Source organism: Limanda limanda, chromosome 12 (assembly GCF_963576545.1).
Source record: "Limanda limanda chromosome 12, fLimLim1.1, whole genome shotgun sequence".
Taxonomy (NCBI): domain Eukaryota; kingdom Metazoa; phylum Chordata; class Actinopteri; order Pleuronectiformes; family Pleuronectidae; genus Limanda; species Limanda limanda.
In genome coordinates this window covers 25,026,748-25,170,926 of record NC_083647.1, presented here as the reverse complement: position 1 = coordinate 25,170,926, position 144,179 = coordinate 25,026,748, and the positions used below count along the sequence as shown (strand labels likewise).

General features: G+C 44.3%; 3 protein-coding genes across 3 annotated transcripts; all 3 read right to left on the bottom strand.

Annotated features, from left to right (window-relative positions):
• Window positions 1–20,755: 20,755 nt before the first annotated feature.
• Window positions 20,756–22,138, bottom strand: LOC133015263 (nuclear factor 7, ovary-like). The gene has a single exon (XM_061082426.1). It carries the CDS (start codon window positions 22,136–22,138, stop codon window positions 20,756–20,758), a length of 1,383 nt encoding a protein of 460 aa, XP_060938409.1.
• Window positions 22,139–37,820: 15,682 nt separating this feature from the next.
• Window positions 37,821–49,533, bottom strand: LOC133015068 (uncharacterized). Its single transcript, XM_061082201.1, has 3 exons — window positions 48,163–49,533; window positions 42,144–42,941; window positions 37,821–38,405 (listed from the first exon to the last, which is right to left on the bottom strand). The coding sequence occupies exons 1-3, from the start codon at window positions 49,531–49,533 to the stop codon at window positions 37,821–37,823; spliced, it is 2,754 nt and encodes a 917-aa protein (XP_060938184.1).
• Window positions 49,534–76,780: 27,247 nt separating this feature from the next.
• On the bottom strand, window positions 76,781–137,288 carry LOC133015260 (fibroblast growth factor receptor 3-like). The gene is given in 18 exon segments (XM_061082423.1): window positions 76,781–77,088; window positions 78,138–78,243; window positions 78,778–78,915; window positions 81,311–81,381; window positions 81,848–81,970; window positions 82,457–82,647; window positions 82,727–82,837; window positions 83,200–83,321; window positions 83,609–83,755; window positions 86,118–86,298; window positions 88,289–88,418; window positions 88,420–88,434; window positions 94,174–94,364; window positions 94,532–94,655; window positions 104,247–104,416; window positions 111,361–111,426; window positions 114,119–114,382; window positions 137,147–137,288. Coding segments are annotated over 18 exon segments (2,457 nt in total). The 3' UTR covers window positions 76,781–76,923.
• Window positions 137,289–144,179: the final 6,891 nt, after the last annotated feature.

Sequence of the window (144,179 nt, the reverse complement as noted above, 5' to 3'; positions counted from 1 at the left end):
ACATTAATCTAAATGAAAAATGAAAACTTTGATGACAGTAATTTCACGGCCAACTGTAAATCATCGTTAATAAAAAATATTGATCATTGGACCTTGAGGAGCAAAATAAGTGATCAAAATGAAATGAGATGTAAAGTTTAAATTCCAATATAAGTGGGTAATAATAATAATTATGTCACGTTAACGCACACAGCAGCGAACATGTATGCAGCCTCTGCATTAGGAAACTTAGAGTTTGAGGAGGGTTTGCTTTCCTTCCTCTCTCAGGGCCACTCGTCTTTCTCTCCTCCTCATTTAGGCATTTGTTCTCGATCTGTTTACATAAACTGGAGATCACGTCGAAGTGAAGGAGAAACACAACGCACACCGGGCGAGCAAGGTCAGAATCTGAATGCCTGATAAGATTGGACCTGGTGAGTAAACAGAACCAGACAGCAGGCTCCAGAAATTAGAATACAGTCGGGCTCAGAGTGGTGACACGCTTTGTTTCTGATTCCCTCTCAACACTCTGCTCTCAGACATGCTGGTTATTTTTCTTTCCGTTTTGTTTTGCTCACCTATAGTTTATTTAATTCTCTTTATTCTGGCATTTGTTAATAACACCGATAAGACCAGATAGGCCACGTATCCCTGATTATGAACACGACCAATAGAAGAAGAAACAACATCAACGCTGATATTTTACTGGAGCCAGTTACATGCATCACATCAATCAAACTGGCCTTTCACTCAACCAATGAACTTCACAGTAAACACCGTGACGTCACCTGTTGTGAGCTGCCGGTTCGGAGCCTTGAGTTTGGCATCTTGTTCAGCGGTATCAGAAGTTACCTGTGACCTGCAGCCAGTGGACGGTACAAGCTTATTGTTTCAACTCTACAAGATAAATATGAATTACATATTAATGAAAGAGAATAATGAACATTGACTGATTTCTCATGAATGATTGATAAGAGAAAGTTTGTCCGACTTTTACACATTTATATGAAATGTCAACTTCCAGTAAAAGTCACTGCAGATGCTTTAACGCACTTTGGCGTGGAGATCATTTCCTGTCTTCGCCTGCAGCCTCCCCACGAGGCCACTCGAGTTCCTCTTGCTCTTTCCTGCGCTGTGATTTAAAGTCATGATTTCTTCATACACACATGTAGTTTGAGTGAGATAGAACCATGAACACTGAAGTAACAGCATTTCGTGTTTCACGGCGAGTTGATGAACTTTGACGCAACGCCACTGTCACACGGTGTGACGAAAAAACAATCCCTTAATCATTTTTTATTTTTAACTCATCTGAATATAAAGATGAACTGATAAAAGCCCTGGGACAAGTATGTCAAAGTAAAAATGTGGAATATGGTCAAAATGGCCACTAAATCCAAAATGGCGGACTTCCTGTTTGGTCTAACATATCGATCCAAGAGACTTATTTGTTTGTTATGAAAAGACACATGCCATAATCAATTTTTGTACATGTCAACCAATCGTAGTGCCGGGGCTGCCCTTTAGGGGGCGCTAGTTAGTTTTTTTGCCACGCCCATTTCTTTAAACCATATGAATATCTTCAGGGGGGGGATGTTGATACACACATGTAGTTTGAGTGAGATGGAACCATGAACACGGAAGTTACAGCAATTTCGTGTGTCATGGCGAGTTGATGAACTTTGATGCCACGCCATTAGTATGGCGTTTGACGAAAAGTCACAGTAATCTTATATCTTCATTATCAATGTCTTGAGACCCATTTGATACAGTTTGACATGGTTGAGGTCAGTGGATGAGGAGAAATACATCCAAGTGTAAGACATGCAAAAAAACAGACATTTCCTGTTGCCACCAGGGGGCGCTGTGATTTTAAGTCATGATTTCAGTGCAGATGTCATCAGGCCTTGTCATCTTATGTGTCTAGTTTGGACTCGATTGGATCGTGTTTGTCCGAGATACAGAACCTCGTGTTTTGATGGCGTTTAATCAAACTTTGATGCCACGCCACGGTCACACGGTGTGACAAAAAGTTGATTTTTTAAGTCCGTTTTTTTCTCTATCTTGTTGTGATGACACTCATCTGAATTTGAAGTTGATTTGATGAAAACCCTGGGACAAGTACATTAAAGTAAAAATGGCCAAAATGGCCACTAAATCCAAAATGGCGGGCTTCCTGTTGCGTTTTTCATAATGCCCCTTGTGACTTTTTTTCATGATTAGTCACGATACACCTAACCCTTGCCCGATTTTGGTGAAAAACGGTTATGTGGAAACCTAGGGGCTGGGTTCCAGGGGGCGCTGTTGAGCCATTTTGCCACGCCCATTTCAAATTACTCCAGAATACGTAAATTTTCACCACTTACTAATTTACTGCAAAGTTTCATAACTTTTTGAGCACGTTAAAGCCCTCAAAAAGCCCATCCTTTTGTCGGAAAAATAATAATAATCATTACAATTTCAATAGGGTCTCACCAGACACCTTTGATGTCTGTGCTCGGGCCCTAATTAATATTAAATAATAACTGTAGTTTACATTAAAGCTACCACTGGGCACCAGCCTTCAAAGGAAGGAAAAGAGCCAATTTATTGATTAGGTCTCATGAAATTATTAACTAAAAATTTGGAACTTTGATGAATAATTTAATTATTAACTTTAACCAAAATTACCACGTCAGTAGTTAGCAAAGATGAAGGATATGGAGTTCAGAGGTTGGCAAACTTCACACTTATGCAACATTAATGAAGACGGCATTTGTGTTTTAAGAAAAACATTTATTATGAAAATAATACAAACATAAACACTCAAACTAACTAAGTGTACTAACTACACACTCAGAAGAATCAACTTTGTCATGTGTTTGATTAGTAAACTAACTAACTTAAATTAATTCATCGTGTTTATGTTCATTACATGATTCGTTCTTGTTTGATGTTCATGACTTAAAGACATTTCTGATGTATATAATTAATTCATGACCACCTAATGAGAATGAGGTCCTTCAAAACAATGAGTCCGATATGGTTAGATATTGCGCATGCGCTTCGCCGACCCGATACTGAAAACTATCGAACAGGCGGGAGTGGAACATCACCTCGTACACTTTTGTTTTACAGTTTTTCTATTTTACATCGTCACATTAAACTTCAGTAAAGACATTTTTCACAGTCACTGGGCTACCTTGAGGATGATGAATAACAATATGACAGTGTTATATTGATTCTAATGTACTGTGTGTGTACTTGTGTGGTTATACATGTATTTGTATGTTTTTCTACCATCAACCTGCAGATGAAAACTAGCCTGCATCATTAAATCTGACCCATTATATGATGGACTCCACTGCACTTGTTAATTAATGTGCATTTTCCTTATTAAACGCATAAATATGAACATGCAGAAGTTTGTGTGGGTGAAGCTGCTGAAGTGAAGTTAATCAAACCGCTGCAGCGAACAGACACAAAGATGAACATTGTATTTCATCAATTAAAGATAACATAGAAAAAATAAACAGTAATTATACGTTCAAAACACATTGAAGAGACAAAGGTGAGAGTATCAGTAACACACAGCATGGAACATGGTAAAGTCCAATTTTCCATTTTTTAAAATATTATCATCATTGGTGAGGATAATGAAATACCAAGAACCAAATCTTCCATCTCACTGTAGTCATCAATAGTTAATTCATATATAAATTTAAAACTGTTTTTCAAAAGATTACTTACCCCCCTTGTTAACTACAGGTCTTATATGTTTAACATCTAACACTAAATATATAGAAAATAATATCAGTGATACTTGTGATTGTGTTCAATTTATCAAACTATAACACTTGGCCTGTTTGTGGATGAAACATGGAGAACGTAACTATTTCAGCATGTACTTTATAATTTGTTGAATTGTGTGTCGGCCATGACCTTCACTTTAATGACCTCAAGAATGGTGGCTAATGGGTAATGTTAGCTAACAAGGCTAATGCTAATGTAGCTAATGCAAGCGCGGATATGCTAACTAGCAAGCGGATGCTAGTTTGGTCTTTAACCAAACGATGCTAGTCAAGAAACATGACAATGAGGTCAAAGTGTGATTCTGTGTGAAATGTAATCACAGTTAACTGAGACTCCACCACAGAGTCATGATGTCATCACGTTGTTTGACTGAATTTACCCTGAATGTAGATCCAGCTCCAGATCAGAGTTTGTGACAGCAACATTTCTACTGATGTGTGAGTTTTAATAAAGTTTGTTGAATGTGAACAATGATCAGCTGTTATTGATAAATGTGTTTTTATGTTGATCTTCATCAGTTTGCTTGACTTCATGGATCCACACAAAATCTAAATGATAGAAAACATTTTCCATGAAAATAAAAAACAAACCAAAGATAAAGATCAAAAGAATAATGAAATCTTTTTACACACGTCAAAAAGTCGACAGGAGAAATAAAAATGAGTGAGAAATAAAAGGAGAAATAACAAAGATCTAGAATAACGAGTTTAACATTTAAATTCAGCAGATTTCTCTCCAAGAAATGTACATGATGAATAAAATCTTTATCTCTATCTGCTCTGATCCAGCGTCACAGAGACTTTTACAGGTAACAGCTTCAAGTGACCTTCAGTGCAAAAATATGGAAACATCTTCTGAGTGAAAGTGTGTCTGAAGGTGTGAAAGTGTTTGTTAGAATCAGGATCAGAGAACGACAGTTCTCCTTTGTTCCAGTCCAGTTTCACTCTGATCCTCTGGATCTTCTGCACAGAGAGAACTGATGATAATTGTGATGATGGTGACTGTGCTGAGTATTTACCTTCCTGGAACCTTATTCTCCATGATTCAGACGCTTTGTCTTCCTTCCTCTGGATGGGTTCTGCTTTGACACCCACTGTCCAGCGTATACTGTCTCCAACAAGGACGTCCCAGCTGTGAGTCCCTGAGTTAAAACCCTCAGATCCCAGGACAATGGCGAAATAATCAAACCTCTCTGGATTGTCAGGAAGCTTCTGTCTCGCTCCTACTCTCAAACTGGTCAGATCTTCAGACACGACGAGCCATGGATAAGCAGAGTTTGGGTCCAGAACCACAGGACTGTAGGAGACCAGGTCCTTCATCTTGTTCCAGATGTTGAAGCTCAGGTTGCCCAGATGTTTGGCCTGGTCTATCAGAGCTCCTGAGGCCAGCTGTGGATCATCCAGCAGGGGGCGCTGCTGGACCCGTTCCACTGCAGCCTTGTAGTTGAGCAGGAACGAGACGTCTTCAGCTCCCAGCTCGTCCTCTGTGGTTCTGATCGTGTCTGAAAGAGCCGTTATGTCTCTGCTCAGAGCCTCAATCTTCTTCTTCATCATCCGACTCTTCTGCTCCTCTTCCTCCCTCAGTGCAGCCATCCTGGCCTGCTCTTCCTCCTCCAGAAACTGATGAAGCTTTTTAAACTGATCCTTGATCTGCGTCTCTGTGAGTCCGGCCTGGACCTTAATGTGTTCTGCTGTTTGTTCAAACTTTACTTTAACACGTTCAAAACTCTGTAACTTCTTCTTCAAGGGCTGCAGAGTTTCCTGAAGCTGCTTCTTGTGTTGTTGTGCAGCTTCATCGATGGGTCTGAATCTGTGGCCGGTGTGTTTTTCTGAATCTCTGCAGATCACACACACTGGCTCCTGATGGTCCAGACAGAAGAGTCTGAGTTTCTCCGAGTGCAGACTGCAGAGAGCATGTGAAGAGCTCTGATCTCTCTCCAGTAAGAAGGCCTCACACAGGTTCTTCAACACCAGGTTACAACGTGTTGTATGCTTTGAAGATCTACTCTGACAAAGTGGACACAATTTTTCTTCTTTGTCTTTCCACCAGTTCTCCACACAGTCTTTACAGAAGCTGTGGCTACATGACAGAAGAACAGGATCTCTGAAGACATCATGGCAGACGGAACAGCAGAGATCCTCTTCTGATCTGGAAGCCATCGAGTCTCCAGGTGAAGCTGAAAACAGACAGTCAGTCAGTCACAGCTCCATGAACTTCACTGAGGTTCACTTCCTCTCTGAGTCTAGGTGTTTGTTAAACTCACGGTCAGTGTGTGGAGCGTCGGCAGGTTGTAGTTTGACTCTTCTCTCCTGTAGCTGGACTCACTCAGGACGTTTGGTCTGGTTTGGTTTAGTTTGGTTTGGAAGGTGAATGTGATCGTCTGGTTTTCAGCCTGCGTCTCTTCAGGGAGGAACAGATGCTTCCTGGTTTCTCTGGTGTGTCAGGACACGATCGTAAAAAGTAATTCAAGCCTTTGATTTGATAACTGCTCAAAAGTCATTTGGCAGTGTGGTGGAAATCTGGAGATACAAGAGGCTGGAAACAACAAAGTTTTCTAAGTGTATTTAATAAGGGGCTTTCTGCAGAGAGGATCAACACAGAGAGTCACAAAGATCTCAGAGTGAAGATGCAGGACAGTCAAATACTTGATCTTATATAGGAGGAGTAAGGCCATCTCTCTCAGCCAATCCAGACTGGTTCTGTAGGCGGAGGGAGAGAGCTATCTCAACACAGACAACTGATTTACATGTTTTTCCTTTGGAGATAAGCAGACATATATTCAGTTCTTTTGGGGAATAAACAGACACTAAATAAGGGTCAGTTTTCAGGTCATACACAGTTCACACAATTAAAACTGTCCAAGCCATAAAACATTTGGACATGGTCATAAAGTATTTAGAAAGGTTACATAGGTATCTAGACATAGGTCAGGAAACATATAAACAGGTTACTTCTCCACTATAACACAGGTCTCAGCCACATTTAATAATTTTCCCACTACAATTCCCCATTTTTTGTCATTTATGACAACATAAAATAATGCACCACTACAGTAAAACATCAAATACATAAATTCACCAGGATTTCAAAATGCATCATCATCCTCACTGTAGTGCAAAGCAAACTGCCATTGTTGTGGACAGAGTTATGCATCTCAAAAGGGAGTAAGAACTGATAAGAACAGACTAATCAGCCAATATAACATCATCACATTCTTCATCACTATCAAAAGGGCTCTTGGGAGGGAACCAGTTAGTGAGGGGAAACATATCTGGGGCCTCTTTAGCAAGGTCCCCACGGGACAGTTGCATATACGCACCAACATGACCTGTCACCGTATCGCCAACCCACCTATACATGAGGGCCTTCATACATGTAAGGGTGCATGAACAAAAGCATAATATAATGCCAAAAGTAAGTAGTACAGCAATCAACAGTTGAACTAGCATCGCTCCCCAGGGACCCAGTTTGTCAACCAGCCATTTATTGAATGAAAATCCTGCAGAGTCAGAGGGGTTAAAGGCATCTCTAATCTTCTCTAGTGAATGGATTACAGAGGTGAGGTTGTCAGAGTTATCAGGAATCAAGGTTACACTTTTATTCCACCACCACACCTCTAGGATGTGTTAAATTAACACATTATATCATATCATATTATATTATACTGCATTACATTGCATATTGCAATCTGACACTGTTCACTGTTTTGCATTTAGCATACACTTTTTACTTCACTTTTTATATCTTTTATATATTTTTATTCAGAAATGTTTATGTCAAAATAAATGTTACTTTGTATACATATTGGTAAAAAGTGAGTAAATAAGAAGTAAACAGTGAGTAAATAATTACTGGTTTCCTATTTTTTATTGCTCTCCTATGTATGTTGTATTTATTGCGTTTTTATGTTTCTATGTTCATTGTATGCACCAATAACCAGAGCAAATTCCTTGTATGTGTAAACGTACTTGGCAATAAAATTCTTCTGATTCTGATACACAAGCATCTTTAGTAAAATTTTAAGTGGCACAAAGGCCACCTGTTTTTGCAAGAATATAATCAAGTGCCATTTCATGCTTCAAGAGTGTTAGACGATGTGATTTGTCATTTGAAGAAAGATACTTGAAACCCTTAAGTGTTTCGTTTGCAAACATGGATAAAGAATAAGTCATGTTGTCTATGTGGTCAGCTAAAAATGTGACACCATACCATGGTCAAAGGACGAATATTACAGTAATCAATAAAAGAACAGTTCCTCTACTTCCACTCATGCCCATCTGACTGAAGGGATGCCACGGAGGTCGACGTTGCATCGTTCCCCTCTCGGCGGTGTGTTTTTTATGTGTGTATTATGTATTCCCCAAAGCAACTCTTTACCAACAGCTGTGCTGGTCAACGCTGCCCCCTCTTTACTGATCCTATGTTTTAAATATTCAGTGTGGGTGCAGCAGGTGGATGTTCTGGTTCTGGGACTCTCTTGCAGTGACTGGCATGAATCCACGTTGTCCTCTCAGCGACCTTCACAGTTGTGGTGGCAATTTGACTATTTGGGCATTGATTGATGGAAGGAACCACTTTGATGTATAGGAAGATGAGCACATTTTTAGATTTCCTTAGGTATCAGGGTGTTTCTCAAAGTAACTGATGTTATATGACTTCCTCACTAACAGGGTCACCTAACAAAGAGGTCACAGGAAAGGGGATGTGAGGGGGTTGTAAAACATTGATAAGAGATCCTTGAAAACAGATGTTTCACTCAAGGGGCCTGAGACCTTGTTTAGGGCAATTGTCTTTTAACAGGTCCAATGCACGTGTTTGCTGGACGTCCGAACAAAATCTCAAATGGGCTCAATCCATATTTTGGTCTAATTCTCATTCTCATCTGCATGAGAACAAGTGGGAGAGCTTTAGTCCATGACAATCCAGTTTCCTCACAGCATTTAGCCTATTTGTTTTTCAGCGTGCCATTTTCTCTCTCCACCGCTCCAGCACTAGCTGGGTGGTAGGCACAATGTCGTCTCAAATCAATGCCCAAATATTCACTTATTTGTTTTAATGCCCCACTAACAAATGGAGATCCGTAGTCACTGCTGATTTTGCCTGGGATTCCCCATCTAGGAATAATTTCAGTGATCAAAACTTGAGCTACGGCACCTGTGTCTTGTTTAGATGTGGGGAAAACTTCAACCCATTTAGAAAACATGTCCACTATAACCAAACAATATTTTTTACCTGCACTTGGTGTTAGTTCAGAGAAATCCATCTGTAGGTGATCAAATGGTTTGTCAGGTGGAGGATGTGCAGCTTGTGGAGCCTGCATTCCTCTACCAACGTTGTTTGTAGCACAAATCATGCATGTGTGACAACATTTCTGAGAGTAGCTAGAAAACCCCTTTGTGAACCAATGTTGTGAAATAGCAGCCATCATTGATCCTTTTGAAACATAATCTTTCCCATGCGTTAACTTTGCATAATGGGGAAACAGATACTTTGGCAGACAAGGTTTCTCATCAGGGTCCACCCACACCCCATGTGTGTGTGTGCAACCGCTCTTCCTCCAAAGTGCACGCTCATCCGCTGTTGCTCTAATTTGGAGTTCCTGCAGGTCAACTGTGGGGGTGGTGGGGTCGACCTGTAAGAGAATGTGTGAAGCAGATAGGGGCTGACGAGCAACTGCTTTTGCTGCTGCATCCGCCCTGACATTACCTTGTGATACTGGGTCATTATTAAAAGTGTGAGCATCACATTTACATACAGCAACCTGTTTGGGGAGGAGGACAGCATCAAGCATCTTAGACACTAGAGCATGATGTGCAATTGGTTTGCCTGATGATGTAAGGAATTCTCTGTGTTTCCAAATCGTGCCAAAATCATGTACTACACCAAATGCATATCTACTGTCAGTGTAGATATTCACCCTTTTCCCCTTAGCCAATTAGCATGCTTCAATGAGAGCAGTGAGCTCTGCTGCCTGTGCAGACAGAGAAGCAGGGAGAGGTCGTGCAATCAATGTATCATGTGCTGTAACCACAGAGAAACCAACTTGATTCGCTCCTGTGTCTGAATTGCGAGACGCTGATCCATCCACAAACAGTTCAAAGTCTGGATTCTGCAAAGGTGTTTCCTGTAAATCTGGTCTGGGGGAACAAATTTTGGTTATTGTTACTACAGTTATGTTGTTCACCATCTCCTTCTGTTGGAAGAAGAGTAGCTGGATTTAGAACATTACATCTTTTCACAGTGATGTTAGGCATTTCCAGTAGGACAGCATGATAACGAAGCCAGCGTGCAGCAGACAAATGAGATGTCTTTTGCTCCAACAAAATCATAGACACAGCATGTGGGACCAGCAGGGTGAGTGGGGAGTAACCTACTAAATCCCTGGCTGCCATTACAGCCTTATCTGCAGCAGCTACAGCTCTGAGACAAGTAGGCAGGCCTGCAGCAACAGGATCAAGTTTTGCTGAGAAAAATGCCACAGGTCTCTGTTTGCCCCCATGTTCTTGGAGCAGCACTGAAGTCATGTAGCCCCCCTTTTCGTCAACTGCCTGTGTGAAAGGTCGGTCAGGGTTGGGCAGTCCTAAAGTCGGGGTCGTTTGTAAGGTCAGTTTCAAGTCAGTGAAAGCTTTCTCTGCTTCATCAGTCCATGTCACTTTGCTCTATGCTTGTAAGCCTTGCCCGTGTGCGATTGCGCTAAGGGGCGCCTCGAGGACAGCGTAGTTAGGGATGAATGATCTGCAATATGAGCACATTCCTAGGAATGACATCACTTGTTTCTTTGTGACAGGTTTTGGAATATTTTGAATTGCTGTTACTCTCTTAGGGGAGAGGGATTTGCCCTCTGCTGTGATCACATGCCCTAAAAATGAAACTTGTTCTTTCACAAACTGCAGTTTTTTCAGGCTGGCTTTGTGGCCTTCTGCAGCTAAATGTTTTAAGAGAGCCACAGTATCCTTTTCACACTGTTCCTTAGTTGGAGCACAAATCATTAAATAGTCAACGTATTGCAAAAGTGCACTTCCTGGTGTTACTTCTAATGAGCTTAAGCTCTCTGAAAAATGAAAAATGCATTTGCAAGATCAACAACAGAGAACCATTTACTATCTGGCGGAACTTGAGAAAGGATTGTATAAGGATTTGGAACCGACGGAGCGTGCTGTTGAACTGCAACATTGACAGCTTTCAAATCTTGAACAAATCGCCACTCATCAGGTTGTGATTCATCGTGAACCTTCTTGACCGGAAAAATCGGAGTGCGTACTGGTGAATCCTTGCAAGGAACAATTACACCCGCCCTCAATAGAGAGTTGAAAACTGGTGTAATACCATCGATGGCTTCCTGTCTCAGTGGATATTGTGATTGATGTGGTCTGTAGTCTGATTTTGGTTGGATGACTACAGGTTTCATGTTTTGAATTAAACCCACATCATGATTGCCTTGAGCCCAAAGTGTCGTAGGGACATCTTTTAGAGCTGGGTGTGTTTCTGAAATGTTGTTTGTGTCATGTAAATATGCATGTGCATATTGGGTGTCTTTGTGTGTGTCTGGTATCAGTTGAACAGTTCTGAGTGTGTGAACAACAGATGTAAATCGTTTTCTATACACTTTCAAAAATGGATTATACTGAACCTCAGGATCTGATGTCTTTTCCCAGACGTCAGCATTGACACATTTTTTTATCCACGGTCCCAAGTCTTGCCATTCATCATTTTTGTGTTTTGACAGTGAGACATGTGGGTGTGAATCAGGAAGGTCATAAAAAGAAGCAGCCTCAGAACATCTGTGAAGGAACTGAGAGGGTGACTTGTTTTCTGGTTTGCGTAAAATTACAGAAACAGCACATCTATGTTCATTCCAGAACATGCAACCTAGTATCAACGTCTCTTTCACACAACTTTCTCTGAACCATCTTTTCTCAAACCTTAATCTTTCCCTTCATGTATGTGTGCAGTGCAGTGTAAATCTTCTGGATGCATATACGTGGTGTCTGTTCCTAGTGTGGCTAAATGTGCCTTATCCACTAGATCAGTGTTGATTGATGTGACAGCGGATGAACAGAGCTTCCATTCATACGCATATATCAGTGAAGCAGCATTATACTTAATGCATGTGTAAATCTGTGGTGGATCCTGATCAGCTGTTCGGACCACTACGACTCCTAATGGGGTTGAAATGAGAGAAATTCCCATAAACCACATTACATCTCTCCCCATCAAATTAATTGGACAACATGAGGATAGCAAAAATGAACACTTGAATTTTCCTGTGCTGCTATCACTACATATTAAGGGAGTCATGAATTTTTCAACCACGGTGTTTCCTGAAGCACCCACAGATCTAACAAATCGTCCACTCATTTCAGGAGGTGTTTCAAACATATCACTCTTGATGACTGAATGTGTTGCTCCTGAATCTACAAGGAATGTAATCTCTTTCCCTAGCACTGTGAGTGTGTGTGATGGCATATGGGCATAAGCATCTGATTGATACTTAACATATGTTTCTGTCAGTAATTTGTCTTTCTTTTCTAACAAATCAATTACTTCTGTGATTAATGTTTGTGTTGATAGATAGATAGATAGATAGATTACTTTATTCATCCCCGAAGGGAAATTAAGTTGTCATAGCAGCCGGTATATTTGAATACAATAAAATACAATAGAATAGAATAAAATAAAAAATATTGAGGTAGAAAGAATAAAAAAACAGAAGCACAAGATAAAATAAAATAGGTAGATAAGGTGCAGTGGCAAGATGATGGTAATAGTACTGATGATATGATGGCAATGTTGTTGTTAGACAGTATATAAGAATAGTACAGTATATAAAGTATATAATATAACATAATATGTATTTATATATGATAGTAATTATACCAATATAAAAGCAGTATATAGTAATAATGGCAGCAACAGTATATATAGCAATAATAGCGATAGTGATATAATAATAGTAATTATAACATGTATAAATATGTGTATATAGACATATGTATACAAAGTAAATACAGAGAGTATGATATAATATATAATATATAGTAGAGGTATGAATATGAATATAAGTATTTGACTATATAATAGGTAATATAATATACTATGAGTGTAAGAATATGTAGACAGAGAGTGCAAAAGACAATATTATTGTATAAAATGATATATAATATCAATATGAATATAATATCAATATGTGTGGTGCATTTACCCTTCTCATGTGTGATGTGTTCCTCACGGTCTCGTTCTGTGTCCAAAGATGCTGGTTCCGCCCTCTCCTCCATCCCCGCCTCGGTTCAATCAGCCTTGTAAAATTGCTGTTTCCTCGGACATTCTTTTGCCCAATGTCCCTTCTCTCCACAGTGAAAACCAATGTCCAGCTCATAGCTCCGGATACGTTCTCCCCTTCTTCCTTGAAATCCTCCTCTCTTCTGTCCGCGCCCTCGGCCTCTGGAGTACCCGCGAGGTCTATCTCTGAACATGGTCAGTGTGGCGCTATGCAGATCAGTCTCTCTTTTGTCTTTCTTCCTCTTGTCTCCATCTCTGATTAGCTTCTCAGCATGCACTGCATGTGATTCTATCAAGCTGAGTTTTCCAGAGTCCCACTGAATACATGTGCGTTTAAACAGGCTGGCAACATCAAGTCGTAGTACGTTGATGAAACTATTTCTCAGGTGGGCTTCCCATGGTGTTATTTCTGCTGCGTTTACATCAGGAGAGTGTTGTGAGCTTCGGTCAAGCGAGTCAAGTAGTTATGAACTGACTCATCTTCTTCTTGTTTACACGCTGAAATCTTTGTCGTGTCCATTCGCACTGGGAATGCAGCTTCAATGCGTCCACACAGATTATTAATGGCATTCATGTATCCAGCATTTGCGGCATTATTCCAGTCTGGATGTACCATTCTAAGGTCTTCTTGTGGATATCCACCTGCTATTTTCGCCCATCCATTACCCATTTTAGCCATGAGCAATCGTCTCAGTTCAAAGTTTGCAGAATTCTCTGCAGAAGACAAGCAGCTCCTCTGCAAACTTCACTCCCCCTGCATTTGATGGGGAGGGGAGGTGATTCATTGCTGCTTGAATGTCGCTGGTTGTCCACGGCCTGTGCACAAGTATGGCAAGTCCATCTGGTCCTGCCACTTCAACCATCGGGAGGCACAAAACATTGTGGGCCGGATCCAGTCCCGGTCCGTATTGCTTGCCTTGTCTGGTGTGAGGTGGAGAAAGGCTTTGCGGGTCTGGAATATGATATCAGGGCCTTCTGCCTGTAGAATAGCCGCATGTGGTGGGGCTTGGGGTTGGTCTGGTTGTCGTCTTCTTGGCGGGGCAGAGTCGAGGTCGGAAACCTGCATTTTGACACACTGAGACACTTGTGAGGAGTTATCTGTCCCTGCCAGTGTTTGTTTTTTGTCCCTAGGTTGCGCTTCTTCTATCCACATTCCCTATCCCTTCCAATCTGCCTGAAATGTATGTTTTCTTTTCCTGGCTTGATGGATTTTTTCTTTCTCCTCCAGCTTCAGTCTCAGCTGTTTTAGTTGTGTTATACTAAAACTCCCCCCTTCTGGAAACCAACATTCATTCATCCAAACTTTTACCTGGCTTAGTGCTGTGTCACCAGAGTTCCTTCGCATGAAATTCATATTAGGACTACTCAGAGCAGTTCCATTATCCAAATCTTTACATTTTTCTTTACTGTTACTTTTACCCATTTTTGTTTTGTTTTGTTTTTGTTAAGTTTTAGTTTTCTTAAATCTTTAATCAATCTCCAAAACGCTTTTGTAAGGAGCAAATAAGAAACTCAATATATAAATATCCTCTATGGTAAGCTGTTGCGTATGCGCTTCGCCGACCGGATACTGAAAACTATCAAACAGGCGGGAGTGGAACATTTCATGGACGTTAACCGACTGACCAGCACCTGCAGTGGAACTCTCACCTGCTCGTTTGGCATCCTTGATATTAAGGTGAGTAATTCAGATATATGAATTTATTCAGTTAAATAGGGTGAGTAATAAAAAGGAGTGAATCGACATTTGTGAGACACATCTCAGTTAGTGCCTATTGTTTCTCACAGTTAGCGCTAGCTTAACTTTGCTATGGCTAGGTTTTACTTATGTGCGTGTGTTCAACAGAAGTGAGTCCGGGGGATGCCAGGATGTAGTCGCAGTCACGGTAACCGGTTGTGATTAGAGTGGTGAAGTTACTGTAAGTCATGTTCAGTGTCCAGAGAAGCTTTGTTGGAAGTTTATTAAAATTCAAATGTCCATTTTCTTCTTCATGATTCAAGGACCCTGGTGTTTCCTTACCTTGAAAATAGTGAAAATAATAATCATTTATTTTCACTCTCGTTCTATAAATTCACCTCGTACACTTTTATTTGACAGTTTTTTTATTTTACATCGTCACATTTAGCTTCAGTAAAGAAAAGCTCCAGTCACTGGGCTACCTTGAGGATGATGAATAAGAATATGACAGTATTATGGTGATTCTAATGTACTGTGTGTGTATTTATGTATTTGTATGTTTTTCTACCATCCACCTGCAGATGAAAACTAGCCTGCATCATTAAATCTGACCCATTATATGATGGACTCCACTTCACTTGTTAATTAAAGTGCATTTTCCTTTTGAATTCATAAATATGAACATGCAGAAGTTTGTGCGGGTGAAGCTGCTGAAGTGAAGTTAATCAAACCGCTGCAGCGAACAGACACAAAGATGAACATTGTATTTCATCAATTAAAGATAACATAGACAAATTAAACAGTAATTAAGTGTTTAAAACAAATCGTAGAGACAAAGGTGAGAGTATCAGTAACACACAGCATGGAACATGGTTAAGTTCAAATTTCCATTTTGTTTTGTATTATCATCATTGGTGAGGATAAGGAAACTACAAGAATGAAATCTTTTACTCCCCATCTCACTGTAGTCATCAATAGTTAATTCATATATATATAACTGTTTTTCAAAAGATTACCTACCCCCCCTTGTTAACTACAGGTCAGAAATATGTTTAACATCTAACAATAAATATATAGAAAATAATATCAGTGATACTTGTGATTGTGTTTAATTAATCAAATTATAACTCTTGGCCTGTTTGTGGATGAAACATGGAGAACGTCGAGTGCAGACTGCAGAGAGCATGTGAAGAGCTCTGATCTCTCTCCAGTAAGAAGGCCTCACACAGGTTCTTCAACACCAGATTACAAGGTGGTTTATGCTTTGAAGATCTATTCTTACAAAGTGGACACAATTTGTCTTCTTTGTCTTTCCACCAGCTCTTCACACAGCCTTTACAGAAGCTGTGGCTACATGACAGAACAACAGGATCTCTGAAGACATCATGGCAGACGGGACAGCAGAGATCCTCTTCTAATCTGGAAGCCATTGAGTCTCCAGGTGAAGCTGAAAACAGACAGTCAGTCAGTCACAACTCCATGAACTTCACTGAGGTTCACTTCCACTCTGAGTCGAGGTGTTTGTTAAACTCACGGTCAGTGTGGGGAGCGTCGGCAGGTTGTAGTTTGACTCTTCTCTCCTGTAGCTGGACTCACTCAGGACGTTTGGTCTGGTTTGGTTTAGTTTGGTTTGGAAGGTGAATGTGATCGTCTGGTTTTCAGCCTGCGTCTCTTCAGGGAGGAACAGATGCTTCCTGGTTTCCTTGGTCTGTCAGGACACGATTGTAAAACGTAATTCAAGCCTTTGATTTGATAACTGGTCAAAAGTCTTTTGTCAGCAACAAGCTCACACAGACAAGAGACTTGGTTGTAAAATAGCTGCTTGAATATGTTTGTGATCTGCTCTTTGTTCAAAGTTCAGAGTTCGATCTGCTAGAGAGTGAAAGTTAAATACTAAAAGGAAGTGCAGTTTGCTCATTAATTTGTGGTTGAGTGAAGTAAAAAAGTATGACATCAAATGATTGTACATTTTGTTGTGATTATTTTACCTTAAGTGTTACACCATTATATGGAGTGACTTCGGGCATTCACAAAAAATATTTAATATTAAGAAGCATTGGATTATTTACATTATTAACATATCCATACTCCATATTGAATACAAGTATATCACAACTACCCTAATCTGTACTAAAATGGACTTATTTTGAAAGTAAGCATACACACACTGTCTTAGAACAGACTTTGCTAAGAGGGATCAGAAATTCACTGAGCCTAATGTAAGCAGTTATTTACCTCCATCATCTTTCAAAACATTATTTTTCATAATTATGAAGCAAATCCTACCTGGCCCTGAAACCATTCACTGTTAAGCAAAGTTGTAGCATTTAAAAAGCATCTTATTCATGTAGTTTACCTGAGGTTGAAGCGATGATGTCGTGTTTCTCTCAGCAGGGTGTTGGTCCTGTCCTCTCTGCCTCCACCTGACGGAGGTGAAACTGCATCCAAGACAACTGAACTCCCCGGACACATTACATTTCCAAGGGGACCAGTATTCTTCCACATGAGCGAACACTTAGTAGCAAGTGACTTACACGAGCGAATTGTGCAGCCAGACAAAGGGTAGGAAACCTCCTCTGTGTGCACATTTTTCTTTGGCTATTAAGTTTGTACACTTTTAAAATATTTGACATAAAATTTGTAGTTTGACAGAAAGTTAAGGCAAATAACAGGAGGTCAGTGGTAGTTGTGTTTACTGAGGTCTTTAAAAGTTGTGAAATGAGGAAAGACATCAAACAGAAAAATGACGAAGGTGAGGGTGCTCAGCAGAGAAACAACAGCAGCAGAGCTCCCTACTGACACATAGCAGTACTGCTCCGGTCTCATCTGGATTTTAAAAAGTGTTTAAAGCTGAGTGTGCTCAATATGAAGTCCGGAAACTGTTCAAACTATTATTAATAATAAAGAAAACATCTAACAAGTACCTCAAAGTAAAAATTTGGATTATGGCCAAAAGGGCCACCAAATGCAAAATAGCAGGATTCCTGTTGCGTTTTTCAAAGTGCACCTTCAGACTTTTAGTTTTTCTGGTCATAATACAATTCTGTATCGATTTTTTGAATTTGAGCATGCTAAAGCCCTCAAAAAGCCAACTCATTTGTCTCCTACTTTTCGGTGCTTGGGCCCTAATTAATATCAAATAATAACTTTAGTTAACATTAAAGCTACCTCGGCCCACCAGCCTTCAAAGGAAGGAAAAGAGCCAATTTATTGATTAAATGTCATGAAATTATTAACTAAAAATTTGGAACTTTGATGAATAATTAAATGATTAACTTTAACCAAAATAATCAAGTCAGTAGTTAGCAAAGATGAAGGATATGGAGTTCAGAGGTTGGCAAACTTCACACTTATGCAACATTAATGAAGACAACATTTGTGCTTAAGAAAAACATTTATTATGAAAATAATAAAAATATAATCACACAAACTAACTAAGTGAACTTACTATATACATATGAATGTGAGTATACGTGTGTGTGTGTGTGCGTGTGTGTGTGTGTGAGTGAGTGACAAAGTGTGGTTTCAAAATGGCAGCTGGCCACTATGAAGACAAAAGACCCCCTGGAGTGTTGGGATCATGGGGCTGAGATCACATGTGTGTGTTTGTGGAGAGGAGTGTGTGAGGTGTTGGTGCCGGCTCAGAGGAAGTAGTTAGTTGCATGTAAAGAAAGATTCTGATTTGTTAGGATTTCAAATTTTTAACTATAGTCTGTGCTGACAGAATCATTTCAAATTATATTTGTACTCTTAACAATAAAGATATGAGTAGTTTTAGCTAGATATTATGCTTTGTACAAATGATTTAATAATAACATTTTCCTTCCTAGGGTTTAATCTACAAATTAAGAATGAATGTTTCACTATAGTTCTCATTTCTATTAAAGCGTAACTCCCTCAGATTCATTAAACTCACATAGAATTCTAGCATCTGTCTGATAAGTTCTGGAGGTCGAATAGAGTGACTTTGTTGACTTAATTTTGGGACATTGTTTGGGTTAAGTTGTTCCTAATGTTTACACAGTCAGGACATGTTTTGATGAAGCAGAAACACAATAATATTTTCTCCAATCACAAAACCATGGCACTCACTCTTTGCAATAAAGGCAGGAGGGGAGGTAGGAGCAGTTTGAGTCAGGTATAAGACCTTATACAAATCATGAATAATAAACCTTTCTCTTATCATATTTAATATTTGGATTTAGCTAGAAATGGGAGTGCGTCAAATTGTTGGCCAGTCTCACAGCTGTCTTGATAAGAGAGTCTAGAGAGAGTTTGTTATGGTTAATTTGGTGTGGTCGAGATGGCTGGAGCATGACATTTTTTCTACTCAAGGCTAGGTTATGAGCCAACATCAGACTGGCTGGATAGAGTTGTCTAGCAACCGGCAGAGTAGCATAGGAGCATGACGGACAGCTGCTTCTATGTTACTTCCTGGATTCGGTGACAAGAGGCGTGGGACTGCAGCTGGACCAATAAGGGAGATCCAAAGTGATTTGCGGTGGCACCCCTCCAATATTTTATAACCAATCACATCAAATCTACTGTTATAATTATATCAAACCCCTCCTGTTCGGGGCCATTGTTAACTTCCTACTGCTAACCTAATTAGCATAGGCTGTGATAATTGTCCATAGCTATGAATAACTCTTCATTGTATCTTTAAATAAAACACTTGATTGAACCAAAACCTTGGATCGGCTTCGCTCATATTTAAGGATAAACAAACACGCCTGACAGATTCTACGAAGAGCATCACAGAAATAACATTAGCTTTCAAATAACCAATTACCAAATATCACAACACAAATCGAATTTATAAAACATCACATGTCCACAATTCAACAGTCCTTGTGCATAATTAGCCCAGTTATGTTACCAGGTCATGAAAAGGGGGAAAGGTCCTTTTTGAGGTGCTGTTTAAAGTCCAGTGAACTGGTCTTGCTGGTTGTGGCTCCTGTTGTTGTGCATCTGCTGGTCAGACTTTGTGTCGTGGCCAGTTGCTTGTGCTGCAGTTCTTAGGCAGGCTCTTGTGTCGCTGCCTTCTGGAAGGTTTCAGCAGTCTGCTTCAGGCGGGCCTGCTTGGAGGTCCAAAGAGCTGCAGCAGGGAGAGGAACCTCCTCCTCCTGCAGAGGTCAGTAGAAAAGAGGAGGAACTGGGCTTTTATTGTCCTGGTGACCACATGGGTCGGGGGGCACACAGTGACCACTAGGGGTTGAAAGCTGTGTCCAGGGGCAGGTTCACACCGAGGTGAGAAGTGGAAGCAACCTGGGACACTGAGTTCTGGAAGCTCATCTTTGTCTCCAGAACAAAGAAGACATGTGGTCTCAGGCTTTGTCTTCACATGTCGGCCCAACTATTGTACACAACTATTAACTCCCAACATTTAAATAAGTAATAACTCATGAATAAAAGTTTATATATATATCTCAATCTAAAAACTTGAAACTATCTGAGTGTTAAATCCAGATAATGTTATATTTACATTTCAACTTAAAATAGGTCAGAACTCTGTTTCTGTTTCATAGTTTTTATTATTTTGATCACGATATTAAAACCACATCACTAGGCTGCTGTTGAATAAACACTTTTATAGACAGAATAATTTGGCTTCATCACATCAAACAGACAAATGTTCATATTTGTTGGATTATTTCATATATGAACAGACTTTATGTGATTGAACATGAATCATGTCACATGTGTGAGTTTAAATAAAGGTTGTTGAATGTGAACAATGATCAGCTGTTATTGATAAATGTGTTTTTATGTGGATCTTCATCAGTTTGCTCGACTTCATGGACCCACACAAAATCTAAATGATGGAAAACATTTTCCATGAAAATAAAAAACAAAACAAAGATAAAGATCAGAAAATAATCAAATCTTTTTACACAGGTGGAAATTGACATGAAAATGAGTGAGAAGTAAAAGGAGAAATGACAAAGATCTAGAATAACGAGTTTAACATTTAAATTCAGCAGATTTCTCTTGAAGAAATAAACAAGATGAATAAAATCTTTATCTCTAACGGCTCTGATCCAACGTCACAGACACATTCACAGGTAACAGCTTCAAGGGATCTCTAATGCCAAAGAATGGAAACATCTTCTGAGTGAAAGTGTGCGTGAAGGTGTGAATGTGTTTGTTAGTATCAGGATGAGAGAACAACAGTTCTCCTCTGTTCCAGTCCAGTTTCACTCTGATCCTCTGGATCTTCTGCACAGAGAGAACTGATGATGATGATGGTGACACTGCTGAGTATTTACCTTCATAGAACCCTATTCTCCATGTTCCAGACAGTTTGTTTCCCTTCCTCTGTTCAGACTCTGCTGACACACCCAGCGTCCAGTGTGTACTGTCTCCAACCAGGACGACCCAGCTGTGAGTCCCTGAGTTGAAACCCTCAGATCCCAGGACTGAGACCTGTTTATCAAACCTCTCTGGATTGTCAGGAAGCTTCTGTCTCTCTCCTCGTTTCAAACTGGTCAGATCTTCAGACAGGACGAGTGCTGGATGAGCAGAGTTTGGGTCCAGAACCACAGGATTGTAGGAGACCATGTCCTTCATGTTATTCCAGATGTTGAAGCTCAGCTTGCCCTGATGTTTGACCTTGTCTATCAGAGCTCCTGAAGCCAGCTGTGGATCATCCAGCAGGGGGCGCTGCTGGACTCGTTCCACTGCAGCCTTGTAGTTGAGCAGGAACGAGACGTCTACAGCTCTCAGCTCGTCCTCTGTGGTTCTGATTGTGTCTGAAAGAGCCGTTATGTCTCTGCTCAGAGACTCAATCTTCTCCTTCATCATCTGACTCTTCTGCTCCTCTTCCTCCCTCAGTGCAGCCATCCTGGCCTCCTCCTCCTCCTCCAGAAACCGACGAAGCTTTTTAAACTGCTCCTTGATCTGCGTCTCTGTGAGTCCGGCCTGGACCTTAATGTGTTCTGCTGTTTGTTCAAACTCTACTTTAATACGTTCAAAACTCTGTAACTTCTTCTTCAAGGGCTCCAGAGTTTCCTGAAGCTGCTTCTTGTGTTGTTGTGCAGCTTCATCGATGGGTCTGAATCTGTGGTCGGTGTGTTTTTCTGAATCTCTGCAGATGACACACACTGGCTGCTGATGGTCCAGACAGAAGAGTCTGAGTTTCTTTGAGTGCAGACTGCAGAGAGCATGTGAAGAGCTCTGATCTCTCTCCTGTAAGAAGGTCTCACACAGGTTCTTTAACACCAGGTTACAAGGTGGTTTACGCATTGAAGATCTTCTCTTACAAAGTGGACACAATTTTTCTTCTTTGTCTTTCCACCAGCTCATCACACAGTCTTTACAGAAGCTGTGGCTACATGACAGAACAACAGGATCTCTGAAGACATCATGGCAGACGGCACAGCAGAGATCTTCTTCTGATCTGGAAGCCATTGAGTCTCCAGGTGAAGCTGAAAACAGAAAGTCAGTCAGTCACAGCTCCATGAACTTCACTGAGGTTTACTTCCTCTCTGAGTCCAGGTGTTTCTTAAACTCACCGTCAGTGTGTGGAGCGTCGGCAGGTTGTAGTTTGACTCTTCTCTCCTGTAGCTGGACTCACTCAGGACGGTTGTTCTGGTTTGGTTTAGTTTGGTTTGGAAGGTGAATGTGATCGTCTGGTTTTCAGCCTGCGTCTCTTCAGGGGGGAACAGATGCTTCCTGGTTTCTCAGGTGTGTCAGGACACGTTTGTAAAAAGTAATTCAAGCCTTTGATTTGATAACTGGTCAAAAGTCATTTGGCAGCAACAAGCTCACACCGACAAGAGACTTGGTTGTAAAATAGATGCTTGAATATGTTTTTGATCTGCTCAGTGTTCAAAGTTCAGAGGGCGTTCTGCTACAGTAAAGATAAGTTATGGTAAAATATTAACTTTGTCAAGAAGAGGTGTGTGTTAGATCCTATAGACAAAAGTCCGGAAGTGCAGGGGTGGGGAGAGAGAGTGTGTGACGTAACTGCAGAGCTGAAGTCGAATTAAAGAGACAGAAGCAAAATGCAAACAAATGGAAACAATGTCAGAAAATGAAAAGATGGATTTATAAATTCAAATCAGCTCAAGTTTTCTCATTAATTTGTGTGTGAGTGAAGTAAAAAGTATGACATCATCAAATGATGTACATAAGTGTGACACCATTATATGGTGTGACTTTGGGCATTAAAGGGACTCTTACCTTTGTTGCATTTGAGAATTACAGCATTCAAATCATCCCGCCTTCCTCCAATGCCCCACCCCCTCGTTCCCATCCGCGGTGTTTTTTTGAAGAAACTTTATTTACAAGCAGACTTACAATCTACTGCCTCCGCGCACGCACGTGAGTTTTTGTTTACCAAAGCAATGGATTCGGTAAGTTATATACATTTACATTCACATGCCTTGACGCGGGCCCGAATGCGCCACAAGAAGCATACGGAAAACCTGCATGTCCATGCAGCAAACAGACAGGTCTGTCGGCCAATAAGGTCCTTCGGTCCGAAGAATTTTATTGGTTGAAGTTTTCACTTAATATTATGAGAGTGAAATAATTGTTTGTTTTTACTCCTGATGGGTCTGTCTTGCATTTTAGAGTGTCATTACCTTATTAATACCAATTTAACCTTATCCAAAAAAAGTGTAAAAATGCAACAAAGGTAAGAGTCCCTTTAAATAAATGTGGCTATCAGAAACATATTTAATATTAATTTTTAATAATAACATTAGATTACATTAAAGCTACCTCGGGCCACCAGCCTTCAAAGGAAGGAAAAGAGAATATTTAGGGCCCGTGCACCTCCGGTGGGAGGCCCTATTGAAATTGTAAGGATTATTCTGAGCCTAGTGAATGGGCTTTTTGAGGGCTTTCCCATGTTCAAAAATGTTTTAAACTTTGCAGTAAGTTAGAAATGTGTGAAAATGTATGTATTCTGGAGTATTTGGAAATAGGCGTGGCAAAATAGCTCAACAGCGCCACCTACAGATAAGCCCCTCATTTAGAATTCACCGATCCTCACGAAAAAAAAGACGCTTGCGTATCATGACCAGACGCACAAAAAAGTCTATTAGTGCATTATGAAAAACGCAACAGGAAGCCCGCCAATTATGGATTTAGTGGCCATTTTGGCCGTATTCCATATTTTTACTTTGATGTACTTGTCATAGAGCTTTCATCGGATCAACTTAAAATATAGACGAGTGTGATCACAACAAGATGGAGTACTAAAGTTTTCAAAAGATCAACTTTTCGTCAGAGCTTGAGACCGTGGCCTGGCGTCAAAGTTTGATTAAACGCCATCAAAACACGAGCATCTGTATCTCTATCTGTCAATCTATCTGCAGCAGGAAATGTCTTATTTTTGGTACGTCTTACACTTGGAAGTATTCCTCCTCATCCACTTTGAGAAACCATGTGAAACTATGTCAAATGGGTCTCAAGACATTGATAATGAAGATATAAGATTACTGTGACTTTTCGTCAAACACCATATTAATGGCGTGGCATCAAAGTTTATCAACACGCCATGACACACGATATCGCTGTAACTTCCATGTCCATGGGTCCATCTCCCTCAATTTACATGTGTGTATCAACAGCCCCCCTTGTAGACTGTCAGATGTTTTTTAGGAATGGGCGTGGCAAAATAACTGACTAGCGCCCCCTAAAGGGTAGCCCCGGCACTACGATTGGCCTACATCTACAAAAATCTATAGGGGGGTACGTCTTGTCATGACAAAGAAATAAGTCTCTTGGATAGATATGCTAGAGTAAACAGGAAGCCCGCCATTTTGGATTTAGTTGCCATTTTGGCCATATTCTGCATATTAACTTTGATGTACTTGTAGTAGGGCTTTCATCGGATCAACTTAAAATTTAGACGAGTGTCATCGCAACAAGATGGAGTATTAAAGTTATTAAAAGATCAACTTTTCGTCAGAGCGTGTGACCGTGGCCTGGCGTCAAAATTTGATTAAACGCAATCAAAACACGAGCATCTGTATCTAGTATTATAGTTTAGTTTTTTGTTATTTTGAATACATTTTATGGTTTTTCTCTTATGTTCCTAAAGACTTACATTAATATGAAATCTGTAAAAAAAATCTTCTCAGAGTTCAATTCAATAAAAGGTTAAGTACACTTTAAAAAAGAAAATAGTGTTTTGCACAAATGAAGCCAGCAGCAGTTAAAGTGCTGTAGAGGCGCTAACAGGGGTTTCCAGTCTTTGTGCTAAGCTAACAGACTGTGGATTGGTGTATTTTCTCAAAGTTGGGAACTGATTCTACAACATGAATGCTCATGGTACATTCAGTTAATCTAAGATGTTTTACCTTTAAAACACTGTAAACATTTACAGTGAGCAGTGAAGGATTCCTACAGTGTTTTTAGAGATTATTTAAATGTATTTATGTTTAGTTGTTAGGGCCAGAGCACCGACGGTGGAAGGCCCTATTGTATTTCGAAGGATTTGTATTCCTATGGAGCCAGAACAGTCTCAAAAGGAATAAATGCACACAGAAATGAATACATGCGCAAAAAAGATCCGCAAATGTATTTGGGGAATTATATATGTGACTCAAAACACAAATACTTTTTCAATGCACACACAAATATGTTTCATTCCATATATAAATAAAAAAAATTCACATGTAAAACACAAGATTCATAAACATTTTCTAAGAGGGGATCATCTGTAGCCAATCAGAGGTCTCACTCCTTTACAGCCAATCACGTGAGGGAGTGGGCGGGCTAAAAACCTCCAGGCTGCCTGCCCGCGTTTTAATGACGTTGTGTGGAGGCACTCACGTGATTGGCTGTAAAGGAGTGAGACATCTGATGGCAAATACATCTGTGCGTTTGCGTTTGATAAAAGCTTCTGCCAGGTCTAAAGTCTCTTTCTGAAGGAACTTGTGGAGTCCTTCAGTTACAGACAGAAGTGTCTGTAACATCAGTAGTGAATAGACTGTTGAGAACTTGTAGAGCTTTGCTTTGAGACCAACAGCTATGGGGGATCCAATGGCAGAGCGACACTCAAAAATGGCAAGTAATGTCTCAAGAATTGCATTGATTGATCGCAGCTGGCATGCCCAGCGAGTGTTTGAAAGTTGTACAAGCTCAACTGCTGTCAAGCCAAGCTTGGACTGAGCCTCTTGGAACTTGTGATGATTGACTAGGGAGGTGCTGAAAAAAGAATAGACACACTCCGACAAGTTGAAAAGTTCCACAGCCTCTGAAACAGCCCTGCAAGTATGGCACAAAACTAGGTTTAGCTCATGAGCATAACAATGCACATATATAGCCTCAGGATGGAGCCTTCTAAAATGTACCTGCACACCTCCAGTGGACCCACTCATAACAGCTGCACCATCATATGTCTGTGCTACACACTTAAGCTCTGCAAGACCATTGTTCTGGATCTGCTGCTGCAGCTCGTTTGCAATGGACTGGGCATCGAATGACATTATCTCTGTAAGTGCTAGAAAACATTCCTTCACCGCCCCCTCTGACACGTACCTAACACAAACAGCCAGCTGCTCTGACCGTGCATCCCTTGCCTCATCTGCCATAATGGCATACATTTTGGACTTTGTCATCTCAGATACACTGACACTGGTAACTTCTTGAGCACAACACTCAATCATCTCATTCTGAGATGTTGGCGAGCTATAGGTAGCATTTGAGGGAGGGTTATATTTTTGAAGGAAAGGATCAAACTCCTTCAAAAGTTCCATGCAAGCAAGAAAGTTGCCTCTGTTTGTGCTGTCTTGGCCTTCATCACTGCCACGGAAAGGGAGTCCCTGTCGCCCTAACATGGAGGTGACTGCAACAACTCTCTTCTAGTATCTCACTTGCATGTGCAGATGCTATCATCTGTGCAACGTTTCCCTGTCGGCTAGTTGCCTGGTAGCTTTGCCATGCAACAACACTATCCCTATGTGTTTGTGCCATCTCGTGCTTGCCAAAGATAAACAATGCTTTCTTCCAGTTCTTGCAACAACTACTGACCAAAGCATCATGTGTGATGTTTTTGCCAAAAAATCTACATGCAAAGCAGAAAGCTGCATTATGGTTGACTGAATATTCCAACCAACTGTGCTTCTCAAACCAGCTGTGGTGAAATGACCTGATCTGAGCACCAAAGCTGTCCTGTGGGTAGCTCTTCAGCTTAACCTGTCTGGGCCCTGTGTCTTTTTCACCTAAATCATTATTTGTTGATGCAGCTGCTTGGTCTGTCGAAAGTGTGAAGAGGGCACTCTCCACCATCAACCCCCGAAGGCAACAGGCCCAGACAACATTCCAGGCCGCGTACTGAGGGAATGTGCAGGGGAGCTTAAGGATATCTTCACGAATATCTTCAACACTTCTCTGAGTCAAGCTGCTGTTCCATCACATTTCAAGACCTCCATCATCATACCTGTGCCAAAGAAACCGGCTCCATCCTGCTTCAATGACTATCGCCCTGTGGCACTGACCCCCATCATTATGAAGTGCTTTAAACGGCTAGTCATGTCTCACATCAAGTCCATCCTCCCCCCCACCCTGGACCCTTTTCAGTTTGCGTACCGGGCAAAACGCTCCACAGAGGAAGAAATCTGCTCTGCTCTCCACTCAGCCCTCACCCACCTGGAAAAAGCAGACTCACACGTGAGAATGCTTTTCATAGACTTCAGCTCAGCATTTAACGCAATAATCCCACAACAACTCATCTGCAAACTGGACCAGCTGGGGCTCAACACCTCCCTTTGCAATTGGATTCTGGACTTCCTCAGTGAAAGGCAACAAGCAGTCCGAGTCGGCAACAACACCTCGAGCAGCATCACAATCAGCACAGGGGCCCCACAAGGCTGTGTGCTCAGTCCCCTGCTCTTCACCCTGCTGACTCACGACTGCACACCAACCTACAGCACCAATCACATGGTGAAGTTTGCGGATGACACTACTCTGGTGGGTCTCATCACCAAGAACGACGAGACCTACTACAGGGAGGAGGTCAACCTTTTGACCAAGTGGTGCAGAGACAACAACCTCATGCTAAATGTCACCAAAACAAAGGAGTTTGTGGTTGATTTCAGAAAAAGCCACACTAAGCACCCCCCACTGACCATCGATGGTGCTACTGTGGAGAGAGTGACCAGCACCAAATTCCTGGGGGTGCACATCAGTGAGGACCTCTCCTGGGCCACCAACTCTGCATCACTGGCAAAGAAAGCCCAGCAGCGCCTCTACTTCCTCCGTGAGCTCAAGAGAGCTAAAGCTGCCAAACCCATCCTAATCACTTTCTACCGGGGCACTATTGAAACCATCCTGTCCAGCTGCATCACGGTGTGGGGCAGTAGCTGCACCGAATACAGCAGGAAGGCACTACAATGCATAATAAACACAGCTGCTAAAATCATTGGTTCCCCACTCCCTTCTCTACAAGACACTTGTAGCAGCTTCATTCACCAAGCTGTCAGGAAGCTGAACTCTCTCCGCTGAAATCCCCCTCCCCCCCTCCTCAAATCACTCAGGACTCTGAAACAAACAAAATGTCTTTTGCACTTTTATCACTTTTATCACTTTAGTACGTCTACACTTTACTTTACATAAAACCTATGCTGCTATACGTACTGTACTTGAATCTGTTTACTTAGAATTAGGAATGTCTTGTTGTCTTATCCGTTGTGCCCCCTGCACTTTATGTTTCACTGTGGGAAAGTGGGAAACGATATATCGATTTCTTTGTATGTCTGTACATGTAAAAGAAATTGACAAATAAAGCTACTATACTATACTCTTCCTGTCTCTGACTTGAACAGCTTTCCTTTTCTGCCTCAGCGTCTCCTTCTGCATGAACCTTTAAGAAAAGTTCAAACATTGAAACATTATTTGATCGAAATCCTGAATCCAATTGCATGACATGAAAATTTCATGAAATAATCTAGTTTAGGCTATCCCTTGGAGTAGCCTGAGCCTGACAACAAATGCCTATACATTTCTACCACAGTAAAAGAAAATAAAAAAACTCCACTCGTTTCCTTCTAGACCTGTAGACCACTAACCTCCATCACACCGGCTCTGTCAGTCTCCTGCTTCTCTCTCTCATCTGACTGGGCGGAGATGTCCCCTCTGCTAAACAATCTTCTTAAATCAGAGGTCTTCAACGTTTTTCAGGCCAAGGACCCCCCAACAGGTGGAGAGATGGAGCAGGGACCCCCTACTATATATATTGCATAAAATTGTGTTTTATATTAAACTGGACCTAGTGCCATGTTCAACATAACTACCCTGATATTGTGCATTCAATACTAAGCTATTCAAATAATGCACGGGTTCATATATTCATGTTTTTAATGTATTCATGTGCAAGGTACAGGGTGGCCATGCCACTGCCATTTATAAACATACAGTGGGTACGGAAAGTATTCAGACCCCTTTAAATTTCTCACTCTGTTTCATTGCAGCCATTTGCTAAAATCTAAAAAAGTTCATTTTATTTCTCATCAATGTACACTTAGCACCCCATCTGGACAGAAAAAAAACAGAAATGTAGAAATTTTTGCAAATTTATTAAAAAAGAAAAACTGAAATATCACATGGTCATAAGTATTCAGACCCTTTGCTCAGTATTGAGTAGAAGCACCCTTTTGAGCTAGTACAGCCATGAGTCTTCTTGGGAATGATGCAAGAAGTTTTTCACACCTGGATTTGGGGATCCTCTGCCATTCTTCCTTGCAGATCCTCTCCAGTTACGTCAGGTTGGATGGTGAACGTTGGTGGACAGCCATTTTCAGGTCTCTCCAGAGATGCTCAATTGGGTTTAGGTCAGGGCTCTGGCTGGGCCAGTCAAGAATGGTCACAGAGTTGTTCCGAAGCCACTCCTTTGTTTTTTTAGCTATCTGCTTAGGGTCATTGCCTTGTTGGAAGGTGAACCTTCGGCCCAGTCTGAGGTCCAGAGCACTCTGGAAGAGGTTTTCTTCCAGGATATCTCTGTACTTGGCCGCATTCATCTTTCCTTCAATTGCAACCAGTCGTCCTATCCCTGCAGCTGAAAAACACCCCCATAGCATGATTGCTCAGTTTGGCTGGACGGCCAGGTCTAGGAAGAGTTCTGGTCGTCCCAAACTTCTTCCATTTAAAGATTATGGAGGCTACTGTGCTCTTAGAAACCTTGAGTGCTGCAGAAATTCTTTTGTAACCTTGGCCAGATCTGTGCCTTGCCACAATTCTGTCTCTGAGCTCCTTGGGCAGTTCCTTCGACCTCATGATTCTCATTTGCTCTGACATGCACTGTGAGCTGTAAGGTCTTATAGAGACAGGTGTGTGCCTTTCCTAATCGAGTCCAATCGGTTTAATTAAACACAGCTGGACTCCAATGAAGGAGTAGAACCATCTCAAGGAGGATCAGAAGAAATGGACAGCATGTGAGTTAAATATGAGTGTCACAGCAAAAGGTCTGAATACTTATGACCATGTGATATTTCAGTTTTTCTTTTTTAATAAATTTGCAAAAATGTCTACATTTCTTTTTTTTCTGTCAAGATGGGGTGCTGAGTGTACATTAATGAGAAATAAAATGAACTTTTTTGATTTTTGCAAATTCCTGCAATGAAACAAAGAGTGAAATATTTATAGGGGTCTGAATGCTTTCCGTACCCACTGTACATCTTGCATACAACACTGAGCTATTAAAGTAATTCACAGATTCATGTTTTTATTTTAAACATACATGTAGAAGAGACAGTGAATCCTCATCTGTGGATGGCACACATACTCCCACATTAGTGAGATGTCGGACCCTGATGGGTAGCACACAACTTATCTAATCTTGGATGGATGGAGGTTGTCAGGCAGAGGGTCAAATCAGCCTGACAATATGTTGGATGCATGTTAATGTGTATTGAAAGACAATTAAATTTGTGGAAAAAAAAAAAAAAATTATAAAAAATTTAAAAAATTGTCTAATCAACCAAAGATTTCGCGGCCCCCCTGCAGTACTTCCGCGGACCCCCTAGGGGCCGCGGCCCCCCGTTGAAGACCTCTGTCTTAAATCCATCTGGTCAATGAATTGGATGATATACCGGTACAATAGCGTTCTGAAGGACACAATTTCGTTTTCACTAGCATTAACTTATTATAAACAACAACATTCTATAGGCACTGATATTATTGTTTTAAAATACTAGAGATAGATATTAATGCAAAGAATAGAGAGCTGTCGATAGTTATTTCTTACATTTCAAATTTGCTTGTTCACTCTCTTGCTCACTGGAGACATTTTCTAACAAAATAGCTAGCTAGCTAGCTTAGTGTTAACATAGCTCATTACAATATTCCATCGCAGCAGCGATGCAGACTCCCCAAGGTCCTAGTGCCCGGTCTTTTATTGTTAAGTATGATGAGAGGCTATTGGATTGTCATTTGAAGGGGGAGAAAACATACAAACCAGAAACGCACTCACATATGTAGCATGTTAGAGTTATAAATAATAATAATAATAATAAAAATAATAATAATAATAATAATAATAATAATAATAATAATAATAATAATAACCTAAGATTGGCCGACATGTACAAAAATCGATAGGGACATTTGTCTTTTCATGACAAACAAATAAGTCTGATGAACTTGTCCTTGGGCTTTTATTAGATAAACTTCAACTTCTGTGAATGTCATCTCAACAAGATAGAGATATAAACAACCCCGGTATGATTTCATCACACGGTGTGACCGTGGCGTGGAGTGACATTTTGATAATTCGCCAAAAAAGAGGGATTTATTATAACTCCTCTGTGCATTGTTCTTTCAGCCTCAAACCTCATTCACACATTCACAGTCCCGCCCTGATCAGATCCATATCAATATTGACTCATCATTACAGCGCCACCTGCTGGCTACAGGAAGTGACATGTTTTAAACTTTGATAAACTGCTCTTGGTTGCTTTACAATATACAGCTCGTAAAGAACACTTCAAAGGATTCATTAAGCAAATAATTCTTTGTTGTCAGTTTGCTTTAATGTTACAGTGTCAGTGATGTTATAATCCTTTGATGTCTTAGATGCCAAGATGAACGATTTATACGATCTGAAGAGGGAAATGAATGTTTTTGACCTGAACAGATCTATGAGTCTAGTATAGAGATAGCGTTAGCACCACCTACTGCCAAAAGGAGGTAAGCCTCGTTTTTAAACTAAATTCGATTAAGAATAAGGAGCAGAGATCTGTTTGTGTTCAGAGGAAGTTAATCTGTTCTAAAGTCTCTGGCAGCAGCTGAAATGGAGCAGCAAGAAAATCACCTGGACAGAGAAAGATTCTGCTGTTCGATCTGTGTGGATCTACTGAAGAAGACTGGACTCCAAGCTGCTCCTGCTGATCACTGCTATGCTGGACCTGAAGATGTGGCCTGTGATGTCTGCACTGGGAGAAAACTGAAAGCTCTCAAGTCCTGTTTGGTTTGTTTGGACTCTTATTGTGAAAAACACCTCCAGCCTCATCTTCGGACACGTTCCTTTAAGAAGCACAAGCTGGTTGAGCCCTGGGAGAAGCTCAAGGAGAACATCTGCTCTCGTCACGACGAGGTGATGAAGATGTTCTGCCGCACTGACCAGCATTGTATCTGTTATATCTGCTCTGTGGAGGAACATAAAGACCACGACACAGTGTCAGCTGCAGCAGAAAGGACCGAGAGGCAGAGAGAGCTCGGGCTGAAGAGACAAACAATCCAGCAGAGAGTCCAGGACACCGAGAAAGACGTGAAGCTGCTTCAACCGGAGGAGGAGGCCGTCAGTGGCTCTGCTGATAAAGCAGTGGAGGACAGTGAGGAGATCTTCACTGAGCTGATCCGTCTGCTGGAGGAAAGAAGCTCTGATGTGGAGCAAAAGATCAGATCCCAGCAGGAAACGGAAGTGAGTCGAGTCAGAGAGCTTCAGGAGAGACTGGAGCAGGAGATGGCTGAGCTGAAGAGGAAAGACCATGAACTGAAGCAGCTCTCAGACACAGAGGATCACAGCCAGCTTCTACACAACAACCCCTCACTGTCACCACTCAGTGAATCTACACACTCATCCAGCATCAGGATACATCCTCTGAGGAACTTTGAGGACGTGACAGCAGCTGTGTCACAGGTCGGAGGTCGTCTACAGGACATTCTGAGTGACACAGAGACACAGATTTTACAGATTGTGTCTCAAGTGGATGTTTTACTGCAACAACCAGAGCCAGAGACCAGAGCTGACTTCTTAAAATATTCACAGGAAATCACACTGGATCCAAACACAGTAAACAGATATCTGTTATTATCTGAGGGAAACAGAAAAGTAACATGGACGAGAAAACAGTCTTATTCTGATCACCCAGACAGATTCACTGTTGTGGAACAGGTCCTGAGTAGAGAGAGTCTGACTGGACGTTGTTACTGGGAGGTGAAGGTGGGGGTGGGGGGGGGGTGGGGAGGTGTTCATGTAGCAGTCTCATACAAGAATATCTCATGTGAATGTTACTTTGGATCCAATGATAAATCTTGGTCATTATGTTTTTATGGAAACAGTTTCAACAGCATCGAGACTCCAGAGACTGCAGGTCGTCGGTCCTGCAGAGTAGGAGTGTACCTGGATCACAGTGCAGGTGTTCTGTCCTTCTACAGAGTCTCTGACACCATGACTCTCCTCCACAGAGTCCAGACCACATTCACTCAGCCTCTCTATGCTGGAGTTAGGATTAGTCCTGGAGACACAGCTGGGTTCTGTAAACTCAAATAGACTCGAGTCATTAAAAGGAGTGATTTAGATTCTGTGTGTAAATCGTTAACTTCTTTTGTCTCCATGTTTGTTGATCAAAGTTTGTCGTGGTGACGTTTCTGCTCCGCACAGAGATCAGCTGTCAATCAAACACTGACCTTCCTTTACCACACATATTTAGTTCTCACTTTGTAAAGACAGAAATCTATAATTACACTGATATGAATGTGTTTGAAAGAACCGGAGCAGCGTGCGGTGGGAGGCCCTGTTGTATTTCGAAGGACTTGCATTTCCATTTTGGGCTTTTTCAGTGCGAAATTGCTGTAACTTCGGTTTTCGAGGTTCGTGGTTCAACTTCCCTCAAACTACATATGTGTAGCAACAGCCCCCCCCCCCCGCAGACATTCAGATAGTTTTAAGGAATGGGCGTGGCAAAATAACTGACTAGTGCCCCCTGAAGGGCACCCCCGGCACTACGATTGGCTGAGATCTACAAAAATTAAGAGGGACATGTGTCTTTTGAGTCTTTGTCGTTGGGCTTTCATCAGATCAACTTCAACTTCTGGGAATGTCATCTCAACAAGATGGAAATATAAACCTCCTCGGTGTATTTGATTTCATCACACGGTGGCGTGGCATCAAAGTTTGATGACACACAGTCAAAACACAAGTTTCTGTATCTCTGGCATATTTGGTCCAATCGGATCCAAACTAGACATGTAAGACAAGCGTCTCGGTCTGAAGACATCTACACAGACTACATGACTGGAAATCACAGCGCCACCTGATGGCTCCAGGAAGTTTTATACTTTGATGCACTGCTCCTGGCTGCTTTACAATATACAGCTCAAAACAGCTCAGTCAACTCATTGGATCAAACTGTGTAAACATTGATGTGCCGCACATCAATGAAAACATTGTCTACTTTGGCGAAGGACACGATGTTTTCATAACTCCACTCTGCATTGTCCTATCACCACCAAACTGCTGTCTCATAATCAGAGTTCAAGCCTTAACAGCTCTATGTGTCAATATTTCCTCAGTGTCATAACGCCACCTACTGATTCGCCATGAAACAGGAAGTACTTTGTAAATCCACTCTGCATTATCCAACCGGCTCCGAACTACTGACCTATGATCTCAATCGTGACATGAACACATCCATATATTAATATTAGTTCAGGGTCATAGCGCCACCTACTGACCATTGTGAAAATTAAGTTGTTGTAAAATTGTCCAATTGACACAAAATTGCTCACGCTACATCAGAGCGCCTACTTGAGCAGATATATTAGTCTGTACGTAATAATAGTGATGGCGCCACCTACTGGCAACAGGAACTAAGATTTGTTTTACAACTCCCATTCAACTTACATAAAATGTTCACAGTGTGATATGCTATATGATAGCCTGGACCGTAATGAGCAATAAGCAGGCAATTATTAACTTTAACCAAAATTACCACGTCAGTAGATTCAAGATTCAAGATTCAAGATTTTTTATTGTCAAATGAACAGAGATAACATGAAGTAGTCCCTGTCAATGAAATGCTTGGGTCACACACTCTCTTTAAGCAATGCTCAGTAATTTCAACCCAAAAAAATAAGATAAAAATAGAAATAGTATAAAATAGAATAAAAAAGAATAAAATAGAATAACAATGAAATAGAATATCAAAAATTTAAAATAGAAAATAAAATATATCCATGTAAATATATATCTGTACAGATGAATGTTCAATTTGTGCAGTACTGCAAATATTCAAATATGCTCGTTATGGTGCTGGTGCAAATATGCAAATATTCCAGGGTGCTGGTTTGGTGGAGTTATTGCAGTTCAGAGGAGTTTAAAAGTCTTATGGCCTGGGGGATGAAACTGTCTCTGAGCCTGGTGGTGTGGGCCCGGATGCTGCGGTACCGTCGGCCAGACGGCAGCAGGCAGAAATGTTTATGGCTGGGGTGAAGGGGGTCTTTTATAATCCGGTTGCTCTTCCTCCTGCACCGCTGGGTGTAGAGGTCCTCCATGGATGGCAGCGCCGTCCTGGTGATGTGTTGAGCAGACTTCACCACCCTCTGTAGAGCCTTACGGTTCAGGGCAATGCAGCTGCCGTACCAGGCGGTGATACAGCCAGTCAGGATGCTCTCTATGGTGCACCTGTAGAAATTGCACAGGATCCTGGAGTCCATGTGGAGCCTCCGCAGCCTGCGGAGGAAGAAGAGCCGCTGCCTGGCCGTCTTCCTGATGGATTCTGTGTGATGGTTCCAGGTCAGGTCATCACTGTTGTGGACCCTGAGGAACCTGAAGGTGCTGACTCGCTCCACGGGGTCCCGTTGATGAAGAGGGGGGCGTGGTCCACTCCTTGTCCCTTCCTGTAATCCACGATCAGCTCCTTAGTTTTGCCGACGTTGAGAAGGAGGTTGTTATCCTGGCACCAAGATGTCAGGGCTCTGACCTCCTCTCTGTAGGCCTTCTCATCGTCGCCGGTGATCAGGCCTATGACAGTGGTGTCATCAGCAAACTTGACGATGGTGTTGGAGCTGTGGGTGGCCACGCAGTCATGCGTGAACAGGGAGTACAGGAGAGGACTGAGGACACAGCCCTGGGGGGCACCGGTGTTGAGAGTCAGGCTGGAGGATGTGGAGCTGCCGATCCGCACCGCCTGTGGCCTGCCCGTCAGGAAGTTCAGGATCCACTCACGGAGGGCGATGTTGAGCCCAAGGTCTCTGAGCTTGGTGACGAGCTTCAGGGGCACAATGGTGTTGAATGCTGAACTGTAGTCGACAAACAACATTCTCACATATGTGTCCCTCTGGTCCAGGTGGGAGAGGGCAGTGTGGAGGGTGAGGGAGATGGCCTCTGCAGTCGACCTATTTGGCTTGTATGCAAACTGCAGAGGGAACAGAGTGTCAGGGAGGGAGGAGGTGATGAAGGATTGGACCAGCCGCTCAAAGCACTTCATTGTGATGGAAGTAAGTGCTACTGGGCGGTAGTCATTCAGGCAGAGGGTTTTAGTTTTCTTGGGAACAGGGACAATGTTGGTCTTCTTGAAACATAGTTAGCAAAGACGAAGAATATGGAGTTCAGAGGTTGGAAAACTTCACACTTATGCAACATTAATGAAGACAACATTTGTGTTTCAGAAAAACATTTATTATGAAAATGATAAAAGTATAAACACACAAACTAACTAAGTGTACTTACTACACTCATAAGAATCCACTTGGTCATATGTTTGATTAGTAAATGCCAGGATGTAGTCGCAGTCACGGTAACCGGTTGTGATTAAAGCGGTGAAGTTACTGTGAGTCATGTTCAATGTCCAGAGAAGCTTTGTTGGAAGTTTATTAAAATTCAAGTGTCCATTTTCTTCTTCATGATTCAAGGACCCTGGTGTTTCCTTCCCTTGAAAATAATGAAAATAATAATCATTTATTTTCACTGTCGTTCTATAAAATCAACTCGTACACTTTTATTTTACAGTTTTTTTAATTTTACATCGTCACATTTAGCTTCAGTAAAGAAAAGCTCCACAGTCACTGGGCTACATTGAGGATGATGAATAAGAATATGACAGTGTTATGTTGATTCTAATGTACTATGGGTGTACTTGTGTTGTTAAACATGTATTTGTATGTTTTTCTACCATCAACCTGCAGATGAAAACTAGCCTGCATCATTAAATCTGACCCATGATATGATGGACTCCACTGCACTTGTTAATTAATGTGCATTTTCCTTTTTAAATGCATAAAAATGAACATGCAGAAGTTTGTGTGGGTGAAGTTAATCAAACCGCTGCAGCGAACAGACACAAAGATGAACTTTGTATTTCATCACCTAAAGATAACATAGACAAATTAAACAGTAATTAAGTGATCAAAACAAATCGTAGAGACAAAGGTGAGAGTATCAGTAACACAGCAGCATGGAACATGGTAAAGTTCAAATTTCCATTTTGTTTTGTATCATCATCATTGGTAAGGATAAGGAAACTACAAGAATGAAATCTTTTACTCCCCATCTCACTGTAGTCATCAATAGTTAATTCATATATATATATTTCTGTTTTTCAAAAGATTACCTACCCCCCCTTGTTAACTACAGGTTAGAAATATGTTAAATAACATCTGACACTAAATATATAGAAAATTATATCAATGATACTTGTGATTGTGTTTAATTAATCATACTATAACATTTGGCCTGTTTGTGGATGAAACATGGAGAACGTCGCTAATTCAGCATGTACATTTGTTGAATTGTGTGTTGGCCATGACCTTCTCTTTAACGGCCTCAAGAATGGTGGCTAGTGGGTAATGTTAGCTAACAAGGCAAATGCAAGCGCGGCTAATGCTAACTAGCAAGCGGGTTCTCAGTTTGCTCTTTAACCTAACTGCTCTGATGCAGCGTCACAGAGACATACACAGGTAACAGCGTCATGTGATCTACAGTGTCAAAGAATGGAAACATCTTCTGAGTGAAAGTGTGTGTGAAGGTGTGAATGTGTTTGTTAGTATCTAGATCAGAGAACGACAGTTCTCCTCTTTTCCAGTCCAGTTTCACTCTGATCCTCTGGATCTTCTGCACAGAGAGAACAGATAATCCTGATGGTGACCAAGCTGTGTATTCACCTTCATAGAACCCTATTCTCCAGTATCCAGACGGTTTGTCTCCCTTCCTCTGGACAGGCTCTCCTCTTACACCCAGTGACCAGATTGAACTGTCTCCAACCAGGACGTCCCAGCTGTGAGTCCCTGAGTTAAAACCCTCAGATCCCAGGACTAAGGTGTAATGATCAAACCTCTCTGGATTGTCAGGAAGCTTCTGTTTCTTTCCTCCTCTCAAACTTGTCAGATTTTCAGACAGGACGAGTTCTGGATGAGCAGAGTTTGGGTCCAGAACCACAGGACTGTAGGAGACCAGGTCTTTCATCTTGTTCCAGATGTTGAAGCTCAGGTTGCCCAGATGTTTGGCCTCGTCTATCAGAGCTCCTGAGGCCAGCTGTTGATCATCCAGCAGGGGGCGCTGCGGGACTCGTTCCACTGCAGCCTTGTAGTTGAGCAGGAACGAGACGTCTTCAGCACTCAGCTCGTCCTCTGTGGTTCTGATCTTGTCTGAAAGAGCCGTTATGTCTCTGCTCAGAGCCTCAATCTTTTTCTTAATCATCCGACTCTTCTGCTTCTCTTCCTCCCTCAGTGCAGCCACCCTGGCCTCCTCTTCCTTCTCCAGAAACCGATGAAGCTTTTTAAACTGCTCCTTGATCTGCGTCTCTGTGAGTCCGGCCTGGACCTTAATGTGTTCTGCTGTTTGTTCAAACTCTACTTTAACACGTTCAAAACACTGTAACTTCTTGTTCAAGGGCTCCAGAGTTTCCTGAAGCTGCTTCTTGTGTTGTTGTGCAGCTCCATCGATGGGTCTGAATCTGTGCTCGGTGTGTTTTTCTGAATCTCTGCAGACGAGACCCACTGGCTGCTGATGGTCCAGACAGAATACTCTGAGTTTCTCTGAGTGCAGACTGCAGAGAGCAGGTGAAGAGCTCTGATCTCTCTCCTGTAAGGTCTCACACAAGTTCTTTAACGCCATGGAAGGTGGTACATCCTTTGAAGATCTTCTCTTACAAAGTGGACATTCTTTTACTTCTTTGTCTTTCCACCAGCTCTCCACACAGTCTTTACAGAAGCTGTGACTACATGACAGAAGAACAGGATCTCTGAAGACATCATGGCAGACGGAACAGCAGAGATCCTCTTCTAATCCGGAAGCCATTGAGTCTCCAGGTGAAGCTGAAAACAGACAGTCAGTCAGTCACAGCTCCATGAACTTCACTGAGGTTCACTTACCCTCTGAGTTGAGGTGTTTGTTAAACTCACGTCAGTGTGTGGAGCGTCGGCAGGTTGTAGTTTGACTCTTCTCTCCTGTAGCTGGACTCACTCAGGACGTTTGGTCTGGTTTGGTTTAGTTTGGTTTGGAAGGTGAATGTGATCGTCTGGTTTTCAGCCTGCGTCTCTTCCGGGACGAACAGATGCTTCCTGGTTTCTCAGGTGAGTCAGGAGAGGGAGGAGCTTGAGATGCTGGATGAAAGAACCTGTAAAACCTGAAACAAATGTACAAGCATCTCTGCTGCCAGTAAAAACTCTGCACCTCCCTTATCGACTGAACTCTAACACTTTAACTCTTAACTTTGCCTGATTCATCTGCCTGTTCAATATCAACAGTTCATGTGCAATACATTCACTGCGCACATCTTTACTGTCTTTACACTTCATACATTAGCTTAATTACATTCATATATTTCTATATTTTTCTATATTGAAGTTTGACCTTAGTCAGTGTGAAGTATTTTCTTTTTTGTACATTAAGAGGTAATTTCCTGTGCTTTGACTAGAATGTGAACAGTTCAGGTTTCCTTTCCACACGGGTGTCAACACATCGTACTTGGTTCTAGTTGAGAAGGTAACTTGCTGAAATTGAATGAGCAGCATATACTTTCCTTAATATTTAAAGTGCAAAACAGAATATAAATGGGAAAGTACAAACACTTCCTCAAGCTGCAGGAACAGTTGAGTAAATATATGTTGAACATATGTTGAAGTTTCCTCAAACAATGTAAATGAAACATTTTGATACAACCAATAAAATTGAGTAGATATAATAAACCCAGATATTACATGAAAATGGTAAAACTAAAATATTACAGTCCACTGAAGTTTCATTCTGGGACATTTGAGTGAATTCATTTGATTTATTGTCATCACTGAACTGATCAAACGTTTTTAAAGACAAAGGGAGATGATCCTCGTGTGTAAGAACATATCCTGAACCTTTAATCGTATATTTTTAGGACTAAACTCGTTTCCGTGTGAAAACCTGTGACGAACTCGGGGTGTGATAATTGTAAGAACAGCACTGAGGGGGGTGGGGGGGTGGGGGGGGGGGTGGGGTCAGGGTTTACATTCTTGGGGTATTGCATTTTGCTGCACTTCTGCTCCCTCAACAATGTCGTGCCTCATCGGGGCCACAATCCTCAGCGACCGCAGGGCGTTACGTTCTCCATGGATGAAACATGGAGAACGTAACTATTTCAGCATGTACTTCATAATTTGTTGAATTGTGTGTCGGCCATGACCCTCACTTTAATGACCTCAAGAATAGTGGCTAATGGGTAATGTTAGCTAACAATGCTAAAGCAAACGCGGCTAATGCTAACTAGCAAGCGGATGCTTAGTTTGCTCTTTAACCAAACGATGTGAGTCAAGAAACATGACAATGAGGTCAAAGTGTGATTCAGTGTGAAATGTAATCAGTTAACTGAGACTCCACCACAGAGTCATGATGTCATCACGTTGTTTGACTGAATTTACCCTGAATCTGCAGCTCCAGACCAGAGTTTGTGACAGCAGCATTTATACTGATGTGTGAGTTTTAATAAAGTTTGTTGAATGTGAACAATGATCAGCTGTTATTGATAATTTTGTTTTTATGTGGATCTTCATCAGTTTTCTCGACTTCTGTTGAGATATCTATGTTTTACCTGTATCCTATGAATAATATCAGCTGCATAGTATATATAATCAATACCGCATAATACAAAGTATAAACTGTCATTGAGGCCTGTGTAACGGTAACAAGATGTTTTTGACAAGTTGGTTCCTCAAACAAACTGTGAGCCAGAGAGGTGGAAACAGGACCTTGATACCCAGACAATACTTTGAATAAGCTTATGCTACAACTGTTTGTTTCTTAGAATGATGTCTATCATATTGTCCCTATACAATAAACTTATGTCTGTGAAACGTTTGAACATGATACTTGTCTAAATTTACCTTTCCAATCTGAACATCGAATTCACGAACACGACGCTGTCCGGTCCGGACGGGACCGGACTCAACACTTCATGGATCAACACAAAATCTAAATGATAGAAAACATTTCACATGAAAATAAAAACAAATATAAAGATCAGAAAATAATTAAATCTTTTTACACACGTGGAAAAGTCGACAGTAGAAATAAAAATGATTGGGAAGTATAAGGAGACATGAACAAAACTTTAGAATTACGAGTTTAACATTTAAATTCAGCAGAATTCTCTTGAAGAAATAAACAAGATGAATAAAATCTTTATCTCTAACTGCTCTGATCCAGCTTCACAGCCACTTTCACAGGTAACAGCTTCAAGTGATGTCCGGTGTTAAAGTATGGAAACATCTTCTGAGTGAAAGTGTGTCTGAAGGTGTGAATGTGTTTGTTAGTATCAAGATTAGAGAACGACAGTTCTCCTCTGTTCCAGTCCAGTTTCACTCTGATCCTCTGGATCTTCTGCACAGAGAGAACAGATTCTGCTGATGGTGACCATGCTGAGTATTTACCTTGATAGAACCCTATTCTCCATGTTCCAGACATATTGTTTCCCTTTCTCTGGACAGGCCCTGCTGACACACCCAGTGTCCAGTAAGTACTGTCTCCAACCAGGACGTCCCAGCTGTGAGTCCCTGAGTTAAAACTCTCAGATCCCAGGACTGTGAAGAAAGTATCAAACCTCTCTGGATTGTCAGGAAGCTTCTGTCTCTTTCCTCCTCTCAAACTGGTCAGATCTTCAGACAGGAAGAGTACTGGATGAGCAGAGTTTTTGTCCAGAACCACAGTACTGTAGGAGACCATGTCCTTCATCTTGTTCCAGATGTTGAAGCTCAGGTTGCCCAGATGTTTGGCCTCATCTACCAGAATTCCTGAGGCCAGCTGTGGATCATCCAGCAGGGGGCACTGCTGGACTTGTTCCACTGCAGCCTTGTAGTTGAGCAGGAACGAGACGTCTTCAGCTCTCAGCTCATCCTCTGTGGTTCTGATTGTGTCTGAAAGAGCCGTTATGTCTCTGCTCAGATCCTCAATCTTCTCCTTCATCATCCGACTCTTCTGCTCCTCTTCCTCCCTCAGTGCAGCCACCTTGGCCTCCTCTTCCTTCTCCAGAAACTGATGAAGCCTTTTAAATTGCTCCTTGATCTGTCTCTCTGTGAGTCCGGCCTGGACCTTAATGTGTTCTGCTGTTTGTACAAACTCTACTTTAACACGTTTAAAACCCTGTAACTTCTTTTTCAAGGGCTCCAGAGTTTCTTGAAGCTGCTTCTTGTGTTGTCGTGCAGCTTCATCGATGGGTCTGAATCTGTGGTCGGTGTGCTTTTCTGAATCTCTGCAGACAAGACACACTGGCTGCTGATGGTCCAGACAGAAGAGTCTGAGTTTCTCTGAGTGCAGGCTGCAGAGAGCATGTGAAGAGCTCTGATCTCTCTTCAGTAAGAAGGTCTCACACAGGTTCTTCAACACCAGGTTACTAGGTGGTTTACGCTTTAAAGATCTTCTCTTACAAAGTGGACACTCTTTCACTTCTTTTTCTTTCCACCAGCTCTTCACACAGTCTTTACAGAAGCTGTGGCTACATGACAGAAGAACAGGATCTCTGAAGACATCATGGCAGACGGGACAGCAGAGATCCTCTTCTGATCTGGAAGCCATTGAGTCTCCAGGTGAAGCTGAAAACAGACAGTCAGTCACAGCTCCAGGAACTTCACTGAGGTTTACTTCCCCTCTGAGTTGAGGTGTTTGTTTAACTCACGGTCAGTGTGTGGAGCGTCGGCAGGTTTTAGTTTGACTCTTCTCTCCTGTAGCTGGACTCACTCAGGACGTTTGGTCTAGTTTGGTTTAGTTTGGTTTGGAAGGTGAATGTGATCATCTGGTTTTCATCCTGTGTCTCTTCAGGGAGGAACAGATGCTTCCTGGTTTCTCTGGTGTGTCAGGACACGATTGTAAAAAGTAATTCAAGCCTTCGATTTGATAACTGGTGAAACGCCATTTGTCAGCAACAAGCTCACACCGACAAGAGACATATTTAATATTAAAACAGTCACCACATATTGTAATGTTAGTATAAATCCTCTAAAAGGTTGTTGGTAGAAACATCAAAACATCAACGCAGATATCAAAGGAAATTTAACTTTACCAGCATTAAAGGCAGAGTCAAAAAGACACAGCCAATCAGAGTTGTCCTGTGGAAGGTGTCCAATCAGATTCATCCTGTTGATCCAGCCCCAGTGGAATCATGATTGAAAGATAGATAGATCAGAATATAAACATAAAACATGTAAACTTGAAAATACAAATTAAAGATTAAAATATATATTATTATTATAATAATAATTAAAATGAGCAGCATCAGGGAAGCATTCTGGCTTGTCTCAAGAAGGGTCAACACAAACCCTCATCCCTCTTAATCCTGGGTTTAAAAGCAGCCAAGGCACCTGAATGGTATGCAACGGCTTCACTCTCTGCTCCATCCCATCTGTCTAATGGAGCCGAGCAAAAAAAGATTTATCAGACACTTTCTGGAAAGTAAAGAAGGCCACATGTCATAGGATTCAAATTCAGTGTATCACTGTTTTGAGTAATTAAATGACTCAAACCACTGGTGTCTTTGTCTTTGTTGGACCTTTTGTCAACGAAACACCACTCAATCTTTGGGGTTGAGTTGACCTGGCTGAATTTGTTTCTTCAGACATTGTACATTACAATTTTGAATTAAAATTAAAATTTCTACAATTTCTAGGACTGCAAGCAGCACTGAACGGGCCGAGCACATGCATTTTGAAGCGTTGCATGGGTTTTGCGCACTGCGGCAAAGATAAACGCTTCACTCCCTGCGTCCGTCACGTGATGTTGATTCTTTCCTGTTAATTGCTCATTAAGGTCCACGCTTTCAATTGCACATCGTACTGTGAAAATTTTATGTAAATATAATGATAGTTGTAAAACAAAGCTTATTTCCAGTTGACAGTAGGTGGTGCCATCAGTATTATTTCATATTGATTAATAGATCTGTTCAACTAGGGGCTCTGATGTAGCGTGAGCAATTTTGTTTCAATTGGACAATGTTACAACAACTTCATTTTCACACTGATCAGTTGGTGGCGCTATGACAATGAGGAAATATTAACACAAAGATCTGTTCAGGCTTGGACTCTTATCATAAGACAGAAGTTTGGTGGTGATAGGATAATGCACAGTGGAGACATGACAACATCGTCTCCTTTGGCGAAGAATGAACCTTCGCGTACCTCAATGTTTACACGGTTTGAGGAAATGTCACAATTCTGAGAGGGAGAGAGAGACGTCTTCTGTGGCAAGACATAAAGATTTCTTTGATCTTTGACTACTGACACTGTTAGTGGAGTTGTTTGTTGACAGCTCAGCATCAAAGGATTCATGGTCCATGTATGATACAGAACCGTGTTTTGATGGCGTGTAATCAAACTTTGACGCCACGTCATGGTCAAACTGTGTGACCTGGTACAAGTGTACCTCAAAGTAAAATGTTTAATATGGCCAAAATGGTCACTAAATGCAAAGTAGGGGGCTTGCTGTTACGTTTTTCAAATTGCACCTCAGACTTTTTTGTTTGTCTGGTCATGATACGCCTGTGTATCGATTTTTGTGAGTCAATGTGAACGCGTTCCGGGGGTCTCGGGGGCACCGCTGAGCCATTTTGACACGCCCATTGAAAATTACCCCAGAGTACGTACATTTTCACCACTTTCAAATGTTCTGCAAATTTTGGTAAGACTTTGAGCGTGTTAAAGCCCTCAAAAAGCCAATTCATTTGTCTCCTACTGTTCAGTGCTCAGGCCCTAATTAATATCAAATAATAACTTTAGTCGTCATTAAAGCTACCACTGGGCACCAGCCTTCAAAGGAAAGAAAAGAGCCAATTTATTGATTAAGTCTCATGAAATTATTAACTACAAATTTGGAACTTTGATGAATAATTAAATTATTAACTTTAACCAAAATCCCCACATCAGTAGTTAGCAAGGATGAAGGATATGGAGTTCAGAGGTTGGAAAACTTCACACTTATGCAACATTAATGAAGACAACATTTGTGTTTTAAGAAAAACATTTATTATGAAAATAATGAAAATATAAACACACAAACTAACTAAGTGAACTTACTATATACATGTGTGTGTGTGTGTGTGTGTGTGTGTGTGTGTGTGTGTGTGTGTGTGTGTGTGTGTGTGTGTGTGTGACAAAGTGTGATTTCAAAATGGGGGCTGGCCACTATGAAGACAAAAGACCCCCTGGAGTGTTGGGATCATGGGGCTGAGATCACGTGTGTGTGTTTGTGGAGAGGAGTGTGTGAGGTGTTGGTGCCGGGTCAGAGGAAGTAGTTAGTTGCATGTAAAGAAAGATTCTGATTCTACGAAGAGCATCACAGAAATAACATTAGCTTTCAAATAAAGTATTACCAAATATCACAACACAAATCCAATTTATAAAACATCACATGAACAGAGTTCAACATTCCTGTGCACAGGCCTGGTGTCATCAGCCCAGTTATGTTACCAGTTCATGAAAAGGGGGAAAGGTGCTTTTTGAGGTGCTGTTTATAGTCCAGTGAACTGGTCTTGCTGGTTGTGGCTCCTGTTGTTGTGCATCTGCTGGTCAGACTTTGTGTCGTGGCCAGTTGCTTGTGCTGCAGTTCTTAGGCAGGCTCTCGTGTCGCTGCCTTCTGGAAGGTTTCAGCAGTCTGCTTCAGGCCGGCCTGCTTGGAGGTCCAAAGAGCTGCAGCACGGAGAGGAACCTCCTCCTCCTGCAGAGCTCAGTAGAAAAGAGGGGGAACTGGGCTTTTATTGTCCTGGTGACCTCATGGGTCGGGGGGCACACAGTGACCACTAGGGGTTGAAAGCTGTGTCCAGGGGCAGGTTCACACCGAGGTGAGAAGTGGAAGCAACCTGGGAAACTGAGTTCTGGAAGCTCATCTTTGTCTCCAGAACAAAGATGACATGTGGTCTCAGGCTTTGTCTTCACATGTCGGCCCAACTATTGTTCACAACTATTAGCTCCAAACATTTAAATAAGTAATAATTCATGAATAAACGTATTTATAACTCAATTTAAAAACTTGAAACTATCTGAGTGTTAAATCCTACTTAATGACAGATAATGTTATATTTACATTTCAACTTAAAATAGGTCAGAACTCTGATTCTGTTTCATAGCTTTTATTATTTTGATCACAATATTAAAATCACATCACTAGGCTGCTGTTGAATAAACACTTTTACAGATAAAAGAATTTTGGCTTCATCACCTCAAACAGACAAATGTTCATATATGTTGGGTTATTTCAAATGTGAACAGACTTTATGTGATTGAACATGAATCATGTCTCATGTGTGAGTTTCAATAAAGTTTGTTGAATGTGAACAATGATCAGCTGTTATTGATAAATGTGTTTTTATGTGGATCTTCTTCAGTTTGCTCGACTTCATGGATCCACACAAATTCTAAATGATAGAAAACATTTTCCATGAAAGTAAAAAACAAACCAAAGATAAATATATACCAAAGAAAATAATCAAATCTTTTTACACACGTGGAAAAGTCGACAGGAGAAATAAAAATGTGTGAGAAATAAAAGGAGAAATAAACAAAGCTTTAGAATAACGAGTTTAACATTTAAATTCAGCAGATTTCTCTTGAAGAAATAAACATGATGAATAAAATCTTTACGTGAACAATGATCAGCTATTATTAATAAATGTGTTTTTATCTGGAGCTTCATCAGTTTGCGCGACTTCATGGATCCTGTCAGGCGTGTTCGTTTATCCTTTAAGAGAAGATGAGCCGAACTCGGTTTGTTCAATCAAGCATTTATTTAGGAAACAATGAACATGTTATGGATCAGCAGAGCAATGGGCTTCCAACAAACTAGTCGTATCAGAGCGCCACAAACATCCGGCACCTGTCCATTTTCTAACAGTAGATCTTCATTCCTCCTCCCTCGGAAGTGGGCACGCGTAAGCCATCCTCCTGGCATTTGGATACGGAAGTGAACAGGGAGCCACTCCCAATGACGCTATAGTTGCTCGGCAACCTGTTCACTTCATGAAAGGCCTTGACCCAGCAGATGCCATGAGGGGCAAAACTGTTGTCCAGCGAAGCAAAGAATATTATGTTTCTGATCTATCAACACAAACCTGACTGTGTAAACATTCGGATCCTCGAAACTAAACAATGTCACAAAATTAAGTCAACAAAGTCACTCTGTCCGACCTCCAGAACTTATCAGACAGCTGCTCGAATTCTATATGAGGTTGAATGAATCTAAGGGAATTACGCTTTAATACAGATGTTAGAAATGAGAACAAGTCAACGTACAATGTATAGTATCTCACAGATTTCACAGTCTTCAAAACAGGCAGCAGCTCTTAGCAGACCTTTTATCAAGACAGGTGTGATACTAAACGAGTATTATTAAACACTAGGAAGGAAAAAGTTTATTATTAAATCATTTGTGTGAAGGCATAATATCTAGCTAAAACTACTCCTATCTTTATTGTTAAGAGTACAAATATAAATTGAAATGCTTCTATCTTTATATGTTTAGAATTCTGTCAGCACAGACTATAGTTACAATATTGAAATCCTCACAATCCACACAAAATCTAAATGATAGAAAACATTTCCATGAAAGTAAAAAAACAAACCAAAGATAAAGATCAGAAATTAATCAAATCTTTTTACACACGTGGAAAAGTCGAAAGGAGAAATAAAAATGAGTGAGAAGTAAAAGGAAAAATAAACAAAGCTTTAGAATAACGAGTTTAACATTTAAATTCAGCAGATTTCTCTTGAAGAAATAAACATGATGAATAAAATCTTTATCTCTAACGGCTCTGATCCAGCGTCACAGAGACTTTCACAGGTAACAGCTTCAAGTGATTTCCACTGCTAAAGCATGGAAACATCTTCTGAGTGAAAGTGTGTCTGAAAGTGTGAATGAGTTTGTTAGTATCAAGATCAGAGAACGACAGTTCTCCTCTGTTCCAGTCCAGTTTCACTCTGATCCTTTGGATCTTCTGCACAGAGAGATCAGATGATGCTGATGGTGACCGTGCTTTGTATTTACCTTCATAGAACCCTATTCTCCAGTATGCAGACTGTTTGTCTCCCTTCCTCTGGACAGGCTCTGCTCTTACACCCACTGACCATTGTGTACTGTCTCCAACCAGGACGTCCCAGCTGTGAGTCCCTGACTTAAAACCCTCAGATCCCAGGACTGAGAAGTAATGATCAAACCTCTCTGGATTGTCAGGAAGCTTCTGTCTCTCTCCTCGTCTCAAACTGGTCAGATCTTCAGTCAGGACGAGCCATGGATTAGCAGAGTTTGGGTCCAGAACCACAGGACTGTAGGAGATCATGTCCTTCATCTTGTTCCAGATGTTGAAGCTCAGCTCGCCCAGATGTTTGGCCTCGTCTATCAGAGCTCCTGAGGCCAGCTGTGGATCATCCAGCAGGGGGCACTGCTGGACTCGTTCCACTGAAGCCTTGTAGTTGAGCAGGAACGAGACGTCTTCAGCTCTCAGCTCGTCCTCTGTGGTTCTGATTGTGTCTGAAAGAGCCGTTATGTCTCTGCTCAGAGCCTCAATCTTCTTCTTCATCATCCGACTCTTCTGCTCCTCTTCCTCCCTCAGTGCAGCCATCCTGGCCTCTTCTTCCTTCTCCAGAAACCGATGAAGCTTTTTAAACTGCTCCTTGATCTGCGTCTCTGTGAGTCCGGCCTGGACCTTAATGTGTTCTGCTGTTTGTTCAAACTCTTCTTTAACACGTTCGAAACTCTGTAACTTCTTGTTCAAGGGCTCCAGAGTTTCCTGAAGCTGCTTCTTGTGTTGTTGTGCAGCTTCATCGATGGGTCTGAATCTGTGGTCGATGTGTTTTTCTGAATCTCTGCAGATCACACACACTGGCTCCTGATGGTCCAGACAGAAGAGTCTGAGTTTCTCTGAGTGCAGACTGCAGAGAGCATGTGAAGAGCTCTGATCTCTCTCCTGTAAGAAGGTCTCACACAGGTTCTTTAACACCAGGTTACAACGTGGTTTACGCTTTGAAGATCTACTCTTACAAAGTGGACACAATTTTTCTTCTTTGCCTCTCCACCACTTCTCCACACAGTCTTTACAGAAGCTGTGGCAACATGACAGAATGACAGGATCTCTGAAGACATCATGGCAGACGGAACAGCAGAGATCCTCTTCTGATCTGGAAGCCATTGAGTCTCCAGGTGAAGCTGAAAACAGACAGTCAGTCAGTCACAGCTCCATGAACTTCACTGAGGTTCACTTCCCCTCTGAGTCGAGGTGTTTGTTAAACTCACGGTCAGTGTGTGGAGCGTCGGCAGGTTGTAGTTTGACTCTTCTCTCCTGTAGCTGGACTCACTCAGGACGTCTGGTCTAGTTTGGTCCGGTTTGGTTTGGAAGGTGAATGTGATCGTCTGGTTTTCAGCCTGCGTCTCTTCCGGGAGGAACAGATCCTTCCTGGTTTCTCAGGTGAGTCAGGAGAGGGAGGAGCTTGAGACGCTGGATGATAAAACCTGTTAAACCTGAAACAAATGTAAAGCAGCTCTGCTGCCAGTAACAACTTTGCACCTCCCTTATGGACTGAACTCTAACACTTTAACTCTTAACAGCCTGATTCATCTGCCTGTTCAATATCAACAGTTCATGTGCAATACATTCACTGCGCACATCTTTACTGTCTTTACACTTTATACATTAGCTTAATTACATTCATATATTTCTCTATTTTTCTATATTGAAGTTTGACCTTGGTCAGTGTGAAGTATTTTCTTTTTTGTACATTAAGAGGTAATTTCCTGTGCTTTGACTAGAATGTGAACAGTTCAGGTTTCCTTTCTACACGGGTGTCAACACATCGTACTTGGTTCTAGTTGAGAAGGTAACTTGCTGAAATTGAATGAGCAGCATATACTTTCCTTAATATTTAAAGTTCAAAAAAGAATATAAATGGGAAAGTACAAACACTTCCTCAAGCTGCAGTAACAGTTGAGTAAATATATGTTGAACAAGTTTCCTCAAACAATGTAAATGAAACATTTTGATACAACCAATAAAATTGAGTAGATATAATAAACCCAGATATTACATGAAAATGGTAAAACTAAAATATTACAGTCCACTGAAGTTTCATTCTGGGACATTTGAGTGAATGCATTTGATTTCTTGTCATCACTGAACTGATCAAACATTTTTAAAGACAAAGTGAGAAGATCCTCGTGTGTAAGAACATATCCTGAACCTTTAATCGTATATTTTTAGGACTCAACTCGTTTCCGTGTGAAAACCTGTGACGAACACGGGGTGTGATAATTTTAAGAACAGCACTGAGGGGGGGTGGGGTCAGGGTTTACATTCTTGGGGTATTGCATTTTGCTGCACTTCTGCTCCCCCAACAATGTCGTGCCTCATCGGGGCCACAATCCTCAGCGACCGCAGGGCCGAGCGGGCGACAGCTGCCAGAGAAACAACGGACGCCACTTTCCCTCCATGCGAACCTCATGAGAAATTCCTGGAATGGCGGCGATTGTAATGCGGCCCTATACAGTTACATAATGAGGGCGCTTCATAAACATAATCTCTGCTTCCCTTTTCCTTCCTCTTCCCTCCACTTCCCCTTCTCATCTCCTGCCTGCGAACCGCCTCTGGTTCATCCGCTTCCCACCTCCCGCCGTCCTCTGCACATTTCACACTGTGACGCTGGACTTTACACAGCTGCGCTTACACAGCTGTTGTTTGATTGCAGATGTGATTTTGCTTATGCACATTGTGTGTGTGTGTGTGTGTGTGTGTGTGTGTTTTGTTCCCGGCTGCTTGATAACAGCGTTCTCTGAGCCATGAAACAGTAAATATCCATCATCCCTGACAGGCGGCAGGTTTTCTCACCACATCAACGTTCAGCTTTTGACTCCATGAAATGAGTTCAGGTTCTTTAAACAGTTTTCATTCATCCCACTGTCCCTGAATCCTTCGTCCATTTCGAATAAGCGTGTATTAAATGTGGCTGAAAATACAGATCAATTTAAATATTCCAAAGTTTTATCACTTAGCTGAGGGGGAAAAGTTAGTAATGATTAAATTAAGGTGTCAGGAATTACAAAGGTAACAGAATGTCCCATGTACTTTGTGTGTGTGTGTGTGTGTGTGTGTGTGTGTGTGTGTGTGTGTGCGGCAGTAAAATAGTTTCATAACTCAGAGTTTACATACATCTATATTACTTTTTGGTTTCTTTTTTCTGTGAGGTAAATCAAGCTTGTGGCTTAACTGAAGCATCTAAATTCAGATGTTACTAAAAGAGAACAACTCAAGGTGAATGATAATGTTTCTCTGGGACTTCTGGATGTGTGAATTAGCTTTTCTTTCCTCAGCAAGTTCATTATATTAACTTTTAACGAGGTGATTATCTCACCGTCATATTTCATAACTTGTATCTGCTTCCCCCAAAACGGCAAAAACAGTTTTCTGCAGGTTTAAAGTCACAGATTGTAAATAAAGATGGAGGACACATCGAAAAATCAACACTTGTGATTCAGCTAAAATGACAAAAACTCCTTGAATGTGCACGTTGACTTCTCCACATCCCGTCCACTTACATGGTGAGGCAGAGTTTATGATCTTTACTGCAGCCAGCCACCAGAGGGAGACTGAGAGACTTTGGTTTCGCTTGTTGAGAGCCGGAATGGAGATCACTTTTTGCTGCATTATTATTCCTTGTCTTACACAATATGTCCTTGTGTCCAGTTTTCTCTTTGTTTCTTACACAATGTTGTTTTGCAGCTGCTGCAGCCGGTTTCCCCGAAGGGACAATCAAGTATATTTGGTTTGATTTGAATGGAAGTGAAGCAGGAAAGTGAGCTTCAAACTGGTTGAATGGGTGAATGTGGTGTGTAGTTCTGTGAGTGGTGGACACAACTAGTAAAGCACATCATATAAACAACCTCTATTTACCATTTGATGAACACACTGTCTTTTGACTGCTGTTCCCCTGAAGCCTGGAGCTTGTCTGCTGAAGTTGTTGTTCTGCTGCTGCTCTGCTTTGTGCATTTTAAAAATTTGAATTAACTGTATTGTTGACTGTTGTACGGCGACCTTGAGTATCTTGAAAGGCGCCTTATAAAATAAATGTATTATTATTATTATTAAAACACAGAGCTTGAAACCGACCGTGTGAGACCCGAGGCCCTGCAGGGACAAACTGATCCTCTAGAGGTCAGTAGTGCAGCTTCAGACCCTGTCGGCGGCTGTAATCAAAAATCTTTGCCCGTCTCAAAATGTTATGACTGAACGTCGGAAACAAAAAGAGTTTTTATTGAACCGAGGCGTCCAGCGGCGAGAGACACTCTCCCTTCCCACTCGGTCCCGTGTATTGTTCAGAAAACCACTTGAAAACCCGCGTTGACAGTTTGAAATAACAAGTTGTGTAACTGAAGAGACTTTTTCCAGGACACAGGGAAACACAGTTTACGTCTGCAGCTCGTAAACAACCACGTCGGCTTCTCCACCCCCCCCCCCCCCCGAGTGGTTTACGTGCTCCTCCTCCTCCTCCTCCTCGCCCTCCTCCTCCTCAGCGCTTAGAGTGGGTGTTGTATGACGAGGCCTATTTCTAAAAGGACCTGAGGGAGGGCCGCCTCTCCCCAACAGCTGCCCAGCTGTTCCACCTTGTTGACCACCACCCCCCTAACCACCCACCCACCCGCCCGCCTGCCTCCCAGCAGCCCATGACCAACGCAGCCACTCAGCGCGGCCTTGACATCACAGCCGAACGAGGACGCCAGCAGCTTCTGTGCAGCTGGAGTGAAAGACGGGTTCCTCCGGGTCAGTTTCAAATCCGTCTGATGTTGAATCTGAATCTGATGCATCGAACACCAGTCAGCAGATAACAACACATCTCCGATCAGAAAGACGAACACAGATTCAGCACCGACGCCTCTCGACCTGCGCACACCGTGTCGCTCCTGCCTCACCCTGGAGATCCGGCGCCCCCCCACCACCCCACCCCCACCCCACCCACCCGCCCTCGTCTTCCTCAGGCGGGAGCAGCGGATGAAAGCGAGAGCGAGCATGAAAGGCATCGTCTTGGCAGTGCAGATGACCTCCGGGCTTTGCTCCTCTCGTTTCTTCTATCTGCAGCCTCCTCCTCCCACCTTTTCACCTGCTAAAACCCTCCACTCCCCCCCCCCCCACCACCGCTGCCCATCCCCCCCACCAACCACAGAGCCTCTCCTCCGTGTCCGTGGGTGGGATGGAGGAGTTCGGAGACGAGGGCGATGAAGAGTCCATCATCCCATTATTTCCTGTTTTCACTCCGGAGGGAGAATCTTAAAACGCAGCCATTAGTTGATTATGTTTCCTCGGTTGTTGTTAATCACAGAGGGGGGGGGGGGGGGGGGGGGGGGGGTGTATTAAGTGTTAGAGTCATTATGTCGGTCTTATTTCAGCTTTTATCCTTCAGCTGATGAAGACCCAGGAACAGGGACGAGTCTGCAGAGTCAGCAGAAACTCACGGTTTGCAGCTGTGAACGTTATCAAAAGGTCACGTATGGAAAAACTGAGTCGTAGACATGAGATGAAACTGAGACACGTTTCATTTACGTGATTAAACTCCTTCAAGTTCACTGAGGCCTGTTGTTCATCATCTTAGAGGAAAAGATCATTTATGTACCTTTATATTTTTACACTGAATTATGTCACCAGGATAATTCAGAGTACTTTCTTTTTGCATATAGCATTTGATACCCATATTCATTTTGTATATGCTCCCATTTGTTAATGTGCCTTATCAAGATTATCGTCTTGGTTAAAACTGAAACAGGATGTGAACCCAGGAATCAAAGTTCTGCACTTTGAATGACACCGGACCTACGACTAACGAAGAAATCTAAATGTTTCACAGAAATAAAACTGAACTGCAACAGAGAGAAATGTAAAACTAGTTTCATACTCAGTCGTGTTGCAGCTTTGTTTCTCGTCGGAGGTGAAGTTCGGGTTTATTGCTCCTGTGAGACGTTTTCTATCTGAGAGCAGCAGATGCCTTCACAAGAAAAATTATTATAAAAAAAGGGGCAAGAAAAACCCCCTCAACTCAAAATCCTTACCCACAAAGCATCTGTCAGACCTGCTGGTTGCTAGGCAACAGCTCCCCTCGCCTCTCCGTCACTGCGCTTCTGTTTTTTAGTTTTTTTTCCTCGTCCCTGATAAAACGTTCTGCTTAGCGAAGAGGTTTCTTTACCTCAGGGATGGTTATCGCTTCACCGTTCGCCGCTGTGGTGTGGACAGGTTTAACGCCCGGGCTAATTAGGTTCGTGTCCAAAGAGCTTCTTCTAACCCCCCCCCACACACTCTGCCCTCCCTTACATGAACAGCGAGGCGCTAACTGCCGTGAGAAATCAGCCATGGAATTATTCAAAAAGCAATTCAGCCTAAACAGTGGTGGAGATATGGAACGGGCCTTTCACCCGAACAGGCAGCAACTGAGAAACAGCCCCAGAATCTCTCTTCATCTCAACCCAGCAGTGATTAAACGTCGGGAGAAACCAGCTCCAGCTCCACGGCTGAAACATATTTCACATTTAACAAGCCGTCGCAGAGAGAAGCAGGAAGAGACGCTGCACGGGAAACAGGTTCAGACCAAACTCAACTCCTGTTTTCATTGGTTTTACTGGTGAAAACATCTTAAAAAGGTTAAAAGGCCAAACGTGGTGGAAGGAGGTGGGTCAGGGGAGGACACATTACATTTCACTTGAGATGTCTTTCACCATTTTCCTTGATTTCTCTGATAATATGATTAATGGATCTCAATGAATTAAAAAGAGAATCTGGCGTGTTGTGTGACATTTGGTGCAGATCCAAACTAAAATCTGGATCTAGTGAATATAAATGTGGATTCAAAAGGGGACAGTTGGCACCCGACTGAGTCACACGCTGCACGGTAAACAGGTTCAGACCAAACTCAACTCCTGTTTTCACTGGTTTTCATTTAAAGTGAAAACATCTAGAAAAGGATAAAAGGACAAACATGGTGGAAGGAGGTGGGTCAGGGAAGAACACATTACATTTCACTTAATTTCTATGATAATATGATTAATGATTAATTAATGGATACATTTTTGATGAATAAAATTAAATCTGGCGTGTTGTGTGAAATTTGGTGCAGATCCAAACAAAAATCTGGATCTAGTAAATATAAATGTGGAATCAAAAGGGGACTGTTGGCACCCGACTGAGTCACATCCCTTTTTTCATTAATTTGTTTTATTTATGTCTCGTCAACGTGATTTTGTTTTCTCCTTGTCTCGCACACGACACGTTACATCAGACTGGCAGGTGATACAATCCCTTTCTGGTTCCAGTCTGTGTAAATGGCCCAGCTCCTGTGTCCTGTGATAGTTTGTGGAAACAGCTACAGACAGAAAAAACCACTTTGACTTCAAATCGATGAGGTCAAACCGGGAGGACCAGCTGACGAGAGGCAGATGTGCAGGAGCAGGAAAAACCACCAAACACCAACAATCAGCTTTTTATTCACTGGGCACGTCTGCCTTTTCAAACACTCTCACTTGTTTTTGACCTGTGACTCAACGCTGAGGATTATTTCATAAAATGTGTCTCATCCACTTTCTTCAGTGTCATAAATGTGATAAAAAAAAAGAGAAGTCTAACATTGTAAAAGTTTAATATGGTGCAAGGTCTGATTCAGAGGAATTGAAATGAATTGTGAGCAGAATCAGGAAAAACGTGCAGGAATCAACACAGAAACTATACGAGAGCTTTAAATGGAACCAGCCCAGCGAGCGTGTTGTGAGTCATTGTAATTACACTGCACATGTTAACAATCCACATCTGAACATCTGCTACTGTTATCGAGCTGCAGCTGCAGAAGTTAAAAGCACAATGAAGACGTTGCTCACTAAATATGCTTCAATGCTGCTCATTTGATTCATCAAATACGTTTCAGGGAACAGTTTCTGCGGCCTCAGGTTTTTTTTTTTCAAGGGCGACATTAAAGAATATGTCTGGAGTTGTTGAAGCTGATTCCAGACGTTTGTGAAAGGGAAACTCTGGAAAATGTTTTTATTGACAGTGTTGTTTGTGCTCATTTAAGCACAGAACCCACTGTAAATGAAACAGAGTTTGAATCACAGCCAGAAGCTTTTTACGGATGTTTTTACGGATCATCATGGAACTCGTCCTGTAGCGTGTCCCCGGTCTCCGTGCTGGTTACAAAGCGCTGTGTCATGCCGGGAGTCTTCAAACTGCAGATTGACTCAATTTGCAGTTTGTGTTTCCGGAAAAATGAAACCTCATCCCTGCTGGGTCGGAGCCACGACTCCCAGAAATCTCTCCTCCCGACTAATAGACTCATGCATCTGCAGCCCGGTAACTCGCTCTCGTCTGCCAGCGTCTGTAATCCTAGCGGCGTGATTTGAAATATTATTGCTCGTACATTCAGGGATGGAGGAGCAATCCTGGCATTTAAAATATACTCAAAGTATTTCTTTGTTGCAGAAACTCGTGAAGCAACAGAGGAAAAACAACCTCTTAACTTTTGTTGTCGACAAACATTTGACTTTTAATTTAACTTTCTATATCTTGTATATATCTGTTTTGCATTTTACTCTTTATTTAACTTTTTATATCTTGTATATATTTTTGTTTTGTTTTATATACAGTTATTTCTTTCTTATGTGAAGTACTTATTGTGTTTTTATGCTTAATGTTAAATGTATGCACCTATTTATTAGAGAAAATTCCAGGTAGGTGTAAACCTTCTTGGCAATAAATCCTTTCTGATTCTGATTCTGATTCTGATTCTGATTCAACCAGGAACTTTATTGGTTCAAACGTGTTGCACATCGTCCCGATCAGCTCAGCGACATGTTGAGCTTCCAGATGTGGACGTGAAGACGCCCCGGCTCAGATGAAAGGTGGAGCAGGTGGTGGAGGTTTGTTGACGCAGGAGACGAGACGTCACAGTCGAAAAGAGAAAGAGAAGCAGAAAAAGCAACGAGAGGAAAAAACGAGGACGAGTGACGAGAGAGAGAGAGAGAGCGGAGGAAGAGAAGAAACCTCTGGGTGCTCAGTGGGGGTCAAGAGAGAGAATTACACTTGGCAGGCGTGTGTGTGTCTGTGTGTGTGTGTGTGTGTGTGTGTGTGTGTGTGTGTGTGTGTTTCATCGTTACGGGTCGACACTGACTCCCTCCAACCCTCCAACCTTTCTCTTCATCTTTGTTCCCATTGCTTCCTTTTCTTCTTCTCATCTTCTTCTTCCCTCCGTCTGCTTTCATCTCCCACTTGTCTTCAGGCTATTTACCTCTTTTCTTCCCACTTCACTGTCACCTCTGCCTTTCTTGTCCTCTTTCTGCTGGTCTCTCTCTCTCTTCTCTTTACTCACACTCACCCTCTGGTTGAAGTGAAGTATATTTCAGCTTCTGTAGAATGGATTGGCTCAGAGTTTAATACGGATATTAATTTCTTTGCAGACGATGATTGTTGATGACTTTGCTTCACTGTCCTCCTCCTATTTTCAGTCTGTTTCTTTTCGAACTTTGCTCCCTCCGTCTTGTCCCTGTGTGTCTTCTCGTCTCCTCCCTTCTCTTTGACCTCCTCGCCCTTCTCGTCTCCTCCATCTCCATTCCTCTTTTGTCCTTGTGTGACATCGCTCTCCTCGTCCTTCCTCCTACTCTCCTTCCGTGCTCCCTCTTCTCTTCCTCTCTCTTCTTCTTCACTGGTCATTTCTCTGTCCTCCAGGAAGTGCCTTGTCAATGGCGAGCATTGAGCGTCCCCGGCTCCGGCCCAGTCGGGCGTCTCTGGCTGTGTCCACAGTTGTCGTGGAGAGGGACACAAGCCGCCAGAGCTGGTCGTCCTCCCACCGCGCTGCTTTGACCCGGCCCGGCCCGACCTGCTGTGGTGCTGCTGGTGCAGGATGTGTGTGTGTGTGTGTGTGTGTGTGTGTGTGTGTGTGTGTCTGTGTGTGTGTGTGGGCTGGTTAGTTGGCTGAACACAGTGTCACAGCACAATAAACCCTCCGGCTGCGATGGAACATCAGTCACTGGCCGACGGGAGGAAGCAACAAGATCTCAGTGAATTTGACTTGGTTCAGAATCATGTGTTTTACAACGTGTCGTTTCCTCTGACGCTGAAAAAAAATATGACAAAACTTCTCATGTTCATGTTGATATTTAACTTTTTCTCACCTGATTCCTCAAATCAAGATTTCTGCTGATTTGGTGAGAAATGTGTTTTCTGAAACGTACATAGCTCTGTGGATTACTTTGAGATTAAAGGTCCATTTATGTAAGATTTGTGGGAAAGGATCTTTCGGCACAAATTTAATTTAGACTAATCCTAGTGATGTTTTCACTCATGTGTTTTATCTTTTCCGACTCGTGACGTCACTGCACTTCCATCTCCGTCGTCTTTGTTCGAACCCGGAGCCCAGAGACAAAGCAGAGAAACACTCACCACAGTCCCACTACATTCTGACTGTAATGTGCCATAATTACACAGTGAATGTATGTATTGTACTTGATTGCCGCAGCCCTCAGTGACCCTGAGCAGCACAAACAGACGGATGGATCTACTGTATAATTACAGCGTAATGAGTTGCAGCCCGTCGCCGAGAGGAAAATAAAAGCCAGAAATATGAGATTTATGTGATTCTATGTTGCTCCGCTTTAAAATGCTCCGGGAAAACCAAGTGTATGTGTAGAAGTGCATCCACCACATAGAAACTATGCTGTGAGCCACAGCCGGGGCAGAGATGTGATTCAGCTTGGCTCTCCTCCGGTGTGAGGTAGGAAAACACGGTGCAACTGCGCGGGTGCATGTGATACTGTAATTATGGGATGTACATACTTGTAATTATACAATAAAACCACAGGCCGTGGTTTCTTTCAACAAGAGGCTGCTGTTGAGGGAGAAAACAGGGAAAGTCTGAGACCTCGGTGTCTTTACGTTGCTCTGTTTTTTTAACGTGAAGCTACGAAGGGAAGAGAGAACTGAGACGAGTTAAAGGAAACATAGAATTTACAATATGAGAGAGAACGCCTTACTGGAAAGTTACAGACCATATTTAGGTCAGGCAATAAAACCGGAGTGGCAGCCTTTGTTGTAAAGAAACAAAGAAAAGCCAGTGATTTTTCCGCTTTTATCTTTGCTCTACTTTAACATCACGTAAAGGAAACACACTGTAAACGTATATGCATGGATGTGAGCTTATAACAACTATGTTTGTATATACACTCTATATAATTACACACTACTGCAGCGGTTGTTTAAAAAAAGACTCAGAACATATCTGTGCTTTTATTTCGGTCTGCTTTAAAATGGAAAAACCGAGTAAATCGATGAGAGCGTGTAAGAGGACTCGGTGTTTACACCACACTGGGATCAGAGCATCTTTACATCTGAGCTCAACGAGTCCAGAACAGCCATTTCTCTGCTTTGGCTTTGTCCTGATCTCAGAAACAAAAGTGACAGGAAAGTGTCAAACACACGAGACGATTACACAACTGGTTGCAGCCGCTGTTGTTGTTGAAGAGAAAACTGAGACTCTCCCTTCATTGGTTCTGTGAGTGGAGAGAATTCAGTGTAATCACTAGAAAACACTGAGCTACAAACAATCTGCGGCTCTTTGAATTATGTAAAAACAACATCACAGAGAACAGCTGAAACCTGCCGGAGACTTTCTTCTGCTCGGCTTTGACAAAAGGATAATTTAGGAAAACAATAAAAACACAAACAATGTGAAACTTTCCCCAAAAATACCTTTTAACCGCAGGAAGACTGAAGCTCTTTGACGACATGAAACGACCACAAAGGAACCGGCAGCATGACTGGGGCGAGAACGTTTAGAACATGGGCCATAAACACTTCTTTGTGTGTTGTTCTCTTATGTGCATCGCCCCCTGCTGGCTGGCTGCAGTCATAAACCCAGCCTCCTCCATGTAAGTGGATAGGACATGGACTAAAAAGTCAAATGCATGTTTTTTGTCATTTTCGGTAGTTTTTATGATTGTTCAGGTTTCTTGTACATTTGGCTTTCATTGGTTATTTGATGCAAGAATAAAGGGGTGGGATGTCATGATTGACAGCTGTGACTGACTCGTGATTGGTCGAGCATGAGGTGGAGGCGGGACCAAGAGGGCGCCGTTGATATCTGGGATGTTTTTACTTCATTTCTGGATAGTGGGAGGAAGAGGAGACCCTCTTATCTTTATTTACAGTCTATAATAAAACTTTTTTTTTTACCTCTGAATACATGCAAACACCAAAAAGAAGAGTTTGGGTTTTCAATGAATCTAAATGTAAAAATCCCCTGAGAAACATGGAGTTACACTGAGTGAGTCTTATCCATCCTGACATGTAGACAACCTCGTATTTACAGTTGGAGTAATATCATATTTTGATTGGATCAGGGAGTCAGTGTGTGTGAGTCTGAATATAAGAAATTTATACTGATCCTGTTTGACATTATTATTTGTTTCTGAACAAAATCTTAATATTTTCATTGTGTGTTCATGTAATTTCCCGTATCCCTCTCGGCTGAAACTTTAGATTTCACCTCAGCAAACACGTCATGTTAGTACAAGAGGTTAGTTCCAAAATATAAAGGAATTGTGCATTTTGTGATAAAAGCATGAAATTTGGTACACTTATAGCCAAAGGCATTCTCAAAAGATTTGGATGTGGAGCCATCATGAATTTTCAACATGGCGCCCATGGCAGCCATTTTTCAAAATGTCCGCCAGCAACAACTGTTTTCTTATGAATGATGGATTTAATATGATATTTCAGACTTATTTACCATTCATACTACTTGGTAAATGTCTTTTGGATAGTGGAACCTTTTCATTGAAAATTCAAAATGGCCGCCAACTGGTTAGATATGGATGATCTCTATGTTTAATTATACATTTATCTTGATGCAGAATTTGATTTGGGAACTTTGGAATTTCTAAGAATCTTCTTTCTATCTCAAAATACTCATGTTAAGCAAGGGAAACCTAGGGTCTATCACAGGGAAGACCAGTCACACTCGCCTTCACAGACACAAAGGGCTGTAAAATGCATAAGGCCCTATTGCATCACGTTAATACTTTGAAAGCACCGCGCCGTGATGCACTACGGAGGATTCCTCCATCATTTTAATTGAACTCCCCTGACAGTGCCGCCGGTGCTTTCTACCGCTGCACCTCCATATTGATCGTGGAGAACAATGGCGAGCTAAAGGGCCTTTGTAGTGCGGCTCTGACGAAGTGCCCGGCGCCGTCTGGAGACGGACGGAGACGCACGCTGCCGGACTCGCCTGCCACGGCACAGCGAGCGCCGTTTAATCTCCTGCACGGCTCATCCATCACACGCTGACAGCTCCGGAGACAGCGGCCATGTTTACATGCACGCCGTTCACTCCCTAACCCGGTTACTCCAGCGTTATCTTTTTATTTTGGTCTCTGGCACAAATAACAGACCATTTCATTACCGGAAAAATACTTGAAATTGTCTTTATAGCTGATAGGCTTCAAATGTAAAACATCTAAATGCTGCGGAACATTTTTCTAGGTCACGTTTCATTGACGTGCACAGAAGCGGCTTTGATCAATGCATGTAAATGTCATAACTGTGAATAACCTTGATAAGCTCATAATTTAATTATGGGTCATATTTGGACGTCAATGAAACAGCGTGGCGAGCGAGCCGTGCCACGTTCCCGGCTGCACTGGGAGTTCTCTTTCATTTCCCCTGGAGGCGATTAGAGGAAGCCTCAGTCGCTGCGGGAGCTCGCAGCCGAAACCCTTTCATATATTTCAGGGAGGAGAATTCTATTAACTCCTTTTGACACGAGGGAAACTCAATCCCTCTGTATCAAAGGTTCAGGTAAAGGTCTGTGGCTTCACCTGAATAAAGCTTTAAGTCCGACCAATCGCTCGGCGGCTCGGTTCTGTACGTGCGTTTCTCTTCCTGCTGTACAGGCTCATCCGCTGTATTTTGTGTTGTACTGTACTTGAACTAATACTGGTTCTATTGTGCTTTCTGTGGTTCCAGATATATGTATTTTGATCCTGATTGGCCACTTTCAAAACAGCAGCAGTTGTAGCCCGATGCAATTTGCACTTCACTCCCCCTGAAAGCAGAGAAACTCATGTTTTAATGATTCTCCTGCTGCACAGAGGTGGCTTCATGTCCCCGGCTCCGTGCTGACCTCGGATTCAGGGGCACACGCCACGGGAACAGGTTTCAGAGAGCGGCATCAATCCCGAGTTTATTGTAAAATGAAGGTTTATCAAGTGGAGTATTTTATATTAAATCCCTGGCTGATCAGATTTGCCGACGCCAATTCAAACATCATGTCCTCGTCGTCCTCTGGTCGCTCCTGTGCAGACCGGCTCCTAATAGTTTAGTTTGATGGGAAGTGGGAGGAAGTAGAGACGTGTCGTCCATCTTTATTAACTTGGCTATTTTTCCTTGAGCTTCTGTGTGACTGAACCGTTACGTTTTCTGTTTTTTTCTATGTGTTGTTACGTTAATATGAAAGAACAGTGAACACAAAGAATCTTTACTTTGTTTTAAACGTTGTATTGTGTGTGTTCCGCTCAGCTTCTCATTCTGCTCCACATTCAAACACCTGATTTCTTCAATATGCATGAAAAACTTTGCCCTCATCAATCAAAGCTTGTGCTTCATGCAAAAAAATTAAAAATTACAGTTTTCAAAGTCAACCACTTAACGCACAGATGCAAACAGCCGACTAACAAACTTGTAAAAGCAGCAAGAGCAGACCGCGCTGCTGAAAAATGCATAAGTGGTTCTTATATTTTGCAACATAAAGAGCGTTTCGTCATGCTTACAGTATCAGAGCTGATGGCAGCAGTGTGTATCTTTGTGTGTGTGTGTGTGTGTGTGTGTGTGTGTGTGTGTGTGGGGGGGGGGGTGATGTTTTCATTCCTTTCTGTCTTAGATCTCAGAAAGCTGCTGCCTGCTTTGGCTGAATTTTAACAACAGAGGGTCAAAGAAATATACAATAAGGTTTAAATTTGTGTGAATGCATTAGATTCTCACTGGAAGTAAAATAGTTTAAATAGCAAAAATAAGACGTTTTTTTAGACATGGACTTTTCAGAAAATGTGCAGAACAGAGACGAGCTGAAGGACATGATGTATTAATAAAAATACATCCACACACCGACCCTCATCACCAGAAGATCTGGAATCTCCTCGTGTTTCTAAGTGGACGTCTTCGTCTTCTACGTGTACGACTCCTCTTCGTCATCCTGAGATAATTTGTGTTCTTCCAGTTTCACGTCCGTCACGCGTTAGAAACCTCGTCAACACGTCCACTCGCTCACTTTGAGTCAAAAATTAAAAAATTAAGTCAGTTCAATCTTGACATATTTACAGAACCATGTAATTTCGATTCACTACATTATAATTCTGAATTAGCTTCTGCAGTATATTTCTTAATAGTTTCTCTAGAATCTCCGCTCTGCTCAGCACCTGCATAATGCGAAAAGGATGCACGATGAAAAAAGCCTAAAATCCATTTTGTGCCTTTTAACTTGATGTCGTACATTTTTCGATCAACAACGCCGAGTCACTGCGATTCAACCTGTGATGTCATTGTGCATCAGCCTCTGTGGAAATATCCTCAGTCGCCGTCTGCAGCATCCGTCCACTTCCTGTTGGCACTTCTGTCCATGGCGCTCCACCTGCCCCCGACCACAAGGTCTCTCTCGGTGGCAGCTCATCACAGTCACACTTCAAGTTCCACATCTAATAATAGACCAATAAATAAAGCAGTAGGACGCGTGTCTGAGCTTTCCTGAGTTTCTCTGTGTTACCATGTGACATCAAAGCTCAGCTAACTGAAACGTGAGGGTGAGAGAAAGAGACGAACTGCTGTTCCCGTTGTTACTGTCAGACGTCTGGTGTGAGGGAGATTAGGGCCGAGGGTGAACCTGCAGCTTAAGGTTATAAAAATAAAAGAGTCTGATGAGAGCGAGAGAGAGCGAGAGCGAGAGAGAGAGAGAGAGAGAGAGAGAGAGAGAGAGAGACAGAGAGAGAGAGAGAGAGAGAGAGAGAGAGAGAGCAGGCGTTCTTTGCCGTTCACCTTGAACGTGAGATGGAAGACGCTTCTCGCATGTGGAAGCGTTTTGCCTCCGGACTCTTAATGACTCCTAATTTCAAGGCAAATAAACCAAACAACGTTGCCTTTGAGTCTCGCTCCGTTTGTGAAGCAGAAAAACAGCCGAGACAGAATTCACATTCTTTTCCAGCTGACGTGCAGATTAAATGTTCCTTTCTTATCTGCCCGGCGACCCGTGACTGCACTCCACCATTTTGTTTTCCAGGTTTTACAGCCAGGTCTTTTCCTCAAGGTTACATCACAGGTTGAACTCTTTAACTTTACCATTAAAACTAATTCTCATGGTTTAAATGAGCCTCAGTACAAACCAGCTCTGTGTTGGTGAACTTCTACTTAAGTAACTAGATAATCTAGATTTAAAGGAGGGTTCCTTTTCCAGGCTTTATGCTAAGCTAAGCTACATATCAAGTGCACAGATATTAAAGTGTAATCTACAACTTGAGAAGAAAGAAAACAAGATGAGTTTGTAATCGGAATATTTACAACTTTTATTGATATTTTGGAGTTTAAAAAAAGTTCATTTAAATGTTAATCTTGTCTTGCTTCTGTAAAGGGTGGGGGGTGGTGTGATTTAATTAACAAACATATGTAAAAATATCAAAGAGCTCATTAGGAGCCAGGATGTATTGAAGTTATTGAAGTTTACTGCTCGTCAGTGGAGATGGAACTAGAGCAGGTTCATCACTTTATTGGTTCCCTTGGAAACATGGCCAACGTAGAAAACAACTAAGATAAATCACAGCTTTTATCTACAGCACATACTGGACTTTTTAAATATGTATGTAAATGTCTGATCATACATTGGATGGTGAGCTCCCTCTGTCCTGTTCTGTCTCTGTCAGAGTTAGTGTTGCATATTTAAGACAGTTTCTTAAAATGTCTACTTGGTAAAACTGAAGATATGAATATAAATTTAATTAAAACATATCCCTTATTGTCTTGATGAACGTGTTTGAAACTCAATGACAAACACGTTGTGCAATTTTTGTGTTCAGACACTTTAGATGGAAATATCACGTAGTAATACACGTAGTAGAGTTCCCGCTGCAGACGAGGAGTTGGGATTTGTTTGTTCGACCTTCCTCTCTGTAAATCACCCGGACGGTTTGAAGTGACGACCATCAGCTCACCCGGCCCTCCTCTCCCTGCAATCATCCCGCTGGCTGCTGCTGAACATTGTGATACCATGACCCACGCAGACATTTTTCCCTTATGATCGCACATCATGGGCGGACATGTCAAAACAGCTCAGAGACGACTCTCAACAACCAGGGCCGTCCCGTCACCCTCTAATCCAGCAATTAGAGAAAAGGCCAGAGAGATGGAACAGATGTTCCATAAATGGGAATGGCAGAGGGAGCCCTGGCCACTGATGGTATTCCTAATCTGTCCAAGAAGGACGAGCGAGGAGAGAGGGAGCAGCCCCCCCCGCTGCAGCTCACACTGAGGTCACACGGTGCTGCGCTAATAATTCAGAAAGCTTGTTTTCAGTAACATCTGTTGCCAGAGGAGCGCGGCTAACTACTTAATAGGTCAGTACGCTTCAAACGCAGAGCTGAACACAGACCACCGTCTGAATCCCCACCCCTCCACATAGTTCTGATGTTTGAGCATGAGTGGGGGGGGGGGGAGAAACAAACAATCCAACAAACAGCAGCGGCTGGCGCGTTGGTATGTGGAGGTCTGTCGCTCTTAAGTTTAATTGTGTGTACAAACGCATCTTCGAGGAAAACGTGTTCCACATGCGAGAGATTATCACTCGTCCCTCTGTAGGACGTTCACCTGAGACTGAACCAGATTTTAGTCTCATCCCTTTTGTTCATGCACATCCCGACTGACTGGGTACGAGCAGTGAGACCAGAGATCTGAGAGCGAAACCTATTTACTAGCTGCTCAGGAGCAGTTACAGACGACCTGCTGAACGTAGAGTTACATCCAGCAGCTGAAGGCTGGTGGAGACCAAAGCAGAGCTCCAAAGGAGAGAGCTAAGAGCTAAGTGTCTTTGTAGAGGAGCCAGGGATTGAACCAGCAACCTTCTGCCAAGTGGACGACCCACTCTTCATCACATACATGAATATAACACAGATTATGCTCATTGAGATGTTGTTTTGGCGTCTTCCTTCCTCCTAGTGGTTAAAATCATCAACTCTAAATACCACTGACACTTTAGTCTTACTCACTAATCACATTCAGTCTTAATTAACATTAAGATCATTCAAATCTACTGTTGTATGTTTATTATTCATCTAATATTCTAGTTTATTTCAGAATTACTTCACTATTGATGACTCCTGGCGTCTTGACTGTTCATGAGGATTCTTAGCATGAAATGATATTATTTATGTTATAAAGATTATTTATTGTCACTGCTGACACAGCTTATTGACCCATTAAATCCTCGATCACCCGTTTTTCAGGAACAGTTTAGTTGGATCTGGGTTTGAACCAGTTAGAGAGCTTGTCTGCTCAGAGTTTTACAGTCGGAGCTACGTCCAAACTCGGTGTTTTGAAGTTGAGTCCAGCAGCTTGACGGAGCTCTGTGTTTGGCTTCAGACTCACAAAGTTTTATGAGATGCTTCTGCTCTCCAGAGAAACAACTACTGCAGAAACCAGTTAGAGCAGTAAGTTATTGTTGAGATGGATAAGGAGGTAGAAATATCCTGGACTCTGTGACGTGTTATTGATTTAAATGTACCTGTTGAAAACACTTCTGAATTTTACCCCTTAATACCTAAACTTTGATTAGTTTTCACTTTGCTTTATTCCCCCCCCGACACCTACCCATCATGGTTAACGGCTCCATAGACACGATACACCAGAAAAATACTGTATGTTCTGTTGTAAGAGAGATTTTCATCATAAATACCAACGAATTCCCTGAATCCTCAACCTTGCACTATATGCATGTACAGAAAATATGACATACTATACAGCTCATGTAGATCAAACACTTAAACCTCTTACTGAGTGTACGTCCTTTACTCCTGGTTATAAACAGGACACACACACAAATACTTGTGAAGTACTTTTAGATGTCTGCCCTTGAGAGGTAGTAAATAAATTAACATAATTACTACCAACACTAACTATGTCAAGAGTCCGAAATACTTCTGTGAGAAATCAATGAAAATGTTGCTGGTGCTGTTTTCTTTTTGCTTGTCTATTGTTATTGTCTGTACAGTATAGATACAATAACTTCTCCTGGTTTATCCCACACATTGAGATCTGCTGTGAGTGACGCTGCTGTCAGAGCTGCCTCCAGCAAACAGACCCTCGCTGGTCCCTGAACTATCATCGGGTCTATTCCTGCAGCTCACTGGGACCCGAGTCCTCCAAGGAGCTGCAGAGCGGATTGTTTTACACACACCTGCTCCGGAGCGTCACTCGGCTACACGCCTGTCTCAGAGGGAGCGCGGTTAATCGCTGATTTGGCACACTTACACTGACAACATACCAAGGTCCAGTTTCAGGATCTCTGGATGCTAACACACACACACACACACACACACACACACACACACACACACACGCGCACACACACACACACATTGTACTCTATCTTAGTGACGACACTCATTAACACAATACATTCCCAAGCCCTTTATCCTAAATCTAACAATCCAACTAAATTCAAACCTGAAACCTAATTCCAACACAAATATATAAGTACAAGTACACACACACACACACACACACACACACACACACACACACAGTATCGCTTCAGATCTACACACATAAACTCTCACACTTTCACTGAACACACACACACACACACAATGCATATCTAACTGAAGACACTGAACCCCCCCCGATGGGCCGAGCAGTGCGACCTCTCAGCGGCCATCTTTGATTCTCCTCCATGTGTTGCCTCAGCAAAGTAACTTCAAACTGAGCAGAACACACACGGCTGCAGATCCAAAGCCAAACTGAAACATGCAATTATTTTCAGTTGTCTGCAGAAAAAGAAAGGAGAAGAAAAAAGAGAGTCGCTGGTTTGTATGTTCTGGAAACGCTCGGCGCTCTGTGGCTTTCCACTGAATGGGAAACAATTAAAGTTCTTCTTGGCAACACATGAAGCCAGACGGCGATAATAAAAATGGCCGAGCTTCTCAGGGCGGGGGGGGGGGGATCGGCCCGGCCCGTCTGGAACCATGAGAACCTTCTGGAGAACTTTCCTCCTCCGGGCCTCTGGCTCAGGTTCTGCTCTCGATGTATTCAGGTTTTTTTCTGAGCAGCTAAACAAGAAAACACAATTTTCAAAAACAGTAAATATGACACGGACGAGAAAACATTGTTTTTATTTTGTGAAATCTTTGTTGGATTTTAGTTGTCAGATTTTATTAACATGATATTAAAAGGACCGGAGTTCTCAGGCAGCTTGTTTACTACGAGCATCACTTCTCTCTGTCTCATTCGTGGTTCACACTGTCGATCAATATCACAGAGCGGAGAAGAGAAGCCAAATCTCCTGGTTCGCCCCCTGGTGGCTGGCTGCAGTGTAGCTCATGAATCCTGCCTCCTCCATGTAAGTGGATGGGACACATATACCAAAATAAAAAGTCAAAATATGACTCAAATACATTTTCACAAAGAAGGTGTTGTAGCGGAGGCGAACCACCGGACCACGTCAAAACGAGGTAGTAAATAAATTAACATAATTACTACCAACACTAAATATGTCAAGATTCCAACATATGAAATCAACGAAAATGTTGCTGGACCGCCGGACCAGGTCAAAACGTTTTCGTGAGTAACATTTATTCAGACACACACACACGTTTATAAATAAAGAGCCCAGGTTGAGAAATACCTAAATCCTCTGAGGGGAATTCGTGATAAATCTAAATTATAAAATGAGTTTCACCTCTCGGCCACAGACTGGCTCCTCTGTGTGCTGTTCTTTAAAGACTATTACTAAAAATCCATTTAGAATGAATGGTCTGTCTGTGTCATCGCTTGTGTATATCTCCCAATCTCACCCCCCCCCCCTCTACTTTAAAAGCACCACCCATCACTTAACAGCCACTGTACAGAGATGCCCTCTTCCTCCTCCTCCTCCTCCTCCTCCTCCTCCTCCTCCTCCTCCTCCTCCTCCTCCTCCTCCTCCTCCTCCTCCTCCTCCTCCTCCTCCTCCTCCTCCTCCTCCTCCTCCTCGTCCTCTGGGACGCTGCTGGCTGAGAGGTGGATTAAAGGTCATTTAACAACCTGAAGAAAGAGAGAGGGTCTGATGAAGGACGGCAGAGGGGAAGGAGAGAGGAGAAGGAAGAGGAGGAGAAGGAGGAGCAGGACGAGGAGGAGGACGAGGGAGAGGGAGAGGAGGAGGAGGAGGAGGAGGAGGGAGAGGGGCAGGAGGAGGAATAAGAAGAGGAGGAAGATGAGGAGGACGAGGAGGACGAGGACGAGGGAGAGGGAGAGGAGGAGGAGGAGGACGAGGAGGGAGCGGAGGAGGATGAGGACGAGGGAGAGGGAGAGGAGGAGGGAGAGGAAAAGAGAAGGAGCACAGGGGGCAATGGGAAGGAGAGAGGAGGAGGAGGAGGAGGAGGAGGAGGAGGAGGAGGAGGAGGAGGAGGAGGAGGAGGAGGAGGAGGAGGAGGAGGAGGAGGAGGAGGAGGAGGAGGAGGAAGAAGACGAGGGAGAGTGAGAGGGATAGGGGAGGGAGAGGGAGAGGGAGAGGGAGAGGGAGAGGGAGAGGGAGAGGGAGAGGGAGAGGGAGAGGGAGAGGGAGAGGGAGAGGGAGAGGGAGAGGGAGAGGGAGAGGGAGAGGGGGAGGGATGGAAAGCGTCCACCAACGTAAACACCTCTGAAACAGAAACATCCATTTAGCAGCGAACACACACCCTACCCCCCCCCCTCTCGAGACCCCCGTGAATGAGCCACTTCAGCCGGGGGAGGAGGTTCCAGCGAGGAGCAGGATGTTCTCCTCAGGACGCACTTCAGACCGGCTGAGGGCCAAGAGCCTGAACACAGAGACCTCTCTCTCTCTCTCTCTCTCTCTCTCTCTCTCTCTCTCCCTCTGTCTCTGTCCAGCTTCGCCCTCCCACCCAGGCCGAGAGGCTTCAGAAACACCCACCCCCCCTCATCCTCCTCTTCTCCTCCTCCTCCTTCTCCTCCTCTGTTTACTGAGCTGCAGCCAGCGAGGCGGCGAGGAACTGTATTCAGCAAACAAAGACTTTTCCGTGATTAAAGAGCGTTTAAGATGCAACGAGCGGCTCATTCGTTCATCAACAGGAAGTGTTGATGAACGAATATCTACTAATATCTACTCTCAGTTTACCCTCGCTGTACCTGCGTGTTTTCAGATCATAAATCAGATTTACTAGTAGTGCACACATGAATGTAATACTGGTTGTAGGTATTCATACACACTTAGAGTAGAAAACCCTAGCCTGGGTGCTAGACGAACTTAGCCCCGCCCACAACGTTTTCGGTCGGGAAGTTCGGTCTGGAGTCGCTCTGTTGGGGAGAAATTATCTCCGAACAGAAGCTGCTCGGACCAATCAAATTGTCAGGCCGGGCTTTATACGATGATGGACAGATGATCAACAGTTACGTCATCAACGACGTCATCAAAGAGCACTTGGGTTGACTTTGTTTTCCACAAACATGGCTGCCGCTGGAGAGCTGAGATGTGTAGATGGAGACATCGACAGCGCATTCATTTTGAAAGAGGAACAGAGAAACGCGATCAAGGCATTTGTCGATCGAAAAGATGTTTTTGCCGTCCTTCCTACGGGATTCAGAAAAAGTTTAATTTATCAGCTGGCCCCGATGGTCGCTTATTTAACATACGTCACATACTACGTTGCTCTGATTGGTTGTAGGTCTATCCAATTGAGCGAAGAGGCATTTTGTTTCCTGGTTCCGTTGAAACACGCCCCATAATCACAGCCCAATGGAGCGGTCTCAGACTCATATTCTGACTAGAATCATGAGTATGACAACGTCAGGCTAAGAAAACCCATTAAAGTGCTTATAATGGAAATCAGTTCTTCCAGAAGAGGACGTCTATCTGAGGCAACTGCGACAACACATATCTACTAAAAGTAATTTTTTTTCACATGCGTATCTTAGCAAAGATGCAGAACAGCAATTTGACCCTTTTATTGGTGAACAAATAACTTTTAGTGGAAATTACATGGACTGTCGCAGTTGCCCCATAAGATTACACTTGTTACACTTATATTTGAATCTTTAGTTTCAAGTCTGCTTCAATACAGCTGATGTTTATATATTTAATTATGATTATTTAGAGTCAGATACACAGTAAAGCACCGTACGTTTGGGTCATGTTGGAACCATGTGATTGACAGCTACCACCGTCCAATGGCTCCTCCTTCTGGTATCAAAAAACCAAGATGGCGCCGGACACAATGTCAAACTTGCAGCTTCAATGTCAGCTCACAAACCGGTGGGTTGATTCCTGTTTGTGCCACCGAACAGGAAACGGTGTTTGTTGATGGTACGTTTACTTCCTGTGTTCAGTAACAACGTGTCTCCACCTTCGCTTCTGATTTTCTTTGACTGTGATTCACAAAGTCCGTTCTGGGGATTTTGTTTGGACACATTTTGAGTTTTTTGCCACTGGAACTGTTTGTTTTGCAAATTCATACACGGCGTCAACAGCAAACGCTATTTTATTTTAACATGTTTATTGAAAACCTCTTCTGAAAGCATAGTTCATCAGAGAGAGAGAGAGAGAGAATTGAGAGAGAGAGAGAGAGAGAGAGAGAGAGAGAGAGAGAGAGAGAGAGAGAGAGAGAGAGAGAGAGAGAGAGAGAGAGACAGAGAGAGAATTTGCAATGAGCAGGCTTTGAACTACAAATAAAGAAATAATCACATAAAGCCAAATGGTTAGTTCAACCTTTCTATGTCAGAAATATGAATGGGAGTGAGAGAAATTAATTCTGTGGGAGTGAAAAACATGATTTTGTCTCATGATTATTATAAAAGAGAACCTGATGTGGAATGTAATAAAATAAACTGTTCATGATAATTGCTTCCCTGTCTAAGATTCTTATCAAACAGCTCCCACTCAAATTTCACACGATAAATTAATCTGCACTAACATTGAATTGAATGAGAGTCGTGTGAAAGAAAAGAAGAAAACTAAAATAACATTTCACCCTGAAAAATTAAATCAACAAAAACTTGAAAGCATTCTATCTATTTTTTTTGATAACTGTGGAAACAAAGGTTTGTTTCTCTTTTTTTTTACAAAGTAGAGAATAAGTGAGTCAGAGCGGAGACGGCCGATGATTAAAGGCCGATGAGCGACTGTACATACAGTAAAAACTCCTTCATGACGTTTATTCATTCAATAACAAAGAAAACACGTTCACAAGAAAAAAAGAGTTGTTTTTAACACTAAGATCAAGAAAAATCTATTTGAGAAAAACTGGTCCTATATGTTAATATTCTGCATCGGAGCGAATGAAACAAACATTCTAAAATGTTAGAATTCCATGTTTTTCCACTGGTTTATCCTCTGAAACTTAATTAAGACCAACTTGGGAAATTAAACCTCAGGATTTGTTTTTATTGTTTGATTGTTCAACATTTTCTGCAATAAAACTGGTATTATTGCTTTTCAGTGAAACACATTTATTTACAGTTTTGGTGAATTGTTGACATAACTCAAATTTAGGGGTCGGAAGTTTGGAGGCCACCCGGCACAAACTCGGCATATTAAAGAAACTGAAAAAAGATTCCTAGTTCTGTCTGTTTATCCGGATCCACTACAAAATCTTCTTCGAGTCATACCCCACCCCTACACAAAATTTTGTGAAAATTGATTCTGTAGCTTTTGTGTTATCCTGCTCACAAACAAACACACAAACCCAGATGAAAACAAACCTTTTTTGAATAAGGTTAAGCGCTAACATTAGCAAGCTTCCACTTTGAAAAGTAGTGAGTTAAACAAACAAAACAGAAAAGAAAAATAGATCCTCTCAAAAAGGTTTTAATGCTGAAAATAGAGACGTTAAATGTGACGTGAACAAAATAATCTAAACAAAGTGTGATTTTAAAAATTAAATCATTAATTAGCTTTAGCAGTTTTTGTGAAGTGATGCTTTAATATTGAAGAGAGAAGGTGTATTTTTATGATTTATGAGCAGATGTTTCACAACGGACGACAGGAATAATAATATTCTCAAAGAACGTCGGTAAAACTAAATTTAAAAGGAAAAGAGAATTCCAGCTTTTTGCATCATACTTCAGTTTAGTCATCAAGCGAACGTTAGAAACCGAGGTCGTTTGTTCCAGAGTTAAAAGCTCGACAAGGACACAGACATAAAAAAGACCAGGAGGGCGTTCAAATAAGAGGGGGGGGGGGGGGGCATCAGTGTAAAATAACTACTCTGCATCATCATCATCATCTTCTGGCTCTTTAATGAAAAACAACACTGAAAAGCAGAGAGCTATGAATAAAAATGCTCTCACCATAGGGAAAGCTTTCACCCAGCATGGAAGAATAAATAAAACAGAACACGTTTCATTAGATCCATTCAACCTTTACACAAGTGCCGTTGTTCACTCGACAATAAACAAAACAAAGAATGAAACAAAACCAGGGACATAATCAACACAACCTGCTTTTTAGTGAGAACTACTTCAAAAAATAACTATGGGTTCTTTTTTCTTTTTTTTTTGCAATTATACATTCAAAACATGATGAAAGTGAATCGATCGATCTCCTTTTTGTTTGCTCAATTATTCCAGGCACTTCATAGATTCGGGGCCAAAACTACTGAAAACAGAAAAAACATGAAGTTTGTGCAACCGTTCACTTTACAGGTGCCTTGTTCAGAGTGTAAACACATGACAAGAACACAATCTGGTGCTGACAAACAAAAAAATCCCATTGTGGATTAGAGGAATAGATACATATTGTATTTAGAATTCATATAAGTACTTCGTGTGTGAACCGATTCATCGCTTTCCCGTTTCCAGACTTTGCTAAACACAGACTCTGTAAACATTTCAACCCTCGTGCTTTTTTTGGGGTCAGCTGGAGAATCGACTGCATATAGAAACAAAAGGGGGGGGGGGCAATATCCATTTGGCCATCCCATGATCCTTCCCTGCACCATGTGACCTCCGCCCGCCTACATTCGACGGTGCAGTAATTTGGTTCAGAGATCCGGAGAATAAACGATTAAACTGACTTTTAAGACTAATTTGGCACTTTTCTCCTTAAACACGCTTATATATATATATATATCTATATATATATGTCTATATATTTTCTCTTTGCTGTGCAACTGACGGATCACACAGCGTGCCTTCATCTCAGTATTAATACTAAAGAGCAGCGATAACATCTCAAGCGTCTGGGCAGGTTTTGAGTTTTTAGTAACACTCAAGCACATAAGGACAATAACAGCTTCTGCCGTGAAGCTGATGTTTTGAACCGTGAGTGTGAACGAGAAGCGACCGTGTGAACTTCACTGTGACTACAAACCAGCGTGAAGCCTCCAGAAAAACCTCCAGAGGAAAACATATCAGAATTGATCCTGTTTGTCATCTGGCGAATTCCTAAAAAATGTCCAAAATGTCAGATTTTCGTGTAAATCTTGTTTCTTTGCCGTATTCTAAATGGAATCAAAACCCCCAGAATGCATTGCTGCTAAAAACAGCACACAAATGCTACTTCGCTGTTCTTTAAAAAAAAAAAAATATTATTATTATTTCCTCTAAAAATCTATCGTTGCAAAAGTCCAAGAACGTCCCCTGGTAGCTGCTGAAAAGCATTCTGGGAAAAGTAGTTCATCATTTAGCATATTATATAATGTGTCATGAAGTGTTGCAGCAACTCTTTGTTTTAATTTGGAGGAGGGAGAAGTGTCTCATTGTGGGATTTGGTGTTTGATCAAAAGGTCAAATAGCAAACATGTTATTAACATTTGACACAAATAAAATGTTTGGAATCTGTCCATGTTTCCCACTAAGTAGTGATTAGTCCATCTAATGATTAACTCTGAAAAGCTTCTATTGTTCCTTGAAAACTCAGTTTCTCTGAAGGCTTCTTCTGGTTCACAGTTGTTCTTGGTCGTTGCTCAATATGTCTTTAAGTCCTTCAGTTGTACTAAAGGCGTCTGTGGTAGAAATCAGGAAGCGCTGCTGTTTCTTGCTCAGCAAGAGTCAATCGCTGCTTTGATATCGCAAAGGTCAACTTTAAAAACACTTAAACAGAGTTGGAGCTCGGTGGAAACATCGAGCTCTTTTCAGCCGGAGCCTCGAGTTCACCGTCCCCCCTGACGACCGAATCCCACCCGCCCTCAAAAATCACCGTCTGTCATACATTCTTATCTTTAAAAACTGTAAACAAAACAAAAAGAAAACCACTAAAAATAAAAGATGGATCAAAAACTAAGAGGAGTCTGCCAGTTGTGAAAATAACGTCGCAGTTTTGTTGTAAAATAAGTTACAAAGAAGAAAAAGAAATAAAAATCTTTGCGTACAGTACTAAAATCCCTAAGCTAGACCTTTCGTACTTAAGAACCACATGTTAAGTCTATAAATATCTTTACAAATATACACGTTAATTATTCAAATAAACCTTTTCTGTATCACTTTAAATGATTAAATGTTTTACACGGTCATGACAGTGTCTTCTAGATTGCAATGCTTCCATCCTAAAACAATATCTTAAAAAAATGTTATTTTTTTGTCTTTTAAGTACACGGCTGTGAACAGCATTATGATACATATTTGCATTTATATATTTACAATAAATCATTTTCTAGATACATTAAAAAACCCTCTGAACTTATTACTGAATGGCCCTGAAAGTTCGCCTCACATTCGATGAGCGATTTGTTCCATGATTATCACAAAACTCTGTGTTTTCTTTTTTCTCCGAATGCTAAAATGTGACATGAGAATTCGCCTGTTCCCGCTCAGCTGATCCTTCTGCTGCGGATCACCTGCTGTGAACGCTCACACAGCTGGTTGAGGATCATCAGAAGAACGAGTCCCACCCTTTGATGGTTTCAGATTTTCTTGCAGATAGCAAAAATGTCGTCGCGAGCTCCGCGCAGACGAGAGGAAAACAAATCTTGAGGTCCTCGCCCAGCGGATCGCAGACTTCCCTTCTTTCCTTCCTCTTACATCCTTTTTTTTCGTGTTTTGTCCGAGTAGGCACGGAATGGTTTCACGCCACAGATTGTCCGTAACAAAAGACTGGCCTGAGTACAAAAATATAATTTCATTTGTGAAAAGAAGAACACAAACAAGGTTCAACGGCAAAACATAATCCTTCAATGTTTAAAGAGTCACTCAGGGAGGAGCAGGAGGAGGAGGAAGAGCTGAAGCACTGTGGAAGTATTGCATGCCGAGTTTTTCATTTCCATATCTTGAGGAGCTGGGGTCAGTGGGAGGTGATTATTAGTCACAAACAGCGAGCGGAGGTGAACGTCCCCCCCCCCGCTCCCAGCTGGGCTCTCATGTCCTGATCACGCCGTTGCTGGGAAGCAGTTTGGGGAGACAGGGCTCGTCGGGCAGCGGGTCGTGGGCGAACACCGAGTCGTCCCCTGAGGAGCAGGTGCTGTTGGAGTCCTGGCAGGTGGGCGAGTACTGCTCGAAGGGCACCGACAGGTCCAGGTACTCCTGTCAGAGGAGAGGTCAGAGGTCAGACTGGGTGTCACTGTCATGTCCCCCTCTGCGGCCGCGGGATCAGGTGAGAAACAAAATACTTTCACTGGGATTATAGCACAACATTACATCTCTGCATGTTCAAAATCCACTTTAATCTCTGTTATAAATGTATTTGAATGTCGGTTAAGTGCATTATTTGTATTTCTTTGACATTGTGAACATTGTTTTATAACATATAGGCGATGTAGATGTTATAAATTCATCTTTTGGGGATTTTTATAACCCTAAATTACCCTTTGTTTGATTTTAACTTGTAGAAATGCAGATAATTGGACAAAAAATATATTTTTTCACTTTAAAATGTACGTTTTAAAGTTTAAATACAACTGTCCTTCAGTTTTATCTCGTACATATTATAAAATTGTAAAATAAATCTCTTTTGAGGGTTTATGTAACTAAATCCCTCTCTTTTGTCGTCCTATGAAACATTGAAACGCTGCTCGTGACTGATCTTGATCTTGCGGGCGAGTACACAAATGAATCCAATGAAATATAATATGCGGCGACGAGATAACTGTGCCCAGCGTCTGAAGCCACATTCAGCTCTTTGTGAACTCGTGGGCTTCAGCAGCTCAGAAATCGTTTTTTTTTGTTGGCGAAAATAAAGAATGTGGTCGAGGTCGAATTTATTCACTCCTGCTTCGATCTGATCCAGCGAAGGACGACGTGCCAGCTTTGTTTCAGTCCAATCAAATCTCAGATCATTGATTTCAGTCCCACTCCTTCTAAACACAAAACAAATATCCCATTTCCCTTTGTGACAAGGCTCGTTAGGTAAAAATGAAGGCAGCTCCATTTATCAGTTGATTGATTTTACAAGCGTTCGCCTTTAGAAAAGTCTTCTCCTGCCACACGAAGCCATTTGAAGTTCAGAGTGAGGTTCGGGCCGGAGGTGAAATTGAGGGTTTTTGTGTTTCCTGCTGTTTCTGTGTTATCAGTGAGGAGCAGCTGAGAGAGAGAGAGAGAGAGAGAGAGAGAGAGAGAGAGGGAGGGAGACTTACATCGGTGGAGGTCATTGATAAAACCCGGTCGTGATCTTCTACCAGCTGCCTGAAGGTCGGTCTCTGCGACGGCACGGCGTGCCAGCACTCCCTCATGATCATGTACCTGGAACACACACACATCACAGTCTGGTTCTCAGGAGGTTTGGTCTTCGTCTACTTGATCTGCAGCTTCCTGCTCTGCTCCTTCAGAGAAGTCTGTGATTCATAGTTTACATTTGATCTGACGTTATGATATAGGAACTAAAGGATGTTCTCTGACACACGAACGTCCTGTCGGCATCACCTACGTGGGCGGAGTCTACCTGTACTGGATTCTGATTGGTTTGTAGACGGACATGTGTCTGACGTCAGCTTTGGTTATTGTCTAGAACTTTTTTTTTTGTTTTGTTTGGTAAAGTGTATAGAAAGACATGGATCGTTGCCACTATAATGTAATAATGTTTTTTACTTGTTTAAACTTGAACTTAAACAATCCTGCAGCTGCCTCCTTTTTCTTCTTCTACTGTTTGGTTCTGTCTCTACGTCCTGTGATTGGTCAGAAAGTCCGAACTATCCAAGGTGCACAGCTGTGATTCCCCCCGCCCCCCCCGTGCACGTCAGGTTCAGGTTCCTGAGTTCCTCTCTGTGAAACACCTACAGCTCATGTGTGCAGTTTGCAGGTTTGTCCATCCGATGTCCCTCCTTCAGCAGCTTGAAGAGTTCTTCTACTGGGATCCCTGGGTACGGAGATCCTCCCAGGGTGAAGATCTCCCACAGCAACACACCATAGGACCACCTGCACACACAAACACACAGAGGAACAACACAAATCAAACTCAATACACAATGAACACAAATTAGAGGTGAAACAACCTTTACATCCTCGGGAATAACACAGAGCAGCTTACAATAACAGAATGAAAGTCGGGTTTAGTTAGTTTACTACATAGGGCTGAGAATCAAAGAAAAATATTTTGAAATAATGCATCCTCCAGGTGTTTAATGTTTGAAAACAATCTGAAAATACTGAAATTTGGGCAGAAATCTGCAGAAATGTACAGAAGAATAAATCTTTCCCTGTATTTGCATGTCGGTGAACTATAATGCAAGTTGCAGGAAGTTTTGTTCCTCAAACACGTGCAAACTCTGATCTCAATCCAGAACAAAACCTGAATAGTATTAAAGTGTATCTACAGTAAACGCCCAGCTGCAGTTCAATCTGAGAACTCCTATTCTCTCTCTCTCTCTCTCGGCTTTATTCCTGAAGGTTTAAAAAAGATGAGGGCAGGTAATCAGATAATGGGCGGTCTATTAGCCCAGTGTGCTATTGTCCGGCCGCTCGTCCTGTGAATCAGAATCAGACCCCTCCTCTCACTGCAGTGCTCCAGCGAAGCTAATCTGATTATCCACGCTCCGGTCCAGAGGGTGGAAAACAGCCGCTACTGGTCGGGCCGGCAAGAGTGAGAGAGAGAGAGGGAGAGAGAGAGACTGTGGTGGAAGAGAGACATCAGAAATTCACAAGGAAAGTAAAGGAAACTGCAGCTAAGGACAGAAGAACGTCCCACTCTGAACAGATCCATGACTTATTATAATCGTCAGGTCTTCAGGGTCCGAACTGGTTCAGGAACGTTTCAGGAAACAATCTGTACCGACGCGTTTTCTTTTTAAAACCAAAAGTTCACAAAGCACTTGTGCTCCACATCAGGAATAATCCCGGTGTGTGAACAGGAAGCTGATTGTCCACATTGCAGTAGAACTGGAGTAAGAATCTGGTTGTGCTCCAGTAGCGAGGATAGACGCATGGAAGCATCATTGTTTCCGAACGTCGCAATTCCGGGGCTGCATCATCCAGTGATCGCATTTAAAGACCGACTCTGCTACGGGAGCTTTCCACTATGACTCCTGGATTTCCTAGAGTAAACCTGGGCCTGTGCGCCGGGACTAAATACCAGGAACTGTGCATCTTCCAGTCCTGCAAATAGTTCAGAGTTAAAACCTGAATGGATTCACTCCACAGAAACGCTGGAGTGTTTTTTATCCCGTTGCTGTGTATATGAGAATTCACATTCATGAGATGCTGTCGCTGCTCGAACCTGAAAACACGGGAAAAAGCAACTAGCTCTGTGGCGTTCACGCCTCCAGAGCGGCGCCGGCGTCAGATAAAAGCCTCCATGATGTTGGCAAAGGGGGAAATTCCACAGTCTGGAGAACTGATGAAATTGAAATGACAAGTCACTTCTAGGTGAACTGCTTCTCCAACACAACGTGTGAAACTGCTCTGATTGAATCCTGCGAGTTCTCGCTGCCAGTTTCTGCCTCAGAGCCGATGTGTGGTGCAGGAGCTGTGATGTCATCAGCCTGTGTGTTCCCCTCTTCCCTCTGGGATCTGTTTTCAGTCTGTTTGAGTCTAATCTACATGATGAAAAACCATCACAGGTCAGAAGTCAGAGTCCCTCGGGGGTGTGAGAGAGTAAACCGGCTGCGAGGGGCGACTACTGTATGGAGGAGGAGGAGGAGGAGGAGGAGGAGGAGGAGGAGGAGGAGGAGGAGGAGGAGGAGGAGGAGGAGGAGGAGGAGGTTTGGCGGGAGGATTGACTCTGTAAATCCAGACCTGCTGAAATAACACAGCGGGCTGATTCTCCTCTCTGCCTGTTCCCAGTCGGCTGTAATCACACCAGTGATCCAGTGTTGACAAGGACCCGTATTGGGCTTGGATGGCAGAGCTGGGGACACGGCATGGGGGGGGGGGGGGCAGGGGGTGCAGGCAGCTACCCCAAGACGGACTAACTTTGTGACCTTCTCCTCCTGATCTCAGCCAACACGGGAGCAATCAGAGGTCGTAAAGACCCTGATAGATCCTCGGACCCTCTTATCTCCTTCGGTTCTGAGGCCGGTTGGACTCGCGCTGATAAAACAACAGTGAGATGCTGCGTTTCTGTCTCTCTCTGATGTCGTGTCGGGAGATTAAAGAACAAACGGGCCGAGGAATGCGGAGCCGGCGATTCACGAGAGGCTCGGGGATTATCGGGAGGAACATTGGGAAAGGGAAACGCCACGATTCCATATTCACACGCACAGACGCGGCGTTTGATGCTAACAGGCTCCGTCGTGATATCTCAACACCCGGATTCCTCGGGTGTCTCAGCCCCAGTGGACAGTCGGCATGTGACGGCTGGTTTGTGCAAACTCACACGTCGCTCTGGTGCGTGTAGACCCGGTCGAACAGCGCCTCCGGAGCCATCCACTTCACGGGCAGACGACCCTGAAACAACACAGACACAACAGAACCGCACGGGTCAGCAGAACCATCCTGAACAGAGCCGACGGGAGAACATCCACGACTGCCCTGGGCTCCAGATAAAGAAAATCTCCACTAAATAAACAATATAGCTCTAAATATTTAATCATTGATGTAGGAACACATTTAACATTACAGACAAAACATCGATATCACTCCGAGCATAAATATAATGCTCTCTGGACGGTTCTCGCTTGGCAATGCATCACTATGACTGATGATTGTCTAATAGCTTTTTTCTCTTGTGTTAAAAAAATCGTTACTATTCATCATGATTTCTGTATCCAAGCCCGAAATAATGTGTTTCCTCCTCTGACCGTTAACGCTGAAAAACAACATCTACTTCTCTACAGGACGAGAGAGTGGAGTCAGAGTTTTGATGTGAAAAGCTGCAGAACAGAATCCTCTCATGTCCGTGTGTGAGACTCACGTTGGTCGTCTTCTTGTAGTAGTCTATGTTGTGCACGTCTCTGGCGAGGCCGAAGTCTGCGATCTTCATCACGTTGTCCTCCGTCACGAGGACGTTCCTGGCTGCCAGGTCTCTGTGGATGCACTGAGGGAGGAAGCACGAGCGCGTCAAACAAACATCAACAACGCACAAACATTCTCTGATGTGTCGCAGATAATTTTCAGTTCCCCTCCTCCGACTTTAATGCTCGTGCCCACATGGAAAATATTCACCTTGACTCCAAACGTGAAACAGTATTCAAACTTGAATCAATTGAGGGAACATTGAGTCCCGACACTTAAAATTCACTTCAACGTTGCAAAGGGTAATTTAAAATTAAGTAAAATAATATTGACTGCATTACACAGTTTGTTGGATCCCGTGTAACCATCCCCCAAAAATGGCCTAATTGAAAAATGTTCTTTTAGAAATGGTAAGTTCCTTTCAAAGCTTATTCATGTTGGAGGACTTTCCACATCTATTTATTTAATTCAGGACCTTAATGAAGTTTAAATGGAAGCTGTGAGGATGCTTGGCGCCGTGCACGGACCATGACTCGGCTAAATGAAAGAGTGCACGTGCAGTTCCTACCTTCTGCGAGGCCAGGTACTCCATGCCTCGGGCCACCTGGTAGGCGCAGGACACCAGGTCTTTGAAGGTGAGCTGCTCGTCTGGGATCTTGCAGGTGTCGAAGGAGTAGTCCATGCCGGGGGGGCGGCGCGCCCGCAGGTACTCCCTCAGGTTGCATTTGGACGCGTACTCCACCAGCACGTACAGGGGACCTGCAGCAACACAAACCACAGCGTCAGGACTCGTCCAGGTACACCCTGACGGATCCTCTCTGCTCCTCCGGGGACTCACCGTCCTGCGTGCACGCTCCCAGCAGGTTGATTATGTTTTTGTGTTTTCCGATCATCTTCATCATCTCCATTTCCGACACCAGGTCCGACAAATCCTTATCCGTGGCGTCATCTGCGAGAACAAAGGAGGACAATTAAAGAAGGGTTTTATTTGTGGAAAAGTTGTTTGTGCAGCAACAGAGGAAAATGTGTCAACAAAGAAAAGAAATGCAGGAGAGAAATGGAATGAGAAAGAAACCTTCTCTGTCTTTCTGATATTCTATTTTATGCTATTTTATTCAAATTTTGTTTTTTTGGTTGTAATACTTTCAGCATTGCATAGAAGAGAGCCTGTGACTCAAGCATTGCATTGCCAGCGACTGCTTAATGTTATTGTTGTGCATTTGATAATAAACTCTTCAATCTTGAATCTTGAATCTGTCACCGTCAAGGTCATGCGTTTATTCCTGGAGATCAAACCCAACAGTCACTCACCTTTTAGCATCTTGGCAGCGACATCGAGCGGCTTGTTGGGTTTCTCCTTGTCGATGCCGATGGCCTCGGCCATCACCACCTGACCGAAGCAGCCCTCGCCCAGAGGTTTACCCAAAGTGAGTCTGGAACACAAACCATTTCATGAGCAGGGATTTTTACAATGCATTACACTTAGCTGATTTCTGCTGCAGCGAGCGTAGAGAAGTGTTATTTCATTTCTCTCTGCATAACATCTACATTTAGATGTTAAGTCAGTTGTGTCACGGTGACCTTGATGAATTGATTTTCACAGCTCATCGCGGCACAAGGACGACAGCACGTTATCTGTCAGCTCGGAAATTCTATGTTGCTTGGCAGCATGAAATAAAAAAAAACGCAGAACACTAGAGGAATATTTGTTCTTTCTCACCGTGACCGGGGGAACTCCCACTTGGGGTCGGACGGCAGCTCCAGCTCCGACACGTTGGCGAGCATCGGCCCGTCGCTGGACGAGAGGCGGGCGATCCGAACCAGTGGCGTGTTGGAGTTCATGGAGGAGTTCGAATCCAAGGACACCTGCTTGGGTGCAAAAGACAAACTGTTATAGACTCTGAAAGGAGGAAGGAGACGTGTGTTTAAACAGAGAGACGGAGGGAAAAGAGAAGAGCCGGAACAGAACAGAAGCTTTTATCTGTCCGGGTTCTCGCCCTGAACTTTGGGTTATAATTTAATCCTTTAATTGTAAAGAAAGAGAAAAATGTGAATCTGTAAAACTATTGATATGAAGTCCACATTATCTCACAAATTAAAAAGAAAGAAAATTCCTGAAGAAGTGATTTAAATACAGGTTTAAATAGTTTAAACAAGTATTTTCTTAGATTCTGAACGGGTGTTGTGAAACTGAAAGGACGAGTGTCGGAGCTCCTCTCTTCTGACACCAGCGCCGACCTTTACAAACAGACGGCCAGCGGGAGGAGGAGGAGGCGGGGGGGGGTTACAAAGACAAATGATGAGTTGGGGGTGCAGAGGCGGGATGGACGTCTGTATCCATCAGCGAGCTTCGTTTCCACCTCGTCGGCGCCACCACCTGAAGCCTGTGTTCTCACTCCATTTATCTGAGTGCTGGGGGCAAGCTGAGGGCCCCCCCCCCGCCCCCCCAACCCCCCCGCCTGGCTCCTGATGAATGTGTGTGTGTCGGAGTCGGGCAGCTCGGGCCCCTCAGGTCGGGTCCTGAAACAAACATGTCCACTTACCAGACTTCACTCCTCCACTTCCCAACGGAGGGACGATGAGAAAACCGGTGAGATGTCGAACCCCCTCCCCCCCCCAACCAAACAAACAGCACAACTAAAAACAAAACCAATTTCTGAGGCATGAAAAGTAATATCTGATAGAACATGCCAGGAGGTTTATGGGAGATTTACTCAGAGTTATGAAAAAGAAAAGGAGAGAAGCGGGAGATTATCGTTGCAAGAAAACGAAGCGAAGATTACGGAAAAATGCAATAAGAGCTTCCGCTGCGCTGCCTTATAAGGGCATGTGTCTGCAGGTAGCGGGAGCAGAACGAGATTTAGAGGATAAATTACAGCATCTTCCAAAGAGATGATAATTCTTACCTGACACAACCTGACACGACGGCTTTTAAGTAGCACGGACGAATCAGAACTAAAACCGACGGCCGACTCATCTGGATTTTAAACATTCACGACATCGCCGGATGAACAGTCGAGTGATATCGAGTCTCACATGAAACCAAAGGAAAGAAACCTGGAAGTTGCCTCAAGATTATACAAGAGTCAGAAGGAGAAACGCAGGAGCTCAGAGAGAAGTTTAAATATATGAGAGCAAACTGGAGACAGGACTAGGGTTCAGTTAATGAAGGTGGATAAATTAAAAGTTCTTTATTCTGGCCTTAAGGAACCTTGATTCCTGATTTGGCCACTAGGAGTTAATTAACCCCTTGAATAATCTTACAAATAAATGATTTACCTCAAAATAATTAATTAATAAATCTATTAATTAGTGAGAAGTTGAAAAACTAGTGAAAGTTGTTGGTAGGCAGGTTTGTTTGCTGTTGACAGAGCCTTGCTAGGTGTTTCCCCCTGTTTCCAGGCATTGTGCTAAGCTAAGCTAACACACGCTCTCTCTCTCTTTAAGAAAGTGCATGAGAGTGTTTCCCTCCTGCTGCTGGATCCTGTGTGAACTCGGCGCTGGACTCGGACCCGACGGAGGTTTGGAGACGCGAGCAGCTGCTTCACTTTCTGTTCCTCTCCAAACAGCGGAGGGGCGAGTGTGTGTTACAGCGAGAGTGAAATCTAAAACTAACACTGACAGTCGCAGGAGGGCATAAATATCCCCGGAGCTGAACCCGCTCCAAGATAAATGTGAACACATGTCAGCGGCGTGAGGCCGTCCAGCGTCCGCACCACGTCACCATGGCAACCGGGCGGAGATACCGGAGATAGATAGGTTGAAAAGAAGGACCATGCAAATATAAAACTCTTCTGCAGGTTTCTTATTGTGGCACTGATGCAGAATTATGACACCATTTTTCCATGATCCTTTATAACTAATTCAAAGTTCCTTCCTCAGTTAATAATCTCACTGCCTTCTTGTTGTTTTTTTCTGGAATAATCTCAATTCGGCTGCAGTTTTATATTTATTTACTTGTGAGAAACACCTTGAAAACGTCTCAAATTATTTTTCCAGAGCTTTGCCCGCCTTGAACACACAACTGGAAATTAAAAAAGGTGTTCCAGAAACCCAAGGATTCCCGGTAATCCCTGTCATGTCTCCAGACCTCTGGAGGAATGTCCCTCACGTCAGCTGCACCAGATTTGACCAGAAAATTATTCATACGCTTACATTTTAAACACCCAGTGAGAGAAAGAGAGGAAAAAGGTGGGAAAGTCTTGTTGAGAATCTTGTATCTACTTTCTGTTACCTGTCTCTTGAGAGGGAACTTGGACAGCTTCTGCACCGGCGGCATGGGCAGCGTCTTCTGCGTGGTCATCCTCATCCTGCAGAGCACCACGATGACCACGGCGAGGATGAAGAGCACGCAGCCCGTCACGTAGATCAGGATGTCCACGTAGTAGTCCTCCTTCTCTGGGCTCACTGCTTCGGGAGGAGGAGGAGGAGGAGGAGGAGGAGGAGGAGGAGGAGGAGGAGGAGGAGGAGGAGGAGGAGGAGGAGGAGGAGGAGGAGGAGAAGGAAGAAGAGGAAGAAGAGGAGAAGGAAGAGGAAGTGGAGGGAGGGGAAGTAGAGGAGGAGGAGGAGGAGGAGGAGGAGGAGGAGGAGGAGGAGGAGGAGGAGGAGGAGGAGGAGGAGGAGGAGGAGGAGGAGGAGGAGGAGAAGGAAGAAGAGGAAGAAGAGGAGAAGGAAGAGGAAGTGGAGGGAGGGGGAAGTAGAGAGGAGGAGGAGGAGGAGGATGAGGAGGAGGAGGAGGAGGAGGAGGAGGAGGAGGAGGAGGAGGAGGAGGAGGAGGAGGAGGAGGAGGAGGAGGAGGAGGAGGAGGAGGAGGAGGAGGAGGAGGAAGTGGAGGAAGAAGAAGTGGAGGAAGAGGAGAGGGAAGAGGAAGAGGAAGTGGAGGAAGAAGAAGTGGAGGAGGAGGAGGAGGAGGAGGAAGAGGAGAAGGAAGAGGAAGAGGAAGTGGAGGAAGAAGAAGTGGAGGAGGAGGAGGAGGAGGAGGAGGAGGAGGAGGAGGAGGAGGAGGAGGAGGAGGAGGAAGAAGAAGTGGAGGAAGAGAACAAGTGGAGGAAGAGGAGAAGGAAGAGGAAGTGAAGGAAGAAGAAGTGGAGGAGGAGGAGGAGGAGGAGGAGGAGGAGGAGGAGGAGGAGGAGGAGGAGGAGGAGGAGGAGGAGGAGGAGGAGGAGGAGGAAGGGGAGGAGGAGGAGGAGGAAGAGGAGGAAGAAGAAGAGGAAGTGGAGGAGGAGGAGGAGGAGGAAGAGGAGGAAGAAGAAGAGGAAGAGGAAGAGGAGGATGAAGAAGTGGGAGGAAGAGGAGAAGGAAGAGGAAGAGGAAGTGGACGAAGAAGAAGTGGAAGGGAGGAGGAGGAGGAGGAGGAGGAAGAGGAAAAGGAGGAAGAAGAAGTGGAGGAAGAGGAGAAGGAAGAGCAATAAGAAGTGGAGGAGGAGGAGGAGGAGAAGGAGGAGGAGAAGGAGAAGGAGAAGGAAGAAGGAGAAGGAGAAGGAGAAAGAAGAAGAAGGAGAAGGAGAAGGAGAAGGAGAAGGAGAGGAGAAGGAGAAGGAGAAGGAGGAGGAGGAGGAGAAGGAGAAGGAGAAGGAGAAAGGAGGAGGAGGAGGGGAGAAGGAGGAGGAGGAGGAAGAGGAAGTGGAGGAGGAGGAGACAGGAGAGGAGAAGGAGAAGGAGAAGGAGAAGGAGAAGGAGAAGAGGAGGAGGAAGGAGAGAGGAGGAGGAGGAGGAGGAGGAGGAGGGAGGAGGAGGAGGAGGAGAGGAGAAGGAGCAGGAGGAGAAGGAGAAGAAGGAGAAGGAGAAGGAGAAGGAGAAGGAGAAGGAGAAGGAGGAAGGGAGAAGGAAGAAGGAGAAGGAGAAGGAGAAGGAGGAGGAGGTCACACACATGAGCGTCAGGTCACAATATGAACAGGACTTCAGGCCAATAATCTAGTTTTTCTCAGTAGCACATTTCTTCTTATTTCTAATAAATCAAACGCAGCAGATCACAAAACTGGCCTCTGATCAGTGACAGAACGATTCCCTCTCTGAGGAGACAGTAATCAGCTCGTAGTTTATCCTGCAGCAGGTGATTGCACCTGTGCTACGCGTCTCCCCAGGGGAGGTAAATATTCAGTTTGAATACCGAAAACATAAATGTCTTGTAGCCTCGAGACTTTTGAACAGACGATCGACTCTGATGAGAAACAACCTCTCGCTGGAGCTGAGGTTTGATTTGCTAAATTAAAGGGACGATGACATTACAACGCACTTAAAGTGTCTTAACAAGCACACATTTACAGTAATGTTCCGTGATTAGGTCTGAGAATGAACGTTAAATGTTGTGCCACTGAGAAAAACACGTTTTACGGAGATTCTAACATTTGAAGTGGAGGAAACAAGAGTTCAGAGATCCACGGAGAGAAGAGGAGTATACCTGGAAGCACCGTCAGCCAAGCAGAGTGGTAAGCATAGCCGATAGAGTTCCCTGCCAGACAAGTGTACTCGCCCGCGTCCTCAAAGGACACATTGGTCAAGAAGAGAACCTCCAGCTCCTTATCGGTGGTGGTTAATACCGGCCGTCTGTTGGAGGGTGAGAGACGGAGAGGATGGAGGAGAGAAACAGAAAGAAGAGATATGGTGAGGCCGAAGCTTCTGAGAGGAAACACCAAACACACCCTGGAGAGAGAGGAACGAGCGGTGCTGTTTTTCCATCTGACAGCCGACAGCACCAACACCACCAACACCTGAAAAACACCCGAGCAGCACCATCACCATCTGGGGAAGAAGCTCGATGGTTCAGCCTGAGGTCACAGGAGACCCGGACACCTCGGAAACTGAAGTAAAAACTAATTTAACTAATTAAATCAGAGTTTCCTCGATTAATTTGACCAGAATTTGATCTGTGTTGGAAACTCAAAAATAACTTGATAATTGGAAGGTTTTTAAGAGCAGGGTACATTTGCAACAGCACCTGTGAATTCAAATCTTCAAATATCTAAATATAAATTTAACTGATTAAGAGTTTACTTGATTAATTTGACCAGAATTTGATCTGTGTTGGAAACTCAAAAATAACTTGATAATTGGAAGGTTTTTAAGAGCAGGGTACATTTGCAACAGCACCTGTGAATTCAAATCTTCAAATATCTAAATATAAATTTAACTAATTAAGAGTTTACTTGATTCATTTGACCAGAATTTGATCTGTGTACGAAACTCAAAATAACTTCATAATTGGAAGGTTTTTAAGAGCAGGGTACATTTGCAACAGCACCTGTGAATTCAAATCTTCAAATATCTAAATATAAATTTAACTAATTAAGAGTTTCCTCGATTAATTTGACCAGAATTCGATTTGTCTAGGAAACTCAAAGATAACTTGATAATTGAAGTTTTTACATTTGTGTGTCACTTGCAGCAGATCCTGTGAATTCAAACTGAACCAGCACAAAGTTTATCTGACGCCAAAGGCAAAGCAGATCCTTCCACCTCAGTTCTTTATCTGCAGAAACCACCGGGACGAGAAAAGATCTTTTTCTTTTTAATCCCTTGTTAAAAACCCTTTGACGCAGCTTACGACAATATTATTGTTTTTTTTTGGGCTGAATATTTTCCAGGAAGCAGTTTGCATCGTTTGATCTTTGGGGGTTTTTCTTCCAGGGATCTATTCTGGGTCCGGTGCCTTATTAAAAAAGATCTTTTACAATGCTGATGAAATACATCAACACTTTCACTTTCGTTTCCTGTAATTAACCTTGACGTTTCTCTGCATGGAGCCGCTGTGGCTTTTCTCCTTTCGCCTGGTGTGATGATCAGTGTGGGGGGGGGGGGGAGTGTGTTTCAAACCCAGTATCTGATGTGGCCTGGTGGTGGTGGGGGGGGGGGCTCTCATTCACCAGACTTCAATAATGAACAGTGACATCAAGACTGCAGTCGTGACTCAGAGTCCTGCTGAACACTTTCATGTAGGAGCCGGTCGGTGGTGTGAGCTGTGTGCTGGTGGGAGGTTTCACGTGGGCTTTTATATGTGTGTGTGTGTGTGTGTGCGTTTGTGTGCGTGTGTTAAGTCGCTGGGGTAATTAAAGGCGTGATATGGTGTGTTGTTATTGATCCGTGTGGGAGACAAAGTGGCCCTGGGTGTTTAAACAGATTACATCTACTCGCCAACTGAATTAAACTAAGAACCCAGACGAGCTGTTGGTCCTGTTAACAAAACACCAGGAAGCCGATGACACCCACCACCAGGAGGAGGCAGAGCAGAGGATTGTGGTAAGGGGGTTGTCGCTCAGGATTTACCTGTGTGGTGCAACTTAAGCCAGAAAGCGTTTTCTGACTTGCCCACAAAGTTGGAGGCGCGACACCAGTACTTCCCGGCGTCTGTCTCTGTCACGTTGGACAGTCTCAACTTACTGTGGGCCTCGGTGTGTTTACTGACCACACTCTGTGGAGGGAACACGTGCAGAGAACACACCGTTACACATGCAGACCTGGAGAACACACACAAATACACTCTACAGGTCAACACAATGTACATGAACAGTTGAGCAGCTTCTCTTCTCTTGTTTTTTTGGGGGGATAAATGTTATTGTCCTTCCATCGCTGAGCAACAGAGGATCCAGGATCCAGACTCAGACATTAGAACGATGTGAGTCTTCTCATTAAACGTGTAAAATGAAAGCGTATTTCCTGACGTATAAAATGATTCTTTAAATGAAAACATGGAGGCCTGTGACTTTTGTTAATTTACATTAAACGTTAATTTACATGAAAACTCAACCAGAACAGATTAAAAGTGTTAAACCTTTAAGAACACACACGTACTATACGCTGCAGTAACACACGCTGCCTCTTGGTGTATTACACACGCTGTCAATCTTCCAGAAGTGTGTGTGTGTGTGTGTGTGTGTGTGTGTGTGTGTGTGTGTGTGTGTGTGTGTGTGTGTGTGTGTGTGTTGTGTGTACACGCTACGAGCATCAACACACCCTCTCTCCAGCAGAGAAGCTGCTGATGAATAATTTAATGGGCAAAGCACATAAAGGGGAAACATGTCATGTTTTATGGTTTCTTAATGAACATCCAGAGCTCGGCTGCAGACTCCTCCCTCTCCCTCTCCCTCCCCCCCCCCCCCACGCCGGCGCGAGTCGCTCATCGTTAACGTTTTTATTTTATTTCGTAAGCATCAAAAGAGCGATTGAGGCGTTTCTTACTAAAAAAACCTTCCTCCTCCTCCTCCTCCTCCCCCTCCTCTCCTCCTCCTCCTCCTCCTCCTCCTCCTCCTCCTCCTCCTCCTCCTCCTCCTCCTCCTCCTCCTCAGCTGTATTTAAACTCCTATAGAAAATGCCACACATGAGATGCTGCCAGGAGTCTGAATGAAGTGTGGTCGGGCCAGAGAGACAGACAGGGGGAGGGAGGGAGGGAGGGAGGGAGGGAGGGGAGGGAGGGAGGAGGGGGGAGGGAGGGAGGGAGGGAGGGAGGGAGAGAGGGAGGGAGGGAGAGAGGGAGGGGAGAGGGAGGGAGGGGAGGGGAGAGACACATACAGTAGATCTCAGTAAATACTGTTTCAATTATGTGGTCGTCGAAAATAGAGCGTGGAGCCGCGGTCTGCCCCCCCCCCCCTCTCTCGCTGTCTCTTAGTCTGTGTCTCTCCTCCTCTTTCTGCCCTCCTCTCCGTCTGTTCCCACTCCCTCCTTCATCCCTCCTTCATCCCTCCTTCATCTCACTCCGCCACTGCCTTCTTCGCTCTTTTGCTCGCACCAGACACGAAAAACTAAAAAAATGCTTCAACAAGTTCAAACGCTGGCGTCTGAAGTGGATACGACCTCGAAGTCGGTTTGGTTTTGGTTTGTATTTTGGTTTCCTGCTAAATCGCGACGTTAATTTGATGAAATCGGACTTTTTGCTAAAGTTCGGATCGAAAACCATCACGATCCATCACCATTCACAACATGAGTGAATTGAGGTGTTATTTAAAAGGAATCATCTTTAGAGATGTTGATGTGAAGCTGTGTAGCTTCATATTCAGACTTTGTGGAGGTTTTTTCTGCAATGTGACGAGATTCTTTATGAGTTTTCATTATTTTTGTTTATCTCTCGCACTGTGGCACGGAAGAGGAAAACTTCAGAAACCAAAATCACAATCCCACTGCCCATTTGAATTAGTGAGGATGTAAATATATTGTATTATCTGATTAAATCGTTGCTTGGTGCAGAGCTGAGAGACTAAAAGACACTAATGTGGTTATTTAGCTAATTCCATTTGTAAAGTTTGAGCCTCTTGTGAATGGAGATTTTTACAAATACCTTCCAAAGTGCAGATTTATGAAACTTCTGTCTCGTAAACACAACATTTGGGAATTGGTGACTTCACAGTTTACTTCACTGGCACAATGTTTGAGGCCAGAAACGTTTTGGACGAGGTGACGGAACTCGATAACTATGAGCAAAGACAGTAAAGTAATAAAATGATGAGCTAATATTGCTTTTATATTTTAATCGCGGCTGGTTTTGTGGTTTTGTCTGGACGGAGAGATTTAGTGAAACGAAGGTCGTGTGGACGGAGGTTTTAAAGAATCATCTTTCCATCCAAAAGTCCAACATTCCAAGAAAGAGATGAAGCCGGCAAAGTTACAGATTCCACGTGTGAGACGAGCTTCTGTCTTTTCTCGTCTCTTCTTCGTTTTTTCCTCTCTCGCCCCCCCTCCCCCTCCCTCCTCCTAAGTCTCTCGCCCTCCTCCTCTACCCACCGCTCTGTCACACATTCTCTCTCTCTCCCTGCTGACTTTGCCCTTCCTTGTGTTCCTCCACTCATTTTTTCCATGGCTTTCTTGGGTGCCTCTTCCCTCTTTCCCTCTCTCCTCCTCCTCCTCCTCCTCCTCCTCCTCCTCCTCCTCCTCCTCCTCCTCCTCCTCCTCCTCCTCCTCCTCCTCACCACGCGACGCGGCACATCTGACGGCGGCGGCGGCGGTGAACAGAGCCCGTCTCTCTCTCCCTGCGCTGCCGCCACCACAGCAGTTAACTTAGTCCAAACCAGATGTTTTTATTCCCTCGCTCTCTATAGAGGCACATGAAAAATAAAGCAAAGGGTTTTTTTCATGTCTTCCTCTCTTCACTCCAGATAGAAAGGCCTCTCGGTGGGTTCAGGGTGTTGTCCTCTCTGGGGCTGGAATGCTTTCTTCTATTCTCGGGCTCTCTCTCTCTCTGTCGGGGGGGGGGGGGGCGACGAGACGTCCAGGAGCTGCTCGCTAACGGTAGCTGTAACTCGCCCGCTGCGTTTACTTAACCTCTCTCTCTCTCAGGGGATTGAGAGTTAGTTTTTAAAATGTGAAAAAGATGCAGCGTCGGTGCATCAGGCTGCAGCAACCGGACCAAACTCACATCTGGACAGTTTGAAACGAATCCACCGACCAGGGATTACTGCACATCCTCTGATATATGTTGATTATTTCAACTTTATGTAAATCTCTCTCTCTTTTTTCTTACTTAATCATCTTTCAAAGCCTTATTTGGAGTACAAGGATACACCACCATAGGACTGTAACTACTTGGAGCTCTGAATTACATTATTTACTGTGTCATTGCGGTATTTCTCTGTGATGTGTCATCCTATGCACCAACTTTTTTTGTTTTTTTGTTTTCTCTTTGGGTGGGGGGGAATTATTTACTTAATTTATTTAATTAGTTTTATTTCATCTATGTGTGTATTTTTTTTTAATTTTGTTTTGTAATTTTCTGTAATGTTTAACGTAGAGTGTTCTGTGTGCTCTGCATCTTCTCTGACATTGTGAAAATATTTGAATAAAATATTATTTTAAAAAGTAAATATTCTAAAAAAAAAAAAAAAAAAAATCTTTCAAATATTGACCATAGTGCTTGACATCAAAATGTTTACGATTATAACATTTAATGCGTATTTCTGCCCACGTCAGGGACATAGATTTGTTGAAATATGTTTCTGTTCTCCCGACTGATATGAATCAGCATAAACACTTGATAACGATATAATTAAATGGGATCCATCGTCAGCACTTGTCAATCAGTCAGTGCTCACACATCAGAGCAGAAACCCAGACTGTGAAATACAGTGATATTATTATTATGAGTGTTCACGCCTGTGTTCTGCAGGTGAAGCGTTTCCTCCTCATAATGACGCCGGAGTGTTGGAGGAAGGATCTCAACTACACTCTGCATATTATTTAACTCATTAAATGAGACATTTAGGAGAGATTAATTAAGAGAGAGAAGTTATCGTGGGCTGAAGTCGACTCCAGACTAACGCCGGTGAGCCTCATGGCGCCCGAGCGAGCGTCAGGCGGACCCACCTTCAGGATGTTGACGTAGGGGACGCCGTCGTGGCCGTAGCGACTCCCGTTGACCTCGATGTGCTTCAGCCACTGGATGTGCGGCTGGGCGTCGCTGTACACTTTGCAGTGGAACTCCACGTCGCTGCCCAGCACCACCGTCTGATTGGCCGGGAGTCCCGCCTGGAGGATGGGCCTGTGAGGGGAGCGCTCTGAGAGAGAGGAGGAGGAGGAGGAGGAGCCATTAGCTGCAGGAAGTGTAGTTTATTTAAAAAATATCTTTTTTTCCATTAACAAGACTCGTGGGGTTTTCAAACCACTTGTGTGTGTTAATGTATTCGCTGTTTACTCAGAAGCAGAAGGGGAAGTGGTTGTTTACCTAGAACGTCCAGCTGGTAGGTGTGGGTGATGGTGCCGTACTTGTTCTGAACTACGCAGGTGTAGTTCCCCCGGTCTGATGGCACGGCGCTCTCCATCACCAGACTCCACTGCTGGTGTCTCAGCTGAGGGGGGAGAGAGGGCGGGGGGGGGGCAGAGAGAGGACAGTCAGTATTTATTTGCAGGCCATTTGACAAGCAACACGATTTGTATTTCATATTTCCTCCAGTTGTTTGGAAAAGCACTTCCACACAGTCCAGATTCAAATGAAAGTCTCCGAAGGTTTCAGACGGACACTGAGGAAACTGAGGAAGAAATAAAAAAATAAAAAAAATTGCAATTTAAATGTGGATATAATCACAACCTCGTTCTATTTGACAACCTCAGCTTCCTTTTTATTAATTGCAAAACCGCTTGATACGGAACAGCCACGAAGAGGAGGAAACGACTTTTTCGACAAGATGGGAAAACGGTTCTGCATGTTTCCACAGCACCAAATAAATGGGCCGGTGATTTACGCTTTGTGAAAAACAGAAGAGCCGAGGTGGATGTGTTGTTCTGTCGGAGGAGAAGTGTCATGTCTGCCTGGAAGAGACGTGGGCCGGTCGGAAAGACTCGGACGGGTTTTACACGCTGCCTGGCTTTGTTTAGAAACTCTCTGATGTAGGATTTGTTTTTACAGTTTGCATTCATGTTTAATTTCAAATGTTAATAGGCAAAAAGCAAGATGACATGCAGAAATATCACCGGACATGTACACGCAAATCTTAAAGATGGAAAATCGCCTGGTGATGAGAGAGTGCAAACCTCTCATCACCAGGCTAACGACCTGTTTTGCCACGAGAGAGAAAGTTAGAATCTGTTGGATCTGCTGCAAACAATAACAGGTTCTGTTCTTTTTTTCCAAAATTTGATTGGAATTGGTTCAGTAGATTTTGAGAAATCCAGCTGACAGACAAACAAACGGCAATGAAGACGACGACAGCATCGAAAACAAACTATTTTTATAAACTCAGCTCCGTCATAGTTTTCTCCTCCTGCACCGACGCAGGGTTTTATTTTGCGCCTCCTGGTGTCTGGATGGAGGCAGCGGTCAGATGCTAACGTGACAGATTCAGAAGCTCAGGGGGGCGGAGCCAGCGAGCGGCGAGAACCGAGGACCCTGCTCCGCACCGATGGGGCCGTCTCCTCGGGTCGAGAGAGAGGGACGACCCCGGCAGCTCGAGTGGAAACATGCCACGCAGACGCTGCCGCTGCCGCTGCCGCTCGGCTCACGGCTGCCAGACCAGCTCGGACGTGAACTCCTCTTGAGGAGGTCAGAATTACTCCGGACGGGAGCGAGTGATGTCAACAAGGAGGCGATTCAGGCCGGAGCGCTTCACATCACCTGGGTAGGAAAATGTGCCGGAGCCGGAGAGGACTCGGTGTTTTCACAAACCTTTCACCCCACGTGCTGAGGGAACTTTCACACAAAGTGTACATGTGTGTAGGTGGAGGATCACACTCTCCTCCTCCTCCTCCTCCTCCTCCACTCTCTCTCACTCCCTCTCCCTCTCCCTCTTGGAGGCGCATGCGGAAAATAATTCGACAGTGTAAATATTATGCCTGTGTGTGCTTTCTGCAGTTGCATGGTAACATAGACCCGGGCTGCCCGTTCAGCGGCTGGCAAATGGGTTCTCAGAGCGGCTGCATGGCTCCACCCCGTCTGCCCCCCCCCCCCCCCCCCCCCCCCCCCCCCCGACAGCCCAGGAGTCAAACTGAAGTCAATGGCTGCTCTCATGAGCAGATGAGTGACGCCTTGTGCTGTGGTCGCCAAGCCCGAGCTGAGGGGGGGGGGGGGGGGGGGAACAGCAATGCACAAGGGGCTCAGCTGAAAGGTGGTAACATACGAGCAGGAGCCGGTTTGAAGGGGCCGAGACCACCAACAGAAACAGAGGGATTATTTATGTCTTTAAAAAGCCTGAGTTTTTTTATAATAACCAGGGAAAGTTCCCTAGAGTCTGTTTGTTGATATTTACTTTAAAGTGAGACTTTTAAATGAATTCATTCTACTGTTACACTACATTTTAACATGATTTACTCCCCATTAACTATTATTCGTGGGAACAGTGTTAAACTCTCACTCACTATTGTTTCACACGCTCTCACTGAATTGATTGTTTAGAAACTCTAATCTCCGAGTGACATTTCCACTTTAATTTCCCCTCCGTCTTTCCATCGGCACATTTAATTATTTTCTCCGAACATGCCGCTTGCTTTTATAGTCGTGTTGCCCCGGCTAACCCCGGCTAACACCGGCTAACCCCGGCTAACCCCGGGCTAACACCGGCTAACCCCTGTTGAACCTGCGGCATTAGCCACCGAAACGTGATAATCCCATCCATTCCAATCGTGCCAGATTCCAAACAGAATTAAATTATTAAGGAGCTTACAGTAGAGTCATACCAGGCTTTAAAGGTTTTATGGCTTTGGCCGTGGACCTGCAGAAGGGCAGCAGCCATGGGAATGGACAGAGAGTCTCACACTGCAAGAAGTGTGCGTCCGAGGGAGACGTGTAACCAGCGGATAGCGTCCGTGCATGAAGGGAAGAGGAGAACAGGGTTCGGATTCAGAGTTTGGTGCAGAAACATCTCGGGACACATTGAGCGATCGGCCTTGTTTTGAGATGTTTGTACTTTCCTCAGCGAGTCGGCCATGGAAAGCAGAGAGAAGGTTGCCTCACTCTATTGATAGATTCGGTTGTTTTAATCCCCAAACGTCTCGGGCCGCCAACTCCAACGACTTGTTAGAGACACAGACAGTTTTCTGCAGCCGAGCAGTTGTCTGAGAAAACACAGGAAGCGCCGCTCCCTCTGCAGTCCGAACCCTCCGTCTTCACCTCACATCGTGTCAGAACCAGCGGGGACCAGTTAGCAGGATTTATGGCGGCGTCAGAGCGGACCAGTGGCCCCGGATCTGTGCTACCGTCTAATTTGACCCACAGAGAAGGAGGAAACAGATCGAGGCGGCCCAGAGGACTCGCTATCAAAGCTGGGGAAGTTTGTGGGTCCTCGACGTTTGGCTCGACACACCACTGCATCAACATGGAGGAGAAAACCAAATCTAAAACCAGTCGTTTGATATGCGTGGTGTGTTTGGGTAGAGCGGCAGGGGAGGGAGAGCCGATGACCATAACGGGCCTTAAATTAAAAAGAGTCCAAAAATAATCTTGCAAAGTGTAGAAATTCCTCGACTCACAATCCGGGGGCCGCGTTAAACTCTGGACGGGAAAAAAACAAGGATTTAAAGTGCTTAAGGTCTTAAAGAGCAGCCGTGTGGAGCCGGGTTTAAGGGCCCGGCCTCTGAAACCTGTCAAAACAGGGATTGATGAACCAGTTAATCTCAGAGCGACTCGGACGGAACGAAACACAATAATTACTTTGTCAACTTTTGTCTCGCTTGTGCCGCCGCAGTTTAGCATGAGCACAATAAAAAATCCCGTTGGCAGCACACAACAGCATTGGTTTTGCCTGTCAAAGACTCAATGGGCCGGGGACACGCCCATCCCTCCCCACCTCCATCTGATGGCTCAATAGAGAGGCGACCTTCGACCTCCAGGCTCCGAGGCCCCGAGCGGCGCACAATGCTCCGGCACGTCGCCCCTGATGGAATTTCATTTTCCACTTTACAAATGAGCCACCCATCCCATTTACCGTTTCATTTGGTTGCAACAAGCGTACGGTGGAGTTCCCTGTGTTGCATTTCAATGGATTTACAAAGTGCCTGTGAGATGAGGATCCACGACTCTCAGGTGGACTCTCACTCGCTCGTCACGGGGGGTTCGAGGCCGTTTGTACGACGCCATCCATCAAAAGAAGCTTGGGTTCTATTATCTCTCTTCAGAAATGATATCATCACACTGCAAAATGTTCAGGAATATGGAGAATGCTCTTCTTTCTATGGACTAATTCTCTGTGTGACGTGTTTCCTCTTTTGGGCCCAAGGAAGTGACACGTTCAATATTCATAAACTTTCATTAATCAGGTACTGAGTTGAATATGTCTCCTTCTACGTCCTACGATAAATTGCGGTGATCCACGGCCACTAGTGTCTGTCCTGCCAGATGATGAGATTATATTTATTTCACCATATCGGACAGAAACAGACATTTATGATGAGTTCATCTCTGTTATGACAACATTTATAGATTAACTTCCTCTTTAGCAGTTTGTCTACAAAGTAAAAGCTTGACTCTTTTGCTGCAGTGCTCTATATGGAGTGTAAATACAGAGCTTTTATTTTGTGAAAACAAACAACAGCAGCTCAGTAAATCATTCAAACTTAAATTCAGTTTCACCACGGGAACTGCATTTCTAGTTTAACTGGAAATGAAACCTGGATCGATGAGCCGCTGTGATCTCAAACAACTGTCTCATTACAGTCCGGTCTCGTGTGGCTATTTCCTCGCAGCCTGGTGTCATTTGCACGTGATTTAATAAAAAGCAAAAACGCAGTGGACAGCCGAGCCTGAAGAGCTCTGGAGCGCTGGACTTCTCACATCAACGTTTCCTGCTGCTCTCAGAAAGCTGCAGGGATCTAATCAAACTGTTCAGATGCAGAATAACCACGGGATGAAGACAGACTGATTTACTGAGGCTCCTGCTTCACACACAAAGAAAAGAGATCTTCTTTATGTCGATGTAAATGTCTCCAAATGGTTTGTTTGCATAATTTAACATCAGTGCTGCACATTTGCTCAACAGTATTTGGTTTGCTCTCGTTGATAAAGTCACCAAAGCGGTTCTGAGACATCGACAGACACGTTTTCCACCTGAATACCGACAGATCTGTTCGTGCAGCTTCATTTGAATCAACTTGCAGACGAGCAAAGCAAATTTCAAGGTCAGGGAATAACTGCGTCCGCTGGCTCCGAGTCCAGCTCCTCTTTTCATTCAGTCTGTTCTGCCCTGAAGTGTCACATTCGGATCTATTTCCCAGAAAAGTACACGTAGCTCACGTTGAAGTCTTTACACAAACGCTTGAAAAAGCCCATTTGTTTCTGATTATGAGTCGATTTAGAGAACTGACGTTTTTTTGTCCTTTCTTCAAGGATAAAAGTACAAACTCCATCTCAGCCGACGCTATTTAATCTCACATTCAGCTTTCAGATAGGTGCAACACTTTGCCCGTCTGGAAGATTCCTCTCCACTCAACGGGAACATGTCGGGAACGAGGGAAACGATCTGACTGAAAGTGCTGCAATCTTCTGTCACATCTCCGGTACATTTGAGAAGGAAGTGAACCTGATGTCTCGGAGCTTTTGAACACGAATGTGATTTTGTCGCCTTTTTAGAAGATGGAGTTTAAGGAACGAAAGGAGAACACAGTGTTTCCCCAGAGAAACCACTGTCAACCACCGGGGGCAGACTAGAGCTGGGGAGATGTCTCGATTCTTAAATCGGATCAGGCGCTTCCCTGTCATAGACACACTCCCAGTTGGAGCAAGACGTGCGACAAAACCGTCCCATCACTCGTCCCAGACATCAGACACGCTCGCTTTTCATTCTGTAGAAATTACCCACGGCTGTCAAATCCAGAAATGATCTCGTCAGCTCCGCGAGGACGTGAGAGAAAGGAGGCTTCACCTCGAGGTCCCGCTCGGAGGAATAGAGTCTTTAGAAGGCCATTGTCAGGCTGTCGGGGCTCAGGGGGCCGCCACCCCCCCACCCGCCACCCATCTACCCCCCCCGACCCCGGCAGATGAACCCATCACAGGCAGATGTGAGGTCACGGGGGCTGTGACACCAGAGACACCGAGTGCACTGAGAGAAACGTCTGTTTAATGTGTCTGTCTCCACAACAACCACTCAATCCTGTTTCTCATTGTGAAAGATTTAATAGTTATTATGCTTTTGCTGAATTTGCTATTCATATGAAAACTTGTATTTTGATTACGTGCGGGTATTTCAGAATCCTGTTTATTTCCAAGTAGGTTTTCACAAACTTACTTATACTATATTTTGCATATTTGCTTTGGTGTTTGGTGCATAACAAACATAGTCAGCAGAAAGAAGTAGTGTAAGCACAAAGAGAAAGAGAAAGACAGGAGCCTTAAGTGTGAAATAAGTAAAAAAAAGTATCAAAGTAAATATATATATATATAAACGTAGATATATATATATATAAAATGTATAAAAGTTCACAGATTGTGCAAGACAAGTTTCTGCTGTATTCCTATTGGATGATATTCACACATATTGTAGTTGTGGTGCAGCTGCTGGTGAAAGTCCATTGAGTGAAATCAAATAAAGTGACCGACAGGTTAATGATCATGTGGCTCGAACAAAAAGATCTGAACAGTAACCACGTTAAAACTGAGGCGACATTATAATGATATCAGGCACATCACTCACTTTAATGGAACTTAATGTGACTTTATTGTCAGTGCACATTTCTCTCAGAGTAGAATCGGTCCCATGGAGAGAAAAGCACATTAAGAAAAGAGTTAAAACTGTTTCTATAGAAATGTGGATAAGGGAAAAGCAAAATTATGTTTATGGCAAATTACAAGGGTGAGTTGACTCTTTGAGACACATTTATTCTTCTCAATAAGTCTCAGTTATTAAAGTTACAGATAAAAACACTCTAGTGTGTCGACCCTTTTTGCAGCGTGCTGGGTCAGCAGAGGCTTTGACATTAAGACCGGGTGAAGACGTTACCCCCCCCCGGCTCCCCCGAAGCCCGGCAGTGTCACAGGCTTGTCTGTCACCCAGCGCCTTGAGTCTAAAGAGGGTGACCTCTCCGCTCACCTCCCTCAAGGGCGACAGCGGCCACATGGTGATTGGCTAAATGGATTTTAGAACCGCTCCGGGGACAGAGGGAGGGAGGGAGGGAGGGAGGGAGGGAGGGAGGGAGGGAGGGAGGGAGAGAGGGAGGGACAACGTCTCAATAAAGACACAGAGAAGAAGTAAAGATGTAATAATCAACATCTCCATCAGACTGAATGAATTATTCTTGTTCTGAAAGTACTTTTCCTTCCATCGTCTGTGATCTTTATTAGGGACTTTAAAGAGGGTCACGTAAAGTTGCACTTGTTCCAAAGGTGAAATCTTAATTACTACAGGAACTCTAACAGAGTTTGGCTGATGGGAATCAAAAGGAGTCGAAGCCTGGATGAGCCGAGGGGTGACAAGAAGACAAACGTCCCTATTAGAGCCAAAGATTAACTCGCTCAAGTCTTTTTATCATAAATATTCACGTACAATAAAAACTAAAAGGGCTAAAAAGGCTTAAAAGAATGAAGTCTGTGAGATACGTAAAGCTGCAGCTACTTGAAAGTGAATTTTAAGGGTCAATTCTTCGTGCCGAGAGAAGTTAATCGTACTTTAAACTGTGTTTTTGTGATTTACGTGCACCGACCCTTTTTAAAAGTCAATTACAACAAAAACAAAAGGAAAGACATCTGCTGCTGGACTGAATCTTTCCAGGACGTCGGCGTAAAAACAGATACGATGACATTTATACACTTCACGACTCCGATCGTTCTGCTTTAAGGCGTCGCTGCCAAAACGTAACCACCGAAGTTAAACGCACACCACAAACACAACATCTTCCTCTGGGTTGGACACTTACTGCCTGTGCTTTTCAGCCTGGGTGGCCGCGCTGGGAACCAAACCCACGGCGCCGCTCGGTGCCAAGCTCGACCCGCTGAGCTGCACCGAGCGGAAAAAATGTACAGGAATTTCGTCCCGGTGGCTTGTTGACAACTTATAGTGTCACATCTCACACCGACAACCCAGGACAAGGCCAACAGGACCGCACATACTCTGTCAGGTCTCACTATGGAGAGGCAGCTATACATATCGCTCCAATTATATATATGGATCGTCCCATAGGAGCATGTGTGGCGCTAAACGGTTCCGTCTGACACGTGGAAACGACGCCAACAACCACCCGACTGACTTCTCTGCACAGAACTCGGACCCTGTGGGATTCGGGAGGAGAAGCCGGAGAGGTGTTGAACAGATGGAGAGAATATCTACGTGCCCTCGCTGGTCAGTTTGGGATTAATCTGCTGCTAAAGGAACATTATCGTCAGCGTATCTTAAAGCATGTGTACGCTGGAAGTCGGTGGAGGGCCCGGTGCAAGTTGGAGCGTCCTGAGGCCTGGTGACAGGTGTGTGTGTGGGGGGGGAGAGAGAGAGAGAGAGAGAGTGGGGACAGAGGGAGGGAGACAACTGCTGTTGGTCTGCTGGGAGCAGATGTTGGAGATCTCTGTAAACTGTTAATAGCTGCAGGATCTCATTACATTTAACCCTTTAAATCCAAAACCTCCACTGGGAGAAATGCCTCCTCCAGCACCACCAGCAGCACCAGCAGCACCACACAAGTTCTCAACTTTGAATTCTAAAGTGTTTAAATCCACTCTCTGACATTACGACAGATGCTAACGATTCTTTATAACAGTTGAATTAGATCAGTTTAGCTTTCTGGTGGTTTGAGCAGCGAACGACAAGTTTAATTAGTTCTTCTGTGACACAAAAGGTTCAGAAGTTAATTGCCACTTCTGAAGTTTGCGACGGCAGCTGCAGGGTTTCGTTTGTTCTTCTGCGACAGCGAGTTAGTGGTTTGTTGTCGAAATCAACACAAAGAAAACACTTTAAATTGAAGGAGAAGTTCGTGGAAACAACAGCACGACCTTAAACTTCCATAAACTCCACAGAGCAAATCAGTAAAAGTGCTCAAATTAGCCTTTGTGCTGTAGACGTATGTCTGATGAAATTGGTCTATAAATAAAATAAAACAAGTGTGATTAAAGTGGTTACAATACACACTGTAAAAAGTTACGCTAAAATGGGAATAATTTGTAAAGTAGGGATTTTCAAAGGAAGAGAGTAGAAAGTCTTTAATGGTGTTGCACAGTTTAAATGCAGCTAAAGAAACAAACCAACAAATACGAGAATACGAAAATAGAAAAGAAGGTTCAAAATCCAAATTTGTTTATATTATTCTGGAAGTCGATGATGACTTTTAATCTTTTTAAATCTTAACAGGTAACCTCCTTCATCTCACGGAGAGAGAATCAGACGCAGGACGGAAAGATCCTGAAACAATTCACGTCTCTGGAGATGATTTGAACATTTCGATGTTTACGTTTATTTTGAAGCAAAACACAGGTTTCGAGTTGTTTGAATTCCGATGTTCTGAGCACAGCCCGTTTGTCTTTTAATCCTCCAGCTCCGGGCTATTAACCCGACACGAGGGTAAACCAGGCCCCGTTACCCTAAGCAGCGCCATTCCACATGAGAGCCCAGTGTTTAGAGTCAATCCCACGACAAAACTGAGTCCAGCAGCTGTTTGCGGCGCCGCGTTACTGTCAACACCGATCCATCACGCCAGTAAGCATGTATCTGTGCGCCACTCTGATTTCAGCGCAGCAGTTTGAGCCTCTAAATATATTCCCGGAGCCGAGGCCGGTGAGAAAGCCGCCGGGTCCCGAGGCAACGATTTCTGACCTTTATTCACCGTGAGAAGAAGATTCACCGAAGGACGAGCACTTCTCACTATTCGCGATATGGATATTCACACTCACAGCATCCCAACAATCAGGCTGATGGACACAGGGATTAAGATGCCTTGCTAAAAGGTTTCTCAAGAATAGGACACAGCAGCACCGCCTCCTCCAGGAAGATCTGGTGTGAGGACACGAATCTGTGAAAAGTTGGAAGCTCTCTCACCTTGATGCCGCCCATCCTCTGCTCCCCCTTGAACTCTTTGCCGTTCTTCAGCCAGTGGATGCTCGGCGTCGGGTTCCCGGACGCGGCACAGCGGAACTTCACCGTGTTGGCGGCAGGAACGGCCAGAAGCTTCTTGTCCATCCGGTCGGGCCGCGTCCAATAAGGAGCTTCTGTTGAAAAAAACACAAAACAGGGCGTTGTGTCAGTCATTGGAAACAAAGAGAGACGAGTTTTGAGTCGAGCTTCATGTCATTGGAGACAAACTTGGGTCAAATCTTAAATACGGTAACTCGATCCAAGTGCATATCTGGAAACATCTGATACAAGTCGAGCCCTTTGCAATAAAGTCCAGTCTCAAGACACCTGTCAAACATCACTCGAGACGAGTTCAAGTCAGGTCTCGAGTAATTTGAGTGATTCTCAGGCGAAGGCGAGTCGGTCAGAGCGAGTCTTAAATCACCGCTTTCAATAAATCACGTCCCAGGTCGACAGTTTGTGACTCGAGTTCGACTCACAGCTCTGCGGAGATGAGACACTTTCTGATCCCAACAGATTTCTCCTCAGTTTTCCATTTGCTGGCGTCTCCTAAGATCATAGAAACCTCGGGACGGACCCTTCAGGATCTTGTAATGTAATTGCTAAGAGATGCCACAGATTGGATTGATTTATGGACTTTGCCAGGACAGATGTGAGGTTCCACTGGAGGCCTGCGCTCCCAGAAACAACAACCAACAATACCTGTGACAGTTACTGACAAACTTTCATCATTTACAAAGCTAAGAAATAGTTGAAAAAGTGGAGTTTGAAGGATTTTCTTTAAATAGGAAAAGAGTTCGGACCCATGCAGTATTTTCTGGAGTTCGTTTTCTTTGCTACAGTCGGGATGAGACGTTTTTACATTTTACTTACGCCGCTGTGCAAAGAGACGCAGTGAAGCTCGAGATGCACCAAGCGGGTGTGAAACGCAGTTTGACGGATCGTGAAAGAGCACAAAGCGGTTTTGCGTGTTTCTCCCTCGCGTCCTCGGCCCTCGCTCACAATGCACGAGTGGGTTTGGACTCGTTGGATCCTGAGGGTCTGGAAACGCGTCGGGGCGATTTATTGAGTTGTATTGAGAGGAGGACGGACAAAAGGGGAGAGAGCAGCGAGTCAGAGAGGCCTGTTGTTCCCGGTGTGTGGGGGGGTGAGGAGGGCGAGGGAGGCTCACTCTCTCTCTCTCTCTCTTTACTGGTCTGTGTGGGTTTCCCAGGACAAAAGCTGGGGAGGTGGCTGACCGGTCATCAGATGTCTCTTTTACACTCTAAATGCAGCAGGAGCGAGGGGAGCTAATTACCATCTCAATGTGTGTGTGTGTGTGTGTGTGTGTGTGTGTGTGTGTGTGTGTGTGTGTGTGTGTGTGTGTGTGTGTGTGTGTGTGTGTGTGTGGGTCAAACAAAGAAATCCTAATTCTAACCCTCAAGCAACACACGGGCGGAGTTTATCTTAGGTGAGATGTCGATCACAGAAAGTATAAATATACCTGTGTGTGTGAATGTCTCTAAACTACCACGTGTGTGTGTGTGTGTGTGTGTGTGTGTGTGTGTGTGTGTGTGTGTGTGTGTGTGTGTGTGTGTGTGTCTGTCATAATGCCCGGGGAGCTCTGATATATTTCTGACACACATTTCTTTGGCTCCCGTCATGAAACTTTGGCTTCAGCTTCACAGAGTAATTACAACCAGAGCGAGAGAGATTGGACGATGAAAGACAGACGTCTCATCTTAGAAAGCAAACAAACACAACTTCTATTGTGTGTGTGTGTGTCTGTGTCTGTGTGTGTGCGACTCCACTCGAGCAGCTGAACACTGCAGCCTGCTTGAGTTAGAGACTCCCCAGCTTGCAAAGACAAACACTCTGCACATGCAACCACACACACACACACACACAAATACACAGACGCCGGGACTTCAGAGGACATTACGCTGACTTACACTGATTTCCTGACTCACTCTAAATCAAACCTGATCCTAATTTAACCTTTAAAACACGTCTTCACCTTTAATTTGAATCAATAACATTATGGGGACTTTCATTTTGTCCCCACAGGGAAGACAAGTCCGTGTAGAGTGATTGTTTAAACACGGGTAAAATATGGATTTTTACACAATGCTGGAAATGGTCCCTAGAGATTCAACAAATATGAGTACACACACATACACACACACACACACACACACACACACACACACACACACACACACACACACACACACACACACACACACACACACACACACACACTCACACACACACACACACCTTAAAAGGGAAATCACTGTTAGATATCATTAGCTCTCTCTCTCTCGTCCTCTCTCTCTCTCTCTCTCTCTCTCTCTCTCTCTCTCTCTCGACACTGAGCGCAGCGTGAGGCGTCTGAACACATTGTTTTCTTGGCATCATAATCAGCCACACACACACACACACACACACACACACACACACACACACACACACACACACACACACTCTGTCAAACAAAAACACGGACTGAGTTTTTAAACAGTCTCTCTCCCGATGTGTGGTCCTCCTCCTCTTCCTCCTCCTCCTCCTCTTCCTCCTCCTCCTCCTCTTCCTCCTTCAGCCACTATGACCTTTCTAACCCAGAATAGACGCCTGTGGGGATTCTGTCTGTTTCATCTCCACGGTTTTGTCCCAAAAACACTCGGAGACTAATTCCCTGAGCTGCTCGGCACTCGCTCCTCTGCCTCGGCACCCGATCACCTGTCAGGAGAACGAACTGGGCCGAGTCCTGACGTCTTCTCTTCAGCTTTTCGAGCAGCTAAGTGGTGCTTGCTTTATTTCCTGCTGCTGAAGGAAAGTGGAAACTGCTGCGTGTGCTACCTGAACTGTCCTGTGCAGGAATTTAGATAAACAATCATTAAATTCTGCAGAAACAACTGAGCACGAGCATGGATTTCTGTTCCGGGATGGATGACAACGTGTTTATGACGTTTGTCTTAACTACTCAAAGTCGCGTACGTGATTTAATTTGTGTTTTATATCATTTTTATTACTCTCAGTTGTAATAAAAGAGCCAGAGTATTTTCATCCAGAGCTTTGAGAAATGTGTGAGTGTGATTTGTTGGCTCCTCTGAAGCTGACGCACGTTCCTCTCCAGGAAAGCCTCTTCCAGCTCAGCAGCGTGTTCCCAGTACGCCCGGCAGACACTGGAATCCCATCCCATGTCTAATTGGCAGGATGGTATTTCCTCAGCAGGAGGGGAGTGGTGATGGGGCGGGGGGGGGGGGCCTCTCCGGGAGCCTAAGAATACTCCAGCGTTTTCCCGCTCCGCTGTTTGTTTGGTTTACGCTCGATAACAGAACCCGGAGTGCGGCTGCTGAGATCTCTGCCACGGAGGGGGCGCGGTCAGTCAGTGGGAGGAGTCTCCTGACGACTGGGAAGGTGTTTTCTCTCTCCTGAGAGTCTGAAGCTTCAGGTTTGTTCCATAGTTTCATGTGATCTGGTGAGTTTTGGTTCCACATTGTAATTTAGGGAATAAAGAATTTTGTCTGACATCCTGTCGTCATCATCTAGGTGGGCGGAGTCTACCTATACTTGACTCTGATTGGCTACGCCGTGCGTCTGACATCATGATGGTATTACTAACAGCGTGAAAACATCGTTGGTTGTTTTTTTGATCGCAATTATTGGAAAACTAATTATAAATCATTGGATTTTGGTAAAACTAGAGGAACCTTTAGAATGAAGAGGTCCTTCCTTCCTTCCTTCCTTCCTTCCTTCCTTCCTTCCTTCCTTCCTTCCTTCCTTCCTTCCTTCCTTCCTTCCTTCCTTCCTTCCTTCCTTCCTTCCTTCCTTCCTTCCTTCCTTCCTTCCTTCCTTCCTTCCTTCCTTCCATTGACTGAAATTCATGCAGATCCAGATTTCAATTTATAAATACTTTTGTTAATCAAATAACAAATCTAAAGGTCCGTGCATTGTCTTTGAATGTGTACTCCACAACGTTGTCCCGCTGACTTCCTGCTGTGGCTGTGGGTCGGGGGGGGGGGGCGTGACTTCAGGGCTCCGGCAGTCAGCTGGAGCAGGACCCACCGAGGGGCCGTCAGCGCTCAGACACCGATCGGGGGGGAAAGGAGGAGGAGGAGGAGGAGGAGGAGGGAGTGCTGGTCTAATTGTGTAATTGTATAATTGGCCCTCGCCGACGCCTGCGAGCACACAAGCAGATTTCATTACAGATAACACTGGGGCTCTTTGAAGGCGCGCTGCCCCCCCCCGACGGGCCTGCAGGGACCCTGGGCAAACAGAGCGGGAGGAATGGCGGCCGCGGTGCAGCGCCGGCGTGCGGCTCTCTGCTCGCCTGCCAGGGTAAACAAGGAGGCTGCATAGCTCAGGAGCACAGATTAGGCTCTGTTAACATTCCTCCACACACACACACACACAGACACACACACAGACACACACACACACTGCCCTTTGAATCCACACAGACTGAGTGTGTACACCGCTCTCCGCACTGAAAGAGGTACACACTCTAAACCGTAATCATCGTGTGAGGGCGCACGATAGTTTGATCTCTGACCTTCTACTTTCCTCGGGTGTCAGACCTCCAACACAGTCCAGCAGGTTTTTGAGCTTAAAAGTATAGAAACTACAAATAAAACTTCACACTACTCTGCAGCTTTAGAGCCGCTAGAAGAAAAAGGTTTGGGAACTTTGCAGAATCGTTTTAACGTGGACGTGCAGGAACTGAGATGTTTGGAAAAACTGTGGCGTAGACGCACAGATTCCAGTGTTGGGTTGAATTCTGCATTTTACTTCCTGTTCCTGTTTTGCCCAGAGTACCTGTGTGGTCACGTGATAATTAAGGTACGGGGATTGAAACTGATGCCAATGTGGACGGAGATGGTTTTAAAACGCAGCCTGAACCTCCACCTGCTCACTTCCTGCCTGAGATCCGAGCGCAGACTGGAAAGACACCGATGGGAACTGACTTCCTCCTCAAGAGAAAACCAAACACACGTTCTCTGTCAGTCTGTCAAACCTCCACAGGAACTACTGTGGCTGCCGGGCGGGAGTCTATCTCCTCTGCCTCCCCCCCCCCCCCCCCCCCGAGGGCCTCTGGAGACGGCCCAGTGCGTTCGGGAGTCGTGGAGAATGAGCTCATGACTGCAGAGGCTGGTCTGCCTCTCTGCTGTGGGAACACTGGGCTGTGGCATCATCTCCACTGGCAGCTCCCAGTGACTCTTCTCCTCTGGTTTCCTTCCGTCTGGCTGTCGCTCGGCAAAACGGATTTCTGCTCTTGCCCGCTCACTAATGAACCGACTCTTTCAGCGGCTCCAGCTTCCTCTCTGCATGTGGACGTGGATGTTCTTCCGCTCGGCGACGGGGACTCTCTCTCTCTCTCTCTCTCTCTCTCTCTCTCTCTCTCTCTCTCTGGCTGTGTGGCTCGTCACATGGGGCTCCGTTCGGCTACAGCCAGCTAATTAGCGGTGGCTTAGTGACCATTACGCAGAGATAGGGGGTTTAACGTTTTCGGGGCTAATCCTTCTCCTTTCGGCCAGGAAACCGGAGCCTCGCATGTCATGGGGTGGACTTACACCCAGAGATTAAGTCTGGCAGTCTGAGGCTATTTAGCGGCATTCAGGACGTCGGCGGTAAGCCGCTGCCGCTCCGGCCTGTTGAGAAGATCACTCCAGGAGGAAAGTGAAGCGCTCAGGTTTTTATATACGTCGCAGGTGTCGAGAGGAAGCTTCATCTGCTTTGTCTCTTTCCATCTCTCTCCTCTCGTGTCTCTGGGTAAGAGCTGCAGCCACGACGTGGTGATGAAAATGAAAGAATACATCTTTTAATTCTGCAGCATCTCAAGTGAGCAGAATGAGGGGATTACATGTTGAAAGGGATCTCGCCACAACAAAGACTCCTGTGTTCAGTAGACGATCGAGTGTTTGAGCCGTGGAGACGACGACCGGGGAGCGAGCGGTTGTTTCTCAGATATCAGAGCAGGGAAATAATAAAAGAAGAGAATCATGAGGTGATTACTTGTAACTGAGACTTCACTGTTATTCCTCGAAGCAACAGCCCACAAACACATGTTGGGTGAGTTTGACAGCATGTTGTCAGAGCTGCTTCACACGACTGCCGAGTGAAAATGTAGATTTAGCTCCCGGCTCAGAACGGTGAGGAAATCCTCAACTTTAAAAACATATATTAGAGAGAAAGAGAAAAACTAAAACTGACGACTTCAACACAAAGTCAACCATCTTTTTGGGATCTTTTGTTTGTCCTTTAAAAAAGACGTTTTCTATACCATCACATAATCTTGGTAACGTGATGTAAATGGACAGATTGAGCATCGGCAGCATCACCAACAGTCGTCGTCTCAGAGTTTCACTCAAAGTCAAGTGTGAGGATTCGGCTGCAGAACTTTACAGCGACTTTTAAAAAAAGAACTTTGTCGCTTTGCTACTGAAACATTTCAATATTTGGCTTCTGGCAACGATTTTGTTGAGCCTCTAAAGTTTAATGTGATTCAGAGAATTGTGAAGATGTCGACTTCTTCAGCTCCAGTGAACCGTCAAACTACATTCAAGTAATTATTCTGTATAAATCACTGGAAAGTTAAATGTTTTCTAGTGGTTCCCTCCCTGCTCTTCCATCCCGATATCTCAGAGGCAGCACAGCGCGGCGCCTGGTTGGTCGAGAGCCCGCTGAGGGGGCGGAGTCACTCTCTGTCTCTCTGGAGTCGCGCTCGCTGACAGAACCGAGCGTGCAAGGCGGCGCCATCCCTCATCGCTCTTTGTTCACCTGCACCTGAACTCTGCACATCTCCCGACGGAGCACCGAGAGGGATGAGATCTGACGGAGAACCGCCGGCTCCTGTTCTGTGTGATGGCGCCGTTTCGTGGAGTGCGTCCAGGGAGAAGCTCTGATGCGAGCGCAGGAAGATGGTTGTCAAATCTCAAATCTCATATTAAAACTTGGATTCCTGCAGAGGTTTTTATTGTCACGATGCTCATGAAGCTGTGTATTCGACTCGTTAACTTCCGCTTGTAGCTGGAAAGATCAAATACATTGTTTCACTTGTGTGGGTGTGGTTTGAAAAGAATAATTGGGAATTCACCATTTCCATTACCTGCATCTTCTGGATCTTCATCATAGTCTTCGTCATCACCAGACGACAGAGAATCTGAAAGGAGAAGACAAATCGGGTTTAGACTGAGGAACACGGACGGATCTCGAGCATGTGGAGCTTGAACTATAACGACCATCAGATAAGACCGACATCACATCTGGAACGTTTGCACCACTTCATTTAGTTTGTGCAACAATGGAGAGAAACTAAGAGGAGGGACAAATAAATAAAGGAATGAACTTTGTGCACATTAAAGCCCCAGCGGAGATTAAATGAAAACGAGCGTGATTACACAAACACACACACGTGCACACACACACACACACACACACACGTACGCACACATTCAGACTGACTCTGCTCATTGAGAAACTCATGAATGAGTCCACAGTTCTCCGCTGTGGCGTCCTCAGATATTACAAACATTTCCACAGACGGTACAAATGAGGGGGTCATTAGTGCGACACGGTCGTGTGAGTGTGTGGGATACACACTGACCCACACACTGACACACACACTGACACACACACTCTAACTCTTGCAAACAGTTGTGTGTCAGATGCCGTCTAATTGCTCCTCGACCACAGATACGAGAATCGCTGTCTCACATTTTCACGCCGGCTTTGTGTTAATTCTCGATGTGACCTCCACGTTTTCTGGTTCAGCTCCTCAGGTTCTGGTTAATGGGAGCCAGCTGTTACCTTGACAACCCCGGTGAGCTAAAGCTACTCCTGAAACACGGCTCTTCTCTCCGGACGCCTCCGTGCATCGCTCCACTTTGCCACCCGTGCCGCAGCAGAAAAAACATTCGGATTCCCTGAATTCTGGATGGACGTGAACTGACCAATAGAACCACGGTGCTCGGCAAATAAAAGCTGCAAAATACAATGAACTTCAGCACAGATTCAAATAATTGAATATATTCAGATTTAAGCTTAAACAAATTGGTTTGCTTGTGCATCCACAGTGTCAACGACCATCATACGTCAGCAAATAACTCGAATATACAAACGTAATCATTCTAACAGTGTGTAAAAGCAAATTTGTATAAATAATTGTGTTTTTAGCCGAATATTTGTTTTAATCAAAAGGTGAATTTAACATAATCTGTCAGCAATTTTTGTTCCGTCTCCAAACGTTTTTCATAACTGGCAAACAAGTTCTTTCATCTCCTCACGTTACACCTTCTCATTTACAACATGTGTACCGTGTGTGTGTGTGTGTGTGTGTGTGTGTGTGTGTGTGTGTGTGTGTGTGTGTGTGTGTGTGTGTGTGTGTGTGTGTGTGTGTGTGTGCTCTCTCTGCTGTCTGGATTCCGTCCAGGTGCTAAATCTGATACTGCTCCTAAATATCTGACACCTTACTCAAATATTTGAGTGAAAACACAATAGTCTGTGTGTGTTTAAGACGGAGCTGAGGCCGTGTTTAGAGAAGAGGGAGGAGAACAGGATATTGCCCTCACACACTATGACAAGTCAGACTTCATGAGTCATTTTAACATGTACCCAGTGTTGAAATCATATTAAAACGTCGGGTTTGGATAAATCTGCTTCTGAAACGTGCTGAGCTGGAAGCAAACGCCTTTATTCCACCTCCGTGTTTGTTTGAACAAATTCTCTCTGAAAGCCGAGTGTGACTTGGAAAGATTGAAGGTTTGTTTCTTTTTAAATCAGTGATGTGTGTGTGTGTGTGTGTGTGTGTGTGTGTGTGTGTGTGGGGGGGGTGATAGTGTCCTCCTGCCGTCTGGAGCTGATACCAGGGTCCGCCAGGAGAAGCTGTCCAGATCGGATCGGGCCTGGAGAAGGCCATTTTCTCCCCGGCTCACAGCCAAACACATGCATCTGTGTGTGTGTGTGTGTGTGTGTGTGTGTGTGAGACGAGGGGGGGGGGGTGAACTCTCATTTCTTGCCGCCCCATCTGTTTTCAATGATGAAATGTTTGGGGCTAATTGCTTTCTAATTAGTTGTCGATAACAGTTTCAGCTGGTGTCCATGAGTTTTACGGGGAAAGCTGCACGACTTTAAAGCTCCCGCTCGGTCTCCTCTGCCCCCCCCCACACCCCCACACCCACCTCCTCCCACCTCCTCCCACGCTCGAGCTCATTCTGCATCACACGCTAGTTTAAAAAACTTTACTCACTCTCGCACGATAATGAATTTCACCTTTGACTGGGCATCAGGGGAGGAAACAGCATGAAACGTGCCTGGGTATTAGTTGTATGCGTGTGTGTGTGTGTGTGTGTGTGTGTGTGTGTGTGTGTGTGTGTGTGTGTGTGCAGATTGGCAGGAAACCATCGGACTTGCAGCCAAGCAAGAAAAAGGAAGTAATAGAAGTTTCCTCCTGTTTTTATTGTGTGGAGACAGTTGGATAATCTTCATTGAAGTAAAACTCAGGTCAGTTTCAAAGTGCCGCGCCACTAATATTTGATTTACGTCACTTAATCCTTTCCCATATTCACACTGCATTAAATAATTGACTATATCTGTATCTACCAGTGATGTACTCGACCCCCAAGATGCATTATATGTATTTGACTGGGATCTTGTCACAGTTTAAGAGCTGCTGGGACATCCAGAAAGAGTGTAATTTATATATATATATACACACATTACATTTTTAAAGGCACATTTAACAATTCAGACCAGATATTAACTGTTTAATCAGTGCTTCCTAACTCGTGTGACACTTTAAGCTGCAGTCATGTGACCCCTGCAGGACACGGTGGTAGAGCGGGCCGTCCTCTCACCTGTCACCCTGATGGTGTAGTTGCTGAGCAGCGTGTCGCCGTGGGCGAGCCGGCACGAGTAGACGCCCGAGTCCTCGTACGACACGTTGATGATGCGCAACATCCTCTGGCCGAGCCGCGTCCGGTTGCCGGGCAACAGTGCGGCGCCGTCTTTGAACCAGACCACGGGCTGCGAGGGGTCGTCCAGCTCGCACGCCATCTCCAGCGGCTCGCCCACGCCCAGGACAAAGTCCTCCAGGAAGCCCGACTCGCTGGACACGGAGTCTAACGACAAAGAAGGACAGAAGGGATTGTTAGATACAGATAGAACCTGAATGAGTTGGAATCTATGTCTGGCTCCATAACCCAGTTTTCACTTAATTCACATTTAATATGTTACAAAAGCCTTAATTGGTTGATTCATATGAGAGTAAATTGAAGTTAAATGGGGTTTATATTGCCTGTTTATGTTTTACTGTGTACTGTAAATTGTATTGAATAGATCTAACTAGGTTACACTTCAATGGCACCTTTTTCCTTTTTGCTTCTATGACATATATGTTGCACTTAACTGTTCCTATATATTTATCTTCAGATATCGTTCTATTTTATTTTTATGTCTTCATTTTATCATTAGCCAGCGTGTATGTGTGTATCTGTGTGTGTGAGTACATGGGTATACTTATGTTTGTATACGGTAATTACTTTATTTATGCGCTGCTGAATGATGATTGTTGTTCTTCAAATCCCAATAAAAATTTGATCACAAAAAAAAAAAGTTAAATGTGCCGAACATTCACTGATTTGCTTTTTGATATCTGTATGGTGCAACACATTGGATTAAACAAGAAATATTGAGAATTTTTCAATATGATTAATGAGTGAATTAAAAAGTTGCAGGGTGACTTTGTAGAGAAGATTCTGCACAAACACGTTTTTCCCTTCTCCACCGTGTGATGAAGAGGGATCAGTGCCGACCCGCTGGCGAGCTATTGGCTGATCTGACTCTGGAACTTTTGACTCCAGCGCAGCGACGACGACGACCAGGCAGCAGACAGATCTGTGCTGTGTGGAAACCAACCCTCCCCCCCCCCCCCGGTCCTGTCACACACCAGCTCATTGACTCCAGCCGTGTTCAGCGCCAGGGAAAGAAACCAACATGTTGACCGGCTGCACCGAGGAGACACCGAGGCTCACGTCTGGATAAATAAACACTGGGTCCCCTTGTGTCTCCTCCCGTCCTCCCATCAGAGGTGTGCTTCTCAAACGCACCTCGATGACACAAGAGAGACAAACCTCATGCACACCGCGGGCGAACAACCCTTTTCAACACAAGGACACACACAAGGACACGAAATGGCTGAATACTTTCTCCCGTGCAGCTGGAGTCTCTGAATGAGCTGCTGGGGCAACAGAGGACACACACAACACGCACTTGTTCACACACACACACACACACACACATGCACACACAAACCCCACCCGCACATGGGAAACACTGAGCGAGGTGTGTTACCAGCGTGATTTATGACGACAAACACACACACACCCACACCCACTGTTGACCCTCCTGGAGGCAGCGCTCGCTCACACGGCTTTGAACTCACGCTTAGGAAATTGAAGTTGAGCGGTGGAGTTGGAATCGGGAGCGGACGAGACCAGACCATCTTCACGGGGGGAGAATACTGAAGAGGGGCGGTGAATTATAGATGGGATCTCTCATTGTGAGGCCGGGGGGGGGGGGGGGGGGGGGGGCAGCCTCAAAGATACACAGAGACGTGGCTGCACCTCAGTGTTTTCAATGAAATGAGTGATATCACATCGGGAAAATACTCATTTTGATGAAATAAATAAATAAAATAAAAGACATTTAACTTGAGCACAAAAGTAAATTTTCCTTAATGAGGTAATATGATGTCTTACTTTTACTGGACGGCTGTGACATTATTTTAAATGACGTAATATTTTGCTTCTTGTCTTTGATTTTTAATTTTCTTGTTTTTATTTGTTCTCTTCTTGAACCACTTTTATATCGTCTGTTTTGAAAGGTTTTGTAAAGAAAGTTATTCTTATATATTACTTTTTTTAAATCTGAAAGAATCCAGATTTTTATATTTCATGCTCGAATTTGTCTTTAATATAAAACGTATTTCAGTATTAACGGGAAAATGCAGAAGAACAGAATGAAGAACCAGTAGCTCTACAGCAGAATGAGGAACCAGTAGCTCTACAGCAGAATGAAGAACCAGTAGCTCTACAGCAGAATGAAGAACCAGTAGCTCTACGACAGAATGAAGAACCAGTAGCTCTACAGCAGAATGAAGAACCAGTAGCTCTAGAGCAGAATGAGGAACCAGTAGCTCTACAACAGAATGAAGAACCAGTAGCTCTACAGCAGAATGAAGAACCAGTAGCTCTACAACAGAATGAAGAACCAGTAGCTCTACAGGAGAATGAAGAACCAGTAGCTCTACAGCAGAATGAGGAACCAGTAGCTCTACAACAGAATGAAGAACCAGTAGCTCTACAGGAGAATGAAGAACCAGTAGCTCTACAGGAGAATAAAGAACCAGTAGCTCTACAGCAGAATGAGGAACCAGTAGCTCTACAACAGAATAAAGAACCAGTAGCTCTACGACAGAATAAAGAACCAGTAGCTCTACAACAGAATGAAGAACCAGTAGCTCTACAGCAGAATGAGGAACCAGTAGCTCTACAACAGAATGAATAACCAGTAGCTCTACAACAGAATGAAGAACAAGTAGCTCTACAGGAGAATGAAGAACCAGTAGCTCTACAGCAGAATAAAGAACCAGTAGCTCTGCAGCAGAATGAAGAACCAGTAGCTCTACGACAGAATGAAGAACCAGTAGCTCTACAGCAGAATGAAGAACCAGTAGCTCTACAGCAGAATGAAGAACCAGTAGCTCTACAACAGAATGAAGAACCAGTAGCTCTACAGCAGAATGAAGAACCAGTAGCTCTACAACAGAATGAAGAACCAGTAGCTCTACAGGAGAATGAAGAACCAGTAGCTCTACAGCAGAATGAGGAACCAGTAGCTCTACAACAGAATGAAGAACCAGTAGCTCTACAGGAGAATGAAGAACCAGTAGCTCTACAGGAGAATAAAGAACCAGTAGCTCTACAGCAGAATGAGGAACCAGTAGCTCTACAGCAGAATGAAGAACCAGTAGCTCTACAGCAGAATGAAGAACCAGTAGCTCTACAACAGAATGAAGAACCAGTAGCTCTACAGGAGAATGAAGAACCAGAAGCTCTACAGCAGAATGAAGAACCAGTAGCTCTACAGGAGAATAAAGAACCAGTAGCTCTACAGCAGAATGAAGAACCAGTAGCTCTACAGCAGAATGAAGAACCAGTAGCTCTACAGGAGAATAAAGAACCAGTAGCTCTACAGCAGAATGAGGAACCAGTAGCTCTACAGCAGAATGAGGAACCAGTAGCTCTACAGCAGAATAAAGAACCAGTAGCTCTACAGCAGACTGAAGAACCAGTAGCCCTACAGGAGAATGAAGAACCAGTAGCTCTACAACAGAATGAAGTACCAGTAGCTCTACAACAGAATGAGGAACCAGTAGCTCTACAACAGAATGAGGAACCAGTAGCTCTACAGCAGAATGAAGAACCAGTAGCTCTACAACAGAATAAAGAACCAGTAGCTCTACCGCTCTACAACAGAATGAGGAACCAGTAGCTCTACAGGAGAATGAAGAACCAGTAGCTCTACAGCAGAATGAAGAACCAGTAGCTCTACAACAGAATGAAGAACCAGTAGCTCTACAACAGAATAAAGAACCAGTAGCTCTACAGCAGAATGAAGAACCAGTAGCTCTACAACAGAATGAAGAACCAGTAGCTCTACAACAGAATGAAGAACCAGTAGTATGTAGTGACTCATTAAACTGCCACATTCCCTTGCCTGTTTCTTCTCTGCAGGTCTTAAATAAAGTGAAGTGAGCAGATGAGTTGTGAATTGTTTTTCTCTGTCTTACGACGCCCATGAAAACTGAAGTGATTTTAAGTCAATAATATCTTTAGTGCGGCCTCCGGCTCTGACAATGATATTTACAACACTTCTTTTCTGTAAAAGCACAAAAAGGGTCCATTCAGGAAAAAGGAGGAAAACCCAGAGAGCATGAAGGACCCGTTACTTCTGTGTATTATACTGGTGACTCCAGTGGGAGAAAGGGTCTTTAACTGGGCTTTATGAGGTCGATGGAATCATCTCCAGAGACTCGTAGCTCACTTTGGATTCATGGAGCCTGAACACAACCTCCCAGTGAGCAGCAGAACCACAGAGGGTCGACTGGAACCAGCGCTGTGTCCATTTCAAACTCACGTGTTTTATATCGTTGTTTTCAGGACAAGGTCCGATTTGTCTAAAGGCTCAAATTCAACGTGTGATGAGATAATTTGTCCGTAAAGCTGAAAAATGTAAAAGCTTTTTTGGAAATTCTTCAAATCGGTTGTGAAACTACAACTTTACTCATGTAAATGAAATGTTTTGATACTTGAAATTTGTTCACCAAAGACTCAGGTTCACAAAAGTTGTGGAATAGTAGATAACTACCTTTTTAGATAATGGCTTTTTGAGGGATTTCAGTCCCTTTCATGAAAAAGGTTAGGATTAGTGGACTTCATGGAATGTTTGCAAATAAAAAATGAGATTCTGCAGATTCGGTTAATCTCTGAACTGTGTCTGGTGGTCGGATTATCGCAGAGAAATTGATAGAAAGATGTAGAAATATTGATTTAGACAAGCAGACGCATCCCAAATGTCCCACTCACACAAAATAGTATCTATGTGTGCAGGTCTAATATGTCTTAAATGATCTTATGCAGTATTTGCCATAATATTTGTGGTATTGAACCTTTAAATGGTTTTATCTATAATTCTACATTTACACAAAACAAAACAAATATGGATCCGACATCGCAGTTGATAAAATTATGAGTTTTTTAAAACAGAAAAGCGACTCGGCACATTGTTTGTGATCTTGTCAAATCCAACTCTTTGAAATGCAGATTCCAAATGTGGAGGGGAAAAAAAATCTGTTTTGAATAGAGGTGGATTTGGGTTGAAAGGCTTCACTTTGTGCCACCGAGCTTTCAGGAGCGAGTTCTCCGAGACTGTAGCCGCCTTGTTCCACCTTTCAGGGGAGAACTCGGCAGCGTGAGGTCACAGGTTTGATCCCCGCGACACCAGACAGCTCTCCGACAGGTCTGCAGCCTCGTGGACGTGTGTCACCGAGAAATATGTCCAGAGAGGAATTCCTCATTAGCAACGGAGCACTTTAAATTCCTCCAGGAGGGCCGTGGTGGGTTTGGAGCAGCTCCGAGTCGGGAGCGTGAATAAAACGTGATTCAGTCGCCTTCGCCTGCCTGTGAGTAGCTGTGACCGGAGAGGGGAAGAAAAAACGATCAGGTCGGAATCGAACCGGACACGCGTCTGAAAGGAATCCTGGAAAAACCTGGAATCAGATCCCGGTCCGACCACAGGAACTTTTCCAGGAACCTTGAATAATTTCACTTTCTGTCCTTGAGGTCAATGAAATATTTTACAGACTGAAACTCTTGTTTATGACGAATCTACGAAATCTCTGCTTATTCTAATATATTTAAAACACGATCCCGACATGGGCCTGATGGAGGAAGCATCACAGGACGACTGTGAGTCACTTCCACTTCCACCGGTTTCACACGGAGAGAATCCGGCCTTTGTTGTGCGATTAAAAACACTTATTCAGATAATTTGTCGTTGTGGTGGCGTCCGACTGGATGTTCACACATTCCTGCTGCTTCCTCGTCCGGGGCGGCATGTGTGAGCTATCGGCTGCCTGGCATATGTGTGTGTGTGTGTGTGTGTGTGTGTGTGTGTGTGTGTGTGTGTGTGTGTGTGTGTGTGTGTGAGGGGGTGGTAGCACTCTCACCGGATCTCGGGGCCAGCTGGAAGCAATGTGTGATATGTACTTTCTGATTGTGTGTGTAAATGTGTATGTGGGCTCATATATGCGCGTGTTAGCGGTGACTGTAAATGAAGAACAGTGCGTGTGCGTGTGCATGTGTGTGTGTGTGAGACGCTCACTCCATAAATCAAGAGGCCCCTGCCCTGCGAGCCCTTCTTACCCCCCCCCACCCCCCCCCCCGGCCCGGTATCATGACAAATGGCCTTTCAGAATCACATAGAGTCTCCCTTTGAGACGCCGTGGCGTGCTATCTGTTAGCCTGCACGCTTCTGGACTCCATCTTTTCTCTGCCTCTGAAGAGGTTTATTTATCCTCCACAAACTTGTGCAGGGGCCGGCGGGCAGACCGCGGCCCCCGGGGGATGAAAAGGCCTCTTTATGTGCCCCCCCCCCCCCCCCCTTCTCCCACCCCCCCACCCTCTCGCTCACACACTGACGGACTGAATGAGGGATCGCTGAGGAACAGGAAGTCGTGCAGAGCCGAGCGAGGAGCCGTCCGCATGGAGGCTGCTGCCGGGTCGGGACCGATGACGTTTGGCAGCGAGACTCAAACTTTTATTCTGACGTGTGTCTTCAGAGACGACTGGAAGTAGTTTTACTGCTTTGGAACACAGGCTGACTATTTAGCAGGAAGTCAAAAGGGTTGTTTAATTAATACAGAATCAGGTTTTCGGGCCCAGATCCTATTATTTTTCGAGGCCAATACAGCTTTTTAAAGATTCAAAGATTCTTATGCAAGTAAACTAATGGTTTGTGCTCTATTACTTCTGCCTGAGGTCGTTGTGTTTAGATTTAAAATAAATGAAAATTCCTCCAGAATACGTACATTTTCACCACTTTCTAACTTTCTGCAAATTTTGGTAAGAATTTGAGCATGTTAAAGCCCTCAAAAAGCCAATTCATTTGCCTGAATAATAATAATAATGATAATAATAATAATAATAATAATAATAATAATAATAATAATAATAATAATAATAATAATAATAATAAATAATAATCCTTACAATTTCAATAGGGCCTCACCTGTCAGTGCTCGGGCCCTAAATATGTAGAAAATGCATTCTTTAGCCAAGGAACAAGGGATTTTTTGGGAAAGTTTACCAAAAATAATCTAGAATGATATCTAGTAAAGGGCAGACAAGATATATGGAAATCATGCTGAGTTGTTTTTCTGGGGCAACATCGACGTGGGGAATTAATCCAACAGGTAAATTAATTTCCCATCAATAGATTGTGCATCTAGACGTTTCTTTCAGACGCTCATACGTTCTTTTCACATGTGCAGTATCCTCCGGTGTGGTCTGTCACCTCGTTTTCAGCTCGGTTAACACATCTTGAACACGTTACTTCAGTCTGACTCTCCTCAGCCTTCCACTCGGAGGTCTGTGAGAAGGACAAGTGGGAAAATCCACTCCAAATTGAAGATTATGACGAGAAAAAACTGTTTAAATAAAGTTGCTTCACAGTTTGTTTGGTGTTTGTGTTGTTTTCATGTGTTTCTTCTCCTGGAGATTCAGAGTCAGTACATTATTGTTTGAATTTAATAAGTAAACAACACAATCACAGAATCGATATGGTGGCATTTCGATTCATCGTTTATCTTTAATCTTCTCCTCTGACGGAGACAAATAGAGTTTTTTTTTATCTCTGTTGTGTTGAAACACTGAACTCACTGGTCTCCAATACCACCGAGAAACGTTTGTGTGTTTATGACCTTCCATTAAACCTGCGTCCCGGCTAATGCTGCTTTGCATGAAGCGGCGCCCCCCCCCCCCCCCAGGCCAGCGAGCCGCAGCACGAACACTGAAGATTACAGGACTCTCCTCACGAGCTTCACAGGTACTTTGACTGAGTCTGGTGGAGAAGCAGCAACACAAACACTTTTTAACCATATCTGTGTTTAAAGTGCGTTTGAAAGTGATGGATTCCAGATGGGACGTTGGTCTTTATCAAGCTCCCGTTCTCCAGCCTCCTCCTTCGACCCCGAGCTAATGATACAACAGGACCACGTGTCCAACATCTGCATCAACATCTGCACCAACATCTGCACCAGCTCCAGAACCAGTGGCAAAAACAATTCAGGGACAAATGGCCTTTTTTATTGCAGGTAATTGGTTGTTTGCTTCTCCGGCTGGAAAACTCCAAACTGCTTCTCTTTGAACAGGGAGAGGAAATACTTTCCACATTTTGTTGATCACTCACGGCCAATTGGTTTGCGTGTGTGTGTGTGTGATGGTGTGTGACGTTGTGTAGCGGCGAGCGTGCGAGTCCGCGCGTGTGCGATGTTTATTTCCGCTGTGAAAACATTTGCTGAGAACTGGGAACACGGGCATTAGTTTTTAAATTTGGTTTTTATAACTTCTGCTGAACTGTGGCCGCCTGACGAAGAGGTGATGCTGGGTTATTCCAAAATTTAGTGTTTCATAAATAACCTGAGCTCAACAATCGAAACGATGAAGGTTGAAAGAGCAAAGTAAATCTTATATCAACCAAACAAACCCAGGACTTTGAGTCCGAGGATATTTTTGAAGGATGTAAAAGGTTCCTGCGGAGAGATGTTTGTCTGTGTTTCCACCAAAGCCGGAAAATTACTTTGAACACGGAAGTACAGACGGATAAAAGTGAATCTGGATATAAGACAGACACCTCTGGTTTTAATTTGACAGTTTGTTAGATACTCGTAGTAGATAAATTAGTAGATAATCCCACTCGATTTAAATAAAAACTCCCTTTTAGCAACATAGTGAACACCACAGTGAACCAGGTTAAAACCAGGGATGTTCCAAAACCATTTTTCACTTCTTGATTCCAATTCCGACATCAGATCAGACATTTTAGCTCAATCACTTCTTCTTAATTATAGATTTTCAGACTCGCAGAATCAGAAGAATTTCTCTGGTCAGCAGAATCTCAAAAGTCTGAAGCACAGAGAAGCTGTGTGTGTTTCCCGAGGAGCTTCCGACAGACATCAGTGTGAGACCTGCTCCACCACCGGCCGTCTGCCAACTCCACCCCCCCCCCCCCCTCAGACCAGCCCAGCATCACATGACCTTCAAACAGGATCTGTACGCCCCCACCCAACCTCTATAAAGACCACATTTCTCTTCCTCCTTTTCACAGCTTTGCCGATTGTAAATCCTGCTCCTCGTCCTGGAAAGGCTCCCTCTTCTTTTTCTACCACCTTCATTTTTTTCTCCTCTCTTCTTTTTGCCGTGTGCAGTGAAAGCCTCTAATCTCTGTTTAATATGGTTTGGCCGGATGTAAATACCTCTCGCACAATGCTCCTTAATCTGGGGCCGGCCTGACAAGCTTCACACCGGTGCAGAGCAGCCTGCCAGGAGGAGATGGAGAGAGAGAGAGAGAAGAGGGATGGTTCTGCCGAGATCAAGGCGGAGAGGAGAAAGAGAGAGAGGGAGAGGGAGGGAGGGAGGGAGGGAGGGAGGGTTTCCCCAGCTTGTTGCCTCTATTCTTCGCCGAGCTGAGCGGCCCTTTATCAAAAGAGCTCCCGAAAATAAAGTTAAAGATAGACGTTGCCTCTAAACATCGGTTCCAGCTCGGCCGCCCCCCCGCCCCTTCCTCCTTTCTCCTCTTTTCTCCTCCTTTCTCCTCCCGCCCGGCGCCCGGCCCGCGGCTCGGCCTCCAGTTAACGAGCATCGGAAGCTACTGTACGTCCAGAGCGTGTTGGCAGCGCCCAATCGTCTTTGCTCCTTTCATACCCTCATCATCACCCCCTCCCTCCATCACTCCACCCCTCCATCACCCCTTCCCTCCATCCCTCCATCCCTCCATCCCTCCATCCCTCCATCCATCCCTCCATCCTTCCACCCCGGGTACAGGGCCTGGGTCTGCTCCATGGTAATTGTCATTCCAAAGACGAACTGGCCTAGTTTCAATTCAGCAGACGAGTGTAAGAAACTCGGCCGACAAAAGCCAGGATGTCTGGCGGAGTGTGTGTGTGTGTGTGTGTGGGGGGTGGGGTGGTGTGGGGGGGGGTGCACTATACAACATAATCACACTTCCCAAAACAACACGGAGGAACCAATCTGATTACAAGGCGGCTTTTCAGAGCTCAGAACTTAGGAATCGTGTCTTTTCTTTTTTAACACGACGAGTTCTCAACACGCGTGAGTTTCTAAGATGAGAGGATATTTGAAGAGTCGTCTCCACGGCGACCGGAGGGAGAAAGTGATGCCGGGTCAGCGCCGCGGCGTCCTGAGAGGGACGCTGGACCAGAGGCGGGATCAGAGAGACACACGGAGGTGAAGAATCACACGAGGGAACAGAAAGAGACGAGTGTGATCTGGTCTTCTTCCAATCGTCAGTTACAGGTTGAGGACGATTCCCCAAAGCTCAAAGTGACGTCTCTAATCGGAAAGAAGCAGCGGAGGAGACGTCTGATTGAAACGTCAAACTTTGACCCCGACCGTGACCCTGCCCTGACCCCTAGGGCCACCCCCCCATCCACACACACACACACACACACACACTATTTATGGGGACAAGTCATCCAAGCTGGAGAGTATCAGAAGTTGTGTGTGTGTGTCTGTGTGTGTGTGTGTGTGTGTGTGTGAGATGACAGAGACGTCACTGTCACGATCGGTCACACTCGTCTCACACTTGCATGCACTCTGCGTCTTTGCGTCGCCGTGGCAACGCTGCAAACCTAGACAGCAGCGTTGTGCATTCAGCCCATAAGAAGAAAAAAGCTCCAGTAATCGTGTTTACTCTCTCTCTCTCTCTCTCTCTCTCTCTCTCTCTCTCTCTCTCTCTCTCTCTCTCTCTCTCCTTCCCTCTCTCTCTCTCTCTCTCACACTGACTCTGTGTTTCACGGGAGTTAACAATGAGGACAAAGAGAAGCTTTGAACGGAAGTTAAAAACCTCATCTAGACTTTGTTAATTAATCTGTCGCGCATTAGTCAGACGGAGGCTTTTTATCGAGCTGTTACACGTTTCCCTCACTTTGAAAAGACCTGAACGCGACCAGCAGCAGAGACGTGGAGCGGGAAACACTCAAAGTTAACACTTAAAGTTTCATTATATTCAAAAAATACTTCACGGTTTCAACATAGAATTTAATCAAACGTACAAATAAAGGAAGCAAAGTCTTTAAAGCAGCATTTGGATCTTCATCAAATCAGATTTTAGTTGCATCTCCCATATTCACAAATTACAGTTTGTCCTTAACCCTCAGGCAGTGAGGAAAAACTTCTTAAAAGCACATTTTAAATCCAATTTTATGTTTTTATTGTCGGATCTTAAGATTCTCATGTTGATTTGAATTTGTCATTATTTCTGAAATCATGGATTCTCTTCCGTCAGCGTTAAAGACGAACCAGCAACAATCAATAAGACTTAATAAAGCTGCTCAAACCATTTGAAAAACTACTTCACCAAATTGCTCAAGTTCAGTTTAAAACTAAACATCCGTCATAAACAGAACCAAACCCCAAACCCTCTCAATAATCACTTATCTCTGTATTAATCACGTCCAACTGGGACTTCGTTCAAATTGAAAGTTTAAAACGTGAAGATGTCGTCTCCGGCTGAATGTGGTGAAACACCTGAGAGCAGAATCGGTGCGTTAAGCGTCTTTATGAGAGCGAGAGAGCAGGAAAGCCTCTAATCCCCCCCCTACCCCCCCCTACCCCCCCCCCCCCCTCTGCCTTCACTTAGCGGGCCACAGAGAGGAGCCTCTGTGTGAGAACAACTGGAGCCCAGTTGTCCTGAGACATCGACACCAGACATCCACTCGAACGCAGCCTGAACAATGCACACTGGTGCTCTACAGCCGGGGTCCGCGGCAGAGAAGTGAAACAAACTTCAAATAACCCCCCCGCCCCCCCCAAAAAAACCCAACCCCATCTGCTTTCACTTATGCTTTTTGATTTGAGTTTGTTAGCATTGCTTTACAGGTTCTCTGGGCTCCGCAGGTACCCCGGACATCCCGACATATCTATGGTTACAGCTTCTGTTACCACGGAGACGCTGCCCGGGTTCTTTACAGAGACAACAGGGTTTCCTCAGGAGGACGATGGGACAGTATAGAACTGAACTCGTACTCCCATCTGCTCCTCAGCCGGTGGAGCTGAACTGAGCAGCAGAGTGATGCCGAAGCAGACCGGTTATTATTGTGATTGTTCAATAGTTAGATTGATGGTTTGGTCGATAACGTATCAGAAAAACAATGGAAAATGTTTAAATCTAATTCAGAGTGATGACTTCACGTGGTTTCTTTATTCCAAACAACAGTAGAGACATGACAAATTAAAAGAGATATCAAATATAGAAGTTGGAATTCAGATAATGATATAGATTTAAATCCCTCTTCTAACCATCTCATCAAAAAGATTCCTTTTTTGATTGATTGAATATTTATTTAAGCCTCGGAAGACACATTGAGGGACAAGACCCTCATTTTCAATGGTGCCGAGGGTACAATAAAAAAGTTGATACATTAAAAGTTAATACATTGAATAAATAGGAATTAAATAAATATGCATATATATACACAGAAATACAAGGTATAAAACAATTCGTCAATAAAATACTATGGCAAAGTCAACTAGCAGTTACTACCTTTGATAAAACCCACAGTTAACAAGCTGACTGATGTTGTCTGGTTTTCAAATTAAACTTCTCATTCTATCACGTTTCGACTCCCACACAAACTATATTTACATTTTGGACTAACCATCCATGAATAAAGAATAAACAACTAGAAAGTCCCTCAGTGAAGATCAAACCTCCAACAAGAGATTCGGGAATTATTCTGGAAAATGCTGGACAAACTCCCCAATCCAAAAAACGAACTTATCCCCTGACCTGAAAGCATCACGTCCTCAGCGGAGGTGAAACATGTCCAAACTTTCCAGGTAACAAAAACTCAAAAGTCAGTTTTTGACTGATGTCTCTGTTTGGTTTTCGCTGCAGACGTCTGACTTTAAAGTGAGTTAAAGGCCACAGTGTCGGCAGGAGGAGTTCAGATCCATCACGGTGATTTTTGGTTCTTGTCAGGTCGATAAAGGTTAAAGACGATAAGGTGAGAAGACCACACACGTAACAACAGCCGAGCAGAACCGAAGAGCCGAGTCATCTCGTGGTTTCAGATTCTGAATCCGAGGCCACGATGACGCTGTCGCACGAGGAGAGAAAAACGCGACCGAGCAGAAAACACCCCACACTCAAAACTAACATTTCATGGGAGGTTTAAAAAATATCTGACGTGGCTCATTTAAAAAAAAGCAAAAACAAAAAGTGGAGCCGCTCGCCCAACACCACGTCGCTCCCTCTCTCTCTTCTTTCCACGGCTTCCATTATGCTCTGCTAGACGGTACAAGGGTTTATTATTTTAGCTCTCCTGGCAAAATAACAGGGGGAGAGCTGGTGTGACGGAGGGGGAGAGAGAGAGGGGGGGGGGAGACGTGGGAGGGATGGAGGTCGACTTTGGTTTCAATATTAGATGTGTCAGCTGCCCTGGATGTGGGGGGGCTTTAAACAGAAGCGCATGTGAGGGCGTGAGTAGAGACCAGGGATATTCTACTTTTTTTTGTGGGTTTGAATGAAGGAAAGTGAAGATGGATGGATCAGCCAGGAGAGAGAAGAGAGAAAGAAGACGAGGAGGAGGAAGAGGAGGAGGAGGAGGAGGAGGAGGAGGAGGAGGAGGAGGAGGAGGAGGAGGAGAAGAAGGAGGAGGAGGAGGATGAAAGGACGGAGTGAGCAGATGTGTGAGGATGAAAGAGAAGAAGGAGGGAGGAGGAGGAGAAGGAGGAGAAGGAGGAGGAGGGAGAGGAGGAGGAGGAGGAGGAAGAAGACAACGGCAAGTTAGAAATATTATAAAATTCTTTGTGGACTTCATGTTGGACAATTCAATTCAATAAAACAAATTGGCCTGAACGAAAGAACCAGGATGAGAAGAGGAGGAGGAGGAGGAGGAGGAGGAGGAGGAGGAGGAGGAGGAGGAGGAGGGGAAGGAGGAGGAGGAGGAGGAGGAGGAGGAGGAGGAGGAGGAGGAGGAGGAGGAGGAGGAGGAGGAGGAGGAGGAGGAGGAGGAGGAGGAGGATGAAAGGACGGAGTGAGCAGATGTGTGAGGATGAAAGAGAAGAAGGAGGAGGAGGAGGAGGAGGAGGAGGAGGAGGAGGAGGAGGAGGAGGAGGAGGAGGAGGAGGAGGAGGAGGAGGAAGAGGAAGAGGAAGAGGGGGAGGAAGAGGAGGAGGGAGAGGAGGAGGAGGAGGAGGAGGAAGAAGACAACGGCAAGTTAGAAATATTATAAAATTCTTTGTGGACTTCATGTTGGACAATTCAATTCAATAAAACAAATTGGCCTGAACGAAGGAACCAGGAAGAGAAGAGGAGGAGGAGGAGGAGGAGGAGAAGGAGGAGGAGGAGGAGGAGGAGGAGGAGGAGGAAGAGGAGGAGGAGGAGGAAGAGGAAGAAGACAACGGCAAGTTAGAAATATTATAAACTGCTTTGGTAGAAGTGAACTTGATGTTGATCATTTCAATAAAACAAATTGGCCTGAACGAAGGAACCAGGATGAGAAGAGATAGAAGAGGAGGAGGAGGAGGAGGAGGAGGAGGAGGAGGAGGAGGAGGAGGAGGAGGAGGAGGAGGAGGAGGAGGAGGAGGAGGAGGAGGAGGAGGAGGATGAAAGGACGGAGTGAGCAGATGTGTGAGGGTGAGAGAGAGAGGAAGGATGGAGGAGGAGGAGGAGGAGGAGAGAGGGAGGAAGATGAAAGAGACACACTGACAAGCAAAGAGGTAACACACATACACACACACACACACACAGACACACACACACACACATCTCCATTACCTCTTTTACACAAAATCAGCAGGTTTATAAAATGCAGGTAAACAAGCTAAAGAGAAACCACAAGAATATCCTTTGCACGTTCTTCCAAAGATTTAAAAAAAACAATAAGAACTTAAACGTTTAACAGAAGTTCAATGTGCGTCATAAAGTCGCAGCGTCAGCGTCCAGACGATCAAACCAAAGAAGAAGAGTCGTGTGTTTCCATGGCTGCCGATCGATCGATAGAAACCCGTCGGTGGTAACTCGACCAGGGAGAGAATCACGATTCTATCCATCCACACCAGAGACGTGAGCCCGATGTTCAGAGGCTCGAAGCTTCACAAGGACTTTGACTCACTCTCACAACTTCAGCTTCTGTTTGTCAAACACAAAACTGTAACGTCTCAAAAACACTTTTATCTCCACAAGAAAGACAAGTCTCCATAATGTGAGGGTGAGTAATACCTGGACCACACACACACACACACACACACACACACACAGACACACAATGTAACTGGTGCAGCAGAACCAGACCTGGACAGCTCTGCTTCTGGTTAGTAGATATAAATCACGTATGTCATGATCCCAGGTACTGACAGGAACTTTCATAGGAGAGAGGAGAATACACAACAATAGGATGAGAACAAACTGAAACAAACAGACACACAATATAAGAGAAAAGACGACACAAGTACAGCAACATGAGAGAAGTAAAGTAACAAAAAGACGCACAAGGAAAAGGTACAAAGGAGCAAGTACATGACACAAAGTCAAGGGACTGAGTGATGGGGGAGATCAAGCCTGGATTCTCTCTCTCTCTCTCTGCCTTTGTGTGTGTGTCGGTGTGTGTGTGTGTGTGTGTGTGTGTGTGTGTGTGTTGGTGTCGGTGTGTGTGTGTGTGTGTGTGTGAGAGAGTGTGAGAGAGAGTGTTGGACTCCTCACAGCTCGGCACACAACCCGCCATCTGTTTGCGTCTGCCAGCTACAAAACACACTCTACCAGTGGGGTTGGCTCACACACACACACACACACACACACACACACACACACACACACACACACACACACACACACACACACACACACACTAACAAACACACGTACACACAGACACACACACACCCAAGGACAGTGTGTAACCGCCCTCCATCAAGACAATTCAATCAAAATTACTTAATTAAACCAATGGTGACCATCAATCAACCAGAGAGAGAGAGAGAGGGAGAGAAAGTGAGACACAGAGAGAGAGAGAGTGTTAGAGAGAGCGAGAGAGAGAGAGAGAGAGAGAGAGAGAGAGCGAGCGAGACGGGTGAAAGCAGAGACGCAACATTCAGTGAAACACTTCACACACTTCACAGCACAACAATATTTGGTCAGATTTAACTGCTGCTCCAGCTGACTACCCCCCTCCCCCCCCCCTGACTCCCACACACACACTCCACCCACCCTCCTGGAGGAAAGCCCCCCCCCCTCTCAAACAAGGAGCCCCTTTGTTCCCGTCATGTCGTTCTTATCTGTTAACTATCTCAACAATTTCCTTAAGGGGAGCTTTGTAATTTAAAACCTGCAGCACGTCAACGCCGCTGTCAGGTGTGTGTGTCTGTGTGTGTGTGTGTGTGTGTGTCCCCGTGTGTGTGCGTGTGTGTGTGTGTGTGTGTGTGTGTGTGTGTGTGTGTGTGTGTGTGTGTATCGTAAGCAGAACTCGGAGCAGTCAAAGAAAATGATGGAGATTTGAAAACAGACAGAAAAAGAGGATTTCAGTCTTTTCTCCGTTTGTCACTTTTCCTGAATGGAACCGAAAGTGAAAAGAGAGAGACATTGATTTTAAAAGAAATAAAAGACCCCCCCCATCCAGTGGAAAAGGGGGCAGGGGTTAGACGTGAGCCGAGCACACAGACATCTCTGTGGTTTCATCCATAATTCATGCAGCGCCGTGCAGAGCGGGTTTCAAAGAGCATTAATGAGCTTTATTAATACAAACATCAGCGTGAACCACTGGCGCAGGTGTGTGTGAAGGCCACGAGCCGACAGTGACCTGCTGATCTGTAAACCACTTCCACACGGGGGGGGGGGGGGGGGGGCACGACTCGCCTGGCGAACCACACACCTGAGGGGGAGGAGGATTCTGATTCCCTCATCACTGATTGATAGTCAGAGCTTTCACAAATAATTTAATTTACTTTTAATTTGAAATCCAGCGCTGAACAGAGCTGTGTGATGTTTCCTAAAGCTTATTCAGCACCTGAGTTTCTGCAAAGGATCAATATTTTAATACTTATAGATCAGGTGTAAGATATGCGTGAATCCTCAGAGGATTTTAGCATCTTTCAGCTCATAGTTTTGGTTTCATGACCTCGAACTCCAGTGACAGGGAGCTGCTTTAGTGAAAAAGAATTTTATAAGTTGCCTTCTTCAGCTAAGACGGGAAGCAAAGTTAGCAGAGAGTTCACATAAAGGAAAGTTTGGCGGCTAAAGAGAGAAATATTCTTCTGAGGAGCTGGAGGAGACTCAAATTGAGCAAAAAGAGAGAGAACTGTGGTCGCTTGGACAGAGACACCATGTCGGTGATTTGTTTACAGACTGATATCAACCGGCAAAATGTTATTTCATCCAGATAAGACAAGCCTGTTTTCTTTATCTGCATTTTATCCAAACACAAATGTTTTGCCCCGGATAAAGTTTGATATTTAAAATGTTCGACTCACGGGTGATTAAAGAAGATTAAAATCTGGCCTGACATTACTTTAGATTTCACTATTTATTCCTTCAGATGTTTTTATTTGCTTTAGTGAAAAGTGAAGTTTAATTTCCAGCCACAGTCCTGAAATCAAAGGCCCTTCTTGTTTCTCACGTTTCACTGATCCACGCCGACAACTTTCACTTCGGTCTCTGATCCGATATAAAAACCTATAATAACATTTTGATTAGCAACAGGCTTTTTTCGACTTGTGCTCCACAGCGTAGGGGTTGTGTTATCTTTGGAAAAACACTGCGTCTGGACAGTAATAAATGAAATTCTGATACATGATGTGCCCAGAAGGTCGAGGAAACACAAAGTCAGACACGTTAGTGAAAAGACAATTTGTCGGATGACGGAGGAGAATCGTACAGTTGTGACAACGTGCTGGAGTGGATGTTGTGTGTTTGTGGTCCAGGAGAAGCAGCTCACTGAGACCTCTTGTTCAATCAGACTCTGAGCCGGGTTCAACGTGTCATTCCCTTCCAGGAAAGTGTCGAGTGGATTAAGTGCCTGATGGACGGAGGATAGAACCGTCGTTGTTCCACACGTCGTGGTCGTTCTGCAGCGCTCGCCAAAAAGATTTCTTGATAATGTTTCCGGGGAAATGAACATTGTTTTGCGGAGATGCCAAGCCAAGGAGACGCTGCAGGATCTGAGCCGTCGCCTGCTCGTGGCTTCACGCCTCAGCTAGGATGAACACTCCAGGTTTCAGAGTCACGTGAAGCGCACACATGGAGCAGAACTCGTCTACACAACAACACAAGTTCAAAACTCAAATAACACGACACACGGATAAAACGGCAGCTCGGGGAAATCATCCAGTCTGCACGACGCTGCTCTCACGCTCAACAGATTCTGAATGTCAGGTACACGGACTGAGGAGTGAAAGAGAAGTCGAGGCGTGGACACACACACACACACACACACACACACAGTACGAGACATACAGCTCAGGAAGTGTGTGTGTCACAGAGAGAGAATGACAGAGATAGAGAGAGGAGTGACAGGGCGTGTGTGTGTGTTTGTGTGTGTGTGTCAGTGTCAGTGTGTGTGTGTGTGTGTGTGTGTGTATGTGTGTGTTTCTGTGTGTGTGTGTGTGTGTGTGCCTGTGACTTGTAGAGCCAGAGCGTAAATCTGTGGATGGCGTAGTTTTAACAAGTCTCCTAACGCTCCAAACAACCCCTGCTGACATTTACAGTCCCTGCCAGGGGGGGGTCACTGACCTTCCAACCCACCCACCCACCCACACACACACACACACACACACACACACACACACACACACACACACACACAGTCCCTCTCTCACTCTGTACAACCCCCCCCCACACACACACACACTCTGCTATCCTTTAATTTATATCATTCTCTCTTTTCTATTCTTTCATCGCCTCTGCCCATTCAGACATAACATTCACTAAACTACAGACTCCACAAGGCCTGCACTACACACACACACACACACACACACACACATACATCTATATATACACACATACATAAACACACGTATACACGCGATGGCAGAACTGAATGTGTTTAATTTATACGTCTGACGTTTTACAAAAAAAAAACGTCGCCACTGAGGAGCCAAATATTTCTTCTGAGCTCCACAGGGCCACTGGCTGGGGTGTGTGGGTGTGTGGTCAGTAAACACAGACACACACACACACACACACACACAGACACACACACACACACACGGTTCCTGCGCTTTGTCATGACTCACTCTCGTTGGTCAACTTGGCGTCTTAAACATTTCTTTTTGCACAACATTTGGAAATGCCACCAGCCTCTGGAGAAATAAACAACGCCTCGCTCTGAAACAACACTATGGTCGACTGAATGGAACACACACACACACACACACACACACACACACACACACACACACACACACACACACACACACACACACACACACACACACACACACACACACACACACACACACACACACACAGACACAGTGTCTCCTTACCTCACACATGTATAAATATAGTCCACAGTTTAAGAGGACATTTTTATCCCTGTTACTTGAACATTTCATTTTATTAAACTTGGACATTTCATAAACCCTCCTTCGTTTAGCATCATTTAAACAGCTGTCAATCATGTTCACCTTGTGTCCCAACCAAGAAATGAGAATTCTCTGGAAGTGATGGTGATTCTAATCAATTTAACAATCTGTGAATACGTTTTAACTTGATTACTTTTCAATTTATCCTCACATTTCTGTCTGGGAAGTTTCAAGGGCATTTTGGTCCCGAGCACCTGCTCATTTCTGACCCTGACACACACACACACACACACACACACGAAAACACACACACACACACGAGACACAAACCTAAGTGACAACTCTGCAGCTCGGCGCTGTGGCGGCTGAGGAGGAAATCGAGCCATCTGCCAGTAAACGACAGTCATTTATCCCCACTGCTCGTCCATCTGTGGACGTGGGGACGTCTGCTGGAGGCCGGGGGGGCCGCTGGGGGGGAGACGGGGGGGACACGACGCCGGCCGGAGACGACAGCGAGACACTGAGGCCTCTGTCTGTGGGCTTCACAGCTCTCCTCAGCCCAGTGTCCTGCAGAAACCCGGAGGTTAAAGGAGGATAACGGGCCCGGAAAGCTAAAGATTCGACGGACGAGTCACTGTCACTGATGTTTTTGAGTTCTGACAGTTTCCTTTTTTCTGTCTTTATTTAAATATAAATGACTAAGATCTTCTGTGATTTCGTTTCTAAATTTATGAATTGTGGTTTTTGCAAGTTTTCCTGGATACTTGCACTGAAACGTGGGATGTGTTTATAGAGAAGAGAAGCTTTGGGACCTCAGAGTGACGTCCTGAATCATTTCTGCAAATGAGAAAGAACGAGAGCTTCCTTCAAACTCCCTCAACACACAAGACCTTTCTCTGACTCACACATGAATATAACATCCATCCTCCTGCGTTGCGCTGCACAGTGAAGTCATTACTGCTCTTAGGTCTAAAGTGCAAATCGATCCTCTACAGCCGCAATTTTAATGCCAAAGAAAATAAATGAAATGTGTGTTTCGACCAGATTTGTTTTAATTTCAGGATTAAGTAAATGTCTGAAGACCCATTAGGACCATCACAGGGAACCACGACTTTCTGTTAAAAGCCAGATAATTAAATACTTTTAAAACGACGTCTCGGACTGAGAAGCTCAATAAATAAGTCCGACTTCCATTTCAACGTGCTGAGCTAAACAAACATCCAAGATGGAGGCACGGCTGCAGGAGTTGAATGTTATCGCCTCACATCCGATAAATCGTCACACCTTAACACGACAAACACAACAACCCAGAGAGCACATCCACCTCAGTGGTTACACCTGGGCTGTGTTTGTCCACGTCTGTGCTCGAACCAGGTTCACGGAGAAAAACAGATATGAAGGAATATCAGAGTCTCAAAGTTAGTTACACTTAAGGATAAGAAGAAGTGGCCGAGTAGAGAACAACCCTGAATATCCTACAGACACAGACAGCAGAGATCCAGAGTGTTTGTAGATGTTCAGTTGTCATTTTGTTAATTTGTTTGTACTTCTCTTGCGAGAGAGAAGTGAGAGAGACGTTACAAACTGTGCTACCACCCAAACATTTCTCTTAAGAATAAAATAATAATCATTTCATACTACGGAAGTCACGTTAAATAAATGTTAACATGAGACCTAAACTCATATTTTAACATGTTTAAAGCTTTTTAAGTTCCTTGTATTAAGTTTTTATTTTCTTTACATGCAGGAAACTAAATAATGCAACTTTTTATTGCTCCTGAAGTCATGACAGGGAACTTGATTTGGCCGAAGTGACCACATCTCACAAGTTTGGACCCTGATTATTTCCTGATTTGCACCACACACGTGCAAATGTTCATGGAAACTGAAAGTCTATGTTCTTGCACAAACACACACACACACACCCACCAACACAAACACACACACACACACACAGGGTGTCTCAGCTTGCATCAGACAGCTGGGTCCTCTCCAGCTCCTCGTCTTTCTTAACGCACTGCAGCGTGTAAAGTGTGTCAAAGACTCGTTTTCAATAACTCTCACATGAAACAGAAGAAACAGGGAGTGGGGCGGAGGGAGAGAAAAAAACAACACTTAGCGAGCGCCTCAGAAAAAAGATTACTGTGCTTGTGTTCGGGCTTTTTTTTTTGCACAATACTGCGAGATTAAAGCTCACACAGCCGGCGTTTACTCAGGATTGATCTCTGGGTGTTTCTCTGCCTGGAGAACAAAGAGGCAGAATCGTGCTCAGCTCAGCGAACCAACACAAGTCCAATTAAATCCTCCTCGTAAGACAGAAGAAGCCGCTGCCTGCATTCTCGTGAACAATAAATGTGCCGTTTTTTTGAAATGCCCCCAATTGAAGTGATGAACACACGAAATCTGCTTATGCTTCCAAGCAGATTTCATATTAGCAAAGAAAGTGAGGGAGCACTGGCGGAGGAGAGGGTGTGTGTGTGATGAGCTGGTGAAACCTGGAGGAGGAATCATCTGAGCCGGGTTTTGTTATCCGATTGTTAACGTTTCAAAACCAGAGAAATTTCAATCACAGACAAGTTCTCATAGTTTAGTTAGTTTTGGAGATTTGACTTGCGATAAATCAACAATTGATTTCAACACGAAGAACAATCCGACAAGGATCGTGTGCACATTGAAAAGCTGTTTCTTCATGAGCTGGACTTTTCTGAATGGTAAAAGTCTGTGATTATATGGATCACACACACATTCATACAGTGCATCTATGTGCAGCACGTTCTCTATGACAACGGGCAACTTGGGGTTCAGTATCTTGCCCAACGACACTTCAGCAGAATGAGGAAGACTGGGGTCGAAATCGCCAACCTCCTGGTGAGAGGACGACCGCTCCCCCCCCCCTGAGCCACAGCCAAGACAACCCTGATCCCTCAAAGGGGACATATTATGAAAAATCCACTTTTGTAGTGCTTCTACACGTTCATTTGGGGATCTGGCATGTCTACCGTCCCAAAAACTCTGGAAAAAAACAACTCCCGCGATTTGTTGTGGTTCCTCTCTGTCAGAAACGATACGCTAGAGGGCGTCGGATGGGATTACGACCCGCGCCGACTTCATAGTCACACCATACCCATGTAGGGGGTCTCGCTACATGGCCTTGGACCACCATCGCCATCATCACCACCATCGCCACTCAAAACAGGTCAATCTGAGGAGGGCTGTTTTTAGACAGGGTAAAAAGGGTGCTGTTTTAAATGATCCTTGTGGTATTTTGACCAAAATCTGTTTCAGACATTTCATTAAGACCCCAAGGAACCATATCAACTGCGGTAAAATGGGCATAATATGTCTCCTTTAAAGCACCTTCTCTGCTCTGGGATTCAGGTGATCACTTCTGTATCTTAGAAAATATTAAACCTTGTTGCAGGAGACATCACGGGTAACGTCTGAGCAGCGGTAGCAGAAGCAGGAGAGCACAACTCCACTCTGCTCGATGTGGTTTCCTACCTGTGGGCGGAGCCGTGGGCAGCCGGGCCGGAGCCACGCAGAGCGGCAGGAGGAAGGAGATCCAGAGCGAGCACCACAGAGCCGTCATCCCTCTGGAGGACGAGGTGAGACGCGGAGCAGCGAGGCCCGACTCAGACGACATCCTCCGCTCGCATGCTGTCACGCAGAGCGCCGGCCTCGGGCGCCGCAAGAAACGATCCAAGGTTCCACCGCCACTGACCTGGAGACGGGAGAAGAAACATTGATTAAAAGGTCGCAATGGTGGATCCAGTTTGGTGGATTCTGTATCGTGCCGGGTGATCATAGTGGGAATGGAGGATCCTTTGTCGCGTTGGCATCGGACGGCGGTGGACCACGACCGAGGCTGCGGCTGATGATGGATCCTAACTGGCGCCAGTGGACAATGACTGTGGACTATAGTGGATCCAATCTTGATGCTGGATCATGATCTTGCTGCTGACCAGAGACTATGATGCAGCAGGACTACTTGACATATAGTATTGAAGTTATCCTTCAAAATGTTTACCCTCATCAATGCTGCTAAAAACTTTAATCTAGATGATGTTTTCCTTCACTTGACATCTGTTGCACTTGTGTCCGTCCTGGGAGACAGATCCTCACATGTGTCTCTCTGAGGTTTCTACGTAGTTTAACCTTATTAAAAGGGTTTTTAGTAGTTTGTCCTGACTCTTGCTGAGGGTTAAGAACAGAGGATGTCTCACCATGTTAAAGCCCCATGAGACAAATTGTGATTTGTGAATATGGGCTATACAAATAAAATTCGATTGATTGATTGATTGATTGATTACAGGCGGCTGTGGGAGAAACACCCATTCAGAGAAGAGCAAACAAAGACGAGTGAGACGGTCAAACTGAACCCAGGACAGAGCCGGGCCTCGGGGGGGGCTGACCCGACATTCCACACGGACTCCGAGGATTACGATGGAAATCCCTCTTCGCGTTTTTTCTCAGAAACTTTCTCACAGCACCTGATCGTTAAGACGAGTGTGGACGAGCGCCGGGTGTCGAAGCAGCTCATTAAAAAACCCTCTGTGCAGAGAAATTCAAGTTCATTAACCAATCACGTCGCTGCAGCGTGATTGGCCGATGAGAGGCCAATCACATTCCTTCCACAGGACTCTGCTCCACACGCTCTTCTGCACGGTGGAGCATCCGATGGACAGGGATTCACTCATCTTCCCGCGGGATGAGGAATGCCGGCGTCGACAGTATCGGCCGCCCGACGTGCAGGAGGGAGAGAGAGAGAGAGAGAGAGAGATGACAAGGGCGAGCGACGGCAGGGAGAAGCTGGAATGCACCGAGGATCGAGAAGAAGGCTCAGAGAGGTGGCCAGAAAAGCAAAACACCCCCAGCCCCCACATGCACACACTCACACACACACACTCACACACACACACACAAAACACACTCACACACACACACTCACACACACACACACACTCACACACACTCACACACACACACACACCACCACGCTCTCTCCAGCTTCAGAATAGCTCCGGCTGTGAAACGACAACTCAGGTCTCACAAACACACACACAATCACCTCAGATGCACACACAGAGGTGTATTGTACACACACACACACACTCACACAGAGTCCAGAGAAAGGTTGAGCTTCTATTTGTCTTTCCCCCCCCCCCTGTGACCCACTCCTTGCTCAGCACAAAGTGAAGCCCGGGCTCCGTCTGCACATTATCGCTCCTCCACACACAGAACTTCACAACCCGCATGACGAGACAACACACACACACAGACACACACACACTCCCATGTTCTCTCCACGCTCGTCCTCCTCTCCTCTCTCATCCTCACTTTGTTACAACACAAGACGCCGCCACGCTGCTGCGGTTTGTTTACACAGCCACGATAAGGCCTTCGCTCGCCAGGCGTGGAGGCGGCTGATTGCAGAGCTCTGTGATTTGAGACTCTTGTTTTCTCTGGCAGGCACAGACACAGACACACACAGACACACACACACAGACACAGACACACACAGACACAGACACAGACACACACACACACAGACACACACACACATAAAGAAAACCTCAGCTTTTTATGGGCACTTCCCTCTGAGAGCTGCTTCAGATACAGATCTGTTTAGACAAGTAGCATGACAGCCTCTTGAGCCATGTGAGGAGAAATCAGGAAAACAATGCCGGCGTCGGATTGAATAATTTGGCGACAGGTTTTTAGTTTCAGCCACAAAGTGAATCCTTGAGTTTGAGAGTTAGAACTCAAGTCATTACAACGTCATTGACGGCGTGAAATTGAGACAAATCCCAGGCCTGTGTGAGAGCAGGAGGAGACGTCGGCCCTTTCTCGGTAAAACCAGAACCTCATATTATCTATTTTATGAAATATTGAGAAGGAACGGTTCACAGGCTGAGCAGCCGAGTGGAAACCCTTTGATTTCTCTTAACAACCTCAAGAAGAAGAAGAAGAAGAGGAGGACGAAGAAGAGGAGGAGGAGGAGGGAGGGGGGGGGTGATATGGATCCCGAAGACCCAGCGTCGAGTTCAAAGCCTGCAAAGTGTTCTCATGCTAATATTTTCTTAAAGCATGAAAGGGAAACACAACCATCGCTGGGAATAATATAAAACATGAATATTAATCATTCATGCACAACCATCTCCGCATTGTAACAGCTCACAGGCAGAGGAGCGGTTTCACCGGGAGTTCGAGTCCCTGTCGTCCCTCTCCGCCCGGTGAGGAGCGATGACGAGTCACATGCTCGTCACACCTCCTCCGGACTGTCAGTCATCTTTAATAATTAAGCCAGAGAACCAAACAGCCAGGGCCGGGTCCACTTGGTCATTTTGGGAAAAGGGGATTAGAGGGTTTTATGTAGTGGGGGCGGTGAGCACAAGTGCAAACAGCAGCCGGGCAGAGAGCAGTGGGGGGGGGGGGGGGGGGTAGGAGGGGGAGAGAAAGATATAGACACACAAGAGGCTATAATCCTCTGGATGGTTTAAATGAAATTCTATAAAAAACAGCTCTAGAACCTGCTGGTGTGTCAGATCCCTCTCGACCCTCAAAGTATAAACGGCAGGTAGATAATCAATCAATCAATCAAATGAAATAATATATTTAATTTTTAATTAGATAATAAACGGACGGACTATAAAAACTACGGAACCACTGAGGTGCGGGACATATAACTGTCTCTGAGGCGATGGACATTTCATCAGACGCCCCGGGAAATTAAAATGTTCCGAAAGATTAACAAGGTTGATATGAGCTCAATATTACACGTCTCATGGTTAATGTGGTTTTATTAGGACTTTACAGTGAAGACATGGGAGAAAAGGAAATATCATTACGTACTATTGAATGTTATGAGCCGCGACCTTGAATTAAAGCTGAAAATGGAGATTATAACTGAATATCAGAGACATATTCTACGTCCCTCAGTTATAAAAACCACAAAATATTAAACTCACAGAAAAGACCCGACGAGGCCACTGCTGCAGAATTTTTGGACTTTAACCGTGAATCTGGTGTTTGAACATCACAGAGATCGGCTTCTCCGTTCAAATCTGACAACTTGGAGCCAATTAACGCACAGTCCTGCTCTTTGTGATAGAGGAGAAGAAAGAAAACGTGCACTCGGGCCAATTTTATCTAATGAAAAGAACCAATCACAGGGCGAGACGCGTCCGAGGCCCCTGATTGGAAAAACGCGGCAAACTGGAGTCAATTAGCGACAATTAATTTGCAGCATTAAGGGGAAAGTGTTATCACGGAGGAGCCATGAGTGATGCGCTGCGGAGAGAGAGAGAGAGAACCGCACTGCTCGTTCATTCAAAGGCAGGAAGGTGGGGGTGTGTGTGTGGGGGGGGGGATTCTGCAGCTTTCTGGAGAAACTTCAGAGATGCTGCTGCGTGATTCATGTGTGAGCTCCGAGCCCCGGGAAGACGTCACCGGTGCAGTGAGGAGAACAGGACGAGGAGGTGGGAGGGTTGATGATCAGTGGGAATCGAACTCACGTCACACGCGTGTAATGAGCATCTCCCGCTGGTCCACATGCACAGAGAGTCTGAACCCTCTGTGCTTTCCCTCAGTCCAGAAACATCTCTGGAAACCAAGTGTTCAAATCCAGTGTTTTTAAAAACCCAGCCGGATGTTCTGGATCTCACTCAATAATTAGTAATTGAATAATAGTTCAATAATTTAAATGGAGTTCATGCAGCGAGTTGTGGAGAAAACTAGGAAAATGATCTGGAACAAACTTCCAGCTCCAGCAATAAACGCTTTCTATATTTCTGACCCAAACGCATTGATTTTACAACGTGCGTAATTCCTCACACCTGCGCCACACACGAGCCCCCCCCCCCCCCGCTGCGCACAGTCTCCAGAGCGAAGTGGTTTGGACAACACGCACGGATCGGGTCCGTGTCGAGTTGGACTCCGGGCCGGGACGCACCGGGACGCACCAGGACGCAGCGGGACGCCTGGTCCAAGAGACGTGCCACACGGAGCTATCCTCCCGGGGATCGGGGCTCCGGGGTCCCTGCCGCTCCTTGCGGGTCCCTGCCGGTCCCTGCGGGTCCCTGCCGGTCCCTGCGGGTCCCTGCCGGTTCCTGCCGGTCCGTGTCTCGGTGGTCTAAGGCTGGGAGGCACCGGTTACGCACGGACCAAGATCCGGGCCACACGGAGCTATCCGTCCGGGGATCAGGGCTCCTGGGTCCCTGCGGGTCCCTGCCGGTCCCTACAGGTCCCTGCCGGTCCCTGCCGGTTCCTGCATGTCCCAAAGTGTCCCTGCCGGTCCGTGTCTCGGTGGACTCAGGCCGGGACTCACCGGTTACGCACGGACCAAGAGCCGGGCCACACGGAGCTCTCCTCCCGGGGATCGGGGCTCCGGGGTCCCTGCCGGTCCCTGCCGTTCTTTAGGGGTCCCTGCCGGTCTCTCAGGGTCCCTGCCGGTCCCTGCCGGTCTCTAAGGGTCAATGCCGTTCCCTGCCGGTCTCTAAGTGTCCCTGCCGGTCTCAAAGGGTCCCTGCCGGTCTCTAAGTGTCCCTGCCGGTCCCTGCCGGTCTCTAAGGGTCCCTGCCGGTCTCTAAGGGTCCCTGCCGGTCCCTGCCGCTCCTCCACGCGTCACTCGCAACAGCCCAATGTGTCCAACCCACATCTACGAGGAAGTGAAGCTATTTCTCTTGCTTTACACTAATAATAATAATAATAATAATAATAATAATAATAATAATAATAATAATAATAATAATAATAATAATAATAATAATAATAATAATAATAATAATAATAAATAGTAACAGGCTACTTACCCGAGTTATTCCGTTTGGACAGTGGACCTGAGTCTTCCAGGTGCCACCGAGCATCCAGAAGAAGAAACTCAGTTTTTAATTCTCCGGTAAACTTCGTATAAAAAACCCTCCCACCCCCCCCAAAAAAATTTAAAAAATTAAAAGAATAAACTTCTTATTAATCCGCAGCTGCTCGTTCGTCGCGGAGCAGAAGACAAGTCCTGAATCCGCGTCGCGACCTGACAGCTCGAGTCCTAGATCCCGGTCCTAGATCCCGGTCCTAGATACGGGTCCAACGGGTCCAACGTGCATGGTGTGGTGCCTGGGGGGGGGGGGCAGCGGTCCTCTTCGGGTCCGGGTCCGGGTCCGGGTCTCAGTCGGTGCGCTGCCTCGGAGGATCCAGCTCGGACTGGTGGCTCCGCTCCTCCCGCTGCTGGGAAGTATGGGCTGGAGCGGAGCACGCCAAGCGACTTCCGGCAGGGACCTTCACAATAAAGGCTCGAGACGCGGTGACGCAATGGGTTCCTGAATGGTTTTTACTATAAAATGCAAATAAAGTCTGAGTTCAACCTATGATGAAGAAACTCTGAAACATATTTAAAAGAAAAATAAAGAGTAAATATGTTATAACTCAGTTAAAAATCCATGTTGTCAATTACAGGTGAGTTCTATTTAGTTGGATAACATGACTTAGATATTATAACATGTATTAATACGATAAATAGCCAGTTTGAAGATCTTAAAATGGTGAAGCTCATTTTATTTTAGTTCTGTTCTCTCAATCCTTTGAAAATTTGCTGAGGTCAAAGGATGCATTTTGTTAAATATATTGTCCTATGATTTGAATACCCAACATGAAACTGGCAAAACAAATATGACACAATTATGAGGAATAAAATAAATTGAAATATTATGGTGAGTAAGCACATTTGTTTACACTATTTGTCATAAATATGTTTTGTGGATGTATGATTTACTTCTATCTTGACTGTTTTTATAATTTATTCCTGTTTTGGTAATTTTGTTGTTAATCGTTTAGACCTTTTCATAACCTGCCATAAATTTTATGTTTTGTCGTTGAGAACTTTGCAACAACAAAGTTCTTTATTATTGTTATTTTATCAGTCAATGAAAGAACCATTCAGACTGGACTCTTATTCTGAAGGATTCTTGTGTGTGTGTGATTCTGGGTCTTGACGCACCCCCACTGCTCCTGTTGGCTCCTGGTTGCTCCTGGGGTCTCCTGGGGTCTCCTGGTGTCTTCTAGTGTCTCCTTGGGGCTCCTGGGGGCTGCTGGTGGCTACTGGTATCTCCTGATGTCTCCTGGTGGCTCCTGGTGTCTCCATGTGTCTCCTGGGGGCTCCTGGTGGCTCCTGGTTGCTCCTCGTGGCTCCTGACGGCTCCTGGTGGCTCCCGGTGGCTCTGGGTGACTCCTGGTGGCTCCTGGTGGCTCCCGGTGGCTCTGGGTGACTCCTGGTGGCTCCTGGTGGCTCCTGGTGGCTCCTGGTGGCTCCATGTGTCTCCTAGTGGCTCCTGGTGTCTCCTGGTGTCTCCTGGGGTCTCCTGGTTGCTCCTGGGGTCTCCTGGGGTCTCCTGGTGTCTCCTGGTGTCTCCTAGTGGCTCCTGGAGTTTCCTGGTGGCTCCTCGTGGCTCCTGGTGGCTCCTGGCGTCTCCTGGTGGCTCCTGGTGGCTCCTGGTGTCTCCTGGTGTCTCCTCGTGGCTCCTGGTGTCTCCTGGTGGCTCCT

Coding starts and splice junctions, on each gene's coding strand:
- LOC133015068 (XM_061082201.1), bottom strand. CDS start 49,533: ATGGCTTCCAGATCAGAAGAGGATCTCTGCTGTTCCGTCTGCCATGAT. Junction 42,942..48,162: donor AAGTCTCTGTGACGCTGGAT/CAGAGCCGTTAG, acceptor CCTGGAGACTCA/ATGGCTTCCAGATCAGAAGA. Junction 38,406..42,143: donor CAGGAATTCTGGTAGATGAG/GCCAAACATCTG, acceptor CTGATAGACGAG/GCCAAACATCTGGGCAACCT.
- LOC133015263 (XM_061082426.1), bottom strand. CDS start 22,138: ATGGCTTCCAGATCAGAAGAAGATCTCTGCTGTGCCGTCTGCCATGAT.